Consider the following 144,179-nt stretch of genomic DNA (forward strand, 5'->3'; position numbering starts at 1 on the left):
TCCTTCCTCGACACCGAGCGTGCCCCGCCGCCTTGCACGTTCACGCCACCGGCCGCCCGCGCCTCTGCTTCCAGGACCTCCTTGTCCCCAACCAGGAGCGCCGTCCGGTCCCGAGCACCACGCCATGGCCCCGCCGTCAAGGCCGCTCGCGCCCTCTCTGTCCCGTCGCCAGGATCGCGCGCTGCAAGTCCCTGTCTCCAGCGCCGCCGCACCTTGGAAAGACTTGGTGGCTTAGTCCTCCTCTGAACCCCGCCGTCCTCGTCTTCTTGCGCGGCCAGTCGCCTCGACAGCGCCCGAAGCATGGACTCCCGCTGCCGATGCCGCTGAGCTCCTCTGCCACCAAAATGGACTCCCCACGTGCGGATCTGACCACACTCGCCTGCATCCGCCTGTTCCCGGCCATGCTCCGTCATCCTTCATGCCGGATCTCGCGCCGCCGGCTGATTTTTTCCCCTGCTGCTTTGCCCACGCGAGGTGAACGAAGACCAGTGAGGCAGCGAGGAGCACGTGCCCATTGACCGCGCCCGTCCCTGCCTCGATCTAGTGGGATCGATAGGGGCGATCCACCCAGCGCCCAAGTGGCCGGCCTGCCAGCGCCGAGGCCCAGCTGCGCCCCACTGTTGGCCTCACCTCACCATTAGACCGGGCCAAAGCCCGTGGTGAGCAGCCCAGTTCCATCGGTTTCGGCCGTGATGTGTTTTTTTCCACATGACGAATTTCTCTATTACAGAAAACTGCATATTTACAGTATAGCCCCAGAACATCATGCATTTTATAACTCTCCAACCGTGCATCGGATTAAAACAAACTTAATATGAAACTTGCTTAGATTTTCATCTAGATTAATAATATGCAACTTTCATCTATGTTTAAAATGCTGTTTGTTTAAATTTGCTTAAATAACTTGCTAAACGGTTTAATTCATAACTAAATAACCGTAGCTCCGAATTAAATAATCTTTATATGTAAATGGGGTAGAAAAATGCCTAGTTTGACATGGTGTACTTGTTTTGCATGTTTAACAACTCTAAAAGTGTGTTTAGGGCAGAACAGTACCAAACCTCAAAATATGCACATGAGGAGTTTCCGGAATTGTTGTTCGTTGCTTCCGGCCTCATTTAAATTGGACTAGATAGGTAGTTTTACTTAGCTTCACCTCTTGCCATGTTAATCAACATTTAATCTTGTTGGGTACAGAAACGAGATCGAACTAAATAAGTCACGTGGTGTTTCGTCACTATGCAACAGAGTTGCATATTGAGCTCCACTTAATTTGTAGGATTGCTTGTGCACTTTGCCATGCCATGCTTCATTAAACCGGACATGCATCATACTCGATTGTGCATCATGCCATGTTGATGTGTTGGTTGTTTACTATGTGGTGTGCTTCTTTCCGGTGTTTGCTTCTTCGGGTTGGTTCCGGTAACGTCGCGTTTGTGAGGACCCGTTCGACTACGTCCGTTTGTCTTCTTCATGGACTCGTTCTTCTTCCTTGCGGGATCTCAGGCAAGATGATCATACCCTCGAAATCACTTCTATCTTTGCTTTGCTAGATGCTCTCTCTTTTGCTATGCCTATGCTGCGATGCCTACCACTTGCTTATCATGCCTCCCATATTGTTGAACCAAGCCTCTAACCCACCTTGTCCTAGCAAACCATTGTTTGGCTATGTTACCTCTTTGCTCAGCCCCTCTTATAGCGTTGTTAGTTGCAGGTGAAGATTGAAGTTTGTTCCTTGTTGGAACATGGAGATGTTGTTCCTTGTTAGAACATGTTTACTTGTTGGGTTATCACAATATATCTTATTTAATTAATGCATCTATATACTTGGTAAAGGGTGGAAGGCTCGGCCTTATGCCTGGTGTTTTGTTCCACTCTTGCCGCCCTAGTTTCCGTCATATCGGTGTTATGTTCCCGGATTTTGCATTCCTTACGCGGTTGGGCTATTATGGGAACCCCTTGACAGTTCGCCTTGAGTAAAACTCCTCCAGCAATGCCCAACATTGGTTTTACCATTTTCCACCTAGCCTTTTCTTTTCCCTTGGGAGTCGCGCTCCTGAGGGTCATCATTATTTTACCCCCCCGGGCCAGTGCTCCTCTGAGTGTTGGTCCAACCTGTCAGCTACCGGTGGCCACCAGGGGCAACTCTAGGATGGCCTACCCGTACCTAAGACAATCTGAGTGTGCCCTGAGAAAGAGATATGTGCAGCTCCTATCGAGATTTGTCGGCACATTCGGGTGGTGTTGCTGGTTTAGTTTTACCCTGTTGAAATGTCTTGTAGAACCGGGATACCGAGTCTGATCGGAATGTCTCGGGAGGAGGTCTATTCCTTCGTTGACCATGAGAGCTTGTCATGGGCTAAGTTGGGACACCCCTGCAGGGATTTGAACTTTTGAAAGCCGTGCCTGCGGTTATGGGCAGATGGGAATTTGTTAATGTCCGGTTGTAGATAACTTGAACCTTAACTTATTTAAAATGAGTCAACTGCGTGTGTAACCGTGATGGTCTCTTTTCGGTGGAGTCCGGGAAGTGAACACGGTGTTGGAGTTATGCTTGACGTAGGTTGTTTTAGGATCACTTCTTGATCATACTTTCTCGAACGTGCTTTGCCTTCTCTTCTCGCTCTCATTTGCGTATGTTAGCCACCATATATGCTAGTCGCTTGCTGCAGCTCCACCTCATACCTTTACCTTACCCATAAGCTTAAATAGTCTTGATCGTGAGGGTGCGAGATTGCTGAGTCCCCGTGACTCACAGATACTACCACAACCAGCTTGCAGGTGCCGATGAGTCCGTGCAGATGACGCAACCCAGCTCAAGGAGGAGCTCGATGAAGATCTTGTCCTTTGTGTTGTTTCGTTCTAGTTGATCAGTAGTGGAGCCCAGTTGGGGTCGATCGGGGACCTTGTCGCATTTGGGGTTCTTCTTTTATTTTGGTTCCGTAGTCGGACCTTGATTGTATTTGGATGATGTAATGCTTTATTCATGTAATTGTGTGAAGTGGCGAGTGTAAGCCAACTATGTATCTCTTTCCCTTATGTATTACATGGGTTGTGTGAAGATTACCTCACTTGCGACATTGCTTTCAATGTGGTTATGCCTCTAAGTCGTGCTTCGACACGTGGGAGATATAGCCGCATCGAGGGCGTTACAAGTTGGTAATCAGAGCCTTCCCCGACCTTAGGAGCCCCATTGCTTAATCGTTTTTAGCAGCCGAGTTGTGTCTAGAAAAATGTTTTGAGTCATTTAGGAATTATATATCGGAGAGTTTAGGAATTCTTTTTACTTCCCAGTCTCCTCATCGCTCTGGTAAGGCATCCTGACATAGAGTTTTGACTCTTCTCTTCTCAAATTTCACTAAATTTTTTTTAGGATCACGCGGGTATCTTGGAATCGTTCCGATGGTTTTGTGACGAGAACATTGTCTTGGTGCCTCCTGTCTGGGGTTTTGTGGAAGTGTCCCGGGGAGTTGAGCTCCGAGGTGTTGTCGTCACAATTTTATCGTTGCAGTTCTGGAATACCTGAGTTTAGTACGCCGACATCGAAAATCTCTTTTATGCAGTTCGTTGGTGAGATAACCTCGACGCCACCCAGTACTGGGGCGGGAGTTCGGGAGTATCGCCATAACTTGTATAACAGATGCTTTTCGAAGGTTGAGGTAGATGATTTCCGAAGGTTTCTTGGTTATGTGTTGAAGGATGGATACAGCTGGATGTAGGATTTGCTAGTTTTGGGTGAGATATTATGCTTCCCCTGTATCCCCAACACCTGATTGCATAACCGGAAAGGTTCGGGAGTTTATAAGTGGGAATTCAAGTAGCTCTTAGGTTATCTTTCCGTCAGATGTATGATATGAAATTGGGGTTCGACGTCTAGTGGTCCGCCTATCCACGGTCGGTTTTACAGTGGTCTCGTTGTGTCTTAAAGAGTCCTTGGCTATGCCGACTCGGGGACGCTTCGTATGTCATGTGCACTGCCTTGTACATGATGGTGCTATACGATCGAGCCCGTGTAGGCCCCACCACGAAAACTTCGGACAAAATCTCTATCATATGTTTGCTCTGGCTTATTCTGCAAGCCAATCCTTTGTTTTTGTTTTGAGTTGTGGTATTCGAGTTGCTTCGAAGTCAAATGTTGATTCCATACCTTTCCTAAGCGGTGTTCTCATGTGAATATCAATCCTTCTTGATCATCGGGTTTGTCGTGTTTATCCTTTTTAACCGGTGTATCTCTCTTCAAGTGGATCCGATCATTTCAATATCAGCAAGATCAAGTATCAGTTCTTCTCAACGGTGTTGTCTTCATCCATCCCAAGTTGTCTTTGTTTTCCCACCCTCCCCCCCTTTTTTCTCCTAGGACTCGGATTTCTTTATCGAGTATCCATCTTATTGATGTGAAGTCTCTCCATTCTTCTCCATCAATGTTCTTACCCGGTGATGCTCATGAAGATTTTAATGAAGTTTCTAGTTCACCATTATTCATTCTCTTTCTTCTCCGGTGGAACCAATTCAAGCTTTCGGTGTTGATCATATTCTTTTCCGTATTTCAATGTTTTCTCATGCCTGTGCAATTCTTAATCGTTCACATCTTGCTATTCTATTGTTCCGGAGTGCTCAAGATATCTCGAAGATTCGTGTTTACACTCTGCTTTCATTTAAATTCTTTCGAGGATGTTATCTTTTTCAAGCCATTTAATTCAACCGGTGCTTTCTCTCTTAAATCATTTCAACGGTGTATCTTTTGAGTGGGCCCTAACCGACAGGTCTTTTTCCAGGATCTTACCTGACTCTTCCAATTCTCTCGGAGTAGTCTCAAATTCATTTCAAAGTTTGATGTAAGAATGATTTATCATCAGTCAAATGTTTTCTCCAAGATCTGTCAAATTCTTTTCATCATTGGCTCAACCTTTTCTATTTTCATTCCGGAGTGCATCAACGATTCATGGTGGTGTTTCTCGTCGTCACTCTCAACATTTGAAGACCGAAGAAGAGTTTCTCTTTAATCTTGCTCCATTCTCTTCAAAGATTCGTGATTCTAGCTGGCTGCCATCATCTCATAATTGTCTTCGGTTGTGAGAATTATTTTCATCTATCCGGAGCAATTGAAGAGTCTTCTCAGTTTGATTATCCAGAGTCCATCAATGCAGGTTTATTCATTCTCAGCTTTCAGTTATCGTTCTCCTAATCTTACCGGTGCATCGATCAATTATCCTCTAACCAGTTCTTGATCTCTTCATTCTCATGTAACCAAATCCTCTCAAGCATCTTTCGCTCATTTGCTAATCCTTCCCGGTGTTTCTATATGTTTTATTCGTTCTTTTTCATTTCTTACGGTGGTTCTTCCAGATTACTCTTCCTTGTCAATTTATTCGTTGTCAATTCAACCAGTGGTTCATAGAAGACCTTCCCAAGTTGGCGCTATATCTATCTTAATCCTTTCTTCAAGAATAAGTAGTATGTTAAATCCGCTGCTTGTCATCAATTTAATTGGTGAAGGATACGCATAACGTAATTCTTCTCCTTGTTTCACCCAAGTGATAATTCCTTATCCCGGAGGCTCATGAAATTTTTTGATCTCATTTGTTTATCTTTCTTTTCCCGGAGTTCCAAGTTCTCTCAATTATTGCATCGCGAAGATCCATCAAATCATTGCAAGGATTCACCTTGTGTTTTCGACCTCTCTTCCCTTCCGTTTGATCATTTCTTTTGTTACCGGAGTTCTTCATGAAGGTTCTTCATGATGGGTTCATTAAGGATTTAATTCCTTCTCGAAGTGTTCATCGACATTCTTTTCTAAGGAGCTCAAGCTTTCTTCATCTTGCTATCCGGAGTGCATTTCTTTCTACCATATCATTGGAGGTGGTTTTACATCATTCTTGATATTTGAGTTCATGATTCACGATTCACAGGTTGTTAACAATGAGGTATTTTAATCCATCAATCCCTTTGTTGGAATTATCTTGGGCTATATTTCACCTAAAACCGTCCCTAAGGATTGTTGCTAATTATGGTGCTTATAAATGGTCCAATTTCTTCATCTATCCTCCCGGTGAAATAAGTTTCTCATCTCCTTGTTGTTATCAATCCAATCTTTTGTTTCCGTTAGTGGCAGAATATCACCTCAGTTTTGAGATGTTTTCCTTAAGCCCACATCAAGCTTACTCTTTTCGTTGTTGGTTTTCCAACAACTCTGTTCTAGCATTTGTTGTAAGCGTGCTCTCTCAAGATCGTGTTTCCCTCAGTTCATTCCATTCCATTCTTACTTTTGTTCCGGAGGCTTTGTGATGTTGCTCTCTTCAACCCTTCTTCTTATTCTTGTCAGGATCTTGTTCCTTTCGTGCTTATCCACTTAACCGGAGTGTGTGCCGCTGCTCAAGTTCTTTCAGTTCATCAAGCCTCGCATATCTTTCCAACCGGAGTGCTGTTCGAATTTGTTTCTTCCTTGTTCCTCTTTTCTAACGGAGTGTTTTCAACTTTGTTCATCTCCGTTGTATTCTTTTCTCGAAATGGCTTAGCCTTTTCAAGGTTCTTTGGTTTCACTCGTTCGTCAAAGAAGCAACTTAGTTTTACCTCTTCTCTTTTCTCTTTCGTTTGTCCCTCCGGTGCCATTCTAGATCTCGGGACGAGATCCTCTCATAGTGGTGGAGTGTTGTGACGCCCCGAGACCAATGTGCCAGGTGTCTTCCAGTTATTCGATGTTGTTGCCCTGCCTTTGCTTTCGTGTTGCATCTTATCATGTCATCATGTGCATTGCATCATCATGTTTTAAAAACTTGCATCCGTCCGGGTTCCCCCAGTTCCGTCCGTTGTCCGTTCTGAGCCCAGACACACTTGCACGCGCCCGTGGCATGTCCGAAATATTATTTTATAAGTGGCCGGAAAATGTTCTCGGATTGGATTGAAAGTTGGCGTGTGGTCTTATTATAGTGTAGATAGACCGCCTGTCAATTTTCGTCGTATTCGGAGTTCGTTTGATAGCCCAACCGTTAAACTATAGCGGCAATATAGTCGGTCTAACGTCAGACGTTTTCGGTATCCGGAAACCGTGCCGGGCTGCATCTCTCCCCTCTTCTCTCGGACCAACCCACTCTCCACAGTCCACCTAGGCCCAGCCTACCCCTCCTTGCGCAGTGCATCGAACCCCTCGCCCGCGTCCGGTAATTGTCCCGGACCCGACCCGAGCAGTCGCCACCGTTGTGTCCGGATCATCCCCAAACATATACAAAACATCATCGGTTTCTCATTGGACTCTCCTAAGCTATTTATCCTCGACCGTCCAATTTTAATCGGAGAGACGAGTTAGCCCCTAACCTAAAACTCATCTGATATAAATATCAGATCCAACCCTAAAATCTAGGGGGTTTGTCCCATCGCCGCCGCCATCTTCCCCTTGTTTTCAGCGCCACCAAATCAACTTTGCAGCCGCCACAGCTCCTCCCGATCCAAGATCCATTCCCACCAATCCTGCCCGAGCACCTCGCCACCAACCCTCGCCGGCCATAGGTGCCCTCGCCAACCGAACCACCACCGCAGGTCCAGTGCCCAACCCCTGCTCCTTCTCTTCAGTCTTCCTTCCATCTCATGTATATCTCTCTCAAACTCTCTCTGTCCAGGAGCACCACCGCCGCCATGGGAGTTCACCAGAGTGGAGCTCCTTCCTCGACACCGAGTGTGCCCCGCCGCCTTGCACGTTCACGCCTCCGGCCGCCCGCGCCTCTGCTTTGAGGACCTCCTCGTCCCCAACCAGGAGCGCCGTCCGGTCCCGAGCACCACGCCATGGCCCCGCCGTCAAGGCCGCTCGCGCCCCCTATGTCCCGTCGCCAGGATCGCGCGTTGCAAGTCCCTGTCTCCAGCGCCGCCGCACCTTGGAAAGACTTGGTGGCTTCGTCCTCCTCTGAACCCTGCCGTCCTCGTCTTCTTGCGCGGCCAGCCGCCTCGACAGCGCCCGAAGCATGGACTCCCGCTGCCGACGCCGCTGAGCTCCTCTGCCACCAAAATGGACTCCCCACGTGCGGATCTGACCACCCTCGCCTGCATCCGCTTGTTCCCGGCCATGCTCCGTCGTCCTTCACGCCGGATCTCGCGCCGCCGGCTGATTTTTTCCCCTGTTGCTTTGCCCACGCGAGGTGAACGAAGACCAGCGAGGCAGCGAGGAGCACACGCCCGTTGACTGCGCCCGTCCCTGCCTCGATCCAATGGGATCGGCAGGGGCGATCCACCCAGCGCCCGAGTGGCCGGCCTGCTAGCGCCAAGGCCCAGCTGCGCCCCACTGTTGGCCTCACCTCACCATTGGACCGGGCCGAAGCCCGTGGTGAGAAGCCCAGTTCCATCGGTTTCAGCTGTGACGTGTTTTTTTTCCACAGGACGAATTTCTCTATTTACAGAAAACTGCATATTTATAGTATAGCCCCAAAACATCATGCATTTTATAACTCTCCAACCGTGCATCATATTAAAACAAACTTAATATGAAACTTGCTTAGATTTTCATCTAGTTTAATAATATGCAACGTTCATCTATGTTTAAAATGTTGTTGTTTCAAATTTGCTTAAATAACTTGCTAAACGGTTTAATTCATAACTAAATAACCGTAGGTCCGAATTAAATAATCTTTATATGTAAATGGGGTAGACAAATGCCTAGTTTGACATGGTGTACTTGTTTTGCATGTTTAACAACCCTAAAAGTGTGTTTAGGGCAGAACAGTACCAAACCTCAAAATATGCACATGAGGAGTTTCCGGAATTGTTGTTCGTTGCTTCCGGCCTCATTTAAATTGGACTAGATAGGTAGTTTTACTTAGCTTCACCTCTTGCCATGATAATCAGCATTTAATCTTGTTGGGTACATAAACGAGATCGAACTAAATAAGTCACATGGTGTTTCGTCACTATGCAACGGAGTTGCATATTGAGCTCCACTTCATTTGTAGGATTGCTTCTGCACTTTGCCATGCCATGCTTCATTAAACCGGACATGCATCATACTCGATTGTGCATCATGCCATGTTGATGTGTTGGTTGTTTACTATGTGGTGTGCTTCTTTCCGGTGTTTGCTTCTTCGGGTTGGTTCCGGTAACGTCGCGTTTGTGAGGACCCGTTCGACTACGTCCGTTTGTCTTCTTCATGGACTCGTTCTTCTTCCTTGCGGGATCTCAGGCAAGATGATCATACCCTCGAAATCACTTCTATCTTTTCTTTGCTAGATGCTCGCTCTTTTGCTATGCCTATGCTGCGATGCCTACCACTTGCTTATCATGCCTCCCATATTGTTGAACCAAGCCTCTAACCCACCTTGTCCTAGCAAACCGTTGTTTGGCTATGTTACCGCTTTGCTCAGCCCCTCTTATAGCTTTGTTAGTAACATGTGAAGATTGAAGTTTGTTCCTTGTTGGAACATGTTTACTTGTTGGGTTATCACAATATATCTTATTTAATTAATGCATCTATATACTTGGTAAAGGGTGGAAGGCTCGGCCTTATGCCTGGTGTTTTGTTCCACTCTTGCCGCCCTAGTTTCCGTCATATCGGTGTTATGTTCCCGGATTTTGCATTCCTTACGCGGTTGGGCTATTATGGGAACCCCTTGACAGTTCGCCTTGAGTAAAACTCCTCAAGCAATGCCCAACATTGGTTTTACCATTTGCCACCTAGCCTTTTCTTTTCCCTTGGGAGTCGCGCTCCTGAGGGTCATCATTATTTTACCCGCCCCGGGCCAGTGCTCCTCTAAGTGTTGGTCCAATCTGCCAGCTGCCGGTGGCCACCAAGGGTAACTCTGGGCTGGCCTACCGGTACCTAAGAGAATCTGAGTGTGCCCTGAGAAAGAGATATGTGCAGCTCCTATCTGGATTTGTCGGCACATTCGGGCGGTGTTGCTGGTTTAGTTTTACCCTGTCGAAATGTCTTGTAGAACCGGGATACCGAGTCTGATCGGAATGTCTCGGGAGGAGGTCTATTCCTTCGTTGACCGTGAGAGCTTGTCATGGGCTAAGTTGGGACACCCCTGCAGGGATTTGAACTTTCGAAAGCCGTGCCCCCGGTTATGGGCAGATGGGAATTTGTTAATGTCCGGTTGTAGATAACTTGAACCTTAACTTATTTAAAATGAGTCAACTGCGTGTGTAACCGTGATGGTCTCTTTTCGGCGGAGTCCGTGAAGTGAACACGGTGTTGGAGTTATGCTTGACGTAGGTTGTTTTAGGATCACTTCTTGATCATACTTTCTAGAACATGCTTTGCCTTCTCTTCTCGCTCTCATTTGCGTTTGTTAGCCACCATATATGCTAGTCGCTTGCTGCAGCTCCACCTCATACCTTTACCTTACCCATAAGCTTAAATAGTCTTGATCGCGAGGGTGCGAGATCGCAGAGTCCTCGTGGCTCATAGATACTTCCAAAACCAGCTTGCAGGTACCGATGAGTCCGTGCAGATGACGCAACCAAGCTCAGGAGGAGCTCGATGAAGATCTTGTCCTTTGTGTTGTGTCGTTCTAGTTGATCAGTAGTGGAGCCCGGTCGGGACGATCGGGGATCTGTGTAGCATTTGGGGTAGTCTTCTTTTATTTTGGGTTCCGTAGTCGGACCTTGATTGTATCTGGTTGATGTATTGCTTTATTCATGTATTGTGTGAAGTGGCGAGTGTAAGCCAACTATGTATCTCTTTCCCTTATGTATTACATGGGTTGTGTGAAGATTACCTCACTTGCGACATTGCTTTTAATGCTGTTATGCCTCTAAGTCGTGCTCCGACACGTGAGAGATATAGCCGCATCGAGGGCGTTACAGGTTGGCGTGCTTCTTGTCACCCCCACTAGAGAGCACCTCAAGTACATGGTTCAGATGCATTTCCCCTGGGAGAAGACCACCAACAACACTGTGGAGAATGAGGGTCTCGTTGCCGGCCTCAAGATCACAACAGAACTGGGAATCAGGAAGTTGATCATTCGAGGAGATTCACAACTTGTGGTGAGGCAAGTGAACAAGGATTATCAAAGTTCATTGATGGAGGCATACATATTGGAAGTGAGGAAGTTGGAGGAGCGCTTTGATGGATTGCAAACAAAGCATGTACCATGTGCGGAAAACAACATTGTTGATCATCTGTCAAAGTTTGCTATGCAAAAACTCCCTATGGAACCAGGGACTTTTGTTCTCCATCTGACTCAACCCTCCGTATCCCCGACAACAATGGCTAGGAAGAGGAGGAAACTGGACTCCGGCAAGCCTCTCCCAACAGGGCTTCCCGAAGCCCCCGACAGAGAGCTTGACAGGAACAACTCAACTTCGCCCAATGAGCAGCATCGTCCCACCAACCTACCCATCTTTGCGGTCGAGGCATGCCCTCCCATGGATGAGAAGGTGCCGTTGGTCCTCGTTACTGAGCCTCGGGCTCCAACTTGGGTGCGGCACATAGTCCGTTTCCTCCAAACAGGAGAACTTCCCGAAGAGCAAGAATATGCTGAGAGAGTAGCCTAGAGGACCGTATGTATTAGTTCATCGACAACACACTATAAAGAAGGAGGCCCAATGGTGTGAAACTGAAGTGCATCTACTCGGAAGAAGGAAAGGAACTGTTGGCAGAGATACACAAGGGTATGTGCGTCTCCCATATTGGATCAAGAGCCCTAGTTGGAAAAGTTTTCTGGCAGGGTTTCTACTAGCCCACAGCCCTCCGAGATGAAGTCGAGCTAGTTACCAAGTGGGAAGCCTGCCAGTTCCACTCCAAGCTCTTTAAACAATCCCTTTATCGTGGCCCTTTTCGGTCTGGGGGCTCGATATCTTGGGCCCCTTCCCCCGTCCTACTAGGGCCTTTGAATTCTTGTAAGTTGCAATCGACAAGTTTACAAAGTGGCCAGAGGTAGAGCCCGTGAGGAAGGTGACTGCTCAGTCAGCTATCAAGTTCTTGAAAGGAATGGTGCGCCAATTCGGAGTACCCGCCAGAATCATCACCGGCAATAGCACCCAGTTCACAAGCCGCGCCTTCACGCAATATGCTCACACCCTCCAAAGCGAAGTTTCGTTTGCCACTGTTGGCCATCCCAGAAGCAACGGACAAGCTGAGAGGGCGAACGCTGAAGTGCTGCGAGGACTCAAGACAAGAAGATTGATAGCCTGCAGAAGTGTGGCAGGCGATGGATCGATGAAGTTTCGGTGGTTCTTTGGTCCCTCCGTACGACACCAAATCGAGCTACCGGCCAAACTCCCTTCTCCCTAGTCTATGGGGGAGAAGTAGTGATCCCCACAGAACTCATATACGGGTCACCTTGAGTGCTTGCCTACGATGAAGTAGCGCAAGAGCGACACCGGCGTGACGATGATGTTCTACTTGAGGAGAACCATCTTCGGGCCGTTACGCGTGCCGCACGCTACCAGCAAGCCCTGCGCCGCTATCACAGCCGCAAGGTTCGTGCCCGGGACCTTGAGTAAGGGGACCTTGTCCTTAGGCGCGTTCAGTCTGCCAAGGGTGCAAACAAGTTGACGCCAAAGTCGGAAGGCCCTTACCGGGTAGCACGAGTCACCAGACCTGGCGCAGTCCGTCTGGAGACCAAAGATGGCATTCAGTTGCAAAACTAATGAAATATTGAGCATCTCCATAAGTTCTACCCGCAAGGCGCGGCTGTCGGGCCCTGGCCGGCACCCACCCTTTTGTACAAGCCTTGCCGATGCTGCATGCAACCCTTTGTACAAATCCAGACGCAGACCCTGAGCAATAGAGAAATAAACAAGCGCTGGGGGCCCCGAAAACATGCATGCATGCGTAAGCATATCATGAGCATAGCATGATCATGTAGATAAGATCATATGTAGCTCTGTTTTCATCTGCACTAAGCTATAGGGTTCTTGCAGCGGATCCAGTCCCGAAGAGAAGAAATGAAGACAAGCCTACATATCGATCCACGGCGAGCTAAACAGATAAGTTCTTTTGCTTATCCATACGTGTGCTATAAAGTGAAAACTTGCGCATATAAAAACCTCGTCACCTTCAAAGCATAAGTGCTCCCATCCTATGCCCAGAACGTTGCTTCAGGCAAGGTGGTTGTAGTGGCATTTGATGGAGAAGGTCCGACGAGGAGCTGGTCCCTTCCTATGGATTCGTGCCCGGCAAGCCTAGCCGTGCGGCAACAAATGAAAGGTACCGGCAAGATAGCTTGTCAGAGAAAACTTGTTTACTTCAATGTATAGAGGTACATTGCCTCTGCATGGACATGATATATGCACAAGTACCCGACAAGGCTTGTCTTTTTCATTAATATGTTGATAAGCAAGTACAAATTTTACAGAACACAAACATGGATAAAGAAAATTACATAATTTAGACAAAAGTTTGGCGATTGCCTACATATTTTAGAGAAAAAAAGATAAGTGCCCCATAATCCCTTTCTTGTCCCTCTCTTCCTAAAAGCTACAAGGGGAGGTGAAGAAGGCAAAAGGAGTGCCTGAGCAGAAGCCCAGCCCGATCTCATTAGGGCCTGCCGGGCGCAGCCTGACAAGATCGAGAGTCATTACTAGGGAAAAGCCTAGCAGTTGCGCGGGTTAAATGCTTATCAGTAGCGCGGGTAGCCACGCTACTGATACGACGCTACAGTTAATGCTTAATAGTAGCGCGGTTTGACCCGCGCTACTGCTACCTAGGGATAGCAGCAGCGTCGGTCTGCAACACACGCTGCTGCTAATAGCTGCAGCGCCCTTAAACAAAGAGCGCTACTGTAAGAACACGCTGGTGCTAAAGCCATACCCCACGCTACTGTTATTAGTTTTTGATTATTTTTTTCGGCTCCATATTTTGTGCTGCTGAATTTTGTTTAGGGCTTTATATAATAATCTCTAGCATATCATACACATACAAATGTAATCATAGCATATACATACAAATAGTCTCATCAAATCATGTCATCATCATAATCATCATCCAACACAAAGTGGTCCCTCGTCATCATCTCGAAAATAGTGATACATGTCTCGAATACTTGCAACTACATCGTCATCCATTTAAACAATGATATATGCGAGAAGATCTATTACTATGACCGAGAGCGGAACTATGCAGTACATGAGACGGCGGTTACAAGTCCTCTCTCGCGCTAGCGTGAACCTCAAGTAACTGGCTTTAGCTTCTTGTCTGCTTTTGAAGCCTTTATGGCTGGCGCCCGAGACCCCAACCACTTGCGCCTAACACTTAGGCCACTCGTCGTACACTCCCAGAACCTTCCCTTTGTACACGACATAGCACTGCTTCTTTGCCATCAAGAATCTAGGTACCTGTTAGAGATGCATCTTCATCAAGAGAATGTACAATCATATGCAACAACATATACTAGAGCAACACGAAAAAAGAAAGGCTTAGCAACTAGATGCAACATATAGTACGCAAACTAATTAGCTAGAGGTACACAGGTCATCGTACCCAAACTAAAAAAGTAGCGTTACGCAAGTTCGGCAGGGACCATGGACATCACAATGTTTCATCGCTACAAAAACTATACAAGTTCAACCGACACATATCATCATCATCGGCATCGAAATCACTGGAAATTCCATCCTTTGATATCATTGAGGATGGACCCTAGCTTCTTGAACGGTGTGAGGTCATGACATTGCATGCCTATGCGAGTTCGGACGTGAGCATGCGATATAAGCCCATGGTGGAACATCCCCTTCTCATCGGCGACTTTCTTTCATGTTGATCATTGCTATGTCCGTCTGGATGTGAAAGAAATCATCTCTAAATTTATAATCCACTTCTCCATGAGATTCTACCCACTTGCGGATTGATCATCGTTTCTTCTTGTCATGCGAAGCTTTTGGTGATCCTTGCTGAACTCAATCATGAGATGGAGGAGGTAGAATCAATCTTTCTTGCTTGGTTTTGGGACATGGATGCAACAGAAGTTAGTTTTATGCGAGAAACTCGTCTTCTTGTTCCTTTGTTTCCTGCTCTACAGGTGCCACCTCTAATGCTGAAGCCTTGGAGAGCATCATCTAGAATATTCATTATGTGGGTGTAGTCCTTCTTCTCATAGTTTCTGGTAGGGTCGAAATACACGACATGGGAGACTCGCGGGTAAAGAACGATAAGGACGGCGCGCCTGTTGCTGCGGGGAAAAAGAGACCACAAATTATTCTCCACATGAGCGAGAAGGAATGATTGAAATGTACGAAAGGGTTGTCCGGAACTGACTTACTTTGGATGATAATGCAGGAGGACAATTTCCTGGTCCTTATTCTGTACCATGAAGTTTTGGAGGTACTGCCTAGCAGTTTCACGCTCAAAGTCGCCGAGACTCAAGAAGGACTCATGCATGTAGTATGAATCTGCAACACAGATTTGTGAGACTTCTTCTCTCTCCGCGGGCCGTGTAGCATGAAAAGGCGGACGATTGTAAAATCGAGTGGCCTTGTCAGAAACATCTCGAAGATATGGTCAAACCGCAGGAAGAACACCTCCGCGGGCCGTGTGTCGACGTAGCACTTCCACTCAAGCACACGAGCCACGTATGTCGGATATCCTGGATCCTTCGAGGCTAGTAGGCTTTTCTCAGTCGACAGCACATGGTCGTGCAGTCTTCTGAGATCCCCTGATAGTGCCTCCAGTGGTTTTGGTGGTAGCATCGGCTCGTCCATGACATGGAACATGGCCGCGCCTTTGACGGGTACACGCTCTTCAAAATCCACCGTCTGGCAGCTATGTGCTTTGGCTTGTTTGTAGGCAGCTGAGCCTATCTTCCCCGATATATTCCTCCCCTTTTTCCTGGGAACACCTTCCAGACCCTTCCTTAACCCCTGCTTGAGTGTTGTCAGGCTAAGCACTGTACGACCCCCGGCTAGTTGAGCCTGTGTTGAGGCGACATCTTCAGGCGTGTCCTGTGAGGATTTCATGAAGAGAGACTTCTTGCAATCCCTACTAGGACGTTCCTGCACAGGCGGATCATCCACATCCTCATCAGCATGCTAATAGCCCGATTCGTCATATGGTTGACTCATCATCATATCTAAGTCACCGTCATATGCGCCTGTAATGAGGAAACCCATTGGGTCCTCTGTCTCCTCCATCTCATCATCCATTCTTTGTTCTACGGGGCCGATTACATCAGCCACTATTGGACCCCCTTCATCACATCGTCCTCCACTCTCACCCGACACTACAGGAGTTGGTAATTGCGTAGGCGGGGTGGTGGTCTCCATACATGCTTGTTGATGTGTGGTTATTGGTGTGCTCTTGGCCGGCTCCAGACGAAGAAGATTCTTCGGCCATAGCAGCACCTAACCCTCGTAGCTTCCAATCTGCAGCGTGGTCTCGTCGTCCTCTCCCCCTAGCCGTACTGGAGGAGGCAAATCCCCGTGCCCTGATTTCACACTCGACAAGGTAACCATGAAGTGCTCAGCAGGGATCGACTGGCTGTGGAACATGAGTTCCAAGGGTTTCGTTATCACCCCCTTTCCCACATCCACCTTCTGGCCTTTGATCAAGTAGAGTATGGTGCACGGGGTTTCGTCGGCCCGCAAACACATGTCTGCGTCATAAAACATCCGAAAGGCAATGAAAATGGAATATTCTAGACATATATGTTGGTGCGACATGTAATTACCGTGAGGGTGTCGAGCTTAGCCAAAGACAAAGGCCCGCCTAGCGCGCCAGAGACTGAGGAGGGGCTGCTATGAGCAGGTGCGGGTGGGAGAGCAGGCCCGGTTGCGTGAGCAAGTGATGGTGCGGTGGTGTTGTTCACAGAGTTGCTCGTGACGAAACTAGGCATGGGGAAATCATATGCAGTCTTGTCTGGATTTTCCTTCGTCTAGTTGATGATAGTCGGGACAAAGTTAGTAGTGAAATCATTTCTATAGGCAGTTACAACTGCATTGACTGCCTGTTGTAGCAACTCATTTTTCTCCTCGGCTGTTTTTTTCGCGTCCTCGGCCGCTTTTTTCTCGAACGCAAGCTTCACCTTCTCGTGATGTCCGCCTGACTAAACTTCCTTTTCTGCTTCTTGGCCTCCGGGCTCTTTTTGTAAAACACCTTCCACGTGGCGCCGTCTCCGGCGCCGTGCACACGTCCATATTGTGGCCGCTGGCCCAAAGGGAGTCCCGTAAGTTCGTTCAAGGCCCAGTTGAGAGGGGTGTCCCACTTGGGCCTCATCGGAGAAGTAGTGCTTTCGGCTGCAAGCTGGTGTTGCATCTCCTGCAGAAGTAACGTGAATCGTTTACGAATGTGTAGTTGACTTGATCTGGAGCTAAATGTAAGGTAGTAAAAGAATAATTACCACTATTCTAATCAATTTCCTTGTGATCTAGTCCATGTAAAAAACCTTCTTTTCCTTGTCCCACTTGTAGCGGGCCCTGATGAAGTCATGCTCCAAGGGGTTGGTGAACTTTGTGAAGGGGTCTGGGAGATCCGCGGCTTCACGTTACGCGTCCTCCTTATTGTTGGGGAACGCAGTAATTTCAAAAAAATTCCTACGCACACGCAAGATCTATCATGGTGATGCATAGCAACGAGAGGGGAAGAGTGTTGTCCATGTACCCTCGTAGACTGTAAGCGGAAGCGTTATGACAAGTCGGTTGATGTAGTCGTATGTCTTCACGATCCGCCCGATCCTAGTACTGAAAGTATGGCACCTCCGTGATCTGCACATGTTCAACTCAGTGACGTCCCACGAACTCTTGATCCAGCTGACTGTCAAGGGAGAGCTTCGTCAGCACGACGGCGTGATGACGGTGATGATGATGCTACCGGAATAGGGCTTCGCCTAAGCACCGCTACGATATGACCGAGGTGGATTATGGTGGAGGGGGGCACCGCACACGGCTAAAGGATCAATGATCAACTTGTGTGTCTATGGGGTGCCCCTTGGCCACGTATAAAGGATGGAGGGAGGAGGAGGCCCGCCCTCATAGGGCGCGCCCAAAGTGTGGAGTCCTACTAGGACTCCCTTGTCCTAGTAGGATTCCACCTCCCACATGGAATAGGAAAAAGGGAAGGGAGAAGGAGAAGGAAGGAAGGGGGCGCCCCCTTTCCCTAGTCCAATTCGGACTAGTCCATGGGGAAGGGGCGCGGCCACTCTTGAGACCTTTCTCTCCTTTCCCGTATGGCCCATTAAGGCCCAATACGAATTCCCTTAACTCTCTGGTACTCCGAAAAATACCCGAATCACTCAGAACCTTTCCGATGTCCGAATATAGCCTTCCAATATATCGATCTTTATGTCTCGACCATTTCGAGACTCCTCATCATGTCCCCAATCTCATACGGGACTCCGAACAAACTTCAGTCATCAAATCACATAACTCATAATACAAATCATGACCGAGACTCATCTCCGGTCAAGAACCAATAGCGGAACCTGGATGCTCATATGGGTTCCTACATATTCTACGAAGATCTTTATCGGTCAAACCGCATAACAACATACGTTGTTCCCTTTATCATCAGTATGTTACTTGCCCAACATTCGATCATCGGTATCTCAATACCTAGTTCAATCTCGTTACCGGCAAGTCTCCTTACTCGTTCCGTAATGCATCATCCTGCAACTAACTCATTAGTCACATTGCTGGCAAGGCTTATAGTGATGTGCATTACCGAGAGGGACCAAAGATACCTCTCCGACAATCAGAGTGACAAAATCCTAATCTCGGTCTATGCCAACTCAACAAGTACCATCAGAGACACCTGTAGAGCACCTTTATAATCACCCAGTTACGTTGTGACGTTTGGTAGCACACAAAGTGTTCCTCTGGTATCCGGGAGTTGCATAATCTCATAGTCATAGGAACATGTATAAGTCATGAAGAAAGCGATAGTAATATACGAAATGATCAAGTGCTAAGCTAACAGAATGGGTCAAGTAAATCACATCATTCCCTAATGATGTGATCCCGTTAATCAAATGACAACTCATGTCTATGGCTAGGAAACTTAACCATCTTTGATTCAACGAGCTAGTCAAGTAGAGGCATACCAGTGACACTCTGTTTGTCTATGTATCCACACATGTACTAAGTTTCTGGTTAATACAATTCTAGCATGAATAATAAACATTTATCATGAAATAAGGAAATAAATAATAACTTTATTATTTCCTCTAGGGCATATTTCCTTAACTTATCCCATATGGGCTTTTACGGAGGTAGCCATGGCTTCCGAGGCTATGCTTCTGCGTGTTCCTTTGCTGAAGGCTCTTGAATTTTGCAGCCTTAGCCTTGGCTGCCTCGGTAGCGCAAGTGTCCTTGAAATTTTCGAACTCCTCTTCCATAAGTGTCGGATTTTCCTCCAGAATCTTGGACAGGGGTTCCGCAGCCTCAATAGCTCGTTTCACCCTCCCTTTCCAGGAGGCCAAATCATTGCTAAACATGCCCATGGCAGGATTGTTAATCTTTTTCATCTTCGGATCATCCCACGGTTGTTCTATGCTATCATCCCACTCGGGGAACCTGAATCTCTTGTGCAATTTCGTCAGGAGCAACTGCCTCAAATGTTCTTTACTCCTTAAGTCATTGTTGTTGATGCTCGCGCATTCCCGTAGGATGCATCCTACTTGGTTCCCATAGCACTTGTGAGGTTCTTCCGGCTCTAATGGCTCAAACTTTCCTGGTGCCATCTTTGTGCACCAGTCGTCCAATGCCGAGTTTGTTAGGTTTTCGTATCCTCTGCTTCTTCTACTTCTTCTTTTCGGTAGCGACATCGGTGTCGGTACCTTCCCTGCCGGTATCTTCCCCGCCGGTACCTACCCCGCTGGTCTCGGCGCCGCCATCAGTGCCGGTGTCGTGAGTACCATCATCGAGACCGACCTACAAACCTTGATGTTGCTTAGCAAACAAATAGTCGAGGTACTCTTGTTCACCCTCATAATCCATCGCGTCTGCATCATGGTCAGAAGGCCCGGTTTCTTCGTTGTTCGACATGTTTCCTATGGTTAAGTCTCCTCGTTTAATTCTAAAACTATAAAAAATGAGAAATGACATGAAAAAAGATCTATGTTTGCGGGAATGCCGTTTCCCAGCAACTCCCGGCACTCGATATGCCTACTTTCTAGCAGAAGTCATGCCAAAATTCACGGAAAATTTTGACATGACCTTTGCTAAAAAGTGTACATATCGAGCGCCTGAAATTCACCGAAACGGAAGTGAATCAACATTCTAGTGAAACATAGGCCACTCGGATCATTTACCCTGCACATAATCATCATTTTCCAAATATGACATGTCCAAAACATCACATGTCCAAATGACATGTCCAAATTCCAAATATGACATGTCCAAATCACATGTCCACATATCACATGTCTACTTCAAATTTGCATATAAAAGGAAGAAAAATTTATAACTTGAAGAAAAATATATCACATGTCCACATATCACATGAAACTAAGTTCAGCCCGCCTAAATTTGAAACTAAAAAATAGCAACAATTGCTTTAACTAAAAAATTTAAATAGCAACATTTGCTAGGTTTAACTAAACTATCCTAGGTTTCATACTAATTAACCTACTTCCCTAACTAAAACCTAACTAAATTAACCCAAGAACCCTAGCTAGCAGTGAAAGTAGGAGCGGGGGGGAGCTTACAGAATGTGTAGGGGCGAGGAGGCAGGCTCGATGATGGCTGAGGTTGGGAGGTCGGGGGCGAGGTCATCGGGGTCGGGGGCGAGCGCCGGGGTCGGGGGTGAGCGCAGGGGTGCGGCGAGGGCAGGGCTCTGGCTACGAAGAGGGGGGAAGAGAGAGTGGGGGTTTTGGGGAAGAAGGAGAGGTGGGAAGAAGCAGAGAGTGGGGATTTGGGGGGTTAAGTGAACATAGCAGAAGTGCGTTTTGGCAAAAGGCGCTACAGCTAAGTTAGCTATAGCGTGTTTAGCCAAAAAGCGCTGCTGCTATCACAGGTAGTTATAGTGTGTTTATCCAGAAGGCCCTACTGCTAGTTTGACTAGCTGTAGCTCTTTTTCAGAAAAGCGCTACTACTAAAACCAGTACCTATAGCAGTTTTCCCTGTTTGTTTCTTCTATTTTCTTTTCCTTTATTTTCTCTCCCTTTTCTTTTCTTCTTTTTCTTTTCTTTTCTTTTCTTATTTTCGAGAGCAGGAACGAAGGGAAGGTGATACAATGTATATAAGTAAGGCGATATATATTGCATCATTTGACGGTTAAGTATGTGTATACAAAATTGGAACATATATATTACATCATTTGACCCATGCATAATGGTTAAGTGTGTACACAAAATAGGAACATATATATTACATCATTTGACCGATAACGGTTCCTCGGTGTTGACGTTTTCGTTTGAGTGAGCTTCTTTCCCTTCTTGTTCGTTGAAGAATAATTGAGCCCCTCATTATGACTTTTCCTTTTCCATGGAGTACGATCTTTCTTAGGTAATGTAGTATTGATTCTTATTTTGACGCATACTTCATCGTCATCGTCATCTTTCCTCACTGGGTTGCCGTACTGGTCATAGTCTTCCTCGTTGGCGACTCCATCCATTCCAATGATGTTCCTTTTGCCTATCCTCACGACAACATGGCTGGGATTGCACGGGTCGGTTATGAAGAAGCATCGTGTCACGTGCTTAGCATGTACCCATGGCTCGTTTTTTGCGATAGCGTTCATGGTAGCGCTCTTGGCGTTGGGTATAGTCATGGTAGTGAGATACTAGTTTTCTCTTTCGACATTCTTAGCCCATCTGACACGGAACATCATCGCGTTGTCCAGTCCAAAGTAGTCAAGCTCCCAGATCTCCTCTACCCTTCCATAAAATCTCTCAGTTGAGCCGTTGTCGCTGCCGGTTATGCATTCCATCGTCACCCCTGAGTTCTGATCATCACTGTCCATATCTTTGGCCTCCGTGTAGAACGTGTATCCATTGATATCATATGCCTGATAGGTGATGAGGTTGGGCGAGGGGCCATGTGCTAAGGCGTATATGAGCAATCCGTCCTTAGAGCCCTCTTTCGGGGGATTAGCAATAATATGCTCTTTGAACCAGTGCAGGAAAGTGGAGTTGTGCTCTCTAGTAACTTCCGCGTCCATCCTGCATACCCCCCAGTCACGATACTTCTTTCCGATAATTTTTTGTGCAGTGCCGCAAAAGGATCTACCTCGTCTAGGTGTTGTAGCACTACCAAGTTTGCTCTGTCAAAGTTGTTGCGTCGATCTGAGTATGCCACGTGCAGTTCCCTGCGACCGTTGGAGTGACCTTCTCCTTCGAGCCTCCCATCGTGCTTGTTAACGGGCAAACCAACACCAACACTAGGCGGCTGGTCTGCGCCATATAGAAAATTCTCGCAGAAAGAGATGCACTCTTGTGTCAGATAGCCCTAACGATGCTTCCATCCGCACAGGACATGTTACGAACGAATCCTTTGATGATCCCATTCATCCTCCAAATGGCATCTTGTTGTGTAGGAATGACGACCCCAGGTCTATTATGTCGTCCACAATATAGACACATAGATGCGCCATGACGTCAAAGAAAGCAGGCGGGAAGTACATCTCAAGCTCATTCGGTATCACAACGATCTCTTCCTGTAGCCTACGGAGCTGCTTCAGACTGATCGACTTTCGAGAGATACCGTCAAAAAAGTTGCAGAGACCAATAAGCATGTCACAGGCGTGCTTGTCCATTATCCCTCTAAGGGAAACAGGTAGTATCTACGTCATCATCACATGACAGTCAAGGGAGTTCATCCCGCTGAACCTTTTCTTATTCGTGTCTAGATATCTGACTATCTTGCCACAGTAACCGAAACTAACTTTGACTCCGGTAAGGCACTTAAAGAATTGATCGATCTCAGCCGGATTTAAGGTGAAGCAAGAAGGGGGCAATAATCCTCTTCCTTTACTTTTTTCCCTTCTTCTCCCGCGCCTCTGTCTCTGTCTCTGTCTCGTCTGACTTTTTACGGGACGACATGTGCAGATCTTCCCTGATTTTCAAATCTTGCAAGTCTTTTCTTGTCTTCGGCCCATCCTTGGTCTTATCCGGAATGTTCATCAGTGTCGCAAGCAAGCTCTCAAGGACATTCTTACAGATATGCATTTGATCAAGGCAATGAGGTGTGTCGAGTTTGTGCCGGTATTCCAAGTCCCAGAACACAGACCTCGTCTTCCATACCTTCAGCAGCGGCTCCGGAGCCTTTTTCATCGTCTTTCCCGGTGCGGGGCATTGTTCCCAGTTTTTCAATAGCTCATTGATTTCGGCGCCGCTCCGCTTACGTGGATGTCCTCGATGCTCAACTTGACCATTGAATAGATCTCCACGGTTTCTCCACGGGTCGTCCTAATCGAGCCGTCTCCGATGCCCCATCTACATGAATTTCCCAGACCCGCCATCTTTCCTTGATGTTAGCTGCTGAGACATTGTATCATCCATGCACTGCGTGCATCCGCAATATCCATGGCACACCTGGCCTGCGACATATCCGTAACCGAGATAGTCGTGCACCGTCGTGATCAGTGCGGCTCTCATGTAGAAATACTCACCTTTGCTGGCGTATCATGTCTTGGTCGGTGTTTTCCATAACGTGTCTAACTCCTCTTGAAGTAGCCCAAAATACAGATTAATATTATTTCCCGGTTGTTTCAGCCCTTGAATCAGCATGCTCATGTGAATGTACTTTGACTTCATGCACAACCAGGGGGGAGGTGTACATCCATACAAACACAGGCCATGTGCTATGGTTGGTGTTCTAGTTGCCAAACGGATTCATGCCATCGGTACACGTGCCGAGCACGATGTTCCTTGCATCACATTTGAAATACTGATAGAAGCCATTCAACGCTCTCCACTGGCTTCCATCCATGACGTGTCTCAGCTTCGGATCATCTCCATCGTCGGGCTTCTTCCTCTCCGTGTGCCAGTGCATGAGCTTTGCTTCCTTGGGATCTACGAAATACCGCTAGAGACGGGGAGTGATCGGTAAGTACCATACAACTTTTTGGGGAGATTTCTTCATGGACTTCTTGTATCGAGAAGCATTGCACACCGGACAGGTTACTTTTTCTGCGTGCTCCTTCCGATAAATTATGCAATCGTTGATGCATGCGTGGTATCTAACATGCGGCAGATCAAGAGGGCACATGATCTTCTTGGCCTCATCCACACTAGTAGGACATAGATTCCCCGCGGCAAGAACATCCTTTAGGTACTTCAGATGCTCATCGAGGCTAGTGTCGGTCCATTTGATTTTAGCCTTCGTCTTCAGGAGTTGGAGCATGAAACTCAAGCGGGTCACCTCAGGATTGCAACCATCATACAATGGAGTGTTCAAGTCTACCACTAGTTGTTGCAGCTTAGCCTCGTCTCTATAAGCAGCTCTCTCAGTACTCGTCTCCTTGCGAAGCAGTGCTTGAACACGAGGGTCCCACACGATTGAACTTAGTACCGACGAACTCTGCGGCGTGGAGTCCACGTTCTCGCCACCGCCATGTCCGGCCCCTTCTCCTCCACCATGTCCGTCCCCTTCTCCACCGCCATGTCCGGCCTATTCCCCGCCGCCATTATCAATCATCTCTTCGTCTTTCCCCATGTGATCATTGCCTGCCCCGTCGGTGTCCTCAACATCTTGATCCTCATCTTCAATTATCCACTGAGTATAGCCATCCATGAAACCAGTCATGAGCAGGTGCACTTCGACATGACCATCGTCATAGGGGTCGAGATAAACTATTCCTTTGCATCTTCAACACAGACATAAAACCTCTGTTAGGTTATTTTCTTTCACATCCTGCACCGCTGACTGCAACCACCTATCCACCATCGTTCCACTGACCATCATGAACGCCTGCATGGTAATAATAAACAAATTTATTATGAAAACGCATGCATGCATCAAAGTCATACAAAAATTCGGCATGACCTTCCCTAAAAATAGGACATATAGATCTAGAGTTTGCCCGGTGCCGAAACGGAAATAAATCGACATTTTAGCAAAACATAGGCAACTCACATGCACAATTCGGTGTCAACTCATGCCACACACACAATTTCCATCATATCGCCCGATTATGTCATATCACACACACATACACATATTTCCATTCTTGCAAAAGCATGAACTTTTAATTACCTATCTCGAGATCGGTGGAGATGATGATGTACGTATATAGTAGGGAGATCAAAAGTGTACAAAGCTCTTCTTGACAAAGCTAGATCTAGTTAGGGGGTACATACATCACTTCACTAAATGCTACATCTACCTAGCTAGCTAATTTGGGAGTGACGGTGTCCTGGACTAGGGGGTACCCACCACGTCGTCTCCCGACCAGTGGGTCGGGCCGAGGACCCCCATGGCGGTTCACTATTGGGCCAGTTTAGACAGCCCATGCCGCATACAAAGGAGATCGCACAAGACTTGCCGCCCAAGACGAGGACTCTCCTAAACCCTAGGCCTCTGGTGTGTTATATAAACCGGGGCAAGGCTAGTCAATAGACATCTCATATTCATTACTACAATCTCGTGGTAGACACATGTACTCTGTACTACACCCCATATGAATACAATCAAAAGCAGGACATAGGGTTTTACCTCCATCAAGAGGGCCCAAACCTGGGTAAAATCCCGTGTCCATGTTACCATCGCTCCAAGACGCCTAGCTTAGGACCCCTACTATGAGATACGCCGGATATAGAACCGACATTGGTGCTTTCATTGAGAGCCTGTTGGGTGATCGCCATGGTTCGATGGAATCTTCAACCAACGCAAAATCAGGTGTTGTAGTTTCAGTTTATTTCGCTGTACCTAGATCAATTCTTTTGCCAAGAGAAAAATCTCTGTTGTTCATCGCTATTTTTTCCGCAAATTAGATCCGGCTCTGTGCATATAGGCTATCAAGGTGAGGAACATGCATAGCTATGCCTGCGCCGGACACCAACGTGTGCTAAAGCAGCGGTGGCAGGAGGCTGGCGGCCGAACACAGCTTTGCATACGCAGGCCATAGGATACCTGATTAGGGTCAGGTTCCGGCTGGACAACAACTCGTGGGACCTGCTAAGAAAATATATGCGACCTACGGTCCGGCCGAGGAGACCCTGCCCCTGCCGAACAGTGTGCAAGGGCGGACAGGAATTCAGATTCCTGGGAACACACAGGGTGATCTGATCCTAGTTCTCTTTTCTTTATTATTTAATCATAATCATGAGGCAGTCTATGCTTTTGGCTAATCATCTGTTGTATATGCGTGCAAGTACTCCTACTATTACTAGGACTGCCATTGTCCACATAATAGGAGCAGCATATGTTTTTGTTTGGATCGCCACAACAATAACGTGGAGACATGGACCTCCGAACACACATCGGGAAGATTCTCTTCTTTTCCTTCCCTTTTTAATCTTTGTTTTCTTTAGTAGCGGGGTTGTTGCTGGTCAGGCCATCAGTTCTTGTTATAGCATACAGTGTCTTTGCACCGTGGCAATAGCCAACTGATCATACAAATGCTAGCACGATTGGTACTAGTACAACAGTATAATTGGTGCTTCTCACATAAATTATATACTAGTACTAATGATTGGTATTGCAGTTTTGACGAGTATGAGCAATTAGGTACTTTTTCTCCTATTAAAATTGTTCTCGCAGATAGGTACTACGAGAGACCTTTGTACTGGCAACTGGTATAATTTTGCGCGCAGGTTATTGGCGCTGGTGGTTCTCAATCAGATTTTCGCTCTAGCCGATGACCTCTGACCCGCGTCGATGTCCCTGTGCCGTCGATTTTACTTTGGTGCGGAGGCCGTACTTGTTGTATTATTTACATAATCTTCGCATGAATTAACTATGCAAATGATTTTTTAATCATTATTATTATTTGGCTTGCACTACTTTGTGTGTACAGGTAATCTATTTAGGCTGGGCCGCGCTAACACCTAAGCAAGTCGATGTCGTCGTCCCACCTGCGTCGGCCAAGTCATTGCGTTGCCTTGACGTGTCCCCCTGTGTAAACCGACGCCGACCTGTTTCAACGCGTCAGCTAACGTGGGGGCTCCGGCGTCACCCGCCGACCTGCTTCGTCACCTCGGCTAAACTGAGAACTTCACCTCTCCACGGCGGTCGTGCTGTGTTGCCACTTTGGAATGCCGAGCTCTTCACTCGGCCACCTCGGGATAGGCATGGGGGCTGGGACCTCGATCCTTCAAAGGATCATGCACCGCAGGAGGACCGGTCGTTGGCGATCCAGATCGGTGGCACCATACAGGGAAGATTCCATCTATCTTTCCTTTTATTTATTATCTACCATTTAATTATAAAGGTTGAACGATGATGCACTTTTGGCTAGTCCATCCACCTTACACGCACTTTTCAGTTGTTTTGTCCTCTAGTTTGATTACAAAAGGGGGGCGATCTATCTGGCAACCCATCTGAGGAGACTACGCAGAGGCCATTCCACGTGAGGATGGGATTCGGTACTATCTTGTCAGCACCCAACCGCGGTATGTTGTACCGCCTTCAGTGCGGATTTCGAGGTCTGCTTGATCTTCATGCAAACGCGGTGCCAATCGCTCACTTCAGATTTTAATGTCCTCTCGCTACCCTATGAATCAGGTTGTATTTCTCCTAATTACACATGTTGTATACTACTTTCAACAGAATTTTCTTTTTCTTTTTTTGCTGGTTTGCATGTTTTTTCCATGCAGATTTCCTGTAGTGGATTAGTTTTCGGTCTGTTGTTGATTTCGACTGCGTCACGCGGTCACCTTGCCGACCTACTCCGCTAGCTTTGCTAGACTGAGGGCTTTGCCTTACCACATCGGTCGAGCCGTGTCACTACTCTGGAGTGCTAAACTCCTTGCTCAGACACATCAGGCTTGGGGGCTGGGACCTCGGCCATGCGAAGGACTACGAACCTTGTTGGATCTGTCAAAGATCAATGGGCATCTTCGTCCTGCCACAAGCCCAGATCGTGTCATCAACACCGAGCGCATTAACCAGCTAAGTCGCTTTCATGCTAAAAAACTTTTAGTTTTAAATTTTGTCCGGTTCGACCAAGCATTATACTTTTTTTGGCAAAAAGTTGTTTGTGAAAAACTTCCTTGTCAAAACTTTGTTGTGATACACAAATTCAAATACCCCGTTTACTTGGGGGCTTCCTTTATGAAGCCTTTCCTCTTGCATAGATTATACTTGTATGGCTTCGTTCCTTGTTCGTGTATTATGCCACAATATGCACCATGTTGACTTAAGTGTTTCGCAAGCTGGGTTGCCTTGCTCCTGTGTTTACCCCTACGTTCCTGATTGTTCGGCTAGGGAGTAAAGGGAGCACCTATGCGATTGTCACGATAGGGTCATCCGAGCTCAGATCTCAGATTGGGTGAAGCTGAAAGCTATCTCTCTTATTGTTTTCAATCATGGTCGGCAGACAACGGAACTCATGAGTACAAAAAATCTATTGCACAAGTCTCATAATAACAATGAGCAACCGAAGAAAGGTATCGGTGGGGGGTCTATTTTATTCGAAGATGCTTCTTACACTTCATCAGTAATATAGCATAAGTTCCCTGAGCGCGCTTTGTCTGTTACAGCCTTATGGCCTGATTGCCTGGTTATCGGAAACACCGTCGATATTCTCGACAGGAGGAGAACATAACACTTTTCGGCCCTTGACCGAAGAGGGAGAAGCAGACGGCCGGTTAAGACACGTTTAAAGTTCTGGTGAACACAGATATGATATAAGTACTTCGGTACATACAATCATTATACATAAAATTCTTTTACCCAAATCACTTGGGGGCTCTTAAATTTATATGAGCCATTTTATAATAAATATTCCCTTCCTAGTCGTTGCAAAGCCTTTTTCTACCACTCCTTTCTCGACTCGAGTGCATGGTCAATAGCCGGATTGCCTGGTTTCTCTCTAAAGCCGCTCGCGCTTAGCTCGTTAAACTGGCTTTAGAAACACTCCGCCTTCGGGATAGGGAGATTGAGGCCGAAAGCTGACCCACTTGATGTCTAGTGATCGGATGTGTCATGTTAAAGCATGACAGAAGCACAATTTTAAGACCAATTTCGTATTGGCACCAAAAAACTTGATTCGATTGAGAAGTAAAGTTTTCACATAAGTTTTTTGGTCTTTCGAGCATATAACATCTTTAACCTATTTTATATTTTCCTTTCAGGAAGTTGGACATCCTCTTGGTTGAGGTGTTCGGCGTGATGGTCTTGCTCGGAAACTCTTTTTCGAACTACAGTTCGGCGTTGTCAAAACATACACGGCAGTTGAAGCTAGTTCCCAAGGAGATACGATCCTAGGGTCGGCCATGTTGCCCAACCCAAGTCTCGTGGGCTACTACATTTACAATTCAATGTAGAAAATTTAAGTGCAATACAATTTCCAGGGAGATTATGATCCTCGGGTTGGTCGGCCGCACCCAACCTGAGTCTCAAGGTCTGTGCACACCGCTTTTGTGTTCTGAAGTATGCTGCCAAGCTAGGATTTGATCCTGAGTCTCAGGGGCTACTGGGATCAGCGGTCTTATGTCATCCATCAGGTGCATCTCGGGTTTTAGACCGACACACACCTTAAGGGCTACTGACTATACATCTCGGCAGAGAATAAATCGCACGCTTCAGAAGCATCCTGGCATAGAACTCGGATGTGAGTGGCTGGCTTCACCGAGGATGTTTTTGGCATTAAGCTCGGCTGAAATCCTCAAACTTTTCATGACCAAGGTAGTCTATGACACCTCAGATGCCGAACAACATTGGACTTCAGTTATAAAAATACAGCTCGGATACAGTCCGGGTTGGAGCCCGGATACAGTTCGGCATTGATGCTCGACTACAAAAGATACCTCGGAAGCAGTCCGGCATGAAGCTCGGTTGCAAGTGGCCGGTTGCATAGAGGGCATCTCCGGCATTAGGTTCGGTTCTACCCTTTTAACTTTTTCAAGACCGAGGTAATCTATGACACTTTAGATACATTCCGGCGATTAGAGCTCGGATACATTCCGGCGATTACAGCTTGGATACATTCCAGCGTTGGAGCTCGGAAGCGGTCCGGCGTTGGTGCTCGGCTGCAAAAGATATCTCGGATGCAGTACGGCGTTGGAGCTCGGACGCAAGAGGACACTGCCGCAAGGGAATACCTTCAAACCTGAGGTGTGGCGTAAAAAATAACAAGGCATTTCTAAAGGCCGAAAACTTAAAGGGGCTCCTCGGATACCCAACGTGTAGACTCTTTGGATTCACTTCGGCGATCCTCAAGATAGAAGATGGAAAGATTTGTTAAACCGGTTTTCAAGACCGGCGACCGAAGATGAAGAACAATTTGGAAGAATTGAGGAGCATCCCCAACTTGAAGACTAGTTCAGGGGGCTACTGGCGGTGTCCTGGACTAGGGGTACCCATCACGTCGTCTCCCGACCAGTGGGTCGGGCCGAGGACCCCCATGGCGGTTCACTATTGGGCCAGTTCGGACAGCCCATGTGCATACAAAGGAGATCCCACAAGACTTGGCACCCAGGATGAGGACTCTCCTAAACCCTAGGCCTCTTGTGTGTTATATAAACCGGGGCCAGGCTAGTCAATAGACATCTCATATTCATTACTACAATCTCGTGGTAGACACATGTACTATGTACTACACCCCATATGAATACAATCAAAAGCAGGACGTAGGGTTTTACCTCCATCAAGAGGGCCCGAACATGGGTAAAATCCCGTGCCATGTTACCATCGCTCCAAGACGCCTAGTTTAGGACCCCTACTAGGAGATATGCCGGATATAGAACCGACAGGGAGGAGACAACTTCCACTAGTGGAGGGGGAAGGAAAAAGAGAAAGGACATGCATCAATGGAGGTGGTGTAGTTAGCTAGGTGTAACAAAGAGAGAGAAAGGTAGGTAGAAGATGGAGAGTAATGGGGGAGAAGTAGTGAGGAAGAAGCAAAGTGAGGGAGAGAGGAGGGGGGAGGTAGGGGAAAGTGAGGAAGAGAGGATGGTGGAGGGGGAGGGGGAGGGAAAAAGGTGGTATATTCTGCGACTTAGGAGTAGCGCTGGTCGTAAACCGCGCTACTTCTAATAAGATAGCAGCAGCGCGCTTTTGGCACACGCGCTACTGCTAAGCGGCGCCGGCCATGTGGCTAGTTTCAAAATAAGCAGTAGAGACCTACAAAAAAAGCGCACTACTAGTATTACAGTAGCAGTAGCATGGTTAACATGGGCGCGCTTCTGCTAAACCTAGCATGGCGGGAACGGTCGGTAAATTTTGGTAGTGGCGTGGTTCGACCGAGCCGCGCTACTGCTAAGTTGGTAGCAGCAGCGCCTGTTTATGGCCTGCGCTGCTGCTAATTAGCAGTAGTGCCCGTTGTTGTCCCGCACTGCTGCTAAGATTCTGTGTATAAACTTTTTCTAGTAGTGAGTGGCGAGGCTGGGAAGGAAGGGGACGGAAGGAACAGCTCGGCTGTGCCCTGGTCACCACCCCCAAGGCTCGCAAGAAGCCCCAGCACAAGCACCGGCGGGGGAGCCGCCGAAGCTCAGCTGGAAGACTGCTAGAGGAGGCGAAGGCACCAAGAGAGCAACCCGCCGGCAACCGTCCTAACGAGGCCGGTGATGATGGTGCTGGGGAGGGAGGGGAAGAGCGGAAATATGAGGCAGTGGGCCAGCAATAGGAGACTAAGGCATCGGTGCCATCGTACTCCGACGTGACGTCCTGCCATCTGCCTCTCTGTCTTCCCTCATTTCTTCATCACCACCATCGCTCTAGGAGGGCCCCGGCTCCTCGGCTCGCTACCTCCCTCGGAGAAACAGCAGACGACGGCAACATCCGAGGCACGCGAGGAGCATCGCTCCCTGCCTTGGAGGGAAGGAAGGCGTTGTCGTCCATTAACCCTGACCCCACTGGAAGGAGCGGTGCTGGGATTACCGAGGATCTCGAGCATTGCACCCCACACAGGCCCTGGGAGCCCCCAGGGCCTCTCCATCGAGGTGACGAGCCTCGGCGACTTGCGGCAAGGGCAAGCACTCCTAACCAGGCGGCCGGCTCATTTGGGGGAAGCGAGCGCGTCACCTTTTTGGAGAAGCACGACGCCCCTTGCACTACGGTCGATTTGGCATCCACATCTTCGACCGCCGCATCTCCCATGACCCTGGACCAGACTCACTCCCCGAGCATCAACACAAGCGTTTGACATAGTCGACTTCGAGCTAGAGCCCGGGGCCTGCCCCGGTCTCCGCCCCTCGACATAACAAAGGAGGAGAAGGCAAGGAATAGAAGGGAAGAGGTGCATGGATGGGTGCCTCTGCCCCCTCTTGCCCCCTTTGTTATAGACAGGATAGGGGCGGGGTTGGTCCTTCGCCTTCATCTCCAAGGGGCTCGTTCCGATCCGACTCTTCCAAGCTACCACCGATGGTCGGACTCGCTCGCCGCCCTCTTACGCCAATCCGAGAAGACCGGGCCTTTGCCATGAGACTCTCTCCCACACCGCGCACCTCCGTTACCTACCCCACTCAAAGGATGCAGCATACGTGGCAAATGATAAGGGTGTGGTAGGATGAGTGAATAGGCAGTTGCTCGCCTGTGCATTAACGTCATTCACGGGCCATTACAGAGATGGTCCCACTACAATTGGCATCACGTGATGCGCGAAAAAATAGGAAACTGACTCAAGCACAGGTTAATGAATAAGCAAAGAAGATCTCAAAGGATGAGCTATCGCAAACTCCTCGCCTGTGTACTTAACAAGGCCTACCCCGATGACGCTTGGCAGCGCATTCAGGCCAGGCCCTGGGGCTCCTGTAGGTGCAACAAACCTTGGCGTATGTTGCTCGGACTGTACACAGGCTCGAGAGCAAGATTGCAACATCCAAGACAAGGCCAAGCAGAAGGGATAGCTCTTTGAGAAACCAAAGGGTGGATCAGGAAGACCAAGGCTAACCAAGAGAACAAGGCATCACTGAGGAAAAACCTCCCTTGCCGGCCGCCGAGCCTGACAAGGTCTAGGCAACCCAAAAGACAAGTTTCAAGACAACCTCGGCAAGCTTGTCGGGGACGCCGAGGGTGGGTCGCCCCACCAAGACTCCGCCGCTCCACCGCACAGTGACTCGAGTCACTTATCAGTGCAGTGTCAAGCCCCCAAGTGACTAGGTGGCTGCCTCCTCGCATGTGGCAGCCACTCAAGGAGAAGATCCACTCTGCATGACACCCATCTAGAGCCGTGTCAGGAAGACAGGGTAAGAGGCAGCTAAAGTGGCGCGACAAGGCTTGCCGAGCTACTCCATGACGTGACACTAAGCGGCGCATTTAATGCGTCCTGACCTGTCTGCAGAGTTAGGTATGATAGCACTGTTTGCCATCTGATTAGTGTGTAATGACTGATTTGCCATTGTGGTAACCCCTTGATCTATAAAAGGAGGGTTGTGGCTACCTTAGAGAGGATTCAGACCTTTGTACACTCATACGCGCGTAGCTACTCTTGTACCGAGGGAACCTTGCCGGGCAAAGAGCGTTCCGTCTCCACCACGGTCCCCTCATCAATCCAGCAAAAGCAGGAGTAGGGTTTTACGCCTCACGGTGGACCGAACCTAGGTAAAAACTTCCTGTGTCATTGCTGTCATGCTGCTCTATGCTCTCCGCTCTTTGTGCAACGAGCTCTTCCCCCTTGCTGAACCACAAGGGGCCGATGGTCCCATAGGTGGTTGTGTTACACCACGACACAACTTCGCAACCAATGTTTGGTTTCAACTAACAAGTAATATTCTAAGTGATGGACAAGAAATCCACTACAAAAAAATACACATCTATGACATTTTGGGCCGAATGAAATTTTTTCTGTCATACATATGACACTTCTATGACGATAATTGTGACAAAACCCGGTATCATCATAGATGTGGTGGGATCCTACTTCTATGAAAAAAAATCATGACAGAAAATGGGATTTTCGTCCTGGGCAGGCCGGAGACGCAGCTGCATGACATTCTTTGGGCCGTCCATGACGGAAAAAACCGTGGTAGAAGCGAGGGGGAGGAAAATTTCGGGGAGTTCCCGGTTACGGTGGGAGGTCGGGGGCCGAGCGATGCGCGTTTCTCTCGTACATGTTGGCTCTAACTGAACCCGAGCGATTGCACTGCAGGCTATGCGTTACTGAACCCAAGCGATCGATCGATGGCTGTTAACTGAACCCGATCGAGTGATTCCTTCGCTACTGCTGCTAACTGAAGCCGATCGATTGGATGAATAGTGAGTGTTGCGAGGGGGTTGGATGAACAGTGAGCGGTGGCACTGCCTTTGGATGAACAGGACCCCGTGGTGTGGAGGGCTGGATGAACAGTAGACGGTGGAGGGGTGCCTGTGGAGGGGTGGTTGAACAGGACCCCGTGGTGTGGAGGGCTTGATGAACAGTAGACGGTGGAGGGGTGCCCGTGGAGGGGTGGTTGAACAGTAGCCGGTGGAGTAGCGCGCGGTGGAGGCTGGATGAACAGGAGCCCGTGGAGGCTGGAGGAGGTCGACGGTAGCTCGTGGAGGCTGGAGGAGGTCGACGGTGGAGATGAACAGTATCCCATGGAGTCCCGTTTTGCGGTACGCCACACCCCTCCCGATGAACATGACCCCCGTTTCGACCGTAGGAGGTCTGTTTCGTCCGTTTTGCGGTACGCCACACCCCTCCCGATCAACAGGACCCCTGTTTCGACCGTAGGAGGTCCATTTCGTCTGTTTTGCTGTTTTGCGGTACGCCACACCCCTCCCGATCAACAGGACCCCCATTTCGACCGTAGGAGGTCCGTTTCCTCCGTTTTGTGGTACGCTACACCCCTCCCGATCAACAAGACCCCATTCCGAATGTAGGAGGTCTTTTTCCTCCATTTTGCGGGACGCCAGGCCTCGTTTCCATTGCCTGTTCCATCCAAGCCCTCCTGATGAACACGACCATGCATTCCGTTCCAACCCAGCCGGTTGGCTCCCACGCATTCCGTTGCCTCTCTATGAACACGACGCATTCCGTTGCCTCCCCATGAACACGACGCATTCTGTTGCCTCCCCATGAACACGACGCATTCCCTTGCCTCCCCATGAACACGATGACGACGTTGTTTCTCCGTTCCGACCCAGCCATGTACACGAGCCCTGGCCGTATGTAATGCGCGAGTAGGCGTTCGAGACCCGCCCGTATGTACACATATGTGGCCATATTTTCTTTCTTACACCCTGGCCGCCTCTACTACGACACGCGCGCACCTCTACATCCACCAGTATATATGTATGTACATGTTCGCGACTAGAATGACAACGCTACGTATGCTTCGACCAGGTGGGTCCCGACTGTTAGGCACTTCCTTGCGTGCGAAGATGTAGCTGGTGGGTCCCAGCAGTCAGGGGGGAAACGTTTTTTTCACGAAATACGGTGGCCCGTCCAATGGGTCCCCGCTGTCAGGTGGAGGAATAATTATTTTGCACGTAATAATGAGGCAGTTCCTTGCTGCGGCCGTGGACCTAGCTGTCAGCCTCTCCACGTACAGTACACGTCCGATGGAAGCCGTTCCTTGACCACGTTGACCACACCGTGCCGAGAGCACCAGGGCGGTGGACGACGGCGAGGCCTAGGAAGGGGACGACGTGGAGCCAGGGAAGATGCGGCAGTGGATGCCCACGCGTAGAGGAGTATGAGGGTTTGCTGGTTTGCTGCGGTGTGAGGCTGCCGTTGCCGTAGAATAACAGGGGGTGTGGGTGAGTAGAGGGATGGCCTGGCCAGCGGTGGGAGTAGTAGGGGGTGGTGAGGCCTGCGCCGCATCGCAGCTGGCCACGGGAGGCAGGAGCACGAGGCACGACCGACGCTGGTTTGGGCGGCTGGAGCAAGAAGACCAGAGGTTGAAGAAGCACTACGGCCGTTGGATGGACATCGTACGGTCACTGGAGCTAGAATCATGCATATTGACTAAGTTGACAAAGCCCTCCGTCCCCGTCAACTTAGTAGGCCCACAAGTCAGCCTGCCACTATACTGGGTCCCAGCTAACAGGGGGAGTATTCATTATTCATTTTTTTGTGCGTAATAAGGAGGCACTTCCTTGCATGCGAAGATATAGCTGGTGGGTCCGAGCTGTCAGCGGCGGTAACGTTTTTTGCACGAAATACAGAGGCCCTTTCGGTGGGTCCCTGATGTCAGGTGGAGGAATCATTATTTTGCGCATAATAAGGAGGCATTTACTTGCGTGCGGCCGTGGACCCAGCTGTCAGCCTCTCCACATACACTCCACTTCAGATGCATGTCGGTCGTTGACCATGTTGAACAGGCCGCACCGAGAACACCAGGGCGGTGGACGATGGCGAGGCCTAGGAAGGGAACGACACAGAGGCAAGGAAGACTCAGCAGTTGTTTCCCACGCGGAGGGGAGTATGACCGTACGAGGGTTTACTGGTTCATCTGCCGTCACCGGAGAATAACAACAGGTGTGGGTGAGTAGAGGGATGGCTAGGCCAGCGATGGGAGTACAGTGGGGCGGTGAGGCCTGCGCGGCAGCAGAGCGGGCCACGGGGAGGAGGGAGCAGGCAGACCCGCCGGCGCTTGTTTGAGCGGCTGGAGCAGGAAGAGGAGAGATTGAAGAAGCACGACGGCCGTTGGATGGCCATCCAACAGTCACTGCTTGTGCGTCAACCTTTTTTTAGGAAAGCCTCAAATCTGTGGAAAACAGCATACGGCCCATCTACCATTATTTCTAATAATTTACAGCCCATTTGCTAATTATTAAGGTTTTTTGGATCCAATATTATTTTTGTTAGCATTACAGCCCATATTGTGGCCATGATTAAAAAATTATACGAAATTTTGCATATTTCAGTCCGGTCCGAACTGTTTTTAATCTCGAAATTTTGACTCACATTCAAACTGATTTTGAAAATAAATGTATATCAATATAAAATCGAACAAATTCTCCACACATAAAAATTAATGTAATTTAAAATCTCGAAATGAAAAGAAGATATTTGAAACTAATTGCCGGTTTGATGTGTTTTAAAAATGTACAACCCATTTCTCATTACTGATGGGCCATTTTCTTGGCCAGCCGAATGAAAGCTCTCCTCGTCTTGAAAGATTTGCAGCCCAACAGGCCACACAAAGCGACTTACTTGGCAAATCACAAAAAAAACTGGGCTGTGGCCGTGGACCCAGCTGTCAGCCTCTCCACGTACAGTACTCTTCCAATGGAATGTCGTTAACCATGTTGACCACGCCGCATCGAGAGCACCAAGGCGGTGGACGATGGTGAGGCCTAGGAAGGGGACGACGCTGAGCTGGGGAAGACGCGGCAGTGGATGCCCACGCGGAGAGGAGTACGAGGGTTCACTGGTTCAGCTGCGGTGTGAGGCTGCCGTCGCCACAGGGCCTAGCTAGCGGTGGGAGTAGTAGGGGCGATGAGGCCTCAACGGCAGCACAGCCGGCCACAGGAGGTAGGAGCAGGCGGTCTCCCCGGCGCTGGTTTGGGCGGCTGGTGTAAGAAGAGCAGCGATTGAAGAAGCAGCAGTACCATTCGATTCAAATCCAACGGTTACTGCTGCTAGAATCGTTTGTTGACTAAGTTGACAAGCCCTGCATACGCGTCAACTTAGTAGGACCATAGGTCAGCCTCCCAACCGGTGCACCCAGATGTCAGTGGGAGGAATCATTTTTTTCGCGTAATAAGGAGGCAGTTGATTGCGTGCGGCCATGCCAGCGGAGGGAGTAGTGTGGGCCGGGGGAGCCTGCGCGGCATCACAGCGGGCCACAAGAGGAGGGAGAAGGCAGTCCCTCCGGCGCTAGTTTAGCCGGCTGGAGCAGGAAGATCAGAGATTGAAGTAGCACGTCGGCCGTTCGATGGACATCCAATAGTCACTGCTACTAGAATCGTGTGTTCATTGACAAAGCCTTGTGTAAACAAGTCAGCCTCAAAATTTGTGGCATGTACAACCCATTTGCTATTATTTTTATAATTTTTACTCATTTTCTAATTCATATGGAATTTATTGCAGCCCGTTTTCCATTTTTAGAATTGCTGGCCATTTTCTGGTCAGTACCAGGGTCAAAAAATTAACTAAATATGTGGGAAATTTTGAAAATTCACAAATTTTTGATGGGGAACGAAATATTCTTAATCCAAAAATTAATAGCCATACTAAAACAAATTTAAAAATAAATTAGTACTATGTCATGTTAAATCTAATGAAATACATATAAGATATCAGTGAAGAACAAAAACAAAAAAAGAAACTTATATCCCATTTGCTATAATTTTTTTGGAATTTTCAACTCCTTTTGATATTACTTTTAACAGACATTGACCATACTCTTAAGCCAGGCCGGAATGCATCCCTCCTCATCTTGAAAGATTTGCAGCCCAGTAATTCAGAGAAAACAAATAGGCCTAGCTTGGGTATTCTTCAAAAAGAAATACTGGGCTACCTATTTTCCCAAAGAACTGGTGCATGAGCATTTAGCTTTATTTATTTATTTACTTATTTATGTTTAGGGGACCATGAGCATGTACCTGGGCCGGATTCATGTGAGAGCCTCCCTTCCAGTTAATTATGGGCTTCTCTATTGGGCCTTCATTAGTGGGCTGCATGTTATCAACAAGTGGAAAATGTGTTCCGTACGAAAAATAGTATGCGCTACGTATGGTACGGGGCACTAAAGGATTGAACCGTGCAACGACTTCCAAAACATTGTGTTTGTTGTTCCAACAACACATTTATTCAACCAAAAGACGAAATATACTACTGATTGTACATTGAAAACAGTAGCAGCAGCAACCAGGGCTGGGGGTGCAACAGAAGTAGTAAGCAGGCCAGAAGAGTGAAGACGCAACTCTCTCTTCCAAACCAAACATCAGCCATCATTACAAAAGGGCTACCAACAAAGAACAAGTGTATGCATCAAACTAAATAAAGATCCTACTACACCAAGTGTACGCATCTAACTAACTGGCTCAGTTAGACGTTACTATTTATTAAGATGTGGAGATTGGCTGACGGCTTGAACTAGATGGGTGCCTGACGGGGGAAACTCCAGCCAGCGGGTCGAAGTCTGATACTTGCGACCCTCTCTCCTACTTTGGGCTGCAGAGCGTGGCGTCACATATCAGGGTATGGTGCATGCAGAGACGCATGGTACGCCGTGTACACACAGTTTTGCCTGATGAACGAAACCGCGCTGCCATCATGATCCTTGCCGTCGGTTATCTCCTAGTTAATCGGATAATTCAGTCCGACAAACAGAGAGAGTGTACCAAGGCTACTTACCAGCCTCCAGTCAAAAATTCCTGAAGGCCCAGAGAAGCTGGGATCCTGCTCAAAGACCTTGTAGTGACTATGATTGTATTCCGCGAAACAACACGTCCGGTACGTGCGAACGATCATCAATCTTTCGCCGTCGTCTGATCGAGCCAGGAACCACCTGCAACTGCCATGCCACTTTTCTTTGAAAGGTTCTGGGATTAGGAAGGGTAGGGACACCAGGCGGCCTACAACATCATATCAAGTTGGAGTCAAATAAAAAAGGGCTCTTGATTTAGTCAATCTTAAAAACAGATTACAACGTTGAGAAAATCAAACTTGGTATCATGTTGGCTATTGTAAGATTCCGAGTATTCTGGGCCGTGGTGCCAAAGTAGTGCAGTGTTAATCGAAGGAAGGGGGATCAATCGCCGGGTGTAGACCTCCACGAGCATCCGGCTGCCGCGACCGTCGATGAGCACCATCCAAGACGTGTTCATGCCGACCCAATACATACCGTTAATGTAGTTGAGGCTGACGGGGATCGGATCGCAGTCAAGGGGGTTGATGCTCGCCACCCTATGATCGTTATGCTGCGTGACACACCGTTTCTGAAGATCAGGCGGCATCAACAAGCAAGGAGCTGGCTTAAAAAGCTCCGGCCTGAGGGCTTTGAGTAAACGGTACAGCCCCGACGAGCACGCGGCGAGCGGCATGGTACTGAGATTGTCCACACGTGAAACAATGAGCTTGATTACCTCTGTGGGGAGCGAATTCCAGCCACTCTTTCGGCGGACGCTGCTCGGTTCTGCCATTGTTAGTGCTTGGGTTTCGGACGAGGGGGGAGGCTCCTTAGCGGGGATGGAAGATTGGACGAGATTATGTGCGGACAAAGATGGAGAAGCGAATATGTGCTACGGGAAGTGGACAGGTGATGATGACTACAGCACGCCGCTTGACTTATGAGACACATACCAGCAGCGTAGGGTCATGTCGATGCCAGACAACTTGCTTGAGTGATCACAGTACTGGTACTCCCTACAGTGCTATGCCCTAAATTGCTTGAGTAGAGTAGTAGAGTAGGACTCTGCTCTACTACTAGCACCGGAGGAGTATTATATTCTAATCTAAAATAGTTACAAACTTCAATGCCCGAGCGTGGAAGGACTATGAACCATGCTCAAAAACCGTGTCTATGTGGTGTTTGGACATGGGCGACAACCTCAACGCCAACGGTGCTGCTCCCGTTGCACCATATGTGTTTCTGTCCTTCCTGTTCGAAATCGTGGTAGAATTCATGTTTCTACTCTGTATCCTACTACTATGCTGGTCCACATGATTAGTTTCATCTCTGTTATAGCCGTCATGATTTATTTTGTGCTTATTTGGATTAAATCTCGTAGTAACTTGCTCATATATTCAACTGGCACAACGTCCCCTACAACCACTCCCATTTCATGGACGGCCTAGTCGATGCCTCCAAGGAGCCCTTCATCCACTGCTATGAGTGCCCGATACCGTTTTGTGGCTCACCGGCGGACATGGTGCATCACCTCACGAATGCGTGCAGCGGTCACTGCTGGCCCTTGGCGGAGAACATCAAGTACGAGACGTGCTACCTGTTCACCATGCCGGAGTCGCTGGAGGATCACTGCCGCCTGCTAGTCTCGGAAGAGGACGACAACTTCTTCCTATTGATCGTGGGCACCGGCGAGGCCCGCGCAGGCTGCCACCCCGTCTCTGTAATGTGCATCAGGGGCGACGCCGGTGACGCTAACACTGACACGAGGCCGATGTACGGGTGCGTGGTCAGTGTTACTACCCCTCCGGGTTGCGTGGGCGGCGACACCGGCCTCATCGAACGGACTTGGACTCTGGGGAGCTAGGACTTTCCCGCCAATGTGGACTTGGAAAACCCATGGCATCCTTTACCCACTAACGCGGTGCACGGGGACTCCAAGGAGGTTCACCTGGACATACACATTATCAAGTTAAATGTTGATCATTAGTCTTCGCTCAATGTAATCCGCTGTCTAAGCATGTGGAGACTTCCATGCAGGATCTTGCTCTATTGGAGTATCACGCATTAATAAAAGTGTATCCGTTTATGGTTTAGTCTAGAATCTTCCATGTATGAATTTTTACTACAGTACTGGTGAAAGACTTACGATGAACCATTTCTTACATCTCCTCTTCTCGCTTGCAAGTCATCCTGATTTAATCCCTCCGTCTAGGTGTATAAGGGCATGGTTAATATTACTTAATAGTATAGCCAATTGTTGACTATAAGAAAGTGCCACGTCATCTGTAGCCAACATGTATAACAATCGATACTCAAAAACTAATTATTAAAGATCATTTCTTGCAAAGCACAATAAGTGTTATTTCTTCGCAAGTTTCGGATGCAGGTTGAACAGTTGAACGCTTTTGTTTGCAAAAGATACCTTTTTATCTATTTCACCCGGATGTTTGTGAGCTCTAGAGATGAAATAATATCCGAAGAAACCTATCGATACCCGTTACACATGAGATGACCCCCACATCCTTTGTCAAAATAAACAACTCCCCGATCAATGCATTTCACTCTTCGGTGCAACGCACGGGCACCTTACTACTATAGATTAGTACGACCAAAAATTGAACTAACATTATATATAGTACGATAAATGCTGATGCATGTCACCTAAAATTATATCATTCAAAACTATGTTCAAATACGAATCCAACGATATAGTTTTTGTTGACATGCACTAACATTTTGTCAGTTAAATCTTCAGTCAAATTCAATGGGGACTAATAAACCACGACCGATGTAGTACAAGTGTAGAGGGCGGTGCTGCATGAGAATCTCACCTCTCACCCTGCTCATGGCGCGGCAGTGAAGCCGTCATATCACAAAACCCAACCACTCCCAGTAATAAGTGGCCTGGTAAAATAAACGGACAAGAAACCGTCACATCCCTCCGTCTTTTTTGCATTTCATCTCTCTGCATTTACTTTTCCGGTTCATCTCGCACACTCGATCCCTAGCTACTACTCCTAGGGCCAGTTCTTTTGGCAGCTTCCCCAGCTTTTCCCACAAGACTAGTCACAGTGGAGAGTAACAATAAGGCGCCACACTCATTTATTTGGGCTTCTAAACTACTACTCCGTCCTAGTTTATTCCTCACCATTGTAATTTGTGCTAAATTTTTACCAAATATTTAACTGGTTTATTCCTCACAATTGTAATCCCTCCGTCTAGGTGTGTAAGTCATCTTACAAAAACCAAATAATCCCAAAACACTTAGGCGCGGTGCATTAACTTCTACCTCGTTTCTTGTTTCTTGACATATCAACCAATAAGAGATAAAGAGTGTGCATGCTTTTAATGACTTGAGATATCAAACACGACATGCAGTTGTTAGTTCATTGCATGCAATACTATTAATTAGTAAATAAACATTAACATTTCTCGTTTTCTCCTCCTCCTTGGTCATGGTGCACATCCTAAGATGACTTACTCACCTAGACAGATGGAGTAGTGCATGTGACATGCACTAACATTTCATTAGTTAAATTTATGATCAAAATGTGACACAAATTACAATGGGGACCAATAAACCAGGACGAAGGTAGTAGTTATGGGATTACTAATCTAGAAGCCTAAAAGAACTGGCCCCTGGTACTCCTACTAGTAGTAGTACACAAGTTGGAATTCCAATTGCACGGCACAACTTGTTAGGCAAAAATTCGATACAGGGTGTAGGAAGCGGTTTGGGAATTTGCATGCCTTTCCAACCAGTGAGATACTCCATACAAAGTACGACAGAGAAATAACCGCAGAGAAGGAAGCTAAAAGTAAACAATCAAACGAGCATTTTTGCATTTGTTTTGCATTGAATCGTTTCACAAGCTTGACTAGTGCTGTTTTTCTACTTTTACAAAAACCGCATCGTAATGTTAAAACTTGCATTTGCACATACATAAGTAATAGTAGTATTCCCTCCGTCTAGGTGTACAAGTCTTCCCTCCTTCTTGGTCATGGTGCACAACCAAAGATGACTTATTGACCTGGACGGAGGGAGTAGCATAGTCTGCAAGCATATATCGAGAGAGACGTGTAGTGCGATAGTATATAGTAAAGTTTGTGCTATATGCACGTACTTGCAAAATGCGTATGAATACACAAGGTTTTCAAACTTTCCCTTTTACATACTTAATTAAGGACGCTAAAAATTCCTGAACGTTCGGGATTTATCATTTGCGTCCCAAAACTAATGAGATCGCCTTACGAAACAAAAATTATACTCCTCCTAAAAGCCACGGCGCTCGCAGGAGCGCTTGCGACGCGCCACGAGTGTCGTGGTGCACGGCCGTTTCCCAGCGCGCCAACACAACGCCTCTTCCTCAGCCTCGCAACTCGCGAGGTGCTGATTGGCGGCTTGCCGGCGGGCGAGCGCGATCTCACTGGTGTGGTGATCCGGCGCCGACAGGTACTCCTCCTCGCTGGAAGCGTGCACCCGGTCCACGTACCGCCAAGCGTAGATGAGGCGCTTGGTCCTGACTGCACTCATGGCGTTGGCACGGGCGTCCTCCGCCACCCTCACGGCCCTCGCACAAGCCTTCTGCCAAAGAGCCAATTGCCTGACTCTCTCGGATGCGACATAGGCCTCCCAGGCAGCTTGTTCCGCTGTGCGCTTCTCTTCCTCGGCCTTCTTCTCCACCTCTATTTTGGCGCGCTCTGCTGGAGGCAAAGCCTCCCACAAGGCGACATCCATTTCTTTCCAAAGCTCCTTAGGGCTGGGGGGGCTCGGCGGGCGGCACGGCGTTCTCCTCGTAGCGAGGAGCCGACGCGTCCTCCGGCGCGCATGCTGGCGAGATTGGGAATGCCGACGCATCCACCTCGACGCATCGCAGCGAGGAGCGGAACACTGACGCGTCCTCCTCGACTAGTGGTGGCGAGGAACGGAACGGCGACACCGCGCGTCGCGGCGAGGAGCGGAACACCGACGCGTCCTCCTCGACTAGTGGCGGCGAGGAACGGAGCGGCGACGCATCGCGTAGCGGCGATGAGTGGAACACCGACGCGTCCTCCTCGACTAGTGGCGGCGAGGAACGGAACGGCGATGCATGACCGTCCGTGCGGTGCAGTGAGGGGCTCCTAGGGCTTGGGAGAGGCGATGCCATGGTGGTCGACGTGAGAGGGAGGGGGAGGAGATAGCGATGAACGTGAACGTGAGGGGGAGGAGATAGCGATGTCGTGGGAGGCGCAGTATTTATAGCGAGCAATGGCACACCTACGTAAGATATGGACTGAGCTGCACTGACTTAACTGCAGGTCCGGTTGCGTCACTGACATGTGGGCCAGACCCCTGTTGGGCCCATATGTCAGTGACCCAATGCACCAACAGTTAAGTAACAGCTATGTGGGCATATTTGTTGGAGTAAATTACGGGGGAGCGAAGGGGTGGAAATAATGTTGGTCACAACGGATTGGATGAGCGTGGGGGGAGGAGAGTCATGCATGCAGATTTTTTCACATGGGATGGAGTGGTGGGACCGCTAGAGGGAGAAGGAGAGTTTGGCAGGCATATTGTTTCCACACATGCAGAGGAAAATATTTGGACACAAACGGGCTTCCTGCAGGTATGGGGAACGGTGCATAATAAGTCATCTTGCATGACGGGCTAGGTATAGTCTCAAGTCATTAAAAACATACACGCCCCACACATGTTCATATTTCAAGGTGCACTAAATTATTGCATGTGATGATTAAGGCTGGCCATAATGGTGGTATCTTAGCTGGTATCATGCACACGGGAATAGCAAACATGCTGATGTGGCAAAGAATTAAAGAAGAGAGGGGGGTTAGAGTAAATAGTGTTCATGCATGCATTGGTAAACACATTTTTTTGTGAAGAACGACAACACTAGTTGAGTACTTTTGCAGACTTCAATAACTATTCCACCGCCTCTACTATCTTGATAAGAGTAGGTGAAATTTTTGAATCGAGCCCGTTAAACTAGAAGGGAGGTAGTGGTACTCTAATAGCTAACCTTGTTGTGATGACAAGATAGGACATGGCACACACCTGGACGGAGGAACTAGTCTGCATTGTGCATTTAAGTTTTGTCTGAAGTCAATGTACCTCTACTTTCACCAGACTTATAGAAAAATGTGTCAACATTCACAATGTCAAATCAATATTTTTACACTCATTATAAAACGTAGTTCTTATACTCATTATAATCAGTATTGTAGATATTGATATTTTTAGTATAAATTTGGTCGTGGGATTTCATTGATGCTGTCAAAGCGTGGAGGAAGCGGAGCTTAGGGCTTGCATTGTCGGTCTCTACATAGGTATTTCTCTTCATAATCCTATAATTTTAGAGACTGATTGCGCTTTTGTGGTAGCGTCTCTTGCATCGGGGGACTATGACAGGTCTGCTATGCGTGACCTGAAGATGAAAGCATTGAGCATCTCGAAGTTGATCAACAATCTTCAATTGTCAAAGATTAGCCGTTGGGCCAATAAGGTGGCACACTTAATCGCTAAGTATAGCTTTGACAATAGATTAGATGGTATTCTTGTAAATAACGTACCGCCCTGTGTTGTGAATATTGTATCGAATGAGTGTACTGGTGTGGCTGGTTAATTAATATAAGGTGGTGTTCAAAAAAGTATAAATTTGGTCAAACACTTTGCAAACGGTTGACGGGAGTAAAAAGGACCAGAGGGAGTATCATGCATGCGGAGTAGGCAAAAAAAATTGCTTGTCTAAAAAAGGCAAAAAAATGCTCATTTATAGCCGGTCGAAGTCTCAAAGGGCGCGACCGCGCGAGGGAGGCGAAGGTCGTGGGAGGCGTGACATTTGACGGAATTAAGTGAAGTTACATCCACGCGCCGGCATGGCGTGCGAACAGGCAGAAGCTATACCGTCAGGCCTATGATATGGGTCTAGTAGACATGACATCTAGTGGGTCCCGCATAGTTCTCGAGAACTCTTTGGGGGCTTGCAGCCATTTATCCACCGGGCAAGCCAGCAACCCCACGCCGTTCGCACGCCCTACTCGTCCCCGTCTTCTACCTTACAACAGTTCGCTCCCTGTCGTCCCGTCCTTTCACATTAGTTCGCTCCCAGTTTTTTTGCGGGGTACAATAGTTCAACTTCTCCTAACCCTCCTCCAAAATCCATGGCCTCCCAAATCTCCATGGTCGCCACTGAGTACCAGGTTAGAGCCATCACCGGCGATCAGTTCATCGTCATCTACACACGTGGATCCGAGACGGTGAAAGCATGGCTTGCTCGCTTCCTACGCATGTTCAACAGTTCAACGGATGAGTGGGTCGATGGGCTAGATGTTGAGTACACCACAGTCCTGGGACAAGAGAAGGATCTAAAGGACGAAGAGAGGAAGAAGCCCGCCATGATCCAGGTTTGCGTACATAATGTTTGCTTGGTCTACCACATATGCCATGCCGACGTTGAGTGCCAGGATTTTAAGAACTTCCTCAAGGACAAAAGAGTGAAATTCGTTACTGTAGGCTTTAAGAACGACAGGGATGTCCTGCGTCGAATAGGTCTCGTTGTAGGTCAGCCCTTCGATCTGCAGAAGGCAAGCCTGGTGTCCTCCTCTCAACCTTCAATGTTGACCCTGGCAGCAGCCATGATCGATCCTTCGTACGCTAAACTGGAGAAACCTCATCACGAGTTTCATCATGCATGGGAGTCGAAGACATTAGATGAAGATCACATCCTGTACGCAACAATGGATGCCTACCTTTGTTTAAATATCTACAAGGGTTGGATGAAGAAGCAGAGCCCAGTGTCCGGTTCAAGCAAAGAAGCATCGGCGAAGAGGATGAGGAAGAGGGACGAGGACGAAGTCGAGGACGTGGACTCGGACTCCGAGTAGGTGGCAGTGCCGTCGCTCATGCTGGTTCTACTGTAGTGTCAAGCAGACTAGTTGCTTAGTTTATTTTCAAGGGTGTGTTGTGCTAAGGCCCCAGCAGAACTATGTTTATGTTCTTTCTCGTTATTTGAACTCTTTAGTACGTACAGTAGTACTAGTACTATGTCTTACTACTATTCTTCTTGCAGTTGGTACTACTGCTCGTATCTTTGTGTTCCTACTGTACTTAATACGTTCGTACTAGTAGTATAATTTGGGTCAATCGATTTGTGAAAGAAGTTCAATGGAGCGAAGGAAGAAGATGGCAGAAGAGGTGGAACAAGCCCTTCTAGCCATCCATGTTGCATCAAACGGCTCACATGAGTCGACTGACCCAAATTGCTCCTTCAGATTGTAAGATCCACGTGGCATTCAAGGTCTCGAAGGTAGATTCCGCGTCCACACCCGGTTTGCGGGTTTGATGCGTGCGCGACTAGCTTCCGCCGCGACAGCCACCATGCACGCCTCCTCCGCATGGGCGGAGACGACAATGACATGCTAGTTCCTCCTCGCCGGCGTGCTGGAGCACGCGCTCGTCCTCCTCTTCCTACGCTGCGTGCATAGATGTGGCTCCACCAGCTGCTCGCGTGCTTGGCAGCACGGCGGCATCACGAGGAGGGACTACAGATGATGTGAGCGGGCGAGCCTTTGGCTTCATGGCACAGGTATGGCGGCGACACGGCGGTGATGGGAGAGAAATTGTTGGCCGGAGCAGGCTGGCCCCGGCATGCGCAACGGCGGTGGAAGCATATTGATGAGTGTGCGTGTGGGAGCTTACTTTAGTTTTATATATAAGGTTGGTCAAACTTAAAAGAAAACCGTACTAGTACATGTAAACATTAGACTTAGGCAGCGCTTTTATTAGTTAGTACCACAACCACGATATGGAATCCTGTGCAAGCGCGTGAACCGCGGCCGCGCGGTCGATCGAACGGTGCGTCACCTTGTCGCGCTCGAAGGACATCCACCGAACCTTTTTGTGTGTGTGAAAACAATCCTCGAATATTACTCAACTTTTTTTTCCTGTAAAAGTTCTTGACGCTGCAATATTTCCATATATTTGAATTTAGCTCCAATTCGTGTTTATTTGGATTTGGACGTTTAAGGTGCGCCCTAGTTTTTTAATACTGATTTTGTGTGTGTGACTGAGAGAGAACGTGTGTATGTGTCCATACGTGTGTTGTGGCAGAAGGGCAATGTGGAGACGGTGTGCGTGTGATACAGACATAGAGAGGTGTGAATGTGCAAATGATCATGCATGAGTGAGACATAGACAGATGCCGATACGTTGTGTATACATGAGAGAACAGTCTTCTAGTTTACTTGTGTGTGTGTGAGAGAGAGAGAGAGGGAGGGAGAGAGAGAGAGAGAGGGAGGGAGAGAGAGAGGAGCATCCGTAACACAACAACCATCTCTCTCGATTCGTCCGTCCCTCGCACGGTCGCATGCAACACATGCATCAACGCACACATTTTGACACCCTCACCCGGCCCCTGCCCACCTCAAGGCCCGCACAATCTCTTCGTGAATACCCATTTCTCTCCTTAGGTTTGTTTTCTCTCAATATCTGACACACACACACACAGAGACACACGCAGCACAACACACACACACACACTCCCCCGAGCACACAATTCATCCCCATCCAAGGTTATACGGCGACCACTCTCGCATGTGCTTCTTTGCACCCCAACATGCACAACACCTCAATCTTCAAAGAGGGCATTGAGCAGATCAAAGACGGCGACCACGCCGCGCTAGAGAATGTGGGGTCATTTGGAAGCAGGGTGATGTGATGACGGCTGACTGACTCCTCCCCCCACCCTCTCTCTCTTGCACAAAATTACCAATCCCTCTCTCCCCCGCACAAAATTGTCAATCCCTCAACCCACGAGATCCTTCCCGTCCCGTCCATGTTTTTCTAGCTCTCCCATCAAACATGTTGTCTCTTCTCCTTCCACGTATACAGAATCCAGATGCACACGCATCTCATGTATATTACATGTATCCATCTTTCTCACAGACCTAACTTCTTCCTCTCTCTTTCTCTCTCTATCTCTCTCGTTAGGTTTATCTCCTACTCTCTCGTCCACATACATACAATCTTTCCCACCCTATATGCTCCATCTTCAAAAGCTCTCTCTACACGTCTCATTCACACATTGGGATATGTCAAAATGTTGCTTCTATAATGGATGATGTAGAGTTATGGTTGTTTTTGTTGCATCCTACAAAGTAATAACTATGAAATGCATTTAGATTCTCATTTGACTGGGATTATGTGAGTTTGAGCATGTTGTGAAGTACTATAGACCTTGTATACATCTTGGAATTCGACAATGATTGTAACTATTGAATTGTATAGACCATTACATTCGAAGTCAATAGCCTAATATATTTATTTCACAATTACAACAAATGATTAGTTCACTACAAACTAAGAAAACAAATGTGTACTCCCTCCGTTTTTATTTAAGTCAGCGTATTAGCATTGGTTAAAGTCAAGTTTTTTAAACTCTCAGAAAGCTTATAACAAAAAATATTAACATATACAATAACAAATAAATACCATTAGATTCATTATTGAATGTACTTTCACATCATACATATTTGTTATGGTAAATGTTTATATTTTTCTATAAACTTGGTCAAACTTTAGGAAGTTTGACTTCGGTCAAACCTAATATGAAGAGTTTACTACTACTACTCGCTAGTTGCGTAGCCGAATCACTCAACACGCCACACGGGGAGTCCAGTGTCACAAAATTTTGAGGTCGGCGGGAAAATCTCCCGCGACCCTGATTCGAGCAGTGGGAAGTTACCATCATAGCCTTCGGAACAGACCTATGAATGACGCTTGATAGGGGGCTGTTTTCGTAACTTCAGGTTCACCCTACCCAGCCAACCCCACCCCGGCACCCAGAGTAGTACACCTGAATACTCCCCATTTTCTATCCCCACCGCAAAATAGACTTCTCCACGGCACCGCAGCCTTCGTGCTCCTCTAGGGATGTCACTGGGGACAATCCCCTATGGGGATACCTACAACATCCCCATCCCCATCTATTCCCTATCATCCCATCCCCATCCCCGTTTACATGATTGGGGATGAAATTTCCCCATACCCATGCCCCACTAGGGAACGGGGCCCCATTAGGGTCCCCATCCCCATAAAAAAATACTCATATACATAATATGACACCCTATAATCAACATAAATAAATGGTGTTGTCCTTGTCCTGCTAATGCCTATCTAGGTCATACTTACTTCTTGGTCATGGTGGCAGCTGAGGTGAGGACGTGAGATAGGTTTAAGGTTTTTTCAGAGTTTTTTTTGTTTTCGCAAGCTTGTTTGTGAATATTTTAAGGTTGACCGATGTGTCACAGTTACTAACCTGGTCCCCGATGGGTATTGGGTCTGGGGAATAGGATATCATCCCCATCCCCGTTGTACCCTATGGGGAATAAATTAGTTTTGTAAATATCCCCATGGGGATGTTTTTCGCCCATCCCCACCGCCTAATAGATGAAATCCCCATGGGTTTGGCGGGTATGGGGCCCCATTGACATCTCTATGCTCCTCCCCTTTACATCGGCGCACTCGTCCACCGCAGCGCATCTGCCTCATCGACGACCTCGTACGCTGCACTGGAGCCGGTCCACCGTCGTCGTCGTACACGGAGCCTCTTCCCCGGCATCGTCTTCCATGGTCTCGGATCTGCTTTCCGGAAGCCGACGCCAAGCGCAGAAGTACCATCGTTGTGGACAATGAACTGACTCCCGTTGCCGACCATGACTCACAGAGGCCGCCACGACCATCGTTCTCCTCCTCGATTGGTAATGTGTGTATTGAATCACTTAGCAGTACATGTGCAGTTCCAATTTTGTTCATACCTACCCTTCAAATTTACTGGGTGCTATTGTTCCCGTAAAAGTAATTGGTTATAGCCTCCATTGTCCAACAGAATATCAGCTTGTAATTGTGCGTCGCTCCCATATCGCGCTGTGCTTGGGTAGGTTTTTCATCTGCAACCAGTAGTGTGGCAAATGATGGAAAGGTTTTTAGAACTAGCAAGATGCCCATGTGTTGCACGCATCAAGATGCATTTGTATGAGTAGTTTATCTTGTGGGAGAAAAGGATGAACGAGGGAAGGCCTTATTTGCAAATCTGGAGATGGGTATGGGTATCTTTTTGCAAAATTCCCATTTGTTTCCTTCCTATCTGTCAGATATAAATCGGACGGCCTATATTGCAAGAAAAAAAAGTATAGAGAAAAAAAGTAGACAGTAAAGGAAGTAGAGATAAATATAAAATATAAAATATAAAATAAATATAACAGTACATAAGAGAGTAGAGATAGCAGAGGGAAAGGATCGCGCGTGCGGGAAAAAGCGGTCGGGCTTGCGCTAGTTTTGGCGCGCGGCATCCGGCGCGCTTTATAAAATCCAACGCCCTCCCACCGCTCTGTGCCTTGCCACCGCTCTCTCCCTGCTCTATGCCTCGCCACCGCTCTCTCCCCGCTCTTTTTTGCCTCGCCGCCGTCGCACCGTCGCCGCGTCACCGGGAAACTTGGGGATACCGCGGCGTCCGCGCGCGCCCCTCCGGCGGCTTCTCCGCCGAGATCCGGTTCTGCGGGATGCGCCTCGGCCTCGGCAATTTCAACACCGCCAACGAGGCCGCCCGCGCTTACGACACGACGGTGTGGCGCCTCCAGTGGCCTCATAGAACATTGAACTTCCTCAACGTGCCGACGCGGGAGCGGGCGCAGGAGCTCGCGCCTCTGCCATGGCTTAGCACCGACGAGGACTGTCGCGACAACCGGAGGCGGGAGCACCGTCTCGGCATCGCCGAGATGGACGAGGAAGCCATGGCGCTGTGGCGCCAACACTTCTCGCATGACATCATCAACGAGCATGAGTTCTACGCGCAAAGGAGGGCGGAGAGGCATAAGAGGAGGGCGGAGCGAGCCGCCTATCGCGAGGACAAGTGTAGGCGAAAAGTGGACGCTCAATTCAACATGAGGCTAGGAGCAGCGTCGCCCTGGGAATCCGACGATGATCGGTATCTTCACGCCTACAGTCAGACGTCGGAGGAGGACATCACCGAGGAGGAGTCGAATGACGAGGAGTAGTTGAATTATCTTTTTTTATCTATCTATGCTGAGAACTATCCTCTACTCTCTAGTATCTACTTCTCGATCTCAGCACTGTAAATGCATTTTTTAAAGCGCCGCGCATTGCGATTCTGTTGGAGATGCTCTAACATGGCAGACGAGTGCTTTAATGTTGCCCACATGATGCGTGAGTATTACTAGTAGTATATTTTTCTTGCCATGTTGAGATTTTAAAACCACGAGTGCGAACATGCAGAGGAGCAATGAAGACCAAACACGGAATATTTGGGACATCTTCAAGGAGCGTGGCAAGTTAAAGAGGAGCTGCACCAAACCTGTAAAACGAGCTTTGGTAAGTAACATCCTTTCAATTACTTTTGTGTAGCGTTGTGTTCTTCGATGTGTATATGGTGTAGTTTTTGTTTCTCTTAAGCATGGTGTTCTTCGATGTGTAATAAGAAGAGTCTTAATCGTCCTAATGCTTTCGTTTTTAGCTTGATGTAGGAAGTGGGTGTTCTCACCTTGTAGTCTGTTTTTATTTTATTTTTTCCTTTTGAATTCACTTCTGTGAGTTCTGTTTATCTGGCTTCTACTAAATGGATCTAGGTTTCTCTGAGTATTGATCTAAAAAAGAAGTAACTTCATGTCAGGATGCAGTTCCTGCGAGGAGGGAAGTATGGTCAACCTCAAGATCATGTTTCCAAAATGAGGCTGGATTACACACAAGGTGCCAGTTCCCTAATGATGCTGGATTAGACACAAGGTGCAAATTCCCAGATGATGCTGGATTACACACAAGCCAGGTGGATTCGTCAGCTGTTCGTGTCCTCGTGGCATTAGTAAAGGCTGAAAGAAAGCGTGCAGCAGCCCTTGAGAATGTAGCTGAGTTCCTAAAGAAGCGAAAAGAGCAATCATGATCTCTTCACCCAAGCCAAAGAAGAGATGGAAGAAGCCAGAAATAAGCTAGCAGAGGAAGAGCAGGCTAGGCGTCTCCTGCTATCTAAAACTGTTGTCAATACAAAATTTCCTTCATAATAGCTAGGTTCAAATGTTTATCCAGTCAGCATGCATGTTGTGATGTCCGTGCATCTACTGATGTGGCACAAAATGTTTTTTTCGGGTCATGTAATAACAACAATTACTTTCCAAACAATAACAGACGAAGCATTGGAGATGGTATAGTTCACGCGCAAGCCCAACATTCCAAGTTCAACTTCCACATCAAACTCATGTTCACAGATATCTACACATTCATACATAATATCCACAACCATGATTCACTTCAAAGCCAAAAAAATGTGAGGAGAGTTATAAATAAAGAAAATCCTCTACTAGTTCCTGCTACTAGTGCGAGCACAACAAGTCAAGACCATGCGTAAATTAATTATATTTTAGTCATTTTTTGTGTTCTAAAATGCCTGTCGGCTCGTGGAAGGACGTGTTGCCAGCACACACACGGATTCAATGAAGGCGGGCGGGGCAGTCTTAGGCTGGTTGCACGCGGCGAGGAGGCGTGCTCAGCCGGGCCTACAGCGAGTGCGGCCCTCTTGGCCGGCGCGCCGGTTCAATGCCTGCGCTATGAGAGGTCGCGTCCGTGTCAGAGCAATCACTCCCTCCAGTCCTTTTTTGTTTGGGTATAACAAAATCTCATTTTCCATTCACATTTACAAGTAAAATTCGTGGACAAAATTTGACCAAAAGTACGATGGGGACTAGTAAACCAGAATGGAGGTAGTAGTTTTTTAATCAAAGAAGGGTTTCCCCTTCCGATTTTCATTACTGAAAACCAGCATCTTAATCTAAACCATAGTATTTGCCCTAGAACTACCAGGTTCAACACTCGCAACATAAACCCATACAACCTCCACCGCAAAAAAACCATACAACCATACTCCAAGGAGGTACGTAGTACTATGAATTCCATTTTCGCTCCATACCAATCGTTCTAAAAACTACTTACTACTTATAACGCGCCATTGAAAACCGGAACTCTTAACCCCGCTAAAAAGTGATATTTTAAACTTGGCTACTTGATCTGTGGCAACTGGCGAGCCACCGCGCTCCAAGTCGTTCACCTATGGTCCCGACCATCAACTCCTACGGATCAAATTATCATGCGAGCTGACTATTCCTACAAAGATGGTCCACCACATACCCGGTACCCCTGAATGCAGCAATCGTGCACTTAGGGTTTTAGGGTTTATTTGTTAACGTCGCCTTTACGTAACACTCATGTGTGCGAGACAGCGAGAGGCCGACTACGTGCGTGCGCCTCTTCTCTTCATATATGTACTCCACCGTTTTTCTGGTGTCCAAAAAATTATAATAACTACTAGAAATGTGCCAATGCGTTGCCACACGATCAAAGTAGATTAATACATATTCACCAATTTGATAGAAAAAAAGTCTAGTTTTGAAATACGTATATCACTAAAACTATGTTATGTTTCACTCAAAATATATTCATTTGGTGGTTTTGATGAGATAAGGGAGGAATGTTGTTGGTTTCAAGGTTCGAGAAGTGGTATATGTCTAATTTCTACTCTTACTAGCAAGATGCCTGTGCGTTGCATGGAACATCAAGATCTTGTGGGAGAAAAGGATGAACGAGGGAAGGCCTTATCTGCAAATGTGGTGAAGAGTGCGGGTAAATTGCCATATTTTCCTTCCTATCCGTTAGATATAAATCAGATGACCTACATTGCAGGATGGCAGGCCCACCATCATCACCAACTCTATTTTTTATCCCTACTCTTGTAAAAAGCATTGTCGGTGATGATCGTGTGCCTGCCATCCTGCAATATAGGCCATCCGATCTATATCTGACGGATAGGAAGGAAACTATGGCAATTTTGCAAAAATATACCCACACCCCTCTCCACATTGGCAAATAAGGCCTTCCCTCGTTCATCCTTTTGCCCCACAAGATAAACTACTCATACAAATGCATGTTGATGTTCCGTGCAACGCATGGGCATCTTGCTAGTTGTTGCAAAAAGCCCATGTGTGTGTGAGAGAGAGGGAGAGTGGAGGAGGACGGAGTTCATGTGTGACAAAGACATAAGGAGTGTGTGTGCGATATGTATCAGCTTAAAATGAGGCGATAGTGTGTGTGTGCATGATCGAGAGGGCGTGTCTCAAGAAGGGAATAAAAATCTACATAGATACAAGGAGTGGGAGAGAGACATGTATGTGATGGTGGAAGCACGAGTGTGCGGGTGTATAAACCTATCTAGAGGCTAGCTAGTCGATAAATGTTTGTGAGAGAAATATGAGTCAGGGTGCGAAAGCGAGAGTTTTGTGTGTGTGAGAGAGAGACAGTAGTCGGGAAGGGGAGTGGAAGCAGGAGTTGTGTGTGTGTGTCTGTGAGAGAGAGAGAGAGGAGACGGTAGTCGGGGTTGTCTGATCGGTAAACAAATGAATAATGTCAGTCTGGGATGGAGACGAAAAGGAGACCGCAACAAATGGTGTGTCTACAGGAGAGAGAGAGTAATTTTAGTGGTATGAGTCATATGTAGAGACATATAGGGTGTGTGAGAGAATCCCATAGAGAGAAAGACAAAGTGAAAGATGAGTGGAGACTATGTGTGTGGCGGTGAAAAAGAAAGCTTAGGTACCGAGTGATACCAGAGAACAGTAGAGACGTGAGAGATAATGAAAACCGTGTAATGTATAATGATAGGGAGAGTGTGACACTTCTCAAGGGAGACGTCGAGAGACCATGTTTGCGAGGATAGGAGAAACATGAAGTGAGCGTGCGGGTGAGCTGGAGAAAAGAGAGTGATAGCTACCTGAAGGAGCATGCATGCGAGAGAGATGGGCGTGAAAGGAGTGAACAAAAAAGGGTTTCAAATATTTGAATTCGAGATGATGATACATGTAATCCATACTCGAACCAAAATTGATCTATCAAACATGCATACTCATACGAATTCACGCACATCTATGTTATTTAATACGTAGATATTACTGATCCATACATTTTAGTAGAACATAATTTGGTTAATTTTTTTCGAATTCAACCTTAAGATTTCGAGATCGTTGTATTTGTAAATCATATTATACATATAAAGGAGCAGAATTCTTTGTTGTGCTTTTGAAAGTATATATAAAAAATGATGTATATAGAATGTAATTCCAATTGAAAATGGATCCCGCCCGAAAAAATAGAATACAAACGGGATTCGAATTGATTTGGCACGGTGAAAGTGCACTTTGCAAAATTTGAACGAAGCGGGGAAAGTCACAGTAACCGCCCGAAACCAAAATCTGCGAGATGGAAATCACTACTGCCTATCCCTGCCACGCAAAGCCTATCTACTGGATTTCTATAGGTTTCGATTAGGGTAGGTTTGTAATTTCACCCAAACGTGACGTAACCGCCTCTCACCTGGATTCATACACGGTGGGCGCCAAAACACAGTGTGTCCTCAGCCGAAATCGACTCCCTCCCCGATTCATATTCATACACGGTGGGCGCCAAAAACAAACTCTCGTCAGCAAATATTCGGTGTATGCGAGATTATCGCCCTATCCCCAACCGACTAATGTTGCTGTGATGTAGTAGAAATTTGAAACGGGGCTAAGTTTGTAAATTTCCTCGCATTTGAGACAAGCGCGCCCTGAATACATGGTTCCTCCCTTCCTCTCTACCTCCCTTTTCCCCATTCGTACTCCGTGGACGCCAAAACACCCTCTCCACCCCCAACCTCCTCCATCCGCCGCCATCCGCCACCCCATCCACCGCCGTCCTCCTCCACCATGTCGGAGCTGATACCCCGATGCCGTCGTCCCTTACAAGAGATTTACCTCTCTCATCCACGGCTTCGGACCGAGATCCTTGCATCCCGTCCTCTCGCTTCATCCCCGCCGTCGTCCGCCTTGCCCGCGCCGCTCTTACGATCGTCTCGTCCACCGCACCCCTCCGCCACCGTCTACCCTCCTAGATCTGCTTCTATGCCGCCGACAGCCATTGCTACCGCAGCACCGTCAAATTCTCAGCAGATGCGTACACGGCGCCGCACCAGAGGCGGTACTCTTCCGTATCTGCTCAACTTATTTATCGCAGTAAGAAAATAGATCACCACTACTTTACTCTGATTTCTTGTCTTGGTTGCGAAGTTGCCTTTGTCCGATTTGCACCTCCAGATCCGCCATGGCACGCTCAAAACTATACTCCCAATGCTTATGGTTTTCCCCTTTTATATTCCACACTAGTTAAATCACAGTAGACTAAATTTCAAAATTGGGTCAGTCGATTTTTCAGAGCTCGCTGGAGTTCGCCGGTGCGATCGAAGGGGCTCGGGTGGTTGTGGGGCCTCGCCGAACAAAGAAAACTCGACGCGGGTGGTGGTTGGGGCAGGGGTGGGGGTGGCGGAGGAACATAGGCGGTGGGGGCCGGTGGTCCGGCCGGCGGCCCGTGCGGTGTTCTGTATGGGAAGAATCAGAGACGAGGAAGAAGAAGGGTTAGGAGACATAGGATCTTCATCCAACCACCTGGAATGGTCGAGAGACAGCTGGGAGTTGCATTCTTAATGCGCTCTAGTTCATCATGTGTGGGTACTGCGCAACCAACATTTATTATCCAAAATCTGCTTGCTCTTCTTTGCCATGTTCCTGTTCCGTTCTTCTTTAATATGTACTCTCTCCATTCCTAAATACAAGTCTTTGTATAGATTCCACCATGGACTACATATGGAGCAAAATGAGTGAATCTACACTCTAAAATGTATCTGGATACATCTGTATGTGATCTATAGTGAAAATCTCTACCAAGACTTATATTTTGGAACAGAGGGAGTATTATAGTAGTACAATATGTTCCTTGTACTGAAGATGAGCAGGGGCATTTGCAGTGTAGAGGTCTATACGGTCGGTTGTGATGGACACTTTGAGCCTCTTTGATTCGTAGGATCTCGTAAACATAGGAATAGGATTTGTAGTGGCCTGCCCACTTGAATCCTATAAGAATAGCAAGGAAATACGGGGAGCTGTGTCGCCTTTGAGAGTTACACTGATATTAACAGTACCGCACCTTCACTTGAAGAGAGTTGGTATCCGAAGCCTTTCTAGCCGTACCGGCAATACTAGCACATATATTCCAGCAAGTTCCACTTTGCTGATTTTACTCTGATGCTTAAGGTTTTCCCGTTATATCTACACTATGATCTGTGTAGCTGCTTTGTGTTGCACTAGCAGCAGTCCACTCTTGAAGCTAAACACTGCAATGACTTACAAAATTGGCACCAAGGCATTGAGTGCCATTCTGGATGCAATGAAACTGATACGCTCCCCACCTGTTGATTCGTGTTCAGAATATTATCCTAATGACTATTCTAACCTCGAGGAGTCAAAGGCAGATGGCCTATCCCGTTCACCCATCAAGGTACCTGTTCTAATTTGGCAATGTTTTATTGATTGCGGGTATCTTGCATATGTTGTCTTGCATTTCTTCTACTTTGTTGCACCGCCATCTGCTTAGTTTACTCATCATATATGTCGAGATGCCATGCCCATCCATTATCAATACATATTCCATCTATCATCATACCATGTTTTCCACTCAAATGCTGTTCTTGTGCATCAGACATCAAAAAGGAAGAGGGTGATTGCCGAACCTGAAGGAGCACCAGCAAAGTCCTTGAAAAACGTGGTGGTGCCAGAGAAATCAGACAACACCCCACTTATATTGGCTATACAACTAGTGACACAAAACATAGGACCGACTCCAGCAGACTGTACCCATACTTCACTGGCCACACCACTAGCCCCACCACATAGGACCTGCACTCCAGCAAAAGGTATACCGATTTCATTTGCCATAGCACGAACTGTACCACAGAAAAATCCCACTCCAGCAAAAAGTACAGCAAGTCCACCGGCCGAAGACCTATCCCAACTGCAGAGATGGCCAATTCCTGCAGATTGGAACCCCATTCCATTTATTCCCGGTTTAAAAGACAATGCTTTCAATGTTGTTAGGGACTACGTGCATATATTCCCATCATGGGAAGATTACTGTGAAGACAAACACCATTTTCACATCTTCCTGTCCCACTTACATGTAAGTGCTATTATTCATGGGTATTATTTTCCTGTTTTCTGCTGATTGAACACATCAATGATTTACATTACATTGTTGTAACTAGGCGAGGGTCAATCTAGATAGTCATGACGAGCAAAGCTTGCTTGTGCTTTTCAAGGAAGCATTGCAGAAGTATCGGTGTTACATGAGGTAATCACACTTTGATGGCAAGTCTATAAATGAATTTCTGGTGAAGTCTCCTATGCTAAATTTAGAAGACATTGAATGGAAAAACCTTGTTATGCACTGGTCTCATTCCCAAGATGAGGTACTGTCTATGAAATCACATGACAATTTGAACTTCTACTTTTCCGCGTGTGCCTTACGGATCTTTTTTGCAGGAAATCTGCTCGAAGAAGAATTCCGGTTTTACAAGAACGACAGGATATCACAAATATGCTGCCCGGTGCTTTGCTCTTGTTAGTACATATTGTCCTATATCACTGTACTTGCATACATACCTGGTTCATTATGTGACAGCAGTATGCATGATAGCTTGCTTATCAATTGTTCGCTCCAAATTATCTGATCTGTATGAACGGTTACATTAATGTAGAATATATCCAATGCTAATGGTTTTTAGCTCTGCATTGTTCTTGTAAGTACATGCTGTCCTTTATCACTGTACTTATAATGACAAGTAGTTGTTCATGTACCATCACTCTGCAGCTTATTTTCCTTTGCCCTCCATTTTCTACACATGAGATCTATATTTACTCTTACCATAAGGTTGGTACTGAAGAAGTTTAGCTGTCCATTGCTCTTGGCTGTACCTTTTGCCTGTATCGCTGCACTTACATTTATAGCTACTTGGTTATGTAGCATCACTCTTCATCTTATCTTAAATATTCTCCATTTTTTCATATATTATCACATCTATATTTACTCTTAACAAAATGTAGAATAAAGGCAATGCTTTTGAAGAAGATTCTGTGGTAAACTTCTTGAATTCCCCCCCCCATCAGCATGGACAATGCCTTTATAGAGCCTGTCTTCACCAATAATGTAAGTTTGTCCATCTCAAGCCTTCAAACTTTGTTGTATATATTTGGTTAGGCATGACTGCAACAGCTGTTTATTTTTGGTGTTTGCATCAAATTGCTTGTTTAAAGTTTATTATGTAGTTCGTAAACAAAAGTTTGTCCTTTCTCAATTTATGTTTTCAGTTGTACAACCAAGTTCCTTCTTCATACCATGTAAATTAAACTATACAGAGCAAGTGATCTTCTTTTGCACTCCATGTATGCTTCTGTTCTTCATCCGCAATCCAGTGGTGTGGTGAACCTACCCACTACAGCATAATGTCATATTCTGCAATGTCTTAACTATGAACAATGTCATATCATTCTACTATTATTTGAACCGTCTCTTTATTTGCCAATCTGAAATGGTATAAATTGATAGCACACTAACCATTGATACTTATGAGTTCTTGATCTGTAATCCAATTGTGTCGTGAAGCTGCCAACTCCTTCACAATGTCATTTCCTGCCATGTCTTAATCTGAACAATACCATATTGTGTTAATGCAATTTTAAACTGTGTCACTTTATTCGTCAGTAAGAAATGTGATGAATTGTCAGCACTGATACGTTTATGTGCAAAACCTGTCATCTGTCTGCTTGTTTATCTTTCAGAGTGAGGAAGATATATGTGTTGAACAAGCACAGTCTCATCATCTTGCTCAGCTGCTTGCACTGCAGCTCCCCAGCAGGGCTAACCTTTCTTGTACTTTATTGAAGTACTATCGGCTTTGTATATTATTTTGTCGGCGTGTTTATTTGCACTCGTGGCGATCTTTGATGCCCAGTGTATGTAATCTGCTGTCTGCTTGTGCTTTATTATCATAGTGGCGAACTTTGATGCCCAGTGGATGTAATATGACGTAATTTCTTTATTGTATAGTCTAGGTTTTTTCTTATTCACGATGCTGCAATTATTTTACTGTATATATATCATGTCTTCGCAGTAAACCGGCCAAACTATAAAATTACGGTACATAATCGGGCCGTCATGCAATCACGATGTAGGTTGGGCCTGAAACGTGCCAAACAGCTCACGGGCCGGCAGCAGCCCGAAATGAACCCTGACCCATGATTGTGCGAATCAAATCACGGGCTTTTAACATGCCAAAATTATCTCGGTCCTTGTTTGGCCCAATCAGATATCGGCTGCGAGCAGGCCGGATGCAAACTGGGCCATAGTTAGGCTTAACTATATGACGGGCTTTTAACAGGCCGAAATTAATATAGGGCTGAAATGTTAAATGGGCCCTTAACAGGACAAAACTAATATCAGGCTGAATTACTAAGTGGGCCTTTAGAAAGTGGGCCCAAAAGCATAGTGTCCAGTTGATGGGCCGAATCTGATATGGGCCATAATTGAGCCCAAAGCCTCTTAAAGGGCCAGACCTGATCTGGGCCGTAATTTGGCCCAGAACATGGTAGGCTTTTAACGGGCCGGATCTCATATGGGCCACTATTAGGCCCGGAGCGTGGCAGGCCATTAATGGACCGGATCAAATATGGGCCGGCATTTGGGCCAAAACATGGTAGCTAGTTAATGGGCCGGCCTACTAGGGTCCTCAAAATCTTGTGGGCCTACAACTGGGCCGCCCATTAATGTCTGCGAAATCTCGTGGGCCTTTAGCTGGGCCGACCCATTATGATCCACAAGAATCTTGTGGGCCTTTACCTGGGCCGGCCCATTATGGCACACAAAAATCTTGTGGGCCTTTACTTGGGCCAGCCCATTATGGCCCGCAAAATCTTGTGGTCCTTTAGCTGGGCCAGCCCATTATGGTCCGCAAAATCTCGTGGGCCTTTAGCTGGGCCGGCCCATTATGGTCCGTGAAATCTTGTGGGCCTTCAGTTGGGCCGGCCCATTTAAACTTGATGGGCCGGTCCACGTGTCAACATATCATAGGCGCGTCTTGCCCATTGGATGAGTGACACCTGTGCAACGCGGACCTAACACGTGTCTCCTCCAGCCAATGATGATTTTACACGTGGAAAATCCCCATTGGTCGGGGCTATTAACGGGTTATCGGATCCAAAACCCGACCCGATAGCTTAACGGCGTTCCGTTACGGTGGATGCCACGTGTCGGCCACCCTTGACGAAAGCACTTCTGTGACGCGCGATTTATCGTCATGGAAGTGGACACTTCCGTGATGATAATTTTGGTAATGTCATGGAACACTTCTATGACAGCACAGGTATGACTATCTTGATTCTGTCATAAAATCATCATGGATGTACATGCATGACAGAAAACACGACCTACTGTGACAAACACGTATCATCACGGAAGTGTATTTTTTTGTAGTGATCAGAGTAAAGCAATGGCGATCTATTTTCTTGCTAAGATAAATAACTTGAGCAAATACGAAAGAGTACCACCTCTGGTGTGGCGCCTTGTAAGCAGCTGCTGAGGCCTTGAGGGTACTGCAGTAACGATGGCTGTCGGCGGCGTGGAAGTAGATCTAGGAGGGCAGATGGTGGCAGCAAGGGAAATATCCCAGCGCGGTGGACGAGACGGTTGTATGAGAGGCCTTGGCAAGGTGGACAACGGCACGGATGAAGTGAGAGGACATGATGCAAGGATCCTGGTCCAAAGCCGTGGATGAGAGAGGTCGATCTCTTGTAATGGACTACGGCATCGGGGTATCAGCTCCAGCATGGTGGAGGACAATGTCTGTGTATGGGGTGGCGGATAGAGGATACTGCGGTGGAGAGGGTGTTTTGGCACCCATGGAGTACGAATCGGGAAATGGAGGGAGAAAGGTAGGGGGAACCATGTCTTCAGGGCGCGCTTGTCTCAACTGCCGGGAAATTTACAAACTTAGCCCTCGTTTAAAATTTCCTGCATCACAGCAATATTAGTCGGTTGGGTATAGGACGGTAATCTCACATACACCGAATATTTGCTGATGAAGATTTCGGCCGAGGAGAGTTTTTTTGGCGCCCACCGTGTATTAATCGGGGAGGGAGGTTGAGGGAGTCCTGGATTAGGGGGTGTTCGGATAGCCGGACTATACCTTCAGCCAGACTCCTGGACTATGAAGATACAAGATTGAAGACTCCGTCCCGTGTCCGGAAGGGACTTTCCTTGGCGTGGAAGGCAAGCTTGGCGATACGGATATGTAGATCTCCTACCATTGTAACTGACTCTATGTAACCCTAACCCTACTCGGTGTCTATATAAACCGGAGGGTTTTAGTTCGTAGGACAACATACACATCAACAATCAAACCATGGGCTAGCTTCTAGGGTTTAGCCTCCTCGATCTCATGGTAGATCTACTCTTGTACTACCCATATCATCAATATTAATCAAGTAGGACGTAGGGTTTTACCTCCATCGAGAGGGCCCAAACCTGGGTAAAACTTCGTGTCCCTTGCCGCCTGTTACCATCCGGCCTAGACGCACAGTTCGGGACCCCCTACCCGAGATCCGCCGGTTTTGACACCGACATTGGTGCTTTCATTGAGAGTTCCTCTGTGTCGTCGCCGTCAGGCTCGATGGCTCCTACGATCATCGATAGCGATGCAGTCCAGGGTGAGACCTTCCTCCCCGGACAGATCTTCATCTTCGGCGGCTTCGCACTGCGGGCCAATTCGATTGGCCGTCTGGAGCAGATCGAAAGCTACGCCCCTGGCCGTCAGGTCAGATTTGGAAGTTTAAACTACACAGCTGACATCCGCGGGGACTTGATCTTCGACGGATTCGAGCCACTGCTGAGCGCGCCGCACTGTCACGATGAGCATGATCTAGCTCTGCCGCCGAACAGTGCCCTGGAGGCCGCACCCGCATCGGCTCCGACCCTTAATTCGGAGCCAACTGCACCGATCGAGGATGGGCGGTTGGACGCCACCTCGGGGGCTGCGACCCCAATGGCGATTGAGCCAAGCACTAGCCCCGCACTCTGTGAGACTCGTGACTCCAAAGAGCCGGACTCCTCTCCGGACTCCGAACCCACCGCGCCCCTACCAATCGAATCCGATTGGGCACCGATCATGGAGTTCACTGCCGCAGACATCTTTCAGCACTCGCCTTTCGGCGATATCCTGAAGTCACTGAAGACTCTCTCTTTATCAGGAGAGCCCTGGCCGGACTACGCTCAGCAAGGTTGCGGTACGGACGATGAAGAAATTCAAAGCCCACCCACCACCCACTTTGTAGACACTGTCGATGACTTAACCGACATGCTCGACTTCGACTCCGAAGACATCGACGGTATGGACGCCGATGAAGGAGATGATGAAGAACCAGCGCCTAATAGGCCCTGGAAAGCCACCTCATCGTATGACATATACATGGGGGACACCCCAGAAGAGGGAGATGGCGATGGAACAGCGGAGGATGACCACTCCAAGAAACAGCCTAAGCGCCGGCGTCAGCGGTGCCGCTCAAAATCCCGCCAAAACAAACAAGGTGATTCCAGCACGGGAGATAATAATACTCCGGAAAGCGCCAAAGAAAACCCCCTCCAGCAAGATTTAGCACAGGAGGATGGAGAAACCAGCCCTCATGAGAGAGCGGCAGACAGAGAGGTCGAGGACGATAATTATATGCCTCCCTCCGAAGATGAGGCAAGCCTCGACGATGACGAATTCGTCGTGCCAGAGGATCCCGTCGAGCAAAAGTGTTTTCAACATAGGCTTGTGGCCATGGCAAGAAGCCTCAAGAAAAAACAGCAACAGCTTAGAGCTGATCAAGATTTGCTAGTCGACAGATGGACTGAAGTCCTTGCGGCCAAAGAGCATAAACTCGAACGCCCCTCCAAGAGCTACCCAAAGCGTAGGTTGCTACCCCGATTAGAGGAGGAAGCACTTGATGCGGCCGACCGACCACCTCGTGGCCGCGACAGAGAGGCCTCTCGGCCCTCCACTCAAGCCGCACCCCATACCAAGGCACGGGAATATGCGCCGGACTTACGAGACATGTTGGAGGACAAGGCAAGGCAAACAAGATTGATCTACGGATCGTGTGGGCACCCCACGGCTCGAGACGGTGACCGTCACGCCGGCCACAAATTCGGCAAGGCCGAACACAATAGACAAGGCTCATTCGAGCTATGTCATGATATAGCCCAGTACAGAGGCGCCGCACACCCACTCTGCTTTACAGACGAAATAATGGATCATCAAATCCCCGAGGGTTTCAAACCCGTAAACATCGAATCATATGATGGCACAACAGATCCTGCGGTATGGATCGAGGATTATCTCCTTCATATCCACATGGCCCGCGGCGATGATTTCCACGCCATCAAATACCTCCCACACAAGCTTAAAGGACCAGCTCGGCATTGGCTTAACAGCTTGCCAACAGGATCAATCAGTTGTTGGGAGGACCTGGAAGCCGCATTCCTCAAAAATTTCCAGGGCACTTATGTGCGACCCCAGATGCCGATGACCTAAGTCACGTAATTCAGCAGCCAGAGGAATCGGCCAAGCAATTCTAGACACGGTTCCTAACAAAGAAAAATCAAATAGTCGACTGTCCGGATGCTGAGGCCCTAGCAGCCTTCAAACACAATATCCTTGACGAGTGGCTGGCCCGGCACCTTGGACAGGAAAAGCCGAAATCTATGGCAGCACTCACGACACTCATGACCCGCTTTTGCGCGGGAGAAGACAGCTGGCTTGCTCATAGGAACAATATGACCAAGAACCCTGGTAATTCGGACACCAGGGACAGTAGTGGCAGGTCGCGTCGCAACAAGCAGAAGCGCCGCATTAACGGCGACAATGCTGAGGATAAGGCAGTTAATGCCGGATTCAGAGGCTCTAAATCCGGTCAGCGGAAAAAGCCATTCAAAAGGAATCCTAGGGGCCCGTCCAGTTTGGACCGAATACTCGACCGCTCGTGCCAGATACATGGCACCCCCGAAAAGCCAGCCAATCACACCAACAGGGATTGTTGGGTGTTCAAGCAGGCAGGCAAGTTAAACACCAAAAACGAAGACAAGGGGCTACATAGCGATGACAACGAGGAGCCCCGGCCGCCGAACAACAGTGGACAGAAGGGTTTTCCCCCACAAGTGCGGATGGTGAACATGATATACGCAACCCATGTCCCCAAAAGGGAGTGGAAGCGTGCGTTAAGGGACATATCTGCGGTAGAGCCAGTCGCCCCAAAGTTCAACCCATGGTCCTCCTCCCCGATCACCTTTCATCGAAGGGACCATCCCACTAGCATCCGTCATGGCGGATTCGCCGCATTGGTTCTAGACCCAATTATTGACGGATTTCATCTCACTAGAGTCCTTATGGACAGCGGCAGTAGCTTGAACCTGCTTTACCAGGATACAATGCAGAAAATGGGCATAGATCCCTCGAGGATTAAGCCCACCAAAACGACCTTTAAAGGCGTAATACCAGGTGTAGAGGCCAACTGTACAGGGCCAGTCACACTTGAAGTGGTCTTCGGATCTCCGGATAGTTTCCGAAGCGAGGAGTTAATCTTCGACATAGTCCCGTTTCGCAGTGGCTATTACGCACTGCTCGGGCGAACCGCATTTGCTAAGTTCGATGCGGTACCACATTATGCATACCTTAATCTCAAGATGCCAGGCCCTCGAGGAGTAATTACGGTCAATGGAAACACCAAACGCTCCCTCCAAACGAAGGAGCACATGGCGGCCCTTGCAGCGGAAGTTCAAAGCAGCCTCTCCAGGCAGTTCTCCAGTCCAGCCACTAAACGACCAGACACCGTCAAGCGCGCCCGGAGTAACCTACAACAAGACCGCCTGGCACGATCCGAGCAGGCGTAGCAATGCGGCCACAACCCCAACCCTCGCAAAAAGGCGACGCCAGTACTTCGCGTACATCACTACGCTCTAGAGATACCATGGGCACAGGGGGAGGGACACCATCACGGCACGCCCAAAACACGGCTTAAACCATACCAGGGGCTGCCGATTTTTTAATTTTCTCTTACTTTCAGGACTTCGTCCTTCGGAAGGCCTGTTCGGCAGTTCAATTGCCGCACAAATGATGCAAGAACCAGGGAAGCAGACAAGCCACGCCGCACTACGGAACTCCCAGGTGGTCTCTATTACGAGCAGTATACCCGTTCCACATACTATTCCGTAGCTTGCCCCTGGAACGGACATGTTAACTAGTCCAACCTTCCACTTATCGCATTATTTGTATCGTTCTGCTTTGATCGTAGCCCTTTTTAATAAACAATGCATAGCTTTCGTCTATTTTTGCATTACCTTTTTTCTTTATATATGTTCCTTAACGACATGTTGCACCCGTACACGTTGGTACGGCAAAAATACGCCAGGGGCTTTAGTACCCTCAATATGGTGCGAGAAGTCTGAACACTTTAACAAGTGCGGCACCCCAAACTTATAGCATTATATGCATCGGCTCCGAATCATGTCTTGGGTCAATAGTTGGGTTTTCCCGGCTCCTATGTTTTGGTGCCTTACGTTCCGCTATATCGGCTAAGGTAGCACTAGGAGAACCACTGCGATTGTGCCCCGGTTGAGCTGGGTCGAGCACCTCAGTGGAGAAAGCTAAAACTGACTGTCATGATGAAGAAAGAGCTGGTCGCTGTTCGAGAGGTTTTTTCGAGTCCCTAAAGACTTATGCCGCTTAGGGCGAGGAGCCGGCTCTGTCCGGCCAAGGCGTGGATAGCGCCCCGAACTCGGTCTTCCGAATACCAGGGGCTTCCTCCAAAATGATAGCCACCATCTCATCGAAAGATGGGACACCTTTGCCTCTACCAGTTTGTCAAATTAACCTCGAGGTACTTATTCTCAAATTAACCTCTGGGCCTTGCAGGAGTACTTATTTTTTGAACACATGTTAATCGAAGGTCTATCGCGTTACTTTTTGATATTTTTTTCTTTTTGAACACATGTTAATTGGCTTGAAAGAAGGTCAATCATGTTACTTCACGACATCTTTTAAAAAAAAGTGATATGACTTCTGTCAACCAATAAGGCATGTCTATCAAATTAACCTCAAGGTACTTGTTCTCAAATTAACCTCTGGGCTTTGCAGGAGTGCTACAATGTGTTAGCATCAATTGCAAGATGAGCCAGCAAGCTAGCAGTGGAGTTTCCAACATGCTCAAAGTGCACGCAACATTGAGTAGAAAGAAGCATGCCTAGGAAATTAATGCGTGCTTAGGGAGGTCTTTGCTCAAAGAGTAAGTGTATATAAGGTACCACCGGTAGGCTATAAGGACGATGATAGAGGCTACAGACGAGGAGCAAGAAGTGATACAGGCTGCTGGATATACTATAACTAGGTGTTCAACGGAGGTAACATTACAACCAACTTACAAAAATAATGGTAACTGGTTTTACTTGTTTATAATGGTATTATCATTGGACTGCCATTTAGGATAAATGATGAGGTGGATGAGAGAGACCATAAGAAAATTGCATGTCTTCTCTTGATTAATAGATGGTCTATTGGCAACAATATGTCTCACCAAATATTTATCGTGTTACCAAAGATAAGACGAAAAATAACCTACTGCAACATATTTTGATGTCTCCTCTAGATTATGTGACAGGCTTAAGATAAAACTGTCTTATCAAGCACCATGCATGCTCTAAATAGTAACAATTTAACATTTTGGTAGTCAATAATAACATGTGAGTTTATGAATATATCCTTTTGCAAATATATCAGAACAAAATGTTCTTTTTTGCCGGTAGAAAAGAATGTTCAATGTGACTGATTACCTCCATGCTAGTTTTGACTACTTAAATTTAAAAATGAACCACGTGTTTTCTTTGGTTACACAAAATTAGTAACTAAATGGTGATTGGATACCATGTCTTGCCACGTACGTATGTGCAACAACGAAAATTTATTCACGTACAAGGCAGACTTGTACTCCCTATAAGAGTGTTTAGATCACTACTACTTTAGTGGTCTAAACACTCTTATATTAGTTTACAGAGGGAGTACTTCTTAGAGAAAAGTAAAGAAAAGAAATGGGGAAGCTGACTACGACAGCATGTGAAGTTGTGAACCCACATGTTGTATGAGCAAGTGCCCTGCAAGTCTCCATGGCTTCGCATGAATGTTTGGGATGGTTCACAGACAACGCGGTAGTTTCTACGTTGCAGCAGAATGTGAAGATGGCAACAATCTGATTGCTAAAGAGTTGATCCAATGGCTGGCTTTGTTTTGATTTTCCAACTATTGACCATTGGATAGAGTGAATAAATGGCTTACATTCAATGGCACGTACATGAGCTTTGTTCATCCTTTTGCCAACACGCGGGACATCTAGCATCAGGGTGCACATGTCATGCAAGAAAATGGAGATAAGCAGTGCATAAGTGAGTCATGCACTTCGATGGCACGTACTACGCAATATTTTTTCTCCTCGATGGCACATGAATAGTGCACGTACTCAATTACGGAGCACAGGATGGTATCCATGAACATGGTTAGCCCTTTTTGGAGAGAGTACTAAATAACTTTGATGTGCTCCGTCAACTCGCAGAACAACGAGAAGCTTGCTTAGGGCATCTCCAATGGTTGTAAGATAATTTTTGGTAGACTTTGCCACATAGGATTTTTGATGATGTGTCATACAATAAATGAGGGTAGAGAGGAAGGTGTATGTACATGAACCAACACCCCTTGCACAAGCTCCAATGTAGAATGAGAGAGCACCTTATTTATTATCCCACATCCTATTGGGCAAACTAGATACAACCTATTAGAGTTGTTGTATGTTAAGGTGTTGGTTGATGACATGGCATATTTTACCAACAAGTTAACAAACAAACTGTTGAAGATGCCCTTACTACGCCTTTTCCCTCGCCCATGTGCGTGCGGTGGCTCGTAGCACGAGGATAAACTTTTGCTTACAGGCGGTGGACATGCAGCAGTTCAGTTGGTGTTAGATTGCCAGAAGTACTATAGTAGTACCATCATCATTGTTTGACTTCCGGAAGAGGCCAAGAGCCAAGCGCAAGGTCACCTACTAACCTATAGTACAGTACTATAGCCAAAGTTGGTCCGCCTTTTTAGAGCATGGTTAATTAATATAGTCAGCTCTTGCAGCGGAACATCATTTAGAGCAAATACTCTCTCTATTTCTTTTCTTTCATTCATAGGAACTCAAAACGTAGGAATAGGAAAAATAAAGGATTGGAGTGGCATGTCCACTTGAATCCCATAGCATTAACATAGTATTCCCTAAAAAACCAGAGTGTTTGACACGGGAAAAACAAAGGAACTGAAAAAAAAGTTGGAGTGGATGCTAGATTGCCAATTAACACATGATTTCATAGGAAAAAATCGTGTATCATTCTATCCTATGAATCAAACGACCAATGTAGGAAAATTATGAGGCGGGTCTCTCCAACAGTGTTCCTCAGCTCACACCTAGCATCACGGGGATCGAACTTGGAGTCATTCATCTGGTACACATGGCATCTCAGATCTGGACACAAGGTGACATACACCGTCAAGGTCTATTAAGGATAATGTTGTCCTCAAAGCCGGACATACACGGTCAAGGGGGTCAGGGCGGACGCGACCTCTCACTGTGTCTGCCATCGAAGTGGAGCACTGGCCGAGGGCGCCACCCACTGCACTCCCAGCTATACCCATCTCCTCGCCGCATTCAAACACCTACATTTAAACCTGCATGGAATGCGAGAAACCCACTCCGACCACACACATCCGTTCAGGAGCAGGACGCCGACCAAGCTCCTCCTTCCACCATTTTCTCCACTCATTCGGCGGCATCCAATGAGAAGGAAGGTTCTCTGGCATAGAAGTCGTTTGAGTGGCCCGCCGAGCCCGGCAGTTACAAGTGAGGCAGCTCACTGCTCCACCTACCTCGCTTAGCCCATCGGAGCCAGTTGCCGCACTAAGCCAGCATGTGGTTCCGCAGTTGTCCGCTCCAATACAGCTCGAGAAAAAGTGTCGACTTGCTCCACGCTAGCTTGTCGGGGAACATGGCGGCATGAGCATCGTCACTGCCCTCGATGCTGCTGCTTCATACAATGCCTCCAGTGACCGCACCATCCACCTTCGACGCGCGCATAGCCGCACCATGCAGGTAGAGAAAGAAGCTGCCGTGGATGTCGATGAGGTGACGCGGCTACGTGGATGTCAACAAGGTGACGGCCAGCACGTCCCCGCCCGCCGCCATCATCGAGGAGAAGTAAAACACGGGAGGCCACCACCGATTGTATCCCATGAAGGCCATCGTTGAGGCGACGCTGGCGAAAATAGCCGGTGTCTTGCACGATTCTTCTTCTGCTGGATGCTGGAGGAGGACAAACAGATCGGCCGGCGACCATTTAGATTAGGTATATCTTTGTTCAAAAATTGAATTAGGTATATTAATTCTACCTTTAGCTCTGGACTAGCACAACTTATTTAATGTAAATGTAATGAAATCATTCATGGTTATATGAAATCCGGCCATGTTTGCAGGAATTTGCGTCCACGTTCGCGCTCTCGGGCGAGCGCTGTCCGTCGCTGGAGTGGGATGACGGAATCCGTCTCTGACAACCCCGCAAAGTGCGTCACCACCTTTGTGATGGCCAGGACATGGCGAAAGAACGACGTCCTTCATACCGCATGCTCGTCTAGACGGCTCGGTAGCTCATGAAGCAGCACCAACAACATGCCTTGTGCGTCTAGTACTCCATTGCAGTTGCAGGTGAGCATGGTGACGTTGCGTGGGCAACCATCAATAGTGGCCGGTATGAGGATGACATCGCCATATGTATCCTATTTGTACTAACACTCATGAATGAAGAGTACACTCAAGGTTTATAAATGGACTTCACTCTCCCCTCACGCGCACACCCGGGTACACTCATAGTGGAGCACATTTGCACACGAAAAGGCAGGTAATGTGAAAATTTGAGACATCTAGTCGTCCACTTAATGTGGGGTCTGGGACCATATGTCAGCCATACCAAGTGCGAACTAAAGGCGGTGGCACGGTTATTGATCGAGTTTCCTTTTACTCGTACATTAAATGAAAACAAGATGGCTCCACGTGTATTCAATTTAAACGGATCACTAGGGAGAGAAAAACAATTACTTGTCCACTAGTCCACTTCGGGACTTGCTTGCTAGGGTTGTTCTCTTCTTCTCACTCTCTCACCCTCTCCAGATCTAAACAAGATTGTGGTGTTCTCTCTCTCTCTCACTCACTTCTCTCCGGTTGACACAGATCCGGCCGGATACCTTCCGCTGGTGGTCGTCGGTGGCGATGGAGGAAGCCAACGCACGCCATCTTCTCTGACCTGGCGCCGGCGTGGGAGATCCTCCTCACCCTTGGTCCCTACCGTCGAGTTGGCAGATCCCGCCGCCTACCTCGCCACATCCCACCAACTGGAGGTATAATTTTTTTAGAATCAGCCTTGTTCTAATGGCCCAGCTCCCCATGTCGTTCCATCCCTTTTTTCATCAAGTTAGGATTGCTCCCCACGTCGCTGCATCCTTCATGTGGATATCCTTCTAGTATTACAAAGCTCCACATGTAGCTAGCTCTGTCGGCTTGTCGAACACTCGAACACCACCTAATTTTTTTACTATTAGAGGAGAAAAGGTACCGCAGATACTGGCTGACAAACCGATCTCTTGGTTGGAAAGGAAAATAAAGATGTTGGCCTGACCGGTCTCTTGGTCAAAAAAGGACAGAAAGTGGGGGGTGTTGGGTCGACAATGCAACCGAGAATGAGCACGTCTAGATTTCTTGTGGTCCCATAGGAAAGGTCACTGACCAGAACAAAAATGCACAAATCCAGACATGCTTTGCATGTTTTCCGCACTCGGCAACACCTCTGCCTCACCACTTTATGCCTTGGTGGATGTAAAACGTGCTTGTGCCTCCGTTGTCGCTATGCCCTTACTACTGATGTTAATCTAACATCACAGGTAAAATCAAACAATTCCACTGTTAATATGATATCGCTGGTAAGTAATGCTGTTGTCAATCTATTACCATTGATAAAATGAATCGATGCCACCACCATTTTATGAAATGCTTCTGTCTTGCTTTGTTTCTCATAAAGAGTGTTTTGGGTCGTTACACTAAACTCTGACACCGGTAACATAGCTGCATCTCCATTGAACTGCAAAAATTTAATTGCACAATGGTTGACACGACGATGTGTTTCCCCTTTTCGTATCACCCTTTGTTAGAATGATTGTTCCTGTTAACCGTGCACGTACGTACTGATCAACTGCTACTCCCAATCTGTCATCATAGAGTAATAATGCAATTGTTATGCATGTTAATGTAAGCCCCCGTTAATCTAGTACCAGTGTTGATTTGATGTGATGGCACTTCTTAGTTACACTTCTTAGTTAATGGCACTTCTTCATACTATCACTGTAATGCCATTGATAACATATGAGATGCTGCTGTTAATCATATGTCGCTGCAAAAAATGACTCTGCTTAAATAACCTTGTTACATATTTGTACAAATAGGGTTGTCTATCTCCATATGGTGTCTATTTGTGCAAACGGAAGCACAAACCTCAATTTTAGTGGAAACTGTTGTGAGATGACCTCACGGTGCTCCAGGGATTGCTACATTCATAACTACGTAGAATGACCAACGCAAGATGAAATAAGCTTATTCGTACATTGACTTGTTGTTTCGAAGTGTGGAATGAGGCTGTCATGTGTGGAGGAGCAAACAAGCATTCTAGTCACGTCGTCAATGCAAGATAAAAGAGACCGATCCATTGATGTCCTGGCCAGCGAGTAGGGGTCGTGCAAAAAGTGGTGCATTATTTTAATGGAACTGCACAAAATAGATATTGGTGTTAGTCGGACAAAATTTCTATAGCCACACGGAAGGAATTGCACTCATCGATTGCATAGAATTTCCTCCGTGCCATCATAGAAGATCCCAAGGTGGAAATCAACTAACCACCTATAAAATTATGCACAATCTTCCTCACGCAGGTCAGTATCCCCTTTGTCCAGATGACCGTGTTTTGTCATACCGAGATATTGATATGTGCTACTGTTTTGCGACACCGTTTAAGTACAACACTTTCCTATCTTTCCACATCCAGGACAATGAAGATGAATTCAGTGGAACTACACAAAATGGTCTGATGTTGAGTGATCTCTATCGCCTCCTCTGTTTGCTGCAATGTGTCAGCGTAAATTGCAAGATGAGCCATCAAGCTAGCTATATGGAGTTGCCAATATGCTCAGAGTGCACACAACATTGAGCAGAAAGAAGCATGCCCAGGAAATTAATGCGTGCGTAGGGAAGCCCTTTGCTCAAAGAAGCATCGATCATTTTTTCTTTATTTCTACACCTTCTCACAGCTTTGTCTTGGTTATAGTCTTGTGTATCATTTAGATGTGTAAACATGCTGAATGTTGACTAGCGTGTCAACCTTTACAATCTATGTATATTGTGTGCATGTCATTTGACCCCTCATTTTGTCGCGCTACAACCAGTGTGAGTGTCTCCATCCAGTACACCATCCTCTAATTTGGTGGATGCCAAGCCGGCCCGAAAAGGAGCTATAACGTTTTTTCAAGTTGAAAAATGTTACCGATGAGGAGCCATAATTAAGCTAGAGGTGTCTCTTTTTTTGAATGGGCAATAAGCTGGATAGCTAGAGAGTGTCTCTAATGGGCTGCCTCTAGTGTTAAGGCCCTCAAGTATGAAACACGGGCAGCGGACTAGGCTGATACAAATGCCTATCCATCTTAAATCCCATTTGTTTTTGTTTTTTGCGAAGAAAAGCCCATATTTCTTGAAGAGGGGGTGATCCCAGAAAAAACCTCCTTCCACCTCGCTTCCACTTATACTGCAGCTCACTGGACTCTCCCGCTTCCGTCACCCCCCAATTCCCCCCGATCCACATCTTCCTCACTCGTAGAGGAAACCCCCGCTCACCTTCCACTGGTACACGTGATAGAGGCAAAGGTGTCCCGTCTTTCGATGATATGGTGGCTATCATTTTGGAGGAAGTCGACCTTGACGATCTGACTACGAACGTGCGAGGACGTCGCGCCTTAGAAATCGCTAAACCAACTCCGAGAGGTTATTGACCACGCCGGAGCATGATCAACCTGACCACGAAGGTCTATTTCCTGCAGGCAGACGAAGAACAAGCAAGAAACTAAGATTGCAATCTGGATGTTGCGAATATAAGAGGAAAGCTTTATTAATGAAGGTGGGTTCTGTGACGCCTTTGTCTGGTCGTTGAACACAAACGAAGTATGCGAAGTTGCAGCTATGGCGAACTTTAATCTAAACAAAACCCAAAGTCTAAACGATGCCCTAAGGGCTGTATATATGGAGGAGAGTATGAGGCCATTGCACGTCCAGGAAGATCCCAACCGAAGAAGTGGAGGCCTAGCCATTTCGCTTGTTGCGCTTTCAAACCCCCCATAACTGTTAATGGATCACAATCTTAAGATTATCTTCTGGAATGTGCGCGGCTTAAACTCCGGTGCTAAACGTACGACCGTCCGCAACGTGATCTCCGCTGCTGCCCCCCACCATTGCGTGCTTGCAAGAAACTAAACTTGCCCACATCTCAGACTCCATGGTCCTCGACACCCTCGGACCCTCTTTTGAGGACTTCTTCTACCTCCCGGCCTCTGGCACACGCGGTGGCGTGGTCCTCGCTTGGCACAGATCGCAAGTCTCCCTCTCTAACTCTCTGATTGGAGAACATCATATCACTGCCCTTGTTACCCCCATCGGCGGCAGCGGGCATTGGTGGCTCACCGGCGTGTATGGCCCCAGGACGAAGAGGCAAAGCTTGACTTCTTAGCCGGCCTCCACGATGTGCGTGATTCGCGCATCGGGCCTTGGCTCCTTGGCGGTGACTTCAACTTGATCACCTCGGCTGCCGACAAGAACACACCGAATCTGAGCCATCGCGTCATGAATCGATTCCGACATTTCATTGTTGATGAGGAGCTCCGCGACATGTACCTGCACGGGCGCTGGTACACTTGGTCTAGTGAGAGTGACACACCAACCCTCGTGCGCAAAAACAGGATCTTGTGTACATCCGGATGGGAGGTCGCACACCCACATTGCCTTCTACACTGCCTCTCCTCCGCAGCATCCGACCATTGCCCGTTGGTGGTGGATTGTGCTGCTCGCCACGCGGGGGCCGAAGCTAGACGGCTTCCATGACACGGTCTCGGATGCCTGGAACTCGACCCCCCCGGACATGGATCCCTTCCGGCGCATTATGGCCCGCCTCAAGGCCACCGCGCGGAACCTCCAATGTCAGAGTGCGCGCATGATCGGCGGTATCTCTCTACAACTGCAGGTCGCGCGCGAGCTGATTTCCCGCCTTGATGCCACGCAAGACTTCCGCCCACTTTCTCACATCGAGGTGTGGCTCAGGCGCAAGCTCAAATGCACATACTTGGGGTTGGCTTCCCTCGAGCGCTCCATCACTCGCCAGCGATCGCGCTTATCCTGGCTCCGTGACTCCCCGCTGTCCTACCTTAGGGTGCATGCCTGATAACCCACAAGTATAGGGGATCGCACCAGTTTTCGACGGTAGAGTATTCAACCCAAATTTTTTGATTCGACACAAGGGGAGCCAAAGAATATTCTCAAGTTATTAGCAGCTGAGTTTTCAATTCAACCACACCTGGAAACTTAATATCTGCAGCAAAGTATTTAGTAGCAAAGTAATATGATAATAGTGGTAACGGTAGCAAAAGTAATATTTTTGGTTTTATAGTGATTGTAACAGTAGCAACGGAAAAGTAAATAAGCGAAGAACAATATATGAAAAGCTCGTAGGCATTGGATCCGTGATTGATAATTATGTCTGATGCGATCAATCATGCAATAGTTATAACATAGGGTGACAGGGAACTAGCTCCAGTTCATCAATGTAATGTAGGCATGTATTCCAAATATAGTCATACATGCTTATGGAAAAGAACTTGCATGACATCTTTTGTCCTACCCTCCCATGGCAGTGGGGTCCTATTGGAAACTAAGGAATATTAAGGCATCCTTTTAATAGAGTACTGGACCAAAGCATTAACACATAGTGAATACATGAACTCCTCAAACTACGGTCATCACCGGTAATGGTCCTGATTATTGTCACTTCGGGGTTAACGGATCATAACACATAATAGGTGACTATAGACTTGCAAGATAGGATCAAGAACTCACATATATTCATGAAAACATAATAGGTTCAGATCTGAAATCATGGCTCTCGGGCCCTAGTGACAAGCATTAAGCATAGCAAAGTCATAGCAACATCAATCTCATCCGACCCATCACCGTCCAGCAAGCCTACGATGGAATTACTCACGCACGGCGGTGAGCATCATGAAATTGGTGATGGAGGAAGGTTGATGATGACGATGGCGACGGCTTCCCCTCTCCGGAGCCTCGAACGAACTCTAGATCAGCCCTCCCGAGAGAGTTTAGGGCTTGGTGGCGGCTCCGTATTGTAAATCACGATGAATCCTTCTCTCTTATTTTTTTCTCCCCGAAAGTGAATATATGGAGTTGGAGTTGAGGTCGGTGGAGCGTCAGGGGGCCCACGAGGCAGGGGGCGCGCCCAGGGGGGTAGGCGCGCCCCCACCCTCATGGACAGGGTGTGGGCCACCTGACATGGATTCTTCTTCCAGTATTTTTTATATATTCCAAAAATAATCTCCATTGATTTTTAGGTCATTCTGAGAACTTTTATTTCTGCACAAAAATAACACCATGGTAATTCTGCTGAAAACAGCATCAGTCCGGGTTAGTTCCATTCAAATCATGCAAGTTAGAGTCCAAAAGAAGGGCAAAAGTGTTTGGAAAAGTAGGTACGACAGAGACGTATCAACTCCCCCAAGATTAAACCTTTGCTTGTCCTAAAGCAATTCAGTTGATAAACTGAAAGTGATAAAGAAAAACTTTTACAAACTCTGTTTGCTCTTGTTGTTGTAAATACGTAGAGCTAGCATTCAGGTTTTCAGCAAAGATTATGAACTAACCATATTCACAATAACACTTAGGTCTCATGTTTACTCATATCAATGGCATAATCAACTAGCGAGCAATAATAATAAATCTCGGATGACAACACTTTCTCAAAACAATCATAATATGATATAACTAGATGTATCTTGCTAGCCCTTTCTGAGACCGCAAAACATAAATGCAGAGCACCTTTAAAGATCAAGGACTGACTAGACATTGTAATTCATGGTAAAAGAGATACAGTCAAGTTATACTCAATGTAAACTAACAGTAATGGATGCAAATGACAGCGGTGCTCTCCAACTGGTGCTTTTTAATAAGAGGGAGATGACTCAACATAAAAGTAAATGGATAGGCCCTTCGCAGAGGGAAGCATGGATTTGTAGAGGTGCCAGATCTCGGTTTTGAAATAGAGATGAATAATATTTTGAGCGGTATACCTTCATTTTCAACATAACAACTCATAGATCTCGATATCTTCCATGCTACACACATTATAGGCGGCTCCCAAGTAGAATGGTAAAGTTTATACTCCCCCACCACCAACAAGCATCAATCCATGGCTTGCCTGAAACAACAGGTGCCTCCAACTAACAACAATCCTGGGGGAGTTTTGTTTGCAATTATTTTGATTTGATTTGAGCATGGGACTAGGCATCCCAGTGACCAATCATTTTCTCGTGAATGAGGAGCGGAGTCCACTGCTCTTGAGAATAACCCACCTAGCATGGAGGATACAGACAGCCCTAGTTGATACATGAGCTATTCGAGCATACAAAATAGAATATTTATTTGAAGGTTTAGAGTTTGGCACATACAAATTTACTTGGAATGGCAGGTAGATACCGTATATTGGTAGGTATGGTGGACTCATGTGGCAAAACTTTGGGGGTTTATGGAATTGGATGCACAAGCAATATTCCCGCTTAGTACAAGTGAAGGCTAGAAAAAGACTGGGAAGCGACTAGCTAGAGAGCGACAACAGTCATGAACATGCATTAAAATTAATCAACACCGAATGCAAGCATGAGTAGGATATAATGCACCATGAACATAAATATTGTAGAGGCTATGTTGATTTTGTTTCAACTACATGCGTGAACATGTGCCAAGTCAAGCCACTCGAATCGTTCAAAGGAGGATACCACCCTATCATACCACATCACAACCATTTTAATAGCATGTTGGCACACAAGGTAAACCATTATAAACTCCTAGCAAATTAAGCATGGCATAAACAACTATAATCTCTAACATTTACATCATGGTCTTCTCCTCTCGACCCCCAAAGGAAAGAAAAGAAACAAAACTATTTACACGGGAAAGCTCCCAACAAGTAAAAGAAGAACGAGAAATGTTTTTGGGTTTTATTTTTAGTTACTACTACTACAGGCATGAAAAGTAAACTAACTAAAAGCTACAACTATTTTTTTGTATTTCTTAAGGTTTTTCAAACACACAAGAAGAAAGCGAGAAAATGAAAATAAACTAGCATGGATGATACAATGAAAAAGTATGAGCACCGACAAATGGCATGACTGTGTGGACATAAATGTAATGTCGATGAGAGATACGTACTCCCACAAGCTTAGGCTTTTGGCCTAAGTTGGTCTATACCCATGGATCAAAGTTGTAGCTGGGATGCGAGCTGGCTCCGCCCTCCTCTCGTACTCGGTCACCTCCTCCCTGGTTATAACATATCTCCCTTTTGCCTGAAAGTCAAAGAAAGTAGGAGCAGGGAGAGCGACGTGATAGGTGCGTCGTCTGTCAAAGATTAGTCGGTACTGGAGGAACTGATTGTTCCTCTCAACAAACTGATGACGAACCATGGCATTATAATCTAAATAAGCAGGAGGCAACTCAATATCAACTCCACGTATGGGTATATCAAGAAAATTAGCTAAACGAGTTGCATAAATTCCACCAAAGAAATCTCTGTCAATACTATTATTATGCAACCTACGTGCAACAATGGCCCCCCAAGTTATATTGTCTATCTCCTAATACATCACTCTTGGGAACACTAAGATCAGGAACACACATGTGACACGCTTCATCCTTACCATTTATGCATCTACCTATAAAGAGAGCAAAATAATGTATGGCAGGAAAATGAATGCTCCCTATGGTAGCTTGTGTGATTTCCCTAGTTTCCCCCACAGTTATACTAGCGAGAAAGTCTTTATATTCAGATTTGCGAGGTTCGCTAACATTACCACACTGTGGGAGTTTACAAGCAGTGTTAAAATCTTCTAAGTCCATGGTATAAGATTTATCATAAAGATCAAATAGGACAGTTTGAGAATTGCGTGATGATGTAAATTTAAACCTTCTCACAAATGAATTAGTTAAATAGAGGTACTGATGGCACTTATCTTCCATGAAGCTCTCAAGATTGGTGTTATGCACATATGCTTCAATATCCTCCTTAATTCCTAACCGAACCATGAAGTCCTCTGACGGCCATTCATAAGGCCGCACTTGAGCATCTCTTGGTAGTTCATTGTCCGGCTCTTATATTGCGGGCCTTGGGCCTTGCTTCCTTGAGGAACCACCTTGGTACATTTTCCTAAACATATTTTTTCCTCTGAAAAATTTCTAAAATTGTTAGTAACTTAAAATAAAAGTGAACCAAACTCAACAAGATTGATAGCAACTACTCCTACAAGTACCTAGAGGCTATATCATGCTTTAAAACTACTTTTGACCATATAAATTTGACATGCAAGCTCAAGAACAAGGTCACCTAAGCAGAAAAAATTTGCAATGAATAAAGCACTAGAACAAAAACTAATTGGACCATTGGAGGAGTCATATACCAAAGAACAATCCCCCAAAGCAGTTTTGTGAGAGGAGCTTTGAGCAAGGAGATCGAAAATGGCAGCAAGATGAGCAAGAACTCGGGTTTGAGCTGGCTAGTGATTTTTTGGGAGGAAGGAGTGTGTGGTGGCTGGAATAAGTGGAGGGGACCCACGTGGGGTCCTCGAAGCAGGGGGCGCGCTCTCCACCCTCGTGGGCACATGGCTGCTCCCCCTGCTGTGTTCTCAGTGCCTAAAATCCTTAAATATTCTAGAAAAAATCATATTTCATTTTCAGGGCATTTGGAGAACTTTTATTTTTGGGGTATTTTTTATTGCATGGATAATTCAGAAAACAGACAGAAAATAGTATTTTTGCTTTATTTAATATAAATATCAGAAAGTAAAAAGAGGGTACAGAGAGTTGTGTTTTCTAACTTCATCCATCTCATGCTCATCAAAAGGAATACACTAACAAGGTTGATTAGGTCTTGTTAACAAACTCATTTCGAATAACGTGAAACCGGAGAAATTTCGAATAACACTAGGTTACCTCTAAGGGGATATGCACATCCCCAATAATAAGAATATCATATTTCTTCTTGACAGTAGGAAGAGGAAATTCAAAACCTCCAATAGTGATTGTTGAAATTTTTCCAATAGAATTGATGCTGTGGACTTGAGGTTGTTTCCTTGGAAAGTGTACCATATGCTCATTACCATTAACATGAAAGGTGACATTGCCTTTGTTGCAATCAACAACAGCCCCTGCAGTATTCAAAAAGGGTCATAAGAATAATAGACATACTATCGTCCTCGGGAATATCAAGAATAACAAAGTCCGTTAAAATAGTAACGTTTGCAACCACAACAGGCACATCCTCACAAATATCGACATGTATACCAGTTGATTTATCAGCCATTTGCAAGGATATTTCAGTAGGTGGCAACTTATTCAAATCAAGTCTATGATATAAAGAGAGAGGCATAACACTAACACCAGCTCCAAGGTCACATAAAATAGTTTTAACGTAGTTTCTTTTAATGGAGCATGGTATAGTTGGTACCCCTGGATCTCCAAGTTTCTTTGGTATTCCACCCTTAAAAGTGTAATTAGCAAGCATAGTGGAAATTTCAGCTTCTGGTATCTTTCTTTTATTAGTAACAATATCTTTCATGTACTTAGCATAAGGAATCATTTTAAGCATATCAGTCAAATGCATACGCAAAATGATAGGTCTAATCATTTCAGCAAAGCGCTCAAAATCCTCATCATCCTTTTTCTTGGATGGTTTAGGAGGAAAGGGCATGGGTTTCTGAACCCATGGTTCTCTTTCTTTACCGTGCTTCCTAGCAACAAAGTCTCTCTTATCATAACATTGATTCTTTGATTGTGGGTTATCAAGATTAACAACAGGTTCAATATCTACATCATTGTGATTGCTAGGTTGAGCATCAACATGAAGATCATCATTGACATTATTACTATGTTCATGTTCATTACCAGATTGTGTTTCAGCATCAGAAATAGAAATATCGTTGGGATTCTCAGGTGTGTCAACAATAGGTTCACTAGAAGCATGCAAAGCCCTATAATTTTTCTTTTTCTTCCTCTTAGAAGGACTAGGTGCATCAATATTAATTCTCTAAGAATCTTGCTCCATTCTCTTAGGATGGCCCTCAGGATACAAAGGTTCCTGAGTCATTTTACCACATCTAGTCATAACTCTAACAGCATTATCATTTTTCTTATTGTTTAATTCATTGAGCAAATTATTCTGAGCCTTAAGTACTTGTTCTACTTGAGTGGTAACCATAGAAGCATGTTTACTAATAAGTTTAAGTTCACCTTTAACTCTAGACATATAATCACTCAAGTGTTCAAGCATATCAGCATTGTATTTCAATTGTCTACCAACATAAGCGTTGAAGTTTTCTTGTTTAACAATAAAATTATCAAACTCATCCAAGCACGGGCTAGCAAACTTAGTAAATGGGATTTCACATTTATCAAATCTATAGAGAGAATTTACCTTTACTACCTATGTCGGGTTATCAAGACCATGTATTTCTTCACTAAGTGGTAAATTCTTAACATCTTCAGCTTTAATACCTTTTTCTTTCATAGATTTCTTTGCCTCTTGCATATCTTCAGGACTGAGAAATAGAATACCCCTTTTCTTCAGAGTTGGCTTAGGAGTTGGTTCAGGAAGTGTCCAATTATTTTCATTAGTCAACATTTTATTCAATAGCAATTCAGCTTGATCAACAGTTCTTTCCCTAAAAATACAACCAGCACAACTATCGAGGTAGTCTCTAGAAGCATCGGTTAGTCCATTATAAAAGATATGAAGTATTTCATTTTTCTTGAGAGGATGATCAGGCAAAGCATTAAGTAATCGGAGAAGCCTCCCCCAAGCTTGTGGGAGACTCTCTTCTTCAATTTGCACAAAGTTATATATTTCCCTTAAGGCAACTTGTTTCTTATGGGCGGGGAAATCTTTAGCAGAGAAGTAATAAATCATATCCTGGGGACTATGTACACAACCAGGATCAAGAAAATTAAACCATGTTTTAGCATCACCCTTTAATGAGAACAGAAATAACTTAAGGATATAATAATAGCAAGTTTTCTCATCATTAGTGAATAGGGTGGCTATATCATCATTAGTAAGATGTGCCACAACAGTTTCTGATTCATAGGCATAGAAAGGATCAGATTCAACCAAAGTAATTATCTAAGGATTAACAGAGAAATCATAATCCTTATCAGTAATAAAGATAGGTGAAGTAGCAAAAGCAGGGTCATATTTCATTCTAGCATTCAAGGACTTTTCTTTAAGATTAGCTAATAATTTTTTAATATCAGAGCTATCATTGCAAGCAAGAAAGTCTCTAGCAGTTTCTTCATCCATAACATAACCATCAGGAACAACAGGCAATTCATATCTAGGGGGAGAATCTTCATGATCACTTTCATCAATATTATCAGTTTAAATAATTTCATTCTCTCTAGCCCTAACAAGTTGTTCATCAAGAAATTCACCTAGTGGCACAGTAGTATCAAGCATAGAAGTAGTTTCATCATAAATATCATGCAAAGTAGAAGTGGCATCATCAATAACATGCGACCTATCAGAATCAATAGCATGTGTAGGTGTCGCAAGTTTACTCAAAACAGAAGGTGAATCAAGTGCAGAGCTAGATGGCAATTCCTTACATCCCCTCGTAGTTGAGGGAAAAATCTTGGTTCTTTATAGTGATAAGCAGATGTAAATCCCAAGTAACTCGAAGAATAGAGCTATGTTCCCCGGCAATGGCACCAGAAAATAGTCTTGATAACCCACAAGTATAGGGGATCGCAATAGTTTTCGAGGGTAGAGTACTCAACCCAAATTTATTGATTCGACACAAGGGGAGCCAAAGAATATTCTCAAGTATTAGCAGCTGAGTTGTCAATTCAACCACGCTTGGAAACTTAATATCTGTAACAAAGTATTTAGTAGCAAAGTAATATGATAATAGTGGTAACGGTAGCAAAAGTAATATTTTTGGTTTTATAGTGATTGTAATAGTAGCAACGGAAAAGTAAATAAGCGAAGAACAATATATGAAAAGCTCGTAGGCATTGGATCAGTGATGGATAATTATGTCGGATGTGATCAATCATGCAATAGTTATAACCCGAATATAGTCATACATGCTTATGGAAAAGAACTTGCATGACATCTTTTGTCCTACCCTCCCGTGGCAGCGGGGTCCTATTGGAAACTAAGGGATATTAAGGCATCCTTTTAATAGAGTACCGGACCAAAGCATTAACACATAGTGAATACATGGACTCCTCAAACTACGAACATCACTGGTAATGGTCCCGATTATTGTCACTTCGGGGTTAACGGATCATAACATATAATAGGTGACTATAGACTTGCTAGATAGGATCAAGAACTCACATATATTCATGAAAACATAATAGGTTCAGATCTGAAATCATGGCACTCGGGCCCTAGTGACAGGCATTAAGCATAGCAAAGTCATAGCAACTTCAATCTCAGAACATAGTGGATACTAGGGATCAAACCCTAACAAAACTAACTCGATTACATGATAAATCTCATCCTACCCATCACCGTCCAGCAAGCCTAGGATGGAATTACTCACACATGGTGGTGAGCATCATGAAATTGGTGATGGAGGAAGGTTGATGATGATGATGGTGACGTATTCCCGTCTCCGGAGCCCCAAACGGACTCTAGATGAGCCCTCCTAAGAAAGTTTAGGGCTTGGCGGCGGCTCCGTATCGTAAATCACGATGAATCCTTCTCTCTGATTTTTTCTCCCGGAAAGTGAATATATGGAGTTGGAGTTGAGGTCGGTGGAGCATCAGGGGGCCCATGAGGCAGGGGGCGCGCCCCCACCCTCGTGGACAGGGTGTGGGCCCCCTGACATGGATTATTCTTCCAGTATTTTTTATATATTCCAAAAATAATCTCCGTTGATTTTCAGGTCATTCCGAGAACTTTTATTTCTGCACAAAAATAACGCCATGGTAATTCTGCTGAAAACAGCGTCAGTCCGGGTTAGTTCCATTCAAAACACGCAAGTTAGAGTCCAAAACAAGGACAAAAGTGCTTGGAAAAGTAGATACGACGGAGACGTATCAATGCCTCACGCCGGAAAGAGCGGAACCTCATCTCCTCCCTCCAAGTGGACGACCACTCCATCTCCGAGCATGCCCATATGGCTGAAGCCGCCTACAACCACTTTGCCAATGTCCTTGGCTCCTCCGAAGAGCGCGCCTTCTCCCTGAACCAGTCGCTCTTACGCATGGAATCATTTGATCTAACCGACTTGGAGATGCCTTTCACCGAGGACGAGATTTGCAAGGCCATCAAATGCCTTCCAACCGGAAAGGCTCCCGGCCCGGATGGGTTCATGACCGAATTCCTTCTTGCTTGCTGGGATATTATCAAGCACAATATTTGCGAGGCATATGACAAGCTATACACCGCCAACGGGTGAGGTTTTCAAAAGCTCAATGAAGCGCTCCTCATTCTTCTACCCAAGCGCCCGGACGTCGCTGCCTTATCGGACTACCGCCCCATTAGCCTCATCCACCTCATTGCAAAGCTCTTTGCAAACGTGTTGTCTCTTCGGCTGGCACCTCGTCTTGGGGCCATGGTCTCGACCAACCAAAGCGCCTTTATCGCCGGCCGGTGTATTCACGACAACTTCCTGCTCATCCAGCAGACGGTGCGCCTCCTCCACAACCTCAAGGTCCCCCGCATGCTTATCAAGCTTGACATCGCGCGGGCCTTCGACAACGTATCTTGGACCTTTCTCCTCGAAACCCTACAACACCTTGGCTTTGGCCAATGTTGGCGTGACTTGATATCGATCCTTCTATCCACCGCCTCCACCCGCGTCATGATCAACGGCCACCCGGCCCCCCCCATCGACCACGCTTGTGGCCTTCGCCAGGGCGACCCGGTTTCTCCGATGCTCTTCACTATCGTCATCGACGTTCTTAACTCCATGCTCGTCCATGCCGTCGAGCTTGGCCTCATCCAGCGGCTTACTACGAGACACGCGGCCTCGAGCATCTCTCTTTATGCCAATGACATCGTCATCTTCTGCCGACCGGACCACCATGATGTTTCTGCTGTCCGCGAGCTTCTACGTGTATTTGGGGTGGCCTCCGGGCTCCGCACCAACTACAGCAAGTGCTCGGCTACTCCCATCCAGTGCAATGACAAGGACATGGCGACCATTGCTTCCGAGATGCAATGCCCGATGAAGCAGTTCCCTATCCAGTACTTGGACTCCCTTTGTCCATCCGCAAGCCTTCTACTGTGAGCCTCATGCCGATTATCCACAAGCTGGAGCGGAAGCTTTCCACTTGGCGCGCCTCCCTCCTCTCCCGAGGAGATCGGCTCGCTCTCGTCCGGCACGTCCTATGTGCCATCCCCACGCACTTCGTCACCGCCATAGCCTTCAACCCCTCCATCCTCAAGCAAAACAACCGGATCATTCGTGGGTTTCTTTGGGCTAGAAGCACCGATGCCAAAGGCGGCCAATGCTTGGTCACCTGGCAAAGGGTGTGCCGCCCGCTTTCCCTCGGTGGCCTCGGTGTCCGTGACCTTCAGCGCACCGGCATCGCACTCAGAACCCGCTGGCTATGGCTCAAGTACACAGATATGTTGTGCCCATGGAGCCACCTGCACATCCCTCATGACCCCGCCGTCTCGGCCATATTCCGTGCGTCTACCACTTGGACACTCGGCGACGAATGCACGTGTAGGTTTTGGGGTGACCACTGTATCAATGGTAGATCAGTTGCCAAGATCACCCCGCTCGTCCTTGCTCTTGTTTCTCGGCGACGACGCAAGACCCGCATGGTGCATGACAGCCTCCTCCAGCGCTCTTGGGTCCGGGACATCCAGGGTGCCCTGGGCCCCGCTGCTCTCATCCAGTACGTCAACCTCTAGCGCTGCGTGCGACAGGTCTGTCTTTTTGACTCCCCCGGCTCCCTCCAATGGCGCTGGACCTCTTCTGCCACCTACTCGGCCAGCTCTTGTTACCAGGCGCTTTTCCTCAGCGCCTGCCAGGACCCTCGCTGGCGGCTCACATGGAAGCCATGGGCTCCCCTCCGCATAAAATTCTTCATGTGTCTTGCCTTGCAAGACAGATGCTGGACGGCCGGACGACTCGCCCGACATGGCCTCCCACACGAGGACTCATGCACCTTCTGTGATCAGGAAGAAGAGACGATGTGACATATCCTGGTGGGCTGCTCCTTCTCCTGCCAAATATGGCACGATGTCCTTGGGTGGGTTCGCTCAACCACCGACATTCCGAGCAGCGATGCTGACTTCTTCACCTGGTGGGAGACGTCCTGCAACCGCTCACCATTCCCCACGCACAAAGGTTTGTCCTCCCTTATCATCCTCACGGCCTGGTGGCTTTGGAAGCACTAGAACGCTTGCATCTTCGACGGCGAGCATCCCTCCATCATCCGGCTTTCCGACATCATTCGAGACAAAGCGCGCATGTGGGCCAAGGCTGGCGCCAACGGACTGGACAACTTCATTCCCGAGAGATAGCACTATAAGTTTCTGGGGCTGAGCAACCCCATGTTTGTTCTGCTCCTGGCTCACTTCCATGCCTTCCTGTGTACATGGCTTAGCGAGCTCTTGTAATCCCATGTTGTACAAACTCTTCTCCTATCAATGAAAAGATACGCATCCTCTGCGCATTCACGAAAAAAATATGGAGGAGAAAGGGGGTAATTTCGTGGCCCTTGGAGGAGGGGTCCAAAACCAACCCTAACTCTTGTTTCCCCACACAAACGGACTCTAAAAACAACCTATAATCAAGTATTTCAAAATTACATGGGCCTGGCCCAGAAATAAGCTGACGCAGCATCTAGAATAGCCTCTGGACGAAATTTATGAAGTGGAATCTTGTATATTTCGTCCAAGGCTTCATGCACTCATTATGGTGACTTCAAAGTCCTGGAATCATCACTTGTAACTCCGTTCTTGTTCCCCTTGCGCACGCCATCATCTCCGTGCTTGAACTTGCTCCAAGGTTCATCTTTCTTGTCCAAGCTAGGCCCTTCATTTGTGAGCCAAACAAATGTGTCCAATTTAGGAAGCATCATATTCTCATGAACGTTACAATCGTTACCAAGAAACGAAAGTACCTGGTAATTTAATAGGCGTGCGCGAGCTCTAGTAATTGGTCCAGTATGTATATGTAACACCCCGAGACCGTTGTGCCTGGTGTCTTCTAGTTATTCGCTGTTGTTGCCTTGTCATTGCTTGCGTGTCATGCATCTCATATCATGTCATCATGTGCATTGCATCATCATGTTTGACAAACTTGCATTCGCCCGGGTTCTCCTCGTTCCGTTCGTTATCCGTTCCGAGCCCAGACACACTTGCACGCGCCCGCGGCATGTCCGAAATAGTATTTTATAAGTGGCCGGAAAATGTTCTCGGAATGGGATGAAAGTTGGCGTGCGGTGTTTTTTATGTTGTAGGTAGGCCGCCTGTCAATTTTCGTCGCATTCGGAGTTCGTTTGACGCCCCAACGTATAACTATAGCGGCATTATAGCCGGTCTAACGTCGGACATTTTCTGTCTTCGGAAACAGTCGCCGGGCCTTTCTCTCTTCTCTTGTCTCAGCCTGAGGCCTTCTGCACAGTCCACTACCTACCGCCAGGCCCAACCTAACCTCTCCCGTCAGCCCGTGGCCCTCCTCACGCACACGTCCGAAAGTTGTCCCGAACCCGACCCGGAGTGTCGCCACCATTGTGTCCGGATCATCCCCAAACATCTACAAAATGTCTCCGTTTTCTTATTTGGGCTCCCTAACTATCTTTTCCGTCCGCCCGATTACGATCGGAGGGACGAGATAGCCCCTAGTCAAACCCACCCACTATATATAACTAGTCTAACCCTAGACCAGATCCCAAATTTCTAGGGATCCATCCCACCGCCGCCACTCTCTTCCTCGGGTTCCACACCGAACCAGTAGTTTTCTCCCTGATCCAAAATTCCTCTCTCTTTCAAACACCAGCCCCCTCCTCCCGATCCAAGGCGCCCTCTCCCCTCAGCCCCGCAGCAACTCGCTGGAGCTCCTCTCCAGCACATCGGCGACCCTGACCATGCCAGGCCATCCCCATCGCCCCTACCCTTCCTCCTTCTCGTTCCCTTCTCCCTCTCACTCCCTCCACCTCTCTGTTTTCTCTCACAGGGAGAACACGATGCGTCGGCCTCCATGGATTTCGCACCGGAGTCCCCGACCGCGCCTCGTCCTGGATGCAGGAGCACGAGCTCCCTCCTCCTCGTTGCATGCATCGCTCGCCGAGCCGCAAGCCCCTGCGTCGCCTGGATCACCTGCGACCTCGGGTCGCCCCTGCTTCGTCCTTGCCGTTGTTGGAGCTCCGGCCGCTGCCGCCATGGCCTCCAGCTCCACCCATGCGCCTGTCTCGCGAACTGCAGCGCCGCCCCGTCTCCAGCGAGATTGGACGTTCCCCGCCCGGATCCACCGCCTGCTGCCGTCCTGGACCTCACGTCAACTGGATCCCGCGTCGCCGCTTCCTTCCTCCTATGGCTGCGTTTTCTTCTCGAGGGAGACGAGCACCCCGACCTGAAGCCGCGTCCCTGCCTCGCGTTGACCTTGCCTTGCCTCCGCTCGATCTGGCTTGCGAGGCCCAGCACGCCCCTTCGCGGCCTGCCCAGCCTGCCGGCCTCTCTCCGCTCCACCGAACGGGCCAAGCCCAAGGGTGAGCCTCACTGCTACGCCCCCTCCCACTGATGGGCCAACCAGATTCGGCCCGATGTATATTTTTTCTTCTATGAAAGAATTTCGCTATTTACAGAAAAACTGCACATTTACAGATTACCCCTTGCTGTTCACACATTTAATAACTAATTAACCGTGCATCCAATTAAAACATGTCATATAGGTAACTTGACTAGAATTTCATCTAGTTTAATAATTTGCAACTTTCATCTATGTTTAAAATGTTGTTTGTTTAAATTTGCTTAAATAACATGCTAAAATGTTTTAATTCATAACTAAATAATCGTAGCTCCGAATTAAATAAACTTTATATGTAAATGGGGTAGAAAAATGCCTAGTTTAACATGGTGTACTTGTTTTGCATGCTTAACAACTCTAAAATTATGTTTAAGGCAGAACAGTACAAACCTAATATATGCATATGGGGATTTACCGGAATTGTGGTTCGTTGTTTCCGGCCTAATTTAAACTTGACTAGATAGTTAGTTTAACTTTGCTTCACCCTCTTGCCATGCTAACAACATTTAATCTTGATGGGTACATAAACGAGAGACAAGTAAATAAGTCATGTGGTGTTTTCTTCAATGTGTAACTCCGCTGCATAATGAGCTCCACTTAACTTGTAGTGTTGTTTGAGCACTTTGCCATGCCACGCTTCATTAAACCGGACATGCATCATACTTGTTGTGCATCATGCCATGTTGTTGTAGTGGTTGTTGACTATGTTGTGTGCTTCTTTCCGGTGTTGCTTCTTCGGGTTGGTTCCGATAACGTCGCGTTTGTGAGGAACCGTTCGACTACGTCCGTTTATCTTCTTCATGGACTCGTTCTTCTTCCTTGCGGGATTTCAGGCAAGATGACCATACCCTCAAAATCACTTCTATCTTTGCTTGCTAGATGCTCGCTCTTTTGCTATGCCTATGCTGCCATACCTGCCACTTGCTTATCATGCCTCCTATATTGTTGAACCAAGCCTCTAACCCACCTTGTCCTAGCAAACCGTTGTTTGGCTATGTTACCGCTTGCTCAGCCCCTCTTATAGCGTTGTTAGTTGCAGGTGAAGATTGAAGTTTGTTCCTTGTTGGAACATGTTCACTTGTTGGGATATCACAATATCTCTTATTTAATTAATGCATCTATATACTTGGTAAAGGGTGGAAGGCTCGGCCTTTTGCCTAGTGTTTTGTTCCACTCTTGCCGCCCTAGTTTCTGTCATATCGGTGTTATGTTCCTGGATTTTGCTTTCCTTACGCGGTTGGGCTATAATGGGAACCCCTTGACAGTTCGCCTTGAATAAAACTCTTCCAGCAATGCCCAACATTGGTTTTTACCATTCGCCACGTAGCCTCTTTTTCCCTTGGGTTCCGCGGACTCAAGGGTCATCTTTATTTAAACCCTCAGGCCAGTGCTCCTCTGAGTGTTGGTCCAACCTGTCAGCCGCCAGTGGCCACCAGGGGCAACTCTGGGCTGGCCTACCGGAAGTTTAGACAATCTGAGTGTGCCCTGAGAACGAGATATGTGCAGCTCCTATCGGGATTTGTCGGCACATTCGGGCGGTGTTGCTGGATTTGTTTTAACTTGTCGAAGTTGTCTTATAGAATCGGGATACCGAGTCTGATCGGAATGTCTCGGGAGAAGGTTTATGCTTCGTTGACCGTGAGAGCTTGTGATGGGCTAAGTTGGGACACCCCTGCAGGGATTTGAACTTTCGAAAGCCGTGCGCGCGGTTATGGGCAGATGGGAATTTGTTAACGTCCAGTTGTAGAAAACCTGAAGTTGACCTTAATTAAAATACATCAACCACGTGTGTAACCGTGATGGTCTCTTTCCGGTGGAGTCCGGGAAGTGAACACGGTTGTTGGAGTTATGCTTGACGTAGGTTGTTCTAGGATCACTTCTTGATCATAGTTGTTCGACCGTGCTTTTGCCTTCTCTTCTCGCTCTCATTTGCGTTTGTTAGCCACCATATATGCTAGTCGCTTGCTGCAGCTCCACCTCATACCTTTACCTTACCCATAAGCTTAAATAGTCTTGATCGCGAGGGTGCGAGATCGCAGAGTCCTCGTGGCTCATAGATACTTCCAAAACCAGCTTGCAGGTGCCGATGAGTCCGTGCAGATGACGCAACCAAGCTCAGGAGGAGCTCGATGAAGATCTTGTCCTTTGTGTTGTGTCATTCTAGTTGATTAGTAGTGGGCCCGGTTGGGACGATCGGGGATCTGTGTAGTATTTGGGGTAGTCTTCTTTTATTTTGGGTTCCGTAGTCGGACCTTGATTGTATCTGGTTGATGTATTACTTTGTTCATGTATTGTGTGGAGTGGCGATTGTAAGACAACTATGTATCTCTTTCCCTTATGTATTACATGGGTTGTGTGAAGATTACCTCACTTGCGACATTGCTTTCAATGCGGTTATGCCTCTAAGTCGTGCTTCGACAAGTGAGAGATATAGCCGCATCGAGGGCGTTACAAGTTGGTAATCAGAGCCTTCCCCGACCTTAGGAGCCCCATTGTTTGATCGAATTAGCTGACGAGTTGAGTCTAGAAAAAATGTTTTGAGTCATTTAGGAATTATATATCGAAGAGTTAGGAATTCTTTTTACTCCTCAGTCCCTTCATCGCTCTGGTAAGGCATCCTGACATAGAGTTTTGACTCTTCTCTTCTCAAATTTCACAAAAAAAAATTTAGGATCACGCGGGTATCTTGGAATCGTTCCGATGTTTTTGTGACGAGAACATTGTTCTTGGTGCCTCCTGTCATTTAGGGGTTGTGGCAGTGTCTCGGGGAGTTGAGCTCCGAGGTGTTGTCGTCACAATTTTATCGTTGCAATTCTGGAATACCTGAGTTTAGTTCGCCGACATCGAAAATCTCTTTTATGCAGTTGTTGGTGAGATAACCTCAACGCCACCCAGTACTGGGGCGGGAGTTCGGGAGTATTTCCATAACTCGTATAACGGATGCTTTTCGAAGGTTGAGGTAGAGGATTTCCGAAGGTTTCTTGGTTATGTGTTGAAGGATGGATACAGCTGGATGTAGGATTTGTTAGTTTGGGTGAGTTATTATGCTTCCCCTGTATCCCCAACACCTGATTGCATAACCGGAAAGTTTCGGGAGTTTCATAAGTGGGAATTCAAGTAGCTCTTAGGATATCTTTCCGACAAATGTATGATATGAAATTGGGGTTCGACGTCTAGTGGTCCGCCTATTCACGGTTGGTTTTACAGTGGTCTCGTTGTGTCTTAAAGAGTCCTTGGCTATGCCGACTCGGGGACGCTTCATATGTCATGTGCACTGCCTTGTACATGATGGTGCTGTACGATCGAGCCCGTGTAGGCCCCACCACAAAAACTTCGGATGAAATATCTATCATATGTTTGTTCCGGCTTATTCCGCAAGCCAATCCTTCGTTTTTGTTTGGAGTTGTGGTATTCGAGTTTCTTCGAAGTCAAATGTTGATTCCATACTTTCCCTAAGCCGTGGTCTCATACTCCGATGTGAATACTAATCCTTCTCGATCATCGAGTCTGTCATGTCAATCCTTTTCAACCGGTGTGTTTCTCTTCAAGTGGATCCGATCTTTTCAACATCCGCAAGATCAACTCAAGTCCTCTCAACGATGTTCATTTCATTCGTCCCAAGCTGCCTTTGTTTTCCCACCCTCCCACCCTTTTTCTTCGAGGACTCCAATTTCTTAATCAAGTATCCATTTTACTGATGTGAAGTCTCTCCATTCTTTTCAATCAATATCCTTATCTGGTGATTCTCATGAAGATTCTAATGGAGCTCCAAGTTCGTCATTCTTCATTCTTTTCTTCTCCGGTGGTTTCAATACAAGCTTTTGGTGTTGATCATATCCCTTCCTCGTTTCAGAAGTTTTATCATACCGGTGCTCATCATATTCATTCATTTCTCGCTATTCAATTATTTCGAAGTGCTGAAGATATCTCGGAAGGCTCGTCTTTTCCTTCAAGATCCGTTCAAACCTAATCCGAGGTTGTTATCTCTTTCAAGACATTTTAATTCAACCGGGGAAACCTCTCTTTTAAATCTTTTCAACGGTGTTTTCTTTTGAGTGGGCCCATAACCCACAGGTCTTTTTCCAGGATCTTACCTGACTCTTCTAATTTTCCCGGAGCTATCCTAAATTCTTTTTGAAGTTTGACGTAAGAATGAATCATCATCAGTCAAATGTCTTTCCCCAAGATCTTTCAAACTCTTTTCATTGTTGGCTTAACCTCTTCGCTTTCATTCTCCCGGGGTCACTCATCAATTATCATGGTGGTGTTTCTCGTCATCATTCTCGGATTTTGAAGACCGAAGAAGATTTTTCTCTCAATCCGGCTACATTCTCTTCAAGATTCGTGATTCTAGCTTGTTGTCATCCCCTCATAATTGTTTTGATTATGAGAATTCTTTTCACCCATCTAGAGTAATTCAGGAGTCTTTTCAGTTTGTTTATTTGAAGCCCATCATTTCAGAAGACTTATTCATTCTCAGCCTTCAGCTATCATTCTCCAAATCTTACCGGTGCATCATTCAATATCCTCTAATCAGCTCGTGATCTCTTCATTCTCATGTATCTAAATTCTCTCAAGTATCCTCGTTCATTTCATAATTCTTCCCGGTGTTCCTTTATCTTTCCTTCGGTCATTTTAATTCTAACGGTGGTTCCTGCAAGATTCCTCTTCTTTCGTTATCATATCAATTCATTTGTTGTTTCGATTCCACCAGTGTTTCGTTGAAGGCATTCTCTAGTTGGCGCGATATCTATCTTAATCCTTTCTTCGAGAATAAGTAGTATGCCAAATCCGTTGCTTGTCATCAATCTAAATTGGTGAAGGATAAGCATAATGTAATTCTTATTCTTCTTTCATCCAAGTGATTAATTCCCTATTCTGGAGGTTCACCAAATTCTCGGTCTCTATTGTTTCATCTTTTCTTTTCCGGAGTTCCAAGCTCTCTCAAATATATCGTCGCGAAGGTCCATCTAATCATTGCAAGGTTTCACCTTGTGTTTTCATCTTCTCTTTCTTTTTCGTTATCCTTTTGTTACCGGAGTTCTTCATGAAGGTTCTACATGATGGTTCATAAAGGATTTAATTCCTTCCCGAAGTTTTCATCGAGATTCATTTCTAGGGAGCTCAAGCTTTCTTCATTTTGCAATCCCGAGTGCAATTTCTTTCTACCATATCTTTGGAGGTGGTATTATGTTATTCTTGATAATTTGAGTTCATGTTTCATGATTCACATGTTATTAAGAATGAGGTATTTTAAATCCATAAATCTCCTCATTCGAGTTATCTTGGGTTATATTTCACCTAAAGCTTTCCCTAAGGATTGTTGCTATCTATGGTGCTTATAAATGATCCAATTTCTTCATTTATCCTTTTCGGTGCGACATACTTTCTCGTCAATTTGTTCATATAAATCCAATTCTTTTCCCGTGAGTGGCAGGTTGTCACCTCATAATTTGAGATGTATTCCATAAGACCATATCAAGTTTATCCTTTTCATTGTTGGTTTTCCAACAATTCCGTTCTAGATTTTGGTGTCAGCGTGCTCCCTCAAGATCGTGTTTCCCTTCGTTCACTCCATTCCATTCTTACTTTTGTTCCGGAGGCATTGTGATGTTGCTATCTTCAACCCTTCTTTTGTTCTTGTCAGGACCTTGTCCTTGTCATGCTTATCCTTTTAACCGGAGTGTTGTGCCCCTTTGCTCAAGCTCTTTCATTTTTCAAGTCATTCATCTCCTTTCAACCGAAATGCTACTCGAATCGGTTCTTTCTTATTCCTCTTTCTTTACAGAGTACTTTCAACTTTGTTCATCTCTGTTGCTTTCTTTCTTTCATTTGTTCAACCTCTCAAGGTTCTTTGGTTTCACTCATTGGTCAAAGAAGCAACTTAGTTTTACCTCTTCTCTTTCTCTTCGTTTTCCCTCCGGTGCCATTCTAGATCTCGGGACGAGATCCTCTCGTAGTGGTGGAGTGTTGTAACGCCCCGAGACCGTTGTGCCAGGTGTCTTCCAGTTATTCGTTGTTGTTGCCTTGTCATTGCTTGCGTGTCATGCATCTCATATCATGTCATCATGTGCATTGCATCATCATGTTTTAAAAACTTGCATTCGTCCGGGTTCTCCTCGTTCTGTCCGTTGTCCGTTCAGAGCCCAGACACACTTGCACGCGCCCGCGGCATGTCCGAAATAGTATTTTATAAGTGGCCGGAAAATGTTCTTGGAATCGGATGAAAGTTGGCGTGCAGTGTTTTTTATGTTGTAGGTAGGCCACCTGTCAATTTTCGTCGCATTCGGAGTTCGTTTGACGCCCCAATGTATAACTATAGCGGCATTATAGCCGGTCTAACGTCGGACGTTTTCGGTCTCCCGAAACAGTCGTCGGGCCTTTCTCTCTTCTCTCGTCTCAGCCTGAGGCCTTCTGCACAGTCCACTACCTACCGCCAGGCCCAACCTAACCTATCTCGTCAGCCCGCGGCCCTCCCCGCGCGCACGTCCGAAAGTTGTCCCGAACCCGACCCGGAGTGTCGCCACCGTTGTGTCCAGATCATCCCCAAACATCTACAAAACGTCTCCATTTTCTTATTTGGGCTCCCTAACTATTTTTTTCCGTCCGCCCGATTACGATCGGAGGGACGAGATAGCCCCTAGTCAAACCCACCCACTATATATAGCTAGTCTAAACCTAGACCAAATCCCAAATTTCTAGGGATCCATCCCACCGCCGCCACTCTCTTCCTCGGGTTCCACACCGAACCAGTAGTTTTCTCCCTGATCCAAAATTCCTCTCTCTTTCAAACACCAGCCCCCTCCTCCCGATCTAAGGCGCCCTCTCCCCTCAGCCCCGCAGCAACTCGCCGAAGCTCCTCTCCAGCACACCGGCGACCCTGACCATGCCAGGCCATCCCCATCGCCCCTACCCTTCCTCCTTCTCGTTCCCTTCTCCCTCTCACTCCCTCCACCTCTCTGTTTTCTCTCACAGGGAGAAAACGATGCGCCGGCCTCCATGGATTTCGCACCGGAGTCCCCGACCTCGCCTCGTCCTGGATGCAGGAGCACGAGCTCCCTCCTCCTCGTTGCACGCATCGCTCGCCGAGCCGCAAGCCCCTGCGCCGCCCGGATCACCTGCAACCTCGGGTCGCCCCTGCTTCGTCCTCGCCGCTTTTGGAGCTCCGGCCGCCGCCGCTATGGCCTCCAGCTCCGCCCGTGCGCCTGCCTCACGAACTGCAGCGCCGCCCCGCCTCCAGCGAGATTGGACGTTCCCCGCCCGGATCCACCGCCTGCTGCCGTCCTGGACCTCACGTCAACTGGATCCCGCGTCGCCGCTTCCTTCCTCCTGCTGCTGCATTTTCTTCTCGAGGGAGACGAGCACCACGACCTGAAGCCGTGTCCCTGCCTCGCGTTGACCTTGCCCTGCCTCCGCTTGATCTGGCCTGCGAGGCCCAGCGCGCCCCTTCGCGGCCTGCCCAGCCTGCCGGCCTCTCTCCTCTCCACCGAATGGGCCAAGCCCATGGGTGAGCCTCACTGCTGCGCCCCCTCCCACTGATGGGCCAACCAGATTCTGCCCGATGTATATTTTTTCTGCTATGAACGAATTTCGCTATTTACAGAAAAACTGCACATTTACATATTACCCCTTGATGTTCATGCATTTAATAACTAATTAACCGTGCATCCAATTAAAACATGTCATATAGGTAACTTGACTAGAATTTCATCTAGTTTAATAATTTGCAACTTTCATCTATGTTTAAAATGTTGTTTGTTTAAATTTGCTTAAATAACATGCTAAAATGTTTTAATTCGTAACTAAATAACCGTAGCTCCGAATTAAATAAAATTTATATGTAAATGGGGTAGAAAAATGCGTAGTTTAACATGGTGTACTTGTTTTGCATGCTTAACAACTCTAAAATTATGTTTAGGGAAGAACAGCACCAAACCTAATATATGCATATGGGGATTTACTAGAATTGTTGTTCGTTGTTTCCGGCCTCATTTAAACTTGACTAGATAGTTAGTTTAACTTTGATTCACCTTCTTGCCATGCTAACAACATTTAATCTTGATGGGTACATAAACGAGAGAGAACTAAATAAGTCAAGTGGTGTTTTCTTCAATATGTAACTCCGTTGCATAATGAGCTCCACTTAACTTGTAGTGTTGTTTGTGCACTTTGCCATGCCATGCTTCATTAAACCGGACATGCATCATACTTGTTGTGCATCATGCCATGTTGTTGTAGTGGTTGTTGACTATGTTGTGTGCTTCTTTCCGGTGTTGCTTCTTCGGGTTGGTTCCGATAACGTCGCGTTTGTGAGGAACCGTTCGACTACATCCGTTTATCTTCTTCATGGACTCGTTCTTCTTCCTTGCGGGATTTCAGGCAAGATGACCATACCCTCGAAATCACTTCTATCTTTGCTTGCTAGATGCTCGCTCTTTTGCTATGCCTATGCTGCCATACCTGCCACTTGCTTATTATGCCTCCTATATTGTGAACCAAGCCTCTAACCCACCTTGTCCTAGCAAACCGTTGTTTGGCTATGTTACCGCTTGCTCGGCCCCTCTTATAGCGTTGTTAGTTGCAGGTGAAGATTGAAGTTTGTTCCTTGTTGGAACATGGAGATGTTGTTCCATGTTGGTACATGTTTACTTGTTGGGATATCACAATATCTCTTATTTAATTAATGCATCTATATACTTGGTAAAGGGTGGAAGGCTCGGCCTTTTGCCTAGTGTTTTGTTCCACTCTTGCCGCCCTAGTTTCCATCATATCGGTGTTATGTTCCCGGATTTTGCGTTCCTTACGCGGTTGGGCTATAATGGGAACTCCTTGACAGTTCGCCTTGAATAAAACTCTTCCAGCAATTCCCAACATTGGTTTTTACCATTCGCCACCAAGCCTCTTTTTCCCTTGGGTTCCGCAGACTCATGGGTCATCTTTATTTAAACCCCCGGGCCAGTGCTCCTCTGAGTGTTGGTCCAACCTATCAGCCGCCCGTGGCCACCAGGGGCAACTCTAGGCTGGCCTACCGGAAGTTTAGACAATCTGAGTGTGCCCTGAGAATGAGATATGTGCAGCTCCTATCGGGATTTGTCGGCACATTCGGGCGGTGTTGCTGGATTTGTTTTAACTTGTCGAAGTTATCTTGTAGAACCGGGATAACGAGTCTGATCGGAATGTCTCGGGAGAAGGTTTATCCTTCGTTGACCGTGAGAGCTTGTGATGGGCTAAGTTGGGACACCCCTGCAGGGATTTGAACTTTCAAAAGCCGTGCCCGCGGTTATGGGCAGATGGGAATTTGTTAACGTCCGGTTGTAGAAAACCTGAAGTTGACCTTAATTAAAATACATCAACCGCTTGTGTAACCGTGATGGTCTCTTTCCAGTGGAGTCCGGGAAGTGAACACGGTTGTTGGAGTTATGCTTGACGTAGGTTGTTCTAGGATCACTTCTTGATCATAGTTGTTCGACCATGCTTTTACCTTCTCTTCTCGCTCTCATTTGCGTTTGTTAGCCACCATATATGCTAGTCGCTTGCTGCAGCTCCACCTCATACCTTTACCTTACCCATAAGCTTAAATAGTCTTGATCGCGAGGGTGCGAGATTGCTGAGTCCCCGTGGCTCACAGATACTTCCAAAACCAGCTTGCAGGTGCCGATGAGTCCGTGCAGATGACGCAACCAAGCTCAGGAGGAGCAAGATGAAGATCTTGTCCTTTGTGTTGTGTCGTTCTAGTTGATCAGTAGTGGAGCCCGGTCGGGACGATCGGGGATCTGTGTAGCATTTGGGGTAGTCTTCTTTTATTTTGGGTTCCGTAGTCGGACCTTGATTGTATCTGGTTGATGTATTGCTTTATTCATGTATTGTGTGAAGTGGCGATTGTAAGCCAACTATGTATCTCTTTCCCTTATGTATTACATGGGTTGTGTGAAGATTACCTCACTTGTGACATTCCTTTCAATGCGGTTATGCCTCTAAGTCGTGCTTCGACACATGAGAGATATAGCCGCATCGAGGGCGTTATAGTATAGCAACAGGGGTTGTGGGTGTAACAATGGTATTGATGTCCTCATCATCCTCCCCTTCTTGAAATGAAGTCGTCCTCGACGGAAGCTCATCTTCCTCACCCAAATAAGGCTTCAAATCTGCAATGTTAAAAGTGGGACTAACCCCAAAATCTGCAGGCAGCTCACGTTTATGTGCATTATCATTTATTTTCTCTAGCACCTTAAAAGGACCATCAACACGTGGAATTAGTTTTGATTTGCACAAATTAGGAAATCTATCCTTCAGCAAATGTGACCAAACAAGATCTCAAGGTGCAAACACAACATGTTTTTTTACCCTTATCTCCAGCAATTTTATATTTAGCATTCGTATGCTCAATGCTTTCCTTAGTTAACTCATGCATTTTTAAAATCGATTCAGCACGTTCTTTAGCATCAAAATTAACGTTCTCCGAAGATGGAAGAGGCAACAAATCAATAGGTGCACGAGGTAGGAAACCATACACAATTTCAAAAGGGCACATCTTAGTAGTAGAATGCAATGAACGATTGTAATAAAATTCAATATGAGGCAAGCATTCTTCCCACATTTTCTTATTATTCTTCAAAACATCCCTAAGCATAGTAGACAATGTTCTATTGACTACTTCAGTTTGTCCATCAGTTTGGGGGTGACAAGTAGTACTAAAAAGCAGTTTAGTCCCCAACTTAGCCCATAAACATCTCCAAAAGTGGCTAATAAATTTAGTATCACGATCTGAAACAATAGTATTGGGCACACCATGCAAGCGAATAATTTCACGAAAGAACGAATCAGCAACATTAACAGCATCATCGCTTTTATGACATGATATAAAGTGTGCCATTTTCGAGAAACTATCCACGACAACAAATATGCTATCCCTCCCCTTCTTTGTTCGAGGTAAACCCAAAACAAAGTCCATAGATATATCCTCCCAAGGAACACTAGGTACAGGCAAAGGCATATATAAACCATAAGGATTGAGTCGTGACTTAGCTTTTTGACATGTGGTGCAGCGAGCAACAAAACGCTCAACATCCTGTCTCATCTTTGGCCAAAAGAAATGTGTAGCAAGTATGTTGTCGGTGTCAAAACCGGCGGATCTCGGGTAGCGGGTCCCGAACTGTGCATCTAGGCATATGGTAACAGGAGGCAGGGGACACGATGTTTACCCAGGTTCGGGCCCTCGTGATGGAGGTAATACCCTACATCTTGCTTGATTGTTCTTGATGATATGAGTAGTACAAGAGTTGATCTACCATGAGATCTAAGAGGCTAAACCCTAGAAGCTAGCCTATGGTATGATTGTTGTCGTTGGTCCTACGGACTAAACCCTTCGGTTTATATAGACACCGGAGGGGGCTAGGGTTAGACAGAGTCGGTTACAAGGAAGGAGATCTACATATCCGTATTGCCAAGCTTGCCTTCCACGCTAAGGAGAGTCCCATCCGGACACGGGACGAAGTCTTCAATCTTGTATCTTCATAGTCCAACAGTCCGTCCAAAGGATATAATCCGGCTGTCCGGATACCCCCTAATCCAGGACTCCCTCAGTAGCCCCCTAACCAGGCTTCAATGACGATGAGTCCGGCACGCAGATTGTCTTCGGCATTGCAAGGCGGGTTCCTCCTCCGAATACTTCATAGAAGATTTTGAACACGAGGATCGTGTTCGGCTTTGCAAAACAAGTTCCACATACCACCGTAGAGAGAATAATGTTTCCATAAATCTAATCTGCTGACGTACCCCGTAGTGTGACATCACACCATAGCGAGGTCTTTATTCGAATCGTTTTTCATAACCAATCTCAGCGTGTTTCGTGAGGCGGTTTCCTTGGCACGTCTTGTCGAAGCAGAGATCGTGTCCCCTTTATTTTGGGATTCTCATCAATACGGACGTGGGTAACCCAACCATGCCTATTGGTAGGACTCCTAGATCTTAGGCAAGTCCCAAATGGCCACGAGGAGGACGCTTGATATTCACCCTCTTTATAAAGGGGACCAGGCCTTTTCCTCTCGATCTTAATCGACTCCGCCTCCCGCCTTGAGTTCCAACACCCAAAGCTCAGGTTTAGGCACTTCGGACCTTCAACTATGTCCGGATCCAACCTTCAAATCGTCCAGATATCTGACCGCCGAAATTTCGCATCGGCTGCCTGCCCGAGGGCAAATTGTCCCTACTCCCGAACCCAACGAGAGCGTCGTGTTCGTCTCCCACTTCCTCCGAGGACTAGGCCTCGCTTTGAATCCCTTTGTTAGGGGTCTCATGTTCTATTATGGGCTAGATTTTCACGATCTAGCCCCGGATTCCCTTCTTCACATCTCGACATTTATTGTTGTATGTGAGGCCTTTCTCCGCATTACCCCTCACTTCGGCCTGTGGCTCAAGACCTTCGATGTGAAGTCGAAGATGATCAAGGGGCAGCAAGCAGTGTGCGGAGGCGCTTTAATAAGAAAAATCGCTGACGCTCCATTGCCTGAGTGTTTCTTCCCAGAGGTGTCCGGATTGTGGCAGCGGGAGTGGATCTACATCACAGCTCCCCGAAGTGCCAAGTGGGTAGCTGCCCCCACCTTTCGCTCAGGCCCCCCACCACAACTGATGTCATGGATCAGCAGGGGGCTGAGCTGGGGTCCAGCCAAGTACGTGCCAATACTGCAAAGCCGTATCCGAGATCTCTTTGAGAGAGATTTCTGTCTGGTTATGGTAGTGCAAGTTATGCTAGTTCGTCAAGTCCAGCCTTGCAAACACCGGCCCCTTCGCATGTGGGAATTCAACCCGGAAGGACCGTGACCTATTCAACATTTTCTCAGCATGATGCACGAAGAGATGTACAAATTGTTCTCCGGACCACAAATAATGTGTCCGGACATTACTGAGGATGCAGGTCGGAGCTGCAATCGCCCGGATACCCAAGTAAGTAGCCCCGCATCCGAACACACTGTCCGTTTATCTATCGCAACATTGTCATTAAAAAGCCGCTCTTTGACCCAGGATTGGATAGCGAAGGCAAAATTGATCAGGTGTTCGGCCCCCCTCCCTGAGACCTCACCAAATCCCGTGCTAACCAGGATGCTGGAGATCGCGCCTTATCAGGCGCCCTCAGGAGAAGATAAAGGGGGGGGCAAGGAGGCTAGCGCCTCCGCGAAGGAGGTCAGCCGGGGAGGAGGAACTGAAACTTCCTCTCCCCAGGGAAGGAAGAGAACCGCCTCTGAGAACCCGGAGACAATGGTCTCCAAACGGGGGAAGAAATCTCTGCCGGAGGGTCCTGCCCTAGGGGATACCCTGGCAGCACTATGCCCTCAAGGGGATCAGCCCTCCACCGAGCTGTAAGTAAAAGGTACTTAATAATGAAAATATCTCGCTTTACCTGTGAGGAAAATAACCGAGGCATTTATCTTGCAGTTCGGATCTTAGCCCTTCTTAGCAGAGCTCGTCTTCAGGGGACCTTCTTCCAGAGAAGATGGACAGCGAAACACCTCCCCCTGCCATACCGCATCATGAGGCGGGCGACCCCGAGGTGTCGTCGCGGAGGGTTTCTCTTGATCCGGCATGGCTAGAAGGTAATCCTATGGCCACCCGAAGTCCTCAGTATCCGGCTCTTGAAGAGAGCAATCAAAAGAATCCGGCACCGTCTGGTGTGCGGTCGGACGTACTAAGGGATCTGCTAGAGCAAGCGGCTATCTCAGAAGAGCACTGCACATTGATGGGTACAGTGATTGAAAGGATTTCGTCCGCCGAAAGCAGGTTGCATGAAGCCTTTATGAGTCTACTGACGGGTTTTGAGGTACACGAAATCATGTACATTTTTGACAGTACCGCACATTTTTAGATGTGCCCTGTGTAGATAGTAGCCCCTGAGACTCTGGTTGTCGTCGAAAACGGCGGCAAACAGAGGATCATAGTCCCAGGTAATAACTAGACCGCCTTTATGTGCAGGTGGTTGAAGCTCCGGTGGCTAGCCGGACTGATGGGTTTGCCGAACTAAGGCGGCAACTGGATGCGGCAGATGCCGACATCGTGCTTGTTAACAAGCGGCTTGATGAGGCACAGGGTAGGTGATTTTTCTGGTGATTGTCACATATTAAGAGCAGCATGATGCCAGTATCTTTCATATATTGTGACTGCAGATTGAGCTGCCACCGTGGAGACCCTTCGGGCAGAGCTTGCCCAAGCCAAGGAGCAAGCAAGGAGTAGTAATGCGGCCGCTTTAAAGGCGGCCGAAGAGTGAAGGGCCGAACAGGCCGCGCATTGCGAGAGCAAAGAAAAAATAGCCAAGATGGATGTAGAGTTAAAAGATGCTGCTGACCGTTACCGGCTTCTTGAAGGAGAAAACCGGGTGAAGGCGACGGACCTGGAGAAGGCCCGGGTGGCTGCCAAGGAAGCCCACACCAAAATTAGAGCGACGAAGGAAGAGCTGAATCAAGCTGCAGATATCGTTTCTGGGAAGCCCTTCTTGTTGCGGACTAAGTTCGGAGATCCGAAATATGCTCCTCTGGACCAGCTATGGAGTTCTGCGGACGAGTACATGGATTTGGCTGCAAGTTCTGCTGATGCGGCCGAGTACTTCAAGGATCAGAAAGGTCCTGAAGTGGAGAAGCTATTCTGGTCACAGTTTCACGCTCCAGTCCGTCCGCTGTTGCTGAATGAGCGATTGACCGGTTGGGCCGAGCTCCATAGATTATCCGGACTCGCCATGAGGTCCGTTGTGGATCATCTGTGGCCAGGAGGGCCAAGGCTGAACAGCTATTGTAGCTTAGTGCAACAATTCCTTGGTGCTGTGCCATGCATCGATGCTATAAAGAGGTCGGCGTGCATAGAAGGCTCACGGATGGCCCTTGCCTGTGTCAAAACATACTCGGCGGAGATGGATGCCACCACTGTTGCGGCACAGGGTTCGGCCATAGGCCGAGTGGCTGCCGAGCACTACTTTGAAGAAGTTCTTGAAGGCGGTCGTTCGATAGAGGCTCAGTGCTTGAAGAATATTATGTTTGAGTGACATGTATTCCCGTTGTAAAAACAATGTTTTATTGAGTTTATCAAGGCTGTATTTACACTTTTGCCCGAAAGTGCTATGATGCCTCCTATGCGGCCGTTTATGTATATATGTATATAACCTGAAAGATGGCAGTCGTCGGCTTCAGCCCCCACGCATATAATGTGGGGGTGTTCGCAGAAGACACATGTTCACACTTGATCCAACGTCTTGGTCCATTAAGGAGGTGATAGCACAGCGAACTAGGCAATCAGACTATAATGCTTTAACACTTTCACTTAGCCAGAGGAGTTTGACAGTGGGGCTACTATATAGCCCCTTGTGGCTCCGCGCTCATCCGAATTCGGGGCGCGTACATGCCTGGCCGGGAAACGGCCCTTTGTTAAGGCGGAGGAATCCTGAAGATTCTGCTAGGTCATCGAGTGGTTGACCAGTCTCATGCTATATCATGACAGTCAGTTTTCGGCTTTCTCTACTGAGGTGCTCATCCAGATGAACCAGGGCACAATCGCGGTAGTTCTCCTGGTGCTGCCTTAGCCGATAGAGCGGAACGTAAGGCAGCAAAACACAGGAGTCGGGAAAACCCAACATTTGACCAAAGACATGATTCAGAGCTGATGCATATAAGGCCAAACTCGCGACGCCAACACTCCCTAAGGTATTCGGTCTTCATGATGTAAACCGGGCTTAAACAGTGCCCTTTGTAATAAGCCCCTGGTGTCCAGGTACGTGCAATATTCTGACGTGGCCACATGCCAATACGTCAGCATCCTTCTCAATTGTACTGAGAATCCGGGGGATGTGTATCAACAAGAGACAGTAAAAAAGGTTTATGCAAGGTCTTAATCTAAAAAGAATCCTTGAAACGGGTCCATGCTGCACGTCTGTGCCTGTGAGTCTGTTGTGCTGTATCCTGGACGGGTGTAGCACGATGGTCATCTGTAAAAGAGAGGAACTTAGTTGAAAAGTTGTCATGCAAAAAGGTAGGTTATATTAAATAAACCATGTACAGTTCAAGATGAGTAAAGTTGAGCCTAACTGTCACTTGTTTACACGTGTTGATCCCCTTGTATTATTATAGGGGTATAGCTATCAAACTTGTATCAATTATATATAGCCGAACCGGACTCGTCTAACTGTGTCCGTGGTCTTAACGACCTATCAGATGCTCTAGTTGGTGAGGTCGTCTAGTGTGCGGCTGCCAAGGCAGCCGCACGGTCTTCCGCGCGCAAGGAGCGCTCAATATTTCCATTTACTGTAATGATGCCACGTGGACCAGGCAACTTAAGCATGAGAGAAGCGTAATGCGGTATTGCGTTAAAGCGAGCGAAAGCTTCGCGTTCGAGTAGTGCTTGATAGCCACTTTGGAACGGAGCGATGTGGAAGGTTAACTTTTCGCTGTGGAAGTTATCGGGAAAGCCGAATATAACCTCTAGTAGCAGGGAGCCCGTGGAATGGGCTTCTGGGCCTGGCGTTACTCCTTTAAAGGTAGTATTGCTATGGATGATTTTTGTTGGGTCTATCCCCATTTTGCAGACTGTGTCCTGATATATTAGGTTTAAACTACTGCCGCCGTCCATCAGGACTCATGTGAAGTGATATCCGTCAATTATCGGGTCTAACACCAAGGCGGCCCATCCTGCATGATGGATACTTGCGGAGTAATCCTGATGGTCAAAGGTGATCGGTTGGGACGACCGGTGGCAGAACTTCGCGGTGATAGGCCCTAGGCCATGTGTCTCTAGGAGTGCCGCTTTGTTTCTCCCCTTTATCACGTGTAACATGTTTACTATTTTGACTTCTGGTGGGAACTTCTTCTATTCCCCAGTGCTTTGCTTACGAGGCTCGTCCTCATCTTCGCTTGGTGTATCCTGCCCCTTGTGTTCGGCATTGAGCTTGCCGGACTGCTTGAAGACCCAACATTCTCTATGGGTATGATTTGCAGGTTTATCGGGGGTGCTGTGGATCTGGCATATTTTGTCCCAAATTTTGTTTAGGCTGGACAGTTCATCTCTGTTGCCTTTGGAGGGCAGCTTTTGCTGACCTGGCCGAGAGCTTCTGAATCCGGTGTTTACTGCTGTGCTCTTCGCCTGGTGCTACATCGGGCTAACTAGCTGTCCTCGCCCGCGCAAAAGAGGGTCATGAGGCTTGTTAATGCTGCCATTGTTCTCGGCTTTTCTTGGACGAGGTGTCTGGCAAGCCATTCATCTCGAACGCTATGCTTGAAAGCTGCTAAGGCTTCGGCGTCCGGACAGTCGACTATTTGGTTCTTTTTAGTGAGAAACCCATTCCAAAGCTTTCGGGCTGACTCTCCGGGCTGTTGAGTTATATGACTTAAATCGTCTGCATCCGGTGGTCGGACATAGGTCCCTTGAAAATTTGCCTGAAAAGCATCTTCGAGCTCTTCCCAGCTTCCAATGGAGTTTTCGGGGAGGCTTTTAAGCCAGTGCCGAGCTAGCCCTTTGAGCTTGAGGGGTAAGTACTTCATGGCTTGGAGATCGTCTCCTGAGCCGTGTGGATATGGAGGATGTAGTCCTCAATCTAGACCCCAGGGTCTGTCGTTCTGTCGTACGCCTCTATGTTTACGGGTTTGAATCCCTCTGGAAATTCATGGTCCAGCACCTCATCGGTGAAACATAGGGGGTGTGCGGCACCCCTGTATTTAGGTGTACCGTGGTGTCCGGATTTTTGTTATGTTGCATTGCATGCCGGAGCGCGCTTGCTTGGCTCGTAGATGGATCTGGTTGCGCCGTCCTTTTGATGCGAGCCCTCACGTGGATCGCGTACTGGCTTGTGTGCGGTGTCATTTGCCGCTCTATGTTGGACGAGGTCGTCTATCCGACCGGATGGCTGTTTTGTTTTTTGATTGCGGGGGATCTAAGGCCTCCTCATCAAATTCAGGTAGCAGTTTTCGCTTCGGGTAGCTCTTTGTGTGGCGACTACCGCCGTATTTTGCTGCAGCGTTGAGTACTTCACTCCATCTGATTCTGAGTGTGTCTTGTGCAGCCCTGAGCCTTGGCTTCTGCTTTTTCAGGCTCCTCGCAGTGGAAACAAGCCTTTGATGGGTATTCTGTTGCTCCGGGTGCCTGTCCGGTGTGATGTCATCCGGGCTGTTATCTTCGCCGGAGTCGGGTTGTTCGGTTTGATTCTCCGTGTTGCCGTGGTCGGACGGTGGTTCAATGCCGTGTTTGTCGTCCGTTGGCTCACCCTGCTCTCTCGCTAGGTCTATATGATCGCTGTTTCTGCCGAGGCGGGAATTGGAGCGGCGCTTACGCCACCGCTTTGACTGCTTCTCGGGGGAACGATCCTCCGCTGCGTCCTTCCGTTCCTCGTCATCGTTTTCTTTCGGTGTGTCCACCATGTATACATCATATGATGAAGTGGGCGTCTAGTGACCTGTGGGCAGTGGCTCCTGTTCGTCTCCTGCATCATCATCCATTCCGTCGATATCCTCGGAGTCGAAGTCGAGCATGTCGGTCAAATCGTCGCCAGTGGCTACTAAGTGGGTGGTGGGTGGGCGGCGAACTTCTTCGTCATCCGCATCCCAATCCTGCCGGACATAGTTCGGCGAGGACTCTCCTGACAAGGAGAGAGACTTTAATGAATTCAGTATGTCGCCGAAGGGCGAGTGCTGAAAGATATTCACGGAGGTGAACTCCATGATCGGCGCCTAGTCGGATTCGATAGGCACGGGCGCAGGCGGTTCAGAGTCCGTGGCCGGGGAAGAGTCCGGCAGTTCGGCGTCACGGCTCCCGTGAAGGGTAAGGTCGATACTCGGCTCAATCGCTGCTGAGAATGTGGCCTCCATGGCAGGGTTCTATCCACCCCTCCATAGATGGCGCAATTGGCTCCGAATTAAGGGTCGGAGCAGTTGCCGGTGCGGTCTCCTGAACAATGTCCGATGGCATAGCTAAATCATGCTCGTCGTGATCGTGCGGCGCACTCGGCAGGGGCTCGAATCCGTCGAAGATCTAGTCTCCGCGGATGTCGGCCGTGTAGTTTAAGCTTCCAAACCCGAGCTGGTGGCCAGGGGCGTAACTCTCGATCTGCTCCAGATGGCCTAACGAGTTGGCCCGCAGTGCAGAGCCGCCAGATACAAAGATCTGTCCGAGGAGAAAAGTCTCACCCCGGACTGCATCGCTATCGATGATTGAAGGAGCCATCCAGCCTAACGTTAACGACACAGAGGAACTCTCAATGAAAGCAACAATGTCGGTGTCAAAACCGGTGGATCTCGGGTAGGGGGTCCCGAACTATGCGTCTAGGCAGATGGTAACAGGAGGCAGGGGACACGATGTTTACCCAGGTTCGGGCCCTCTTGATGGAGGTAATACCCTACGTCCTGCTTGATTGTTCTTGATAATATGAGTAGTACAAGAGTTGATCTACCACGAGATTGAAGAGGCTAAACCCTAGAAGCTAGCCTATGGTATGATTGTTGTCGTTGGTCCTACGGACTAAACCCTCCATTTTATATAGACACCGGAGGGGGCTAGGGTTACATAGAGTCAGTTACAAGGAAGGATATCTACATATCCGTACTGCCAAGCTTGCCTTCCACGCCAAGGAGAGTCCCATCCGGACACGGGACGAAGTCTTCAATCTTGTATCTTCATAGTCCAACAGTCCGGTCAAAGGATATAATCCGGCTGTCCGGATACCCCCTAATCCAGGACTCCCTCATATGTCCTCCATCTTCTTCATGCAAAAGTGTCCCATTAATCCTCCTCCATGTGCCTCCTGCAATAACAAAAGACGAATAGAGCTAGCTGGAATGCATAGCTTGTTAGCACAGTACACAAATCCATCATTAACGACAAACTTGTTCCACTTTCTTCCTTCTTTACAATTCTGCATTACATATTTAAAATCAGCATCATGCACATATTGATCTTTGATGGTCTCCAAACCAAATATTTTGAAGTCAAGTTGTGAAAGCATAGTATTGGGACGAGACAATGCATCAGCAATAACATTTTCTTTACCCTTCTTATGTTTAATGACATAAGGGAAAGTCTCAATGAATTCAACCCATTTAGCATGTCTACGATGCATTTTGGCTTGACTTTTAATATGTTTCAATGATTCATGATCAGAATGTATAACAAATTCTTTGGGCCATAAATAATTTTGCCATGTTTCTAAAGTCCGAACAAGAGCATAAAATTCTTTATCATAAGTAGAATAATTCAGACTAGGCCCACTCAATTTTTCAGAAAAGTATGCAACAGGTTTTCCATCTTATAATAAGACACCTCCTAATCCAATACCACTAACATCACATTCAAGCTCAAAAGTCTTATTAAAATCTGGAAGTTGGAGTAAAGGAGCATGTGTCAACTTATCTTTCAATACCGCGAAGGCTTCTTCCTGTGCGGTACCCCAAACAAAAGGTACATCCTTCTTTGTAAGCTCATTGAGAGGTGCAGCAATGGTGCTGAAATCTCTCACAAAACGCCTATAGAATCCAGTGAAGCCAACAAAACTCCTCACTTGTGTGACCGTTTTGGGCTGCGGCCAACTCTCAATAGCTTCAATCTTGGCTTTATCAACTTCGATTCTCTATGGAGTAACAACATAGCCAAGAAAAGATACTCGGTCAGTGCAGAAGGTGCACTTCCCAAGGTTACCAAACAAACGTGCATCACTTAGAGCAATAAAAACAGCACATAGATGTTCCAAATGTTCCTTCAAAGATCTGCTATAAATCAGTATATCATCAAAATAGACTACCACAAATCATCCAATGAAAGCACGTGAAACTTCGTTCATTAATCTCATGGAAGTACTGGGCGCATTAGTTAACCCAAAAGGCATGACTAACCACTCATATAATCGAAACTTAGTTTTAAATGTTGTTTTCCATTCATCTCCCAATTTCATACGAATTTGATGGTATCCACTACGCAAATCAACTTTGGAGAATATTGTAGAGCCACTCAATTCATCAAGCATGTCATCTAGCCTAGGAATAGGATGACGATAACGGACAGTAATATTATTAATGCCTCTACAATCAACACACATACGCGACGTACCATCCTTTTTTGGCACTAGTATAATAGGAATAGCACAAGGACTAAGAGATTCGCGTATATGACCTTTGTTGAACAACTCATGTACTTGATGCATAATCTCCTTCGTCTCCTCTGGATTGGTACGATATGGCGCACGGTTAGGCAGCGAAGCACCGGGAATTAAGTCAATCTGATGCTCAACCCCTCGAATAGGTGGTAATCTCGGTGGCACGTCTTGTGGAAAGACATCAGCGAACTTCTGCAAAATGTTAGTGATAGCGGGAGGCAAAGAGGAAGGGACATCCTCGAAAGAAAATAACGCCTCTTTGCACACAAAAGCATAGCAAACAGATTTGCTGAAACCTAGATCATCAATATTAGATTTGGTGGCAAGTAAACATGCACTTTTCAATTTAATTCAGAAGTAACACTAGATGGTTTATTTTTAGGTTTCATTTGTTGCTCAAATTCTTTTGCCGCAATCTGATTTTCACTCTTATGTTTCTCCTGTTTTGCTTTATTAGCTCTAGTAATATCATCTTTCAAAATGGAATCAGGAGTCATAGGAAGCAAAGTAATATTTTTATCATTATGAACAAGAGTATACTGATTATTTCTACCATGGTGTACAGAATTTTTACCAAATTGCCATGGTCTACCAAGTAATAAGGAACATGCTTGCATAGGTACCACATCACAACCAGTACGTGTTACCTTAACCTTGCCGTTGTTGGTGAACCATTGGATGTAGTAAGGATGTGGATGTGGTCTTGTGGTGAGAGATAGCTTCTCCACCATCTCCATGCTAGCCAAGTTGTTGCAGCTCCCTCCATCTATGATGACGCGAACAGAACGTTCCTTCACAACTCCCTTTGTATGGAACAAATTATGCCTCTGATTTTGCTCAGCTTGTGTAACCCGCACACTCAAAACACGTTGAGCAACTAAACATTCATACCTGTCAGCATCTTCAGCAGCCATGTATTGCGTGTAATGATCAGAATCATCTGCACCGTGTTCTTCATGGGTAATAAGAGCCAAAGTTTCCCCCTCATAGTCACTAGCAGACTCATACCCACCATCCTCAGTAGCAATCATCACACGCTGAGATTTGCATTCTCTCGCAAAATGTCCTCTTCCCTTACAACGACGACAAATAATATCACTTGTGTGCCCTGTTGATGCCATGGAAGAAGAAGAGCTCTGCGCAGGCCCGGCAGGTGTGCTCTTAGCAGATAGTGGTGGTTGTGCCTGCTTTCTTATATCATGACTGGAGGTGGCACCTGATGGAGGTGCTGGTGCAGCGGAAGTAGAGGATGCACGTGGTGTCCATGATGAAGGTCGACCTGCAGAAAAGTTAGTGCGCGCCAATGCCTGTCGATCATGCACTTCACATTCAGTTTTACAAGCAAGATGGAATAAATGAGTGATATTATCATACTCCTTATACTCTCGAATGGTCTGAATCTCTCTATTTAATCCACCCATAAAACGTGCAAGCGTAACTTCATTCTCCTCAACAATAGCACATCTAATCATGCCAGTTTGTAATTCCTGATAATATTCTTCTATAGAATTTTTTCCTTGTCTTAAACGCTACAATTTTTGAAGTAATTCACATTGATCATATGGTGGAACACAATGAGTACGCATAGCAGTTTTCAAAGTAGCCCAAGTAGCTGGAATAGGATATAATCTACAATGTTCAGACCACCAAGCACATGCAAAGCTAGTGAAAGCACAAACAACAGCAGGAACACGTCTCTCCTCAGGATATTGTAAACATGTAAATCATTGTTCAGTTTCTAACTCCCAAGTAAGATATATATCAGGAACATATCTACCCTCAAATGGTGGAATATTCAATTTTAGTTTAGGAAGATGGTCATGATCTCGGACCTCAGGTGTTTGTGCAGCCCTACCATTGCGATGATATGCATGAGGACTACCTGGTGGCGGTGGTGCTGGTGGTTGCACGTAGTTCTAATTTTGATCAACCTCATCCTCGTAATGGTCCTCCACCTCAGCAGGAGCAGCAGGAGCTACAGAAGAATCAACGGCGGCACCATAATTTTGACCAGGCTCAAGGGGAATGCGTAGTGCCCCTCCCACTTGATTTGGAAGGCGATGTTGTTGTTGTTGTAGAGGTGCGTTAGGTGCAGCCGGTGGTGGTGGTGGAAGACGCGCAAGCAATTCATTAAACTTGTTATCGAGCTTTGTTTCGAACGTCTTCTTCATGCCATCTATCTTCTCCATGGCCTCTTCAAATCTGTTTAGCACATCTTGCACCTGTCCACTTATCATTTGCTGAAACTTATCATGAAGCTCCTTGTTCGTCAAGTTCTCCCAGTCAATCTCTTCGGCTTGTGATCCTGCCATGGTTAGCAGCAATAGAAACACACAAGAATATGGTCCTACAGACTACTAACAAGAGGTGGTGGTGGGTGTCACAAATCCATCAAGCAAATCTCAAATTCTTACCAGTTCTTACCCAGCAGCAGGCGGTGATCGGCAACCGTGGTAGTCAAAAATCTCAAAGCTTGGATAGAGTGATTACCAGGGAGAGTCAAACGCACGACGTAGATGTATGCGGAGCTAGGAAGGCTTATAATATGGTAGCAAAAAGGGTCAGAAATAATCAATTCAGATATGCAAAGTTGAATAAACGCTCAATGACGGTACTGTGCTGGTCCTAGGCTAGACCGTACTAGAGCCGCGAGCCTAGAACACGACCAAAATCACGGCGCTGGATGTAAACAAGGGAAAAGCACACTCTGGGAAAAAAATTCACTCTATTTTTTTGCGCTCCTCTTTTTTTGCGAAAGAAATACTATAATGGCGATTGTCTCTAAACTCTTCCCAGGTCAAACTGAGAGGATGGGAACGGATTTGTTTTGACTATTTCTTTCAGAAATCAGGGCAGCGACGACAAAAAAGTGCGACAAAAAATCACTATGATGGTACGTGGCTCAAAAGACTTAGAAAAGCCTAAAAATAGGATAGGAAAAAATTGCGTGCAAAATGTTGGCCTAAAAACTTCCCGGGGTCTCCAGACTTTTTTTTCCGAAACCTACTCAGGCAAGGAAACACGAAATGGAAATTAGATGGATCTCGAAAACAAACCTAATATGAAAGGAACTCGGATTGGTGGTGGATATATGGTGGTAGGATATGGCAGCGGTGGTTGTATATGGCAGCAATGGTGGTAGCGGTCGTGGTATATGGATACGGATCGGTGGTGGTATATGGATACCGATTGGTGGTGGTATATGGATACAGATCGGTGGAGGATAAGCGGTGGTGGTAGATGGCAGGGGCGATGATGATGGTGCGGTGGCGGTGTGACAACTAATGACCAGAACTCAAAACTCTAAAAGACTAGACGCTAAGACCAGCAACGAGACACGACGATGCAACCGCAAATTCAACAAAGCAAAACCCTAAAAAGATTATGCAAAGGCTCAGATTGGTTCGGATATGATGAACTGAACCTATTTTCTGTAGCTTTTTCATGGACGGTAGGTATGAATAAAGGACTCGATCTAAACTACGAAAAACTGTAAAATCTCACCGAGCAACCTGGAAATCTGATACCACTTGATAGAGGCAAAGGTGTCCCGTCTTACGATGAGATGGTGGCTATCGTTTTGGAGGAAGTCGACCTTGACGATCCGACTACGAACGTGCGAGGACGTTGCGCCTTAGCAATTGCTAAACCAACTCCGAGAGGTTATTGACCACGTCGGAGCACGATCAACCTGACCACGAAGGTCTGTTTCCTGCAGGCAAACGAAGAACAAGCAAGAAACTAAGATTGCGATCTGGATATTGCGAATATAAGAGGAAAGCTTTATTAATGAAGGTGGGGTTCTGTGACGCCTTTGTCTGGTCGTTGAACACAAATGAAGTACGCGAAGTTGCAGCTATGGAGAACTTTCATCTAAACAAAACCCAAAGTCTAAATGATGCCCTAAGGGTTGTATATATGGAGGAGAGAGGGGGGAATTTCGTGGCCCTTGGAGGAGGGGTCCGAAACCAACCCTAACTCTTGTTTCGAAAGTACATGGGCCTGGCCCAAAAATAAGGTGACACAGCACCTAGAATAGCCTATGGATGAAATTTATGAAGTGGCATATTGTATATTTCGTCCAAGGCTTCATGCACTCATTATGGTGGCTTCAAATTCCTGGAATCATCACTTGTATTTCCGTTCTTGTTCCCCTTGCGCACGCCATCATCTCCGTGCTTGAACTTGCTCCAAGGTTCATCTTTCTTGTCCAAGCTAGGCCCTTCTTTTGTAAGCCAAACAAATGTATCCAATTTAGGCAGCATTATATTCTCATGAACATTACAATCGTTACCAAGAAACGAAAGTACCTGGTAATTTAATTGGCGTGCGCGAGCTCTAGTAATTGGTCCAGTATGTCTAGCAGCAGGGGTTGTGGGTGTAACAATGGTATTGATATCCTCATCAATGCGTCGGTGCTATACAAAGAGTTTTTAACCCCTTTCCACGACGACATTTGGAACCGTCGCCAAGTGACTGTGGGCGATAGGGGGGTCCTTCCCACACGACCCAGAAACTGTCGAGGATAGGGAGCCAAGATGCATATACAATACTCCTACATGTTTGTGCTCGCATTGCCATCGCATTCGGTATTCCATGGTGCTACGTTTACGATGCGCGACGCATCACAAGCGGTTCACTATTATAGAACTTGTATGATAAGCATACAATCACACACATTCTCTTGTTCCAAACCGTATGTGATAACTAATAAAGAAGATTAGCTAATCGTCGTACGAGTGTCGGATAGGATTACGAAACGTTGGTCCGTCGTAACATTGTCGTACACGACAACTATCGCACAAGCTATTCTATGATGGAATGTTTATGATGCATACTTCATCAGAAATAGTTCATGGTTGCGAATCGTGTATGATAAGGCAACTATGACAAATGTTTAGTTTGCCTGCACCGTTTGTGATATTGTCTGACATTGCACACGCTTTGCAAACGGCCGCTATGTGCATGCTTGCACACGTTTCCTCTCTGTGAACCGTCTCGGATTATGGTGTATATCGCAAATGTTTGTGTTTTACCAATCGTGTATGCCGTAACGACCTGGAGAGCATAATTTCACCGTAATTTAATTGCTGCAATTTCAAATTGTACTGGATTTGAATTTGAATTTGAATGTATGTTATAGCTTTATTCATATCCATCAGGTTCAAACAACCAATGCCTTAGTCGATTTATAGGTACATATGTTCAAGAATTACATCAGAACCAAATAAAGAATGATGAACCATAGTTGTATAATTGTACTATTAAAGACGGTAAAGAAAGAGGAGAAATACATTCTGGTTGCTGAACAAGATGAAGCGGAATGCCCATATTGTGCCCTCCTCCATGTAGAAGGCACGCACGACTCTAGTCCAACCCCTTGTGATAGCCGATCACCCATCCTTCATGGTCTTCATGAAAACATCAAGATAATCATCATGTTCTGGTAGAAATACTTTAACCTTTGCCTGCCCACCAATCATGTAGTTTGAGAGGTAATCTTGAGTAAACTGCTTTGGCAACCACTACAAAGGAAAAAGATTCAGACATTGTCATCTAACACAACTCATTATGGGAAGTAAAAAGAAGGTTGTAGAGTTCTTACTTACCATCCTGCAGATCGCCGTTGTCCTGGATAAAGTGTAAACAAATAGTTTAATTACCATCTTTGGACCCATTTTACTAACAATCTTTATCAGCTTCCTCATTTGATGCTGGTTCATCGATATCTCATTGCCCCATACGCAGAAAGGGTCAAAGTGCGGATCTTTACCAGTGACATATGTACCTAAAAGAACCAAGTTAATATTAGAAGCTAAACAGAAATTGCACAATGATGTAGTACAACACACTTTTATAATATCTTATAACATCCAATATACTCACATATTAGATGAATTAACATCCTATATTATGGGCCGGAAGGAGTTTATTGCATTCTTACAAATTATCGGATGATTAACTACTACGGTATCCATGGGTTATAGTTAGTTTGAGCTAGTTCGGGCTCAAATATCCCTAAAGTATATCTAAACATGAGGGCTAGTTTGAGCTAGTTGCATCTATAACCCACCCAAAAAAACTATCCAACCCAAGAGGTGCTGATTGGAGCTAGTTCTCCTAGTGCATTTATTGTCAATCTAACCCTGCCATCCAACAACTCTTTGGATGGAGTTAGTTCAGGGTTAGTCATGAGCTAGAAACTAACTCTAACCTATAGCTAAGTTGAGTATCCAAACAGGGCTGTGTTGTTGTTGTTGTTGTTGTTGTTGCTACCGCTGCTCTTCTACGTATATCTGGACATCATCAGAACATTAATGTCACACTCTTCTGTGTTGCTATGTAGCCTAGGATTGCATATTTAGACATTAAGTACAGTGCGTGTTGCTATGTAGCCTCATAAATATTACATATGGCCCTAGTTAACCTAACGATAAACGGGTTGCAGATATATTCAGTTAAAAGTCTGATTCACCGATTAGTCCCTTATCAGCCCCCGGCCTATATGGTAACAGCTACCGATATCCTAAACAGTGAGCATATATAAGCCATGGGATGAAACTAACCTCGATGCAAAATAGCAGTCGTTCCCAAAATTGTCCTGTGTAGGTACATCGAGAAGCATGTTAAGCACAACATGCTAAACATCGACCAAAATTATCCATGAGAGACAAAATAATCTCCAAAAGATAGCTTTAGTGTGCAGGTTTAACCACACTAGTAAAGCAAAACAAGTGGAAAGGTGTGTTAACTGCAACAGGCCTAACATTCAACAACAAGCAAACATAGTCATTCAAACTGGTATTGTGTCGGTCTATGTACACTAGTTATTGTTAAATAAAAATGGAAAGGCGTGTTAACTACAAGATGCAGCAACCAAATGTAGTCACTCATAGTGGTATTGTTGAAACTAGTACTGATGAAATTGAACTGCACAGTTCATACTTGCACATATAGAACATCATGTTGTGAATAACTGGAATAAACAAGGCATACTACAAACAACCAAAGATAGCATTTGAAAATGGACATATGCTAACTACAAACAACCGAACAATCAAAAACCTTAAAAGAGGCATATGCTAGCTATAACAGGCTTAGCAACAAGCAAATATATGCATTCCTATCGGTATGTTTAAAACTGGATTGATGAAATGTACTGCATAGTAAATAATTGCACATATAGAGCATCACATTGTGAACAACTGAAATAAACAAGGCATACTGCAAACAACCAGATATAGCAATTAAAACTAGACATATTCTCACTACACTACAAAAGGGAATCGACAAAACAAATCATGGGTTTCCCCCTGTGAAGAGGCATGGCAAACAAATCATGGGTTTCCTCACTTGTCACATATGGGCTCGTTCCCTTGGGAAGAGCACGGACGCTGGATGCGCCCCATGTTGTCGCAAATGGGCTCCTTCCCCTTGGAAGAGCACGGCTGTAGGGTGCCCTACCTGATGTCACAGACTGGCGCTTTCCCCTTGGAAGAGCATATGGGCTCTTTCCCCTTGGAAGAGCCGGAGAGGGTGCCCTCCTCATGGTCGCCATCGATGAGGTCTGACTTGGAAGCTGTGGATCACAAGCCAGCATCGCAGAATGTGTCCTTCAGAAATGACAAAAGGGGCTCGATGGCGATGTAGGATGACAAATTCTTGTCAGCGAGCCAGAGGAGATCAGCGGTGGGGCCATGGATGAGATCAACATCGGTTGAACCGGGGGGGTCGGGGGTGGGTGAGGGAGTCCTAGACTAAGGGGTCCTCAGGCGTATCGCCTGTTAGCCATGGGCCGGACTGATGGGCCATGAAGATATGAAGACCAAAGACTGCACCCATGTCCGGATGGGACTCTCCTTGGCGTGGAAGGCAAGCTTGGCGACCGAATATGTATATTCCTTTCCTTTGTAACTGACCTCGTGTAACCCTAGATCCTCCCGGTGCCTATATAAAATGGAGGACTTAGTCCAAAAAGGGGGGATAGTCATTACCATAGTCATACAGGCAAGACTTCTAGGGTTTAGCCATTACGATCTCGTGGTAGATCAACTCTTGTAATACTCGTATTCATCAATATCAATCAAGTAGGACGTAGGGTATTACCTCCATAGAGAGGACCCGAACCTGGGTAAACATCATGTTCCCTGTCTCCTGTTACCATCGACCTTAGACGCACAGTTCGGGACCCCCTACCCGAGATCCACCGGTTTTGACACCGACATTGGTGCTTTCATTGAGAGTTCCATTGTGTAGTCGATGAAAGGTTTGATGGCCCCTTCAATCGTCGATAGTGACACCGTCTAAGGAGAAACCTTCCTCCCTAGACAGATCTTCGTGTTCGGCGGCTTCGCACTGCGGGCCAACTCATTTGGCCACGTGGAGCAGACCGATAGCTATGCCCCTGGCCATCAGGTTAGATTTGGGAGTATGAACTACGTTGCGGACATCTGTGGAGATTTGATCTTCGCCGGATTCGAGACCGGGGCGACCGCTCCCGGTCACCTTGACGAACATGACCTAAATCTGTCGTCAGACCGCATCCAGGAGATAGATCATGTGACCACTCCGGCCTTAGATCCAGAGCGCACTGTGGCATCCAAGGATTGGAGGTTCAACCCCACTACGGAGGCCATAGATTCCCCTGCGTTGGAGCCGCACATGGACTTAACCTCACACGATATCTGTGTCACCAGAATTCCGGACTCGTCTCTAGTTATAAGTTCCGAACCATGTGAGCCCGCGGACGCCGAACTTGATCATTCATCGATCTTCTAATTCAGCGCTGCAGACATCTTCCAGCACTCGCCTTTGGGAGATGTGCTAAACTCATTAAAAAGCCTATCCTTGGCGGGGGACTCGCAACCGAACTATGTTCGGTTCGAACTAGGGGCTGATTGTTGGTGTCAAAACCGGCGGATCTCGGGTAGGGGTCCCGAAATGTGAGTCTAAGGCGGAAGGTAACAGGAGGCAGGGGACACAATGTTTACCCAGGTTTGGGCCCTCTTGATGGAGGTAATACCCTACGTCCTGCATGATTGTTCTTGATGATATGAGTATTACAAGAGTTGATCTACCACGAGATCGTAGAGGCTAAACCCTAGAAGCTAGCCTATGGTATAATTATATGTTGTCCTACAGACTAAACCCTCCGGTTTATATAGACACCGGAGGGGGCTAGGTTTACACAGAGTCCGTTACAAGGGAGGAGATCTACATATCCGTATTGCCTAGCTTGCCTTCCACGCCAAAGAGAGTCCCATCTGGACACGGGAGGAAGTCTTCAATCTTGTATCTTCATAGTCCAATAGTCCGGCCAAAGGATATAGTCCGGCTGTCTGGAGACCCCCTAATCCAGGACTCCCTCAGTAGCCCCTGAACCAGGCTTCAATGACGATGAGTCCGGCGCGCAGTATTGTCTTCGGCATTGCAAGGCGGGTTCCTCCTCCGAATACTCCACAGAAGATTTTGAACCCAGGGATAGTGTCCAGCTCTGGAAAACAATTTCCACATACCACCATAGAGAGAATAATATTTCCACAAATCTAATCTGCCGACGTGTTTTGACAGCGCGACGTTATGTCATGGCCCAGTCATTATCCGAACCATTTTTCCCAGCCAGCACTGCACATATTGTGAGGCGGTTTCCTTGGCACGTCTTGTCGAAGCGGAGATCGTGTCCCCCTTTTTACGAGATTCTCATCAATACGGACGTGGGTAACCCACTTGTGCCCATTGGTATGACTCCTCGATTTTAGGCGAGTCCAAAACGGCCACGAGGAGGACGCTTGACATTCACCCTCTTTATAGAGGCCAAGACCTGTCCTTTTTTCCACTCGTGCTCAATCGAATCCCTCCCCCGCCTCGAGTTCCAACACCCCAAGCTCAGGTCAGGCGCTTTAGACCTTCAACCATGTCCGGATCCAACCTCCAAGGTCGGTGGATGTCTTCCTCTGTCACAGAGGTGGACATCAAGAAGCTGAGAGAGGCCAGATATCTGACCGTCGAAATTTCGCACAGGCTGCCCGCCCGAGGGCAGGTCATCCCCACTCCCAAACCCAACGAGAGTGTTGTGTTCATCTCTCACTTCCTCCGAGGACTAGGCCTTGCTCTGGATCCCTTTGTTAGGGGGCTCATGTTCTATTATGGGCTGGATTTCCATGATCTGGCCCCGGATTCCCTCCTTCACATCTCACCGTTCATCATCGTATGTGAGGCCTTCCTCCGCGTTACCCCTCACTTCGGTCTGTGGCTCAAGACCTTCAATGTGAAGCTGAAGATGATCGAGGGGCGGCATGCAGAGTGCAGAGGTGCCGTGATAAGCAAAAGCGCTGATGCTCCATGGCTAGAGGGTTCCTTCCCAGAGGTGTCAAGCTTGTGGCAGTAGGAGCGCTTTTACATCACAGCTCCCCGAAGTACCAAGTGGGTAGCCGCCCCTGCCTTTCGCTCAGGCCCCCCACCACAACTGACGTCATGGATCAGCAGGGTGCTGAGCAGGGGTCCAGCAAATGATGTGCCGATATTGTAGAGCCGCATTCCAGATCTATATGAGAGAGATTTCAGGCTGGTTATGGTAATGCAAGTTATGCTAGTTCGTCGAGTGCAACCTTGCAAACGTCGACCTCTCCGTATGTGGGAATTCAACCCGGAAGGACCGCGAACTATTCAGCACTTCCTCGGCATGACGCTCAAAGAGATGTATAAATTGTTCTTCGGACCCCAAATAGAGTGTTCGGACACCACTGAGGATGCGGGTCTGAGCTGCAACCACCCTGATACCCAAGTAAGTAATCCCATGGCCAAACACGTTGTCCTTTTATTTATCATGACATCATTCTGAAAAGTCGCTCTTTGACCAGGACTGGATAACAAAGGCGAAGATGATCAGGTTTTTGGCCCCCCTTCCTGAAGGCTTGGCCAATCTAGTACTGGACAGAATGCTCGAGCCGGCGCCTCATCAGGTGCCCTCAAAGGAAGATGAAGGGGGGAATAAAGAGGCCGAAAGCGGGCCTCACTCGCTACTCGTCCCAACCGGGGGAATGAGCGTCTCCGCAAGGGAGGATAACCAAGGAGAAGAATCTGACATTCCCTCTCCCCGAGGAAGGAAGAGGACCACCTCTGAAGATCTAGAAACCAAGGTTTCCAAACGGGAGAAGAAATCTTCACCAGAGGGTCCTGCCTTGGAGGGTATTCGTGCCGCACAATGTCCGTATGGGGATCAGCCCTCTACCGAGCCGTAACTAATCAAAAGGTATTTTAATAGTGAGAGTGTCCTACCTTACTTCTGGAGACAATAACCGAAGCTTATATCTTGTAGTTCTGATCGTAGCCCTTCTCGACCGAGTTCGTCTTCGGGGATCTTCTTCCGGAGATGATGGAGAGCGAAACGCCTCCCCTGCTACCCCACCTCATGAGGTGGGCGACCCTAAAGTGTCGTCATGGAGGGTCTCTCCTAATCCGCCAAGGCCAGAGGGTAATCCTTTGGCTACCCGGAGCAACAAAAAGAGTCTGGAACCATACAGTGTGCGGTCGGACGCACTGAAAGATCTTCTGGAGCAAGCGGCCATCTCAGAAGCTCATCGTACGCTAATGGGTATGGTAATTGAAAGGATTTCATCCGCTGAAAGCGGATTGCATGAATCTTTTATGAGTCTGCTGGAAGGCTTTGAGGTGCGTGAAATAGTGTATGTTTTTTACAGTACCGCACATGTTAGGTGTGCCCTATGAAGATAGTAGCCCCTGAGACTTTGGTTGTCGTTGAAAACGGCAGCAAACAGAGGATCATAGTCCCAGGTGATAACCAGACCGCCTTTATGTGCAGGTGGCTGAAGCTTCGGTGGCTAGCCGGACTGATGGGTTTGCCGAGCTAAAGCGGCAACTTGATGCGGTAGTTGTCGACATCGTGCTTGTCAACAAGCGGCTTGACGAGGCACAGGGTAAGTGATTTTTCCGGTGTTCAACACATAGTAAGAGGAGCATGATGCCAGTATCTTTAATATGTTGTGACTGCAGATGGAGCTGCCACCGTGGAGAGCCTTTGGGCGGAGCTTGCCCGAGCCAAGGAACAAGCAAGGAATAGCGATGCGGCCGCTCTAAAGGCAGTTGAAGAGTTGAGGGCCGAATAGGCCGCGCATTGCCAGAGCAAGGAAAGAATATCCAAGATGGCCGTTGAGTTGAAAGATGCCGCTGACCGTTACTAGCTTCTTGAAAAGGAAATCCGAGCGAGGGCGATGGACCTGGAGAAGGCCATGGTAGCAGCCAAGGAAGCCCGCTCCAAAATCAGAGCGACGAAGGAGGAGCTGCGTCAAGCTGTGGATATCGTGGCTAGGAAGCCCTTCTTGTTGCAGACTAAGTTCGGAGATCCGAAGTATGCTCCTCTTGATCAACTATGGAGTTCTGCGGATGCCTATGTGGATTTGGCAGCAAGTGCTGCTGATGCGGCCGAGTACTTCAAGGATCAAAAAGATAGCGAAGTGGAAAAGCTGTTCTGGTCACAGTTCCATGCTCCCGTGTGTCCGCTGCTGTTGAATGATCGAATGGCCGAGCGGGCCGAGCTCCATAGATTGTCCGGACTTGCCATGAGGTCTGTTGTGGATCATCTGTGGCTGGGAGGGCCAAGGCCCAATAGTTACTTTAGTTTAGTGCAACAATTCCTTAGTGTTGTGCCGCACATCGATGCTATGAAGAGGTCGGTGTGCATACAGGGTGTGCGGATGGCCTTTGCCCGTGTCAAGACATACTAGGCAGAGATGGAGGCCACCACTGTTGCAACACAGGGTTCGGCCGTGGGCCGACTGGCTGCCAAGCACTACTTTGAAGAAGTCCTTGAAGGCGCTCGTTCGATAGTGGCTCAGTGATCAAAGAATATTATGTTCTAGTGACATGTACTCCCATTGTAAAAAGAATGTTTTATTGTGTTATCAAGGCTGTGTTTATACTTTTGCCTGAAAGTATTATGATGCCTCCTGTGCTACCGTTTATGTATATATGTATATAACCTGAAAGTTTGTAGTCGTCGGCTTCCGGCCCCACGCATATAATGCGGGGGTGTTCGCAAAAAACGCGTATTCACACTTGATCCAACATCTTGGTCCATGAAGGAGGTGGCAGCGCAGCAAACGAGGCAATCGGACTATATTGCTTTAACACTTTCACTTAGCCATACGAGTTTGACGGTGGGGCTACTATATAGCCCCTGGTACTTCTGCGCTCATCCGAATACGGGGCGCGTACGTACATGACCGGGAAACGGCCCTTCATTAATGCGGAGCAATCCTGAAGATTCCATTGAGTCATCAAGTGGTTGACCAGTCTCGTGCTTTATAATGACGCTCAGTTTTCGGCTTTCTCCACTGAGGTGCTCATCCGGATGAACCAGGGCACAATCGCAGTAGTTCTCCCAGTGCTACCTTAGCCGATATAGCAGAACGTAAGGTACCAAAACGTGGGAGACGGGCAAACCCAACATTTGACCAAAGACATGATTCGGAGCTGATGCATATAAGGCCAAACTCGCGACGTCGAACACTCCCTAAGGTATTCGGTCTTTATAACATATGCCGGGCTGAACAATGCCCTTAATAATAAACCCTGGGTGTCCAGGTACGTGCAATATCCTGACATGACCACATGCCAATAACGTAACCATCCTTCTTGGTTGAATTGAGTATCCGGAGGATGTGAACAACAAGAGACAATAAAAAAGGTTTACGCAGGGTCTTAATCTGAAAAGAAACCTTTGAGTAGGTCCCTGCTGCACGTCTGCGCCTGTGTCTCCGTTGTGCCATGTCCTGGACGGGTGTAGCACGATTGTCATCTGTAAAAGAGAAGAACTTAGGTGAAATTTGCCATGCCAGAAAATTGGTTATTATCAATAAACCATTAAAATTTAAGATAAGTCAAGTTGAGCCGGACTAGCCCTGATTACACGCGGGAAGCCCCTGTACCGTCTAGGAGGGTTTGATCATCAAACCAATGTATATGTAATGGTGCATTGGACTCGTCTAACCGTGTCCATGGTCTTGATGACCTGTCATTTTTTCTGGTTGGTGAGGCCGTCTAGTGCTCGGTTGTTAAAGCCGTCGCACACTCTTCGGCGCCTAGAAAATGCTCGTATTTCCACTAACTGTGATGGTGCCACGTGGACCGGGCACCTTAAGCTTGAGAGAAGCGTAATGCGGTGTTGCATTAAAACGAGCGAAAGCCGTTCTTCTGAGTAGTGCTTGATAGCCACTTCGGAATGGAGCGATATAGAAAGTTAACCTTTGGCTTCGGAAGTTATCGGGAGAACCGAATACAACCTCTAGCAATAGTGAGCCCGTACAGCGGGCCTCTTGGCCTGGTATTACTCCCTTGAAGGTAGTATTACTATGGCTTATTTGTGTCGGGTCTATCCCCATTTTACGAATTGTGTCCTGATATATCAGATTTAGACCACTTCTGCCGTCCATGAGGACTCGTGTGAGATGGTATCCATTTATTATTGGGCCTAACACCAAGGCAGCCAATCCTTCATGCCGGATGCTTGTCGCGTGATCCCCGCGATCAAAAGTGATCGGGCAGGCCAACAAGGGGTTGCACCTAGGGGTGACGGGCTCTATGGCGCGTTTGTCTCGGAGTGCATGTGTGCTTCTCCTCTTCGTCACATGGATCATGTTTATTGTTCTAATCTCTGGTGGGAATTTTTTCTGTCCTCCAGTGCTTTGCTGGCGAGATTCGTCCTCGTCTTCGCTTGGTGTCTCCCCCCTTTTATATTCGGCGTTTAGCTTACCGGCCTGCTTGAAGACCCAGCATTCCCTGTGGGTGTGATTTGCAGGTTTATCGGGGGTGCCGTGAATCTGACATAGTTTGTCAAGAATCCTGTTTAGGCGAGACAGTCCATCTCTGCTGCCTTTGAAAGGCTTTTTCCGCTGACCTGGTCAAGAGCCCCTGAATCCAACGTTTACCGCCGTATTATCTGGGCTGTCTTCTTTATTTCGATGCTTGTTTTTATTGCGTCGTGGTTTTCCATCGCCATCCCTGACTTCGGATGTGCTTGGGTCGCTGGTGCTACTGCGGGCTAACCAACTATCTTCGCCCGCGCAAAAAGCGGGTCATGAGGCTTGTTAGGGCTGCCATTGTTCTCGGTTTTTCTTGGCCGAGGTGTCTAGCAAGCCATTCGTCTCGGACGCTGTGTTTGAAAGCTGCTAAGGCTTCATCGTCCGGACAGTCGACGATTTGGTTCTTCTTAGTGAGAAACCTGTTCCAAAGCTTTCGTGCGGACTCTCCGGGCTGTTGAATTATATGGCTTAAATCGCCTGCATCCGGAGGTCGGACATAGGTCCCTTGAAAATTAGCCTGAAAAGCGTCCTCGACCTCCTCCCAACTTCCAATTGAGTTTTCAGGGAGGCTTTTCAGCCAGTGCCGAGCTGGTCCTTTAAGCTTGAGGGGAAGTATTTGATGGCATGGAGATCGTCTCCGCGAGCCATATGGATATGGAGGATAAAGTCCTCAATCTAGACCTTGGACCGCATCGCTACCGATGATCAAAAGAGCCATCAAGCCTTACGGTGACGACATAGTGGAACTCTCAATGAAAGCACCAATGTCGTTCTCAAAACCGGCGGATCTCACGTAGGGGGTCCCGAACTGTGCGTCTAAGGTGGATGGTAACAGGAGGCAGGGTACACGATGTTTACCCAGGTTCGGGCCCTCTTGATGGAGGTAATACCCTACGTCCTGCTTGATTGTTCTTGATGATATGAGTATTAGAAGAGTTGATCTACCACGAGATCGTAGAGGCTAAACCCTAGAAGCCAGCCTATGGTATGATTGTATGTTGTCCTACGGACTAAACCCTTCGGTTTATATAGACACCGGAGGGGGCTAGGGTTACACAAAGTCAGTTACAAGGGAGGAGATCTACATATCCGTATTGCCTAGCTTGCCTTCCACGCCAAAAAGAGTCCCATCCAGACACGGGAGGAAGTCTTCAATCTTGTATCTTCATAGTCCAACAGTCCGGCCAAAGGATATAGTCCGGCTGTCCGGAGACCCCCTAATCCAGGACTCCCTCACTGATGATCGAGAATTTTGCTTCCCTCCCGCCACCCACTTCATAGCCACTGTCGAGGACTTAACCGACACGCTTGATTACGACTCCGAAGACATCGATGGTATGGACGACGATGTTGATGAGGAGCAAGACCAGAATCCGCCATATGCTGGACGCTGGACGACCACTTCCTCGTACGATGTGTACATGGTGGATACACCCAAAACAACCAACGAGGATGACAAAGAAAATCCGGTCGAGAATAAAGCTCCAGAGACACAGCAAAAATGCCGGCGTCCTTGGCGCCGCTCTAAGTCATCTCGTTCAAAAGACAGCAATGCTAGCACCGATGAAAATAATACTCCGGACGATGCGGAAAACAATAAAGACCTTGGTGAGGCAACATCCGAACAGGAGGAGCAAGAAAACGGGCAAGCTAGCCCCGACGAACAGGCCAGGCCCAACGACTCGGAGGCCGGTAGTTACCATCCGCTCTCCGAGGATGAGGAAAGCCTCGGCAACGAAGATTTCATCGTGCCCGAGGAACCTCTCGAGCAGGAGCACTTCAAGCGCCAGCTAATTGCAACGGCAAGGATCCTGAAAAAGAAACAGCAGCAGGTTCAAGATGACTAAGATCTGCTCATCGAGAGATGGACTGATGTCCTGGCAGCCAAAGAATACGGCCTCAGACGCCTAGCCAAGAGTTACCCGAAGCGAAGGCTGCTACCCCAGTTCGATGAAGAGGCACCAGAGCCCATACCTCCCTCGTGTAATGCGGCTGATCGACCACTACACGGTCAGGACAGTGCGGCGGACCGACCACCACGTGGTTGGGATAGAGCGGCAACTCAGGCCGAACGGCAGCCTGCCCCACCGCCTCATAAAAATAGAGACGAAATAGCTCGGGGCCACACATACGACCTCCGGCAGACCCTGGATAGTAGAGCAGGACATACCCGATCGATTTATGGGTCGCGAGGATGTCCATCGACACGCGATGATGGCTACCTATTTGGGCTTGACAAGCCTAGTCACACCCGAGCCGATAACCGCAAACGAACTCCATCGGAGCTACGGCGGATGCAGCCAGATATAGAGGCATCGCACACCCTCTCTGCTTCACTGATGAAGTAATGGACCATGAATTCCCCTAAGGGTTCAAACCCGTGAATATCGAATCATACAATGGGACAACTGATCCCGCGATATGGATCGAGGATTTTATCCTCCACATCCACATGGCCCGGGGAGATGACCTCCACGCTATCGAATACCTCCTGCTCAAGCTTAAAGGACCAGCTCGGGACTGGTTAAATAGCCTACCTGAACATTCTATTGGTAGCTGGGAGGACCTGGAAGAGGCCTTCCTCAACAACTTCCAAGGTACATATGTCCGGCCACCAGACGCCGATGACTTAAGCCACATAGTTCAACGGCCCGGGGAGTCAGCCAGGAAATTCTGGACTAGGTTCCTAACTAAAAAGAACCAGATCATCGACTCTCCGGATGCCAAGGCCCTAGCGGCCTTTTAACATAGCATCCGTGACGAATGGACCACCCGCCATCTCGGCCAAGAAAAGCCCAAATCTATGGCAGCCCTCATGGCACTTGAGGGAGTCCTGGACTAAGGGGTCCTCGGGCGTCCGGCCTGTTGGCCATGGGCCGGACTGATGGGTTGTGAAGATACGAAGACCGAAGACTGCACCCATGTCCGGATGGGACTCTCCTTGGCGTGGAAGGAAAACTTGGCATCAAATATGTAGATTCCTTTCTTTGTAACCGACCTTATGTAACCCTAGATCCTCCCGGTGTCTATATAAACCGGAGGACTTAGTCCGGACAGGAGAGATTCATTATCATAGCATTATCATAGCCGTACAAGCTAGACCTCTAGGGTTTAGCCATTACGATCTCGAGGTAGATCAACTCTTGTAATACTCATATTCATCAATATCAATCAAGCAGGACATAGGGTATTACCTCCATAGAGAGGGCCTGAACCTGGGTAAACATCATGTTCCATGTCTCCTATTACCATCGACCTTAGACGCACAGTTCGGGACCCCCTACCCGAGATCCGCTGGTTTTGACACCAAAACTGGTGCTTTCATTAAGAGTTCCACTGTGCTGTCGCCAAAAGGTTTGATGGCCCCTTTGATCGTCAATAATGACGCTGTCCAACGAGAAACTTTCCTCCCCGGACAGATCTTCGTGTTCGGCGGCTTCGCGCTGCGGGCCAACTTGTTTGGCCATCTAGAGCAGATTGAAAGCTACGCCCCTGGCCATCAGGTCAGATTTGGGAGCTTGAACTACGTTGGGGACATCCGTGGAGACTTGATCTTCGTAGGATTCGAGACCGCGGGAGCCGCTCCCGGTCACCCCAATGATCATGACCTAAATCTGTCATCTGGCCGCATCCAGGAGATTGCTCCTGTAACCGCTCTGGCCCTAGATCTAGAGCAAGCTGCGCCATCCAAGGACGGGAGGATCAACCCCACTACGGAGGCCACAGATTCCACGACATTGGAGCCGCATATAGACTTAACCTCTCACGATGTTTTTGTCCGGAGAACTCCGGACTCGTCTCCGGTCGTAAGTTCCGAACCACGTGAGTCCGCGGACGCCGAGCTTGATCGTTTGTCGATCTTCGAATTCAGCATCGTAGACATCTTCCAGCACTCACCTTTGGGCGATGTGCTAAACATATTAAAAAACCTGTCCTTGGCGGAGGACTCATAGCCGAACTATATCCGGCTCGAACTAGGGGCTGACGGTGGAGAATTTTGCTTCCCACCCGCCACCCACTTCATAGCCACGGTCGAGGATTTGACCGACGAACTTGATTACAACTCCGAATACATTGACGGTATGGACGACGATGCGAAAGAAGAAGAGGCCTAGAACCCGCCGGACGCTGGACGGCCACTTCCTCATATGATGTATACATGGTGGATGCACCAAAGGAGAATAGCGGCAAGGACAAGGAAGATCCAGCTGAGGATAGACCTTCTGAAATACAGTCTAAGCGCCGGCGTTAGCGGTGCCGCTCTAAGTCACGACGCAGTAAAGACAGCAACACCAGCACAGGAGAAGATAACACTCCATAAGGTGCCGAAGACAACGAAGACCCTGTCGATACAGCTAATGAACAAGATGAACGTGAAGGCGGGCAGGTTAGCCCTGGTAAACAGGCCATGCACGAAGATTCTGAGGATGATAATTCCCTTCCGCTCTCCGAGGATGAGGTAAGCCTCGGCACCGAGGATTTCATCATGCCCAAGGAACCTCTTGAGCAGGAGCGCTTCAAGCGCCAGCTAACTACCACTGCAAGGAGCCTGAAAAAGAAGCAGCAGCAGCTTCAAGCTGACCAAGATCTGCTCAATGATAAATGGACTGATGTCCTAGTAGCCAAAGAATACGGCCTCAAGCACCCAACCAAAAGCTACCCAAAGTGCAAATTGCTACCTCAGTTTGACGAGGAGGCGCTGGAATACAAACCTCCATCGTACAATGCGGCTGACCGACCACCACGTGGTCGAGACAAACGGCAACTCACGCCGAACACCATCCAGCCCCGCCTCAGCGCACAGGTAGATGCAAATTAGCCCACGGTCACACATATGACCTCCGGCAAAACTAGAACAATAAAGTAGGACATACTAGATCAATCTACGGATCGCAAGGACATGCCTCGACACGCGACGACGGTCACCTATTCGGACGTGACAAATTTAGTCATGCGCGGGCTGAAAACCACAGACGGACTCCATCAGAGCTATGTCGCGATACGGCCCGATATAGAGGCACCGCACACCCTCATTGCTTCACCGATGAGGTCCTGGATCATGAGTTCCCAGAAGGGTTCAAACCCATGAATATAGAATCATATGATGGAACCATGGACCCCGCGGTGTGGATCAAAGGCTTCATTCTCCACATTCATATGGCCCGTGGCGATGACCTTCAACAGTCTGCCTGCAAATTCTATTGGCAGCTGGGAGGACTTGGAAGAGGCCTTCCTCGATAACTTCCAAGGTACATATGTTCGACCTCCGGACGCTGATGACTTAAGCCATATAGTTCAACAGCCCGGAGAGTCCGCTAGGAAATTCTGGACTAGGTTCTTTACTAAAAAGAACCAAATCGTCGATTGTCCAGATGTCGAAGCCCTAGCAGTCTTCAAAAACAGCATCCACGACGAATGGCTCGCTCGCCACCTCGGCCAAGAAAAGAAAAAATCTATGGCAGCCCTCACGGCACTCATGACCCGCTTTTGTGCGGGCAAGGACAGTTGGTTGGCGCGAAGCAAAAGCAATGGAAGCGACGCCGGCACCCCTGAAGCTAAAACTAGCAAAGACAAGTCTCGATGTGACAGATACAAACGTCGAAACAATAGTGATAACACCGAGGACACGGAAGTCAATGCCGGATTCAGGGGCTCGAAGTCCGGTCAGCGGAAGAAGCCGTTCCAAAAGAACAATTTATGCCCATCCATCTTGGACCACATATTCGATCATCTGTGCCAGATTCATGGCACCCCAGACAAACCATCCAATCATACAAATAGAGAATGCTGGGTTTTTAAACAGGCCGGCGAATTAAACGCCGAGAACATGGAAAAGGGATCCCCGGGTACCGAGCTCGAATTCGCCCTATAGTGAGTCGTATTACAATTCACTGGCCGTCGTTTTACAACGTCGTGACTGGGAAAACCCTGGCGTTACCCAACTTAATCGCCAAAACGGTGAACATGATATACGCTACCCACATCCCCAAGAGGGAGCGCAAGCGTGCGCTCAGGGACGTCTACGTGATAGAGCCAGTCGCCCCAAAATTTAATCCATGGTCATCATGCCCGATCACCTTTGATCGCCGGGATCATCTGACCAGTATCCGTCATGGTCGCACAACTGCACTTGTCCTAGACCCAATAATTGATGGGTTCCACTTGACTCGCGTCCTTATGGACGGAGGTAGCAGCCTTAATCTGCCCTATCAGGATACAGGCGAAAGATAGGCATTAACCCATATCGGATCAAGCCCACCAGGACTACCTTCAAAGGAGTCATACCAGGTGTAGAGACCCGTTGTACGGGCTCAATCACACTAGAGGTTGTCTTCGGATCTCCGGGCAACTTCCGAAGCGAGGAGTTAATCTTCGATATCGTTCCTTTCCGCAGCGGCTATCACGCACTGCTCGGACGAACTACGTTCGTTCAATTCAATGCAATACCACACTATGCTTATCTCAAGCTTAAGATGACCGGTCCACATGGCGTCATAACAGTCAACGGAATGCGGAACGCTCCCTCCGTACAGAAGAGCACACAGCTGCCTTAGCAGCAGAAGTACAAAGTGGCCTTCTCAAGCAGAACCTTAATTTGGCTATCGAGCCCATGGACACCGTTAAGAGGGTCTGAATTACTCTGCAGCAGCAGAGCAAGGCTCGTCAGGAGCTCGACTAGCAATCCGGCCACCATCGCAGTTCTGATCAAGTGGTGGCATTCGTGCGCGCATACATAACGACACACTCAAAATCCCATGGGCATCGATGGAGGCATAGCTAGCTTGTGGTCCGTAGTACGGCTCAACCGACATCGGATACACACATACATTCACTTTTACTTGTTTCCTTTTTAGGTCTCATTCCCATAGGCACCATCTGGTGGTCTGGTCATCAGTCCTCTTGAAGGATAAACACACCAAGACGGCGAGAAACGCAGACATAATGGGAACTTTTTAGGTGATTCCGTTAACGATAACTCTACCTGTTTTTCAGGACCCACATGCAGCTCTCCCTTGGTTTCGGCATGTCAAATAGCATGTTGCTTATCGCACTACCAGTATCAATGCGCCTTGACGTACTAATTAAGTTACAATGAGAACTGTCTGCGGCTGGAGCTGTAGGACTCCAGCTTTTTACCTTCGTACCTTTTCTGTTTTCTTTTTTTTCCAGCTCCCCTATGGATAACCCTGTCAGGTAGCACCCGTACACTTTGGTACGTTTCAAGTTTGCCAGGGGCTGCACAGCATCCCAAACTATAGCAACAAAAGTCTGAACACTTTTTATAAGTACAGTTCGGCACCCCGAATTTAACATTATATGCATTGGCTCCGAATCATGTCTTTGGTCAATAGTTGGGCTGCCCGGCTCCTGTGCTTGCTACCTTACGCTCCGCTATATCAGCTAAGGTAGTAAAGGGAGAACTACTGCGATTGTGCCTTGGTTTATCCAAATGAGCACCTTAGTAGAGAAAGCCGAAAACTGACTGTCATGATGCGGCGAGAGCCGGTCATCTGTTCGGAGGTTGCAAATCGTTGGAGATTTCTTCCGCATTACGCGAAGGATTGGTACTTCCCAATCAGACGCTTATAGCACTCTAGTTTGGATACTAGGGGTTGCGCCCATGTTTTTATTGTCGCACTCCTATGGCTAAGTGAGGGCTTTACAGCCGCATAGTCTGGTTTCCTGGTTCGTTGCGCTAAACAACTCCTTCAAGGACCATCTAATTGGATCAAGATTGTTTACATTCCATCCCGAACACCCCCGTACTACCTACATGGGGGCAGAAGCCGACGACTGGTTAACCCTTAGATTTTGTACAACACGGCCGCACAGGATGTAAAAATTTAAAAACATAGCAAGCATTATATTGCATAAACACTTTTTTCTATCATGCAAGGTAGAGGGAGCTCGAATGCATTCATTCAAAAGTACAATGATCCACAATAATGCGGGACCCCTCCAAGACATCGCCGAAGTACCGCTCAGCTGTGCGGTGCTCCTTGCCCTCCGAAGGCCCCCTGGTCGCTAGCTTGACAGCGTCCAACTTCGCCCACCAGACCTTGCAATAAGAGAAGGCCAGACGCGTGCCCTCGATGCAGACGGACCGCTTGATGATATCCAACAAAGGACAGGCATCCACCAGCTTCTTCACGAGGCCGAAGTAGCTGCTGGGAATAGATTTGGCTGGCCACAGCCGGATTATCATATACTTCATGGCCAGTTTGGCCACCCTGTGCAGCTCGACCAGCTGTTTCAGCTGATCGCTAAAGGGTACCAGATGTTCTGGCATGCAATATTGCGACCAGAACAGCTTCTCTGTGGAGCCCCCTTCTTCGCCTCGGAAGAACTCCGTAGCATCGGTCACACTGCATGGCAGAATAGCAAAGGCCCCTAGAGAACTCCGAATCCTGGTTAGTAAAAGAAATTTCCTCTTCACACTCCTGCCTTGCATATTCAATGCCTTACCCGCCGCGATCTTCCTGGCCTCCTGGATCTCATGGAGGGCATCCTGGGCTTCAATCCGGGCCGCCTCCACACTCTTACGAGCCTTGGCAAGTTTGGCCTCTTGAGCCGACGCATTGTGCTCCAAGGTCTCGCACTTCCCCACCGTGTCCTGGAGCTCCTGTTGGACTTCGTTGACCCGGGCCTTGAGCCTCTTATGGGCGGCCTGCTCCTTGACAGCCTTCCCTTCGGCTTCGACCCGGGCCGCTTTCAGGGCCTCGACCTCGGTCGTCGCCTCTGTTCACTTCATGGTATTTCGGTCATTGCATATCATTTTCTCCTTTTTTGAATCCATAACAGGTTATTACTTACCTTGTTTTTCCTGGAGCTACCTCTTCGCCTGGACCAGCTCCTCCTCATCCTCCGCTAGTTTCTACTTTAGTCCAGAGACTTCGGTAGTATGCGAGGCCGCGGCCAACAGCGATGCCTGTGCACACATTTCAGACAAATTCAGTTAGTTTCCTGCAATAGGAGATTGATCCTCTGTTCGGTTTTTTCTTTTCGAACACCGGACAGTGTCTCAGGGGCTACTGTCTATATTGGGATTTTCTCCATTTTTGCACTGCTTACCTCAAAACCTGTTAACATGCTGCTGCAGGCTTCGGTTAGTCCGCTCTTGGCAGACTGAACCCTTTCAATTAGCGTGCCCATAAGGACACGGTGCTCATCCATAATGGAAGCGCCTCGCAACGCTTCCAGCAGATTATCCGATGCCCCTGGTTGGACAGGGGTCATCGGGGGAACAGGCTTCCCCCCTTCTTCCGAAGGACGTCGCGTGCCAGATTCCGGAGCAGCCTCGGTGTCTGGAATTGAGTCCGGCTGAGGGTTGAACTGAGTATGGCCCTCCCCACCAGTCTCCATGGGGATTGATTCCCCTTGGTGTCCGGTGACGGGGATTTCGCCTTCTTGCGCCTCCTAAGCCTCTCCCCCGCCTGGAACAGTCCTTCGGGACAGCACCTCCGCATCATCCTCGGCCTTTGGGGAGTGAGCAGCTGGCGGTGAATCGCTGGCCATTGCCTTGGAATCCAGCAAGCCTCCTGGCGAGGATCGCGGGGAGCTGTTGTCGGCCGGACTACAATAAACATAACCAATCATCTCAATGCAGTGGGGAGGAGACACTTTATGGGTGGATACAAGTCTTAATACTTACGATGCGGCCAGAGCCTTAGCGCGGGGGCGTCTATCCGGACTGTTGTCGACGTCCCATGCGGAGTTATTGACGAGGGAGCCCTTCCCCTTCTTGCGCGCCTCCGCCTCCAGAGTTGTGGAGGTTGCCCTCTTCTTCCTCCCCCCATCAGGGGGAGAGTTGCTTTCCTCCTCCTCCTCATCCTCGTCGTCTTTGGCGGCAGGGGAACGGGTCTTGTCTTCGGACGTCACGTCCAAAGTGCCCTTGCGGCGGGGTCCACTCCGGACCCCCTTGGCCTTTCCTATGGCCTTCTTCTCTGGTGCCTTATAAGGCGTTGGCTCCAGCATCTTCGCTAAACACGGGATGACTGGTTCTTCAGGCAGGGGAGCCGGACACCAGATCTGCTTCGCCTTCTTCAACCAGTACTGAAAAAGCAATGATAATAAAAGCTTAGATATCACCCTTGAAACAATCAAGTAGGGGATGTGTTGAAAATAACATACCTCGTTGGGGAGGTGATTTATGTCGTGACCACGGTCCGAACCTGTGGCCGACGGTATCTCGTTGCCTTTGAAGAGCAACTTCCAGGCATCTTCGTGAGCTGTTTCGAAGAGCTTTTCCAAGGTGTGGTGCTTTTTCAGGTTGAAATCCCATAGAGGGCGGCTTCGGCTCTGGCAGGGGAGGATCCAGCATACCACCATCACTTGGATTACGTCAACAATCTTGATGTCCTTATCGATCATGCTTTGAATGCGCGTTTGCAGCGCAATCATCTCGTCTGATGAACAACAGTTCGGGCTCTTCTCGATCCAGGAGGTGAGTCATACGGGAGCGCTAGAGTTGAATGCGGCAGTCGCGGCCTAGGTGGCACCGCGGGGTTCAGTGATATAGAACCATTGTTTCTGCCATTCCTTGACAGACTCCAGGAATATGCCTTTTGGCCAAGAGACATTGGTGAGCTTGCTCACCATGGCGCCCCCGCACTCTGCATGTTGTCCATCCACCACCCTGGGCTTCACGTTAAAGGTTTTGAGCCACAACCCGAAGTGGGGTTGGATGTGGAGGAAGGCCTCGCACACGACGATGAACGCCGAGATATTGAGGAAGGAGTTCGGGGATAGATCATGGAAGTCTATCCCATAGTAGAACATTATCCCGCGGACAAAGGGGTGGAGTGGAAACCCTAGCCCGTGGAGGAAATGGGGGAGGAACACTACCCTCTTGTCGGGCTTTGGTGTGGGAATGATTTGTCCTTGGGCTGGAAGACGGTGGGTGATTTCCTTCGCTAGGTACCCGGCCGCCCGAAGCTCGGCGATGTCCTCCTCCTTGACAGAGGAAGCCATCCACTTGCCTTGACCTCCGAATCTGGACATGGTTGAGTGTTTTCTCGAGTGGGAAACATATGAGAACTTGGGCGCTGGAGCTCAAGAGTGGAAAGGTAGGAAGAAGGCGTGGGGGAAGAAAGAGGAATCTTATCTCCTTATAAGGGCAATGAATATTGAACACCACACCACTCGCCTCAAAATTCGCCAGCTCAAAAGGGCTGTGTAAATGGCACAGTTGGGTTACCCATGCCCGTATTGATGAGGATCCCGTAATAAGGGGACATGATATCTACTTTGACAAGACGTGCCAATGGCAACCGCGTCTCAAAACGTGGAGCGGCAAGCAAAAATCTGGTTCGAAATTATGACCGGATGGACGTGATGTCATGTTGTAAAAGTTGTTAGTGGATTGGACTCGTGTATTATTATATTCTCTCTACGGTTGTGTGTGGTGTGTGTTACAGGTCCGGACATGATCAATTCGTTGGATGACTATTTTGGAGTTTGGAAAGAGGAACCCGCCTTGCAATGCCGAAGACAGCACTACGCGCCGGATACCTTGTCATTGAAGCCAGACTCAGGGGCTACTGAGGGAGTCCTTGTTGGAAATATGACCTAGAGGCAATAATAAAATGGTTATTATTATATTTCCTTGTTCATGATAATTGTCTATTGTTCATGCTATAATTGTGTTATCCGGAAATCGTAATACATTTGTGAATACATAGACCACAACATGTCCCTAGTGAGCCTCTATTTGACTAGCTCGTTGATCAATAGATGGTTACGGTTTCTTGGCCATGGACATTGGATGTCGTTGATAACGGGATCACATCATTAGGAGAATGATGTGATGGACAAGACCCAATCCTAAGCATAGCACAAGATCGTGTAGTTCGTCTGCTAAAGCTTTTCTAATGTCAAGTATCATTTCCTTATACCATGAGATTGTGCAACTCCCAGATACAGTAGGAATGCTTTGGGTGTGCCAAACAACACAACGTAACTGGGTGGCTATAAAGGCACACTACGGGTATCTCCAAAAGTGTCTGTTGAGTTGGCACGAATCGAGACTGGGATTTGTCACTCCGTGTGATGGAGAGGTATCTCTGGGCCCACTCGGTAAGACATCATCATAATGAGCTCAATGTGACCAAGGAGTTGATCACGGGATGATGTGTTATGAAACAAGTAAAGAGACTTGCCGTTAACGATATTGAACAAGGTATAGGGATACCGATGACCGAATCTCGGGCAAGTATCATACCGGTAGACAAAGGGAATTGTGTACGGGATTGATTAAATCCCCGACATAGTGGTTCATAAGATGATATCATCGTGGAACATGTGGGAGCCAACATGGGTATCCAGATCCCGTTGTTGGTTATTGCCGGAGAGATGTCCCGGTCATGTCTGCATGATTCCAGAACCCGTAGTGTCTACACACTTAAGGTTCGGTGACGCTAGAGTTGTTATGGGAAATAGTATGCAGTTACCGAATGTTGTTCGGAGTCCCGGATGAGATCCCAGACATCACGAGGAGTTCCAGAATGGTTCAGAGGTGAAGATTTTTATATGGGAAGTCATCATACGGTGACCGGAAGTGTTCGGGGTTTATCGGTATTGTACTGGGACCACCAAAGGGGTTCCGGGGGTCTACCTGGAGGGTCCACCTGCCCTAGAGTGCCCTATGGGCTGTATGTGGAAGGGAACCAGCCCCTAAGTGGGCTGGGCGCCACCCCCCTAGGGCCCATGAACCTAGGGTTGGGGGAACCCTAAAGGGGGCGCCCCCCTTGGCTTGGGGGGCAAGCCCCCTCCCCTTGGCCGCCCCCCTCTAGATCTCATCTAGAGGGGCCGACCCCCTTCCCCTTCACCCTATAAATAGAGGGGTGGAGGGAGGGCAGCAGCACCACATCCAAGGCGTGGCCCTCCCCCTCTCCAAGACCCCCTCCTCCGTTGAGCTTGGCGAAGCCCTGCCGGAGAACTGCAAGGTCCACCACCACGCCGTCGTGCTGTTGGAGCTCTTCCCCAACTTCTCCTTCCCCCTTGATGGATCAAGAAGGAGGAGACGTCCCTAGGCTGTACGTGTGTTGAACGTGGAGGCGCCGTTCTTCGACGCTTAGATCGGAATCAACCGCGATCTGAATCGCTGCGAGTACGACTCCTTCATCCATGTTCTTGTAATGCTTCCGCGTCGCGATCTTCATGGGTATGAAGATGCACTCCCCTCTCTCCCGTTGCTAGTCTCTCCATAGATTGATCTTGGTGATGCGTAGAATTTTTTTAATTTCTACAACGATCCCTAACAGTGGCATCATGAGCTAGGTCTATGCGTAGTTTCTATGCATGAGTAGAACACAAGTTGTTGTGGGCGTCAATTTTGTCAATTTACTTGCCGTTACTAGTCTTATCTTGATTCGACGACATCGTGGGATGAAGCGGCCCGGACCGACCTTACACGTACGCTTACGTGAGACAGGTTCCACCGACTGACATGCACTAATTGCATAAGGTGGCTAGCGTTGTCTATTTCTCCCACTTTAGTCGGGTCGGATTCGATGAAAACATGATCAACACCAGAACTATATGGGTGTTCGATTCATCACAATGTAATCAGAATATTGACTCTAGTGCAAGTGGGAGACTGTTGGAAATATGCCCTTGAGGCAATAATAAAATGGTTATTATTATATTTCCTTGTTCATGATAATTGTCTATTGTTCATGCTATAATTGTGTTATCCGGAAATCAACAATCTGGTTCCAGTTTAGCATTATCTGGGAGTAGACCTTTTCTCATTTTTGAAAAAAGGTCAAGCTGACCAGTCACTACTTGGCAGATTAGAACAAGCAAAAAAAGACATGACAGTTTTAATCAAGGACCAAGTTTTAGACCATTGATAACAAAACAAAGTACTTAAAGAGAAACAATATGAGCAAATTAGTTCTGTTAATAGCCTCTTCAACTCTGATGCTTGCAATCTATAACATCTGAACAAGCAGTACAAATATTACTAGAATTTGCTCTTAATTTTGACAGTAAGAATAAGAATGAAAATGCAAGGAGTAAATAAGATTACAGAATGAGAATAAGAATAGTGGGCTTGAAGATGTTCCTCGAGTTCCCAACAAAAAATGAATTTGTTGTGTCATGTTTCTGTAAGGAATAGCCATCTCTTCCTTTTAATCTCTAAGAATAGATCAATCTTGAGTCAGTGAAGCATCTTCTAATAATGTTCATCACATAACTATAGTAAATTTCTATGCAACTTTGTCCAGTGTACACACTTAAATATCTGTGATACTAATCCTTACACTTAAACAACTAATCATGCAAAATGCAGTAACCCAGGGGAGCAAGGCTAACTAATCGTGCATGCCCATTTCAGACTTCAACCAGTGTCTAGTTAACCACTAACTTACTGTAACCAATGACGGACATGAACACTAACTTACTGTAACTAGAAAACCAGACCTTCAAAGATCTGACAGAAACACCAGCTTCTTGTGTGGAAGACAAGCAACTGTAACTACAAACTTCAGTAGTTACCACTAACTTGACATGGACACCAACTTCAGTAGTTACCACTAACTTCAGACTTGACAGTAAAGACCAAAATTTCAGACTTGACATTAAAAATATAGCACTAGCATTTATCACAAATGTTTCTTTAGCACTGCATTTCTTTGTCATCAGCATAAATTTTGGCACAAAACATTTCTTGTTGATAAACTTTAGCACAGAACATTTCTATTATCAGCATAGCAGTGCATTATCCAATAGTAGCAAAAAACATTTCTTTGTCATAAATGTTTACTCCATTTAGATTGAATTCAGTCTGAGTATTTATCAGAGAACAATTCAGAGAGCCAATCAATCTTATGGCAGCAACAGCAAGATAACAGGGCCAAGGAGGAGCAAACCTTGGGGTTGGTGTGTTTGGCGGTGGAGTCTCACAGTGGCAGGTCCTCGGCGCCGGCCCTCTAGTTCCAACTGGACGCCCCCTTGTCGCTACCCTCCCGTCGTCGGCATGGTCGGGACCTGGCGAGATCTACCTGGCCAGGAGCTAAAAATGGGGGCAAGGAAAAGTTGGTGTGGGGAGAAATGAAGGGGGCCCGGTAGCCGCAACTTTCCTTGAGGTGGTGGTGCTGGATGCTGAGCGCGACAAAGGCGGCCATGAAGCCACGGCTGCAGGAGACGAGTTCCTCGCCTAACGACCAGCAGCAGCCCCTGGCAGTGGCAGGCGACCGACAGTAAGTTACACGTGTAAGTTATACACCTCCGTATCAAGATACATCCATTCCAAGCATGGCCTTATACTCTTTAGAACACAGCTAGGCATCAATGTTTAAGAAAGAATGCTAACCAGCCATGTAAACTTGAAAGTTTACTAGTACAAGTAGTATTTTTCTCAACAAGTTATACTCATGCTAGTTTGTTTTGTTAAAATCATTCAAAGTTCAAATTAGTCCTCCTAGAATTGGAGCGTGCCTTTGTATGTAGAGAAACTACCCTAATGTTATACTCCTAGAACCTTAGTGTATGGCCACAAATTAGTTCTCCTAGAATTGGAGTACCTTGATGTTGAGAATGCAGAGTGTATGACCACAAATTTGGTCATTCTCAAATTAGTTCTGTACTGGAATAATAGTATTAGCACTAAAATGTTCAGGTATTTCTAACTGAACCTAACTGAAGGAATAACAATAATCCCCATCTCTCTTCATGGACCAGACCGAACACAATAATCCCCTTCTCTCTATACTCCAGCACAATAAAATGGATGTAGGCATCAACTAAACAAACAAAGAGTTAAACTAATTAGCTTTCTTTCATCTCAAATTAAAATGAACTCCAAAGCTCAACTAAACAACTTAGTCAGGTGTCAACAAATCTAATTAAGGTATGCAATTATTAATCACCAATGGTCCCTGTCCTTTGATCTGAAGTGTTAGTTTTTAGATAACAAAGAACCTTTAGACGTGTGTGGCTCATGATTTTCACTGTTATTAGATCAAAGCAATTCAAAATGATGATTTGTACTAACTGCCGGAATAGTTCAGTGCTGCTACTTTTCAACATTATTACACTTCTACACAATGCATAGCTGCACATTCAGAACAAAAAAGGCAACAATATTGAAAAATCTCACCTGTCAAAGAGGCAACAATATCCAGGGAAATGATGTTGAGGAGGCAGAGCTGCTCGTAGGAGAGGAGGCTCGGCGGTCTACTGCTTCGGGGGCGTGTGAAGGACGAGGCGGACCCGTTGCTTGGTGGTCGGTGAAGCTTGCGGGGAGGCCTGCTCGGGGAGGAAGCGTGCGAGTAGGTTGGTGGCGAGGAAGGCATTCCATGGAGGATGGTAGCCACCAGTGGTGCTCTGTGTCAATCAGGTGCTCAGCCCCGCAGCTCTGGAGTGGGGCGACGAGGCAGTGCTCGGCGGTAGTGCGGTGGTTGTTGGGGCGGCGGAGGGGTGGCCGTGATGGGGGCGATGGCTACAGTGATTTGGTTGGAAAGCAGCTGTCGGCGGTGGGATGGTTGGGGGCGCCGGCGGCTTGCGGTCCGCTGGATTTGTGGGCGGCAGAGGAGCTGCGGTGGTGGGGAGGTACGCCGGAAGTGATCTGATCGAGTGGAACGCAGCCGCTCGCCGACGGTGGGAAGGTCTGGGGGTGACGGGGGCGGCGGTGGGAAGGTTTGGGGCAGGGGCGGGGGCGCCGGGGGGGAGGGGGGAGGCGGGGCGGCGGATCTGGATCTAGTGGAGCGCATAGGTGGGGATTGGGCGTGATTTGGGGGCGGGCGTTGCGGTCTGGTAGAGGTAGGGCCGGCGCGTATATTTCTTTCGTGCTAAAATTTTCGCCAAGTCGCGCGCTTTTTTTCCTCGCTGCGCGCGCTTAGGGCTGATACTATATTCGGTCTCGCGCCGAAGACGGTCTCCGGCAGATCATGGGCCGAGATTTAGTTCTCCCGGTAGAGTTTGGGTCGTAAAGTGTACCGGCAGTTTTCGCGTCGGCGTTGCTTAAGTTCTCCCGGCAGTTGTCCTACCCTAATGTGCTTTTAGCGGCAGTAACTGATGTCCCGGCAGATTCTTTGCCCTTAGACATGTTTTTCTCCCGGCAGTTAACTGCCCCCAATCGAGTGTTGTGGTTTAGTGATATATGATAGGTTAGTCTAGAAAAATAATAATAATTGGTACAAAAAGTATGGAAAAGTGGTATAATAATAGCATGGATCAATAAAAATGATATATTCATTTGAGATGATACAACCCCAAATTTGATCCACAAGACCTTAGCCCGTTGCCTCCATCTTGATCGTTCCACGACGCCACATCTTCAGCAGATTGCGCAGTTTCTGTTCCTCACAAGTAAGTTGTCAGGAATGACATGTTTTTTCAAGGCGATAGATGAGTTTGTTGCTAACATCGAGGGCGAGCTTCTGTTGGATAGTGTTCCTGGAGTTCCACCTTTTAAGAGCAAGGACCATCTTGGTGAGCTTCTGGTGAAGGATGATGAAGGGGTTAGTCGAGGCCGCTGGTGCAACCCAAGCACTCGTGACCACATCATTGGCAGCTGTTCTCGAACAAAAATAGTGTTGAAGGTCTGAAGTACATACCACACACTACTAGATGGGGGGCAGTGAACGCTGAAGGCCATGGCGATTAGCTGTAGCAAGCAGTCTAGGAAGGAATCATGCCAGGCCCTATCACAAAGCACATGGTCCGGTTTCACCAAGGTGCCCATTGCTACTCGTTTGACCAAGTATAGGTCCTTCTGTGCAGATATGTGTCCTTAAAGGAAATGTCGTTGATGAATCTTTTGAAGGAACTTAACATGCGACTGTTGATACGTGTGTTGGATTTATCAACAATAAAACTGGATCTTGTTGAAGTCGTCGGCACAAGCAACATGGAGGCTAGA

Source organism: Triticum urartu, chromosome 1 (genome assembly GCF_003073215.2).
Source record: "Triticum urartu cultivar G1812 chromosome 1, Tu2.1, whole genome shotgun sequence".
Classification (NCBI taxonomy): domain Eukaryota; kingdom Viridiplantae; phylum Streptophyta; class Magnoliopsida; order Poales; family Poaceae; genus Triticum; species Triticum urartu.